This window comes from Nyctereutes procyonoides, unplaced genomic scaffold (assembly GCF_905146905.1).
Source record: "Nyctereutes procyonoides isolate TBG_1078 unplaced genomic scaffold, NYPRO_anot_genome, whole genome shotgun sequence".
Lineage (NCBI taxonomy): Eukaryota > Metazoa > Chordata > Mammalia > Carnivora > Canidae > Nyctereutes > Nyctereutes procyonoides.
The window spans coordinates 22,446,090-22,564,163 of NW_026575132.1; the positions used below are offsets into that span (position 1 = coordinate 22,446,090).

General features: G+C 37.7%; 1 protein-coding gene and 1 long non-coding RNA gene across 3 annotated transcripts; one reads left to right on the top strand and one right to left on the bottom strand.

Annotated features, from left to right (window-relative positions):
• Window positions 1-411: 411 nt before the first annotated feature.
• LOC129522718 (uncharacterized) lies at window positions 412-82,226 on the bottom strand. Of its 2 annotated transcripts, XR_008666961.1 has the most exons (7): window positions 80,366-82,226; window positions 78,958-79,024; window positions 68,371-68,462; window positions 68,113-68,238; window positions 12,609-12,735; window positions 11,888-11,928; window positions 412-1,344 (listed from the first exon to the last, which is right to left on the bottom strand). It is a non-coding gene; the product is annotated as an uncharacterized LOC129522718 (long non-coding RNA). The 2 variants fall into 2 exon arrangements; XR_008666962.1 differs by lacking the exon at window positions 11,888-11,928.
• A 1,011-nt stretch (window positions 82,227-83,237) lies between these two features.
• ATIC (5-aminoimidazole-4-carboxamide ribonucleotide formyltransferase/IMP cyclohydrolase) lies at window positions 83,238-108,187 on the top strand. Its single transcript, XM_055345468.1, has 16 exons — window positions 83,238-83,350; window positions 83,660-83,786; window positions 86,844-86,920; window positions 88,048-88,114; window positions 91,382-91,470; window positions 92,004-92,155; window positions 92,467-92,623; window positions 96,530-96,655; window positions 97,415-97,522; window positions 98,368-98,453; window positions 99,597-99,686; window positions 101,646-101,774; window positions 104,457-104,549; window positions 105,994-106,176; window positions 107,504-107,659; window positions 107,969-108,187. Exons 1-16 carry the CDS (start codon window positions 83,332-83,334, stop codon window positions 108,086-108,088), a joined length of 1,779 nt encoding a protein of 592 aa, XP_055201443.1. The 5' UTR covers window positions 83,238-83,331; the 3' UTR covers window positions 108,089-108,187.
• Window positions 108,188-118,074: the final 9,887 nt, after the last annotated feature.

The window sequence follows — 118,074 nt, forward strand, 5'->3', positions numbered from 1 at the left end:
ACTTGTCTTCTATGTCACTCACTCGTTCTTCCACCTCGTTAACCCTCGTCGTTAGGACTTCTAGTTTGGATTGCATCTCATTCAGTTGATTTTTAATTTCTGCCTGATTGGATCTAAATTCTGCAGTCATGAAGTCTCGTGAGTCCTTAATGCTTTTTTCTAGAGCCACCAGTAGCTGTATAATAGTGCTTCTGAATTGGCTTTCTGACATTGAATTGTAATCCAGATTTTGTAGCTCTGTGGGAGAGAGGGCTGTTTCTGATTCTTTCTTTTGAGGTGAGGTTTTCCTTCTAGTCATTTTGCTCAGTGCGGAGTGGCCAAAAACAAGTTGTATTGGGAGAATGAGAGAAAGAGAGAGAAGGAAAGAAAAGAGAAAAAGAAAAAGAAAAGAAAAGAAAAAGGAAAGAAGAGAAGAAAAAGGGAAAGAAAAAGAAAGAAAGGTGAAAAAAAAAAGGGGGTGGGGGAAGCAATCAGAAATCAAAAAGAAAAGAAAAAAGAAAAGAAAAAAAAAAAACACGGGGGAGTATTTCTGTAGACTTTAAGTCCCTTGACTTCCCCTGGAGCTGGTCCGTCCAGCTGGTCTTCTGGGGGAGGGGCCTGTTGCGCTGATTTTCAGGTGTTAGCACTTGGGGGAGCTGCTCTGCCCCTGCCTGCTCAGCGGCAGTTGCTATGGCAACTCTGGAAGCCTGGATTCAGTCTCCGCAGGAACTACGGGGCTCGGGGCTCTCGGCTCTCCGTCCGCAGGGCCTGGAGGCTCCGGGGCGGGGCCGCTGATCTGCTCAGCTCGGGGCAGGAGCGTCCTTGCTGTCCTGGGCCCTCCCGGCCTCTGCCTGTCCCAGGGGGAGGCCGGATCCTGGGCTGTGTCCCGGCGCCCTGTGCTCCCGGGCCTGTGTTGTTGGATTTGCGCTCCCGCCCCGCAGCTCCCTCCCTGGAGCCGCTCCCGAGCCCCTCCGAACTGCTCCGGTGCGTGCTGCAGCCCTTAGGGAGCTCGGAGCACTCTCCTGCGCTTGCAGGTGCCTGTTAGTGTCCCCGGAAGCCCGAGGGCATCCCCGCCCTCCTGGGTCCTGCTCCAACTCCCTGCGAGCCCCTTTCCGCCCGCCCGGGAAGGTTGGTGCAGCTCCTGCTCCTCCGGGACGGGGCTCTCCTGTCCTGGGGACACTCGCCCCGGCCTCAGCCCGGCTCCTCCGGGGCCCCTCCCCCTCGGAGGCCTTTTGTTTCTTTATTTCTTTTCCCCGTCTTCCTACCTTGATAGAAGCGTGAACTCCTCTCACTGTAGCATTCCAGCTGGTCTCTCTTTAAATCTCAGGCCGAATTCGTAGATTTTCAGGATGGTTTGAAGGTTATCTAGGGAATTTGGTGGGAACAGGTGATTTGGGGACCCTACTCCTCCGCCATCTTGCCCCTCCTCTAAATTCAATTTTCAACATATAGTATAACACCAGTGCTCATCTCATCAAGTGCCCTCTTCAAGGCCCACCACCCAGTCACCCCATTTCCCTACTCGCCCCTCTGCAACCCTTTGTTTCCCAGAGTCAGTAGTCTCTCATGGTTTGTCTCCCTCTCTAATTTTCCCCACTCAGTTCCCCTCCTTTCTTTCCCTTATTATCACTTTCACTATTTCTTATATTCCCTGTATGAATGTAAGGTGTCAGGATGGCTCAGGCAGGGTGTTCTTCGAGGAGAGAGGGAGGTGAGGGGGCAGGGAGAGGTGGGAATGAGAACAGACACAGTGCCTCAGCTACTGTGTTCATACAGGGGCACCTCGCTGAATGGGGAAAGGACAGGGCTTTGGCGAGGGAAAGAGGAGGGTATTTCAGGTCTACAGAGAACTAAACAGGTCTGCCGAGAACAAAAACAAAGATCAGGAAGAGAAATCTGACCACTGGCCCCAAACACTAGGGTTGAAATGTGGGATGGTAGTTACATTGTGACCACAGGAAACAGAAAATGACCACAAAGAAAAATGACCAGGCCTCAATGGAGAAGTTAAGCATTAAAGATGTTAAATCCTTGCTCAACAGAATAGGTCATGGAGTTCCAGGGCAGCAAGTTTCCTGGCCAGTTTTAAATAAAAGAGTGCCAATAAAAGCCCTCAGTGGCAACACATTTGGGACTCCTCTTGCTCCAGAGAGCTTTTGGTTTCTCTGTTCTCACCTTCACTTAATAAATTATCACTTCACCCTTCTGTGTCTGCAAGATTCATTCTTTGACTCCATGAGACAAGAACCCTGTAATGTCATCACTCATCATTTCATTCAAGAAGCTTTGCTATATGCACCATGCCCACCTTTCCATGCCCATCTCCCTCAGCCCACGGATACTATTTTCAAGTTCAGCCAGCTCAGAACAATCTCTCTCTCAGGAGGATGCTCTGCATTTATCTCATGCCTGTGCCTTTTTTCACACTTGTTCCCCCCCCACCACCACCCAGTCACACCCAATCTATCGCAGCCTCCTCCAATCCTATTCATTCTGCAAAAAGTCATTGCAAATCTACCCAAACCCTTTATTTCCGATCCCCTATCCAGATATAACAAGACGTCAACTGGATTATTTTTTACAGCTATGTGAGAAAATGCTTGGCTAAACTCCTTGAGACATAGGGCACAATCCCAAGAAACAAAATGATGGTTATCCTGTTCTTTCAAAGAAAGGAAAGAGAAAGATTTCTAGTAAGAGATGAGATAAAGGCCTTGCAGGGAAGCTGCCAGTGGAGATATCAGGTGGCTGCATAGCCACAGATATTTTAAGAATGGAGAAAACCAACTGAAGATTAAAGTTGCTTACATGGTGTGAGAGTTGGTTTTTATGGCAACTTGACTAAGTTCTGGTATCCCCGCTATTAACCAAACACTAGTCTAGGTGTTGCTGTGAAGGTATCTTGTAAATGTGGATAACATCTATAATCAGCTGACTTTAAATAAAGGAGATTACTTTTATTAGTGTGGTTGGGCTTTATCCAATCAGTTGAAGGCTTTAAGAACAAAAACAGGTTTCCTGGAAAAGAAATCCTGTCTCAAGATTGCAAAATTAAGTCCTGCCTGGGCTCCAGCCTGTGTGTGTGTGTGTGTGTGTGTGTGTATATACACACACACACAATGTATATACATATATATGCTATATTTATATATATATATAAATATATAAATATATTATATATAAATATATTACATACAAATACATATACTATATATATGTATATATATATAACATAGGGAACCTGAAAGAACTCTAGTTTAGAAAGTCTCCATCTCTTCTGGTTTTCTGTTAGGCCTCATTTATTCATGTTCTATATTTTGCTTCTGAATAAGCCAAAGAAGCTATGCTCCCACTTCAAGGAGAGAAAAAAGGAAGTTAATCATTCTCTGAGTCTTGTCATAGACCCTGATACCCAGTAACATCTAAGAAGAGATGGATCCCAAACACATTCCAGGACATTAGCTTTGAACAAACCCTAGCTGACACTAGCATCAATATCCCCTACCTACAGTGATTTATGGGTTGACACCTATTGTTCACCTGACACTCACCTTCAATCAGACTCTATACTGGATTCCTGAAGGAACACATACCCTGAGCCCCTTTCTAATATAAATCCCTAACTCAACACAATGATGATATGTATTCTCCTTTCCCATCCAAGTCTCCCAGACTCTCCATCTGCTATTCTTTACCTGTCACCCAAGTTATTCAGTAAACTCTGCTTTCACCTTCTCTGGCCCATGTTTGATTTCTAACCTGCATGAAGTCAAGGATCCTCTTGGTTAGTCCTATGGGATGCTCTTCCACATCCTGGGACCCAGCCTACCTCCATCATATACAATGTATGTATATTTACTATGTATAATTGCACACATACGTATGTAACATTTATACACATGCAAATATAATATGCACAAGTGTATATACTTTTATATTTACATATGACATATATACATATGCAATCAACCCTTATTATTGGTGATTTTGTGTTAACTAATTTGCCTACTCACTAAAATTATTAGTAACCCCCAAACCAATACTCAAGATGGTTTTGCAATCACTCACAGATGTCGTGCACAGAATAATGAAAAGTCTAAGTTGCCCAATGTGCACATTTTCATCTGAGGTCAAACAGGCAAATCTCTGCCTTCTTTTAGCTCTCACAACTGTAAATAAATATCCTTTTAATGTTCGAGTTAGTATCATATTTTTGTGCTTTTTGTTGATTTTTCTGTTTAAAATGCCCCCCACCCTCCCCAGCAGAGAGATAAAGTGCTGTCTTATGTTTCCAAGTTCAGGGAGGCTATGATATGCCTTGTGGAGAAAAAACATGTGTTAGGCATGAGTTGAGTTCAGGGTTAATGATTCTGATGTTATTGAATAAGGTGTCTTTAGAATAGAAACACACATGAAACAAGGTTATGTGTTGATCATTGAGGAAAATGTTGCCAGGAGTGGCTCCAGGAACCCAATCTTGTATTTCCTCTAGGACCAACGGTTCAGTACTTGCTAATTCAGTGTTTGCAGGAACTAACAGAACATAACCACTGTGATTTGTGAATAACAAGAGTCAACTCTAAGTACATATGCATAAATATATGTGTAGATCTATATAACTATCTTTTATTGGTTCTACTTCTCTGAAGAACCCTGGTTGATACACATGGCTACCATCACCAATTGTCCTCAGTGTTCCCAGGAAAAACTGGTAGAGGATGGAGGAAGCAAGAGAGAGAATGGGAAGCCAGGCACAGAAGCAATTTCAGAAGAAGTCCCCTCCCTCTGTCACTGGCTGTAGTCTCTCCATAGTACATAAATGCCCATGTACTTTTCACCCTGGTGGAATGCAGGGCCAAGCCTGCTGGAGTGAAGTAGCTTCAAGCTAGAGGATATAGAAGGAAGTGACCAATAGCTCTCAAGATGACACCAGAAAAAAGGGAATCACCCTCTGTCTTTGTAAACCTCACCCCTAGCACCTTGACAAGTGCCTGGTGTAAATGCTAAATAAATGCTGAACACATAAATGATCCATCCTGCTGCATCTCACTCAGATTCGCATGTATAAACAAGGCACAAAATTCACCATTCTCAGGACTACTTTTTCATGTTTCTCTAGATCACAGCTGTTGAAAATATTCGTGACAGGGTAAAGTTTTGAAAATATCTTCATGGCTACTTGACAGATAATTTCTTTTATAGAACTATATGATAAAATTAAAGTTTAGTCTTTTGCCAGAAAATTTTGACAGCTTATCCTAACAAGACAGGGAAGAAGCCATACATGATCAATACAACTTAGAGAAATACAAAATGTACACTGCCAAATCAGAAAACCCTTCCAATCTCTCTCTCACTCTCTCGGTCTTTCTTCTCCTTTCACATGTGTGCAGACGCACACACACACACGAAAAGTTACTATTTTTATAAAAAATTTTCTACACTCACCATGAAATTCAAATGTAAGTAGGTAAATAAATAAATATCAAGATATCAGGCCAATCTGATATTAAGTGCTATTAAGTGTAGTTTTCTATAAGGTGTCTACAAAGTAGAGAAAGAGATTTGTGTGTAAAATGCGATATATATAGGGATAGCATCTAGAGTGATACCTGCCTTTTGGAAGAGTCACAGAGCACAGAAGTCGTGCTGCTTCTTCAAATGCTGTGGATACATTTTGGGGCAGGCAATAAGAGCTAGGTTACTCCATCAGGCGGTGGAGCTGCTCAACTCTCAGGGATAAGTCCCTATCACCAATAGAATCTGATCCTAACTCCTTAGCATAGCAGGTAAGATCTTTCACCAGTGGTCCCCAACCTGTGTCTCCAGGTATGTTTCCTGTCCCTCTCCCACTCAATAGAGCTCACAATGGGGCCACCCAAATTATTCATGCTTCCTCCAGGGGAATGTGCCATGCTCCGGCATGCCTGTGTATCTTTCTCCTTCTTGTTTCTTCTGCCAGGCATATCCTTGCCCTTATGGCAAACTCTTACTCATTCTTCAGAAACCACCTCAAATAAGCTGTGAAGCAACCCCTGATCCTCTTACTTCCAAGTAAGTAAGTCAAGTTTACCTCTGTGCTCCCACAGTTCCTTGCATATCCCACCTGGTGGAACTTTTATCATATTGCATTTTAACTATATGGTGTCTGAGTTCTCTAAGGACTATATCTTATTTATCTTTGTTTCTTTTTGCACTGCACAGGACAAGTTTTCAACAAATTAATCATGGATAACTACTATTTTAGTAACAGTGATGATATGAAATCTTTGGACAACTGTAGATAGTAGGTGGATTATTTGTTATTTTAAGGATACTTAAGAGCACAATCGTGCAAATAAATAAAAATCAATGGCAATCAATCAATCAATCAAAAAAGTCTCGTCTAGGAGGAAATTAGCACTAACGGGTAAACTCCAAAAAGAGTGGAGAATGAGGGTGCCTGGGTGGCTCAGTCACTTAAGTGTCTGCCTTTGGCTCAGGTCATGATCCTGGAATCCTGGGATTAAGCCCCACATTAAGCCCCACATCGAGCCCCACGCTCAGTGAGGAGTATGCTTCTCATTCTGCCCCTCACCCTGCGCATGCACTCTCTCTCTCTCAAAAAAAAATAAAACCTTAAAAAAAAGAATGGAGAATGATATAATAAAAATATTGATGTAGGTACTTAAATATATTAAAAGTTTTGTCAAAATGGAAATTTGGAATGAAGGTATAACCTGAAACTTCGACAAGAAATTATTTCCCAATCAGAAAGGGAGACAGAACATAAAGACTTCTAACTCTGGGAAATGAACTAGGGGTGGTGGAAGGGGAGGAGGGCGGGGGGTGGGGGTGAATGGGTGACGGGCACGGAGGGGGACACTTGACGGGATGAGCACTGGGTGTTATTCTGTATGTTGGTAAATTGAACACCAATAAAAATTAATTTATTAAAAAAAAAAAGAAGAAATTATTTCCCAGGGGATCCCTGGGAGGTGCAGCGGTTTGGCGCCTGCCTTTGGCCCAGGGTGCGATCCTGGAGACCCGGGATCGAATCCCACATCGGGCTCCCGGTGCATGGAGCCTGCTTCTCCCCTGCCTGTGTCTCTGCCTCTCTCTCTCTCTCTCTCTCTCTCTCTGTGTGACTATCATAAATAAATAAAAATTCAAAAAAAATATATATATAAAAGAAATTATTTCCCAGAATTGAGCAGATGCTAGAGGGTGAGGCCAGTACCCGGAAATGGAAAGAAGCATAACCTGACCTAGATCCTATCTGGAGAAAACTGTGTGAGGATAGGAGAGGATTCTAGTCAAATGGTCAGTGCCTGGGAACTTCAACATGAGATTAAGGGTAGGTGTTCCAGTAGACAGAAGCCTGGAAATGGGTAGTGTAGAGCAGGCAATACTCAGAAGTTAGCCAGGCAAGTGGCTGATAGACATCAGGAATCTCTAGAAACAGGGCCCCAGGCCTGAGTCTACAAGGCAAGAGGAGGATTCTAGGTCCTTATAAAGGCTGACAATGCAGTCCTAGTGAGGCGGGAATACCAAGCATGCTATCAAAACAGAAACTGTGGCAAAAAGTAAGGAGACAAGAATATAAACTCTGGAATTAGGATACATGATGGAAGTTTTATCGAAGCACAAGCCTCAATATGTTTACCTACTCAGGGCACATTGCCAACTTAGAAATGGCAGCCATGTTAGCGAGATGCTTTATTATTGGAGCTCGTCACCAGGGGCTTCTACTAGGGCTCCCCCAACCAAAAATAAGATTGGTCCCACAGCTGGACTAAACATGCTTTGGAGAATCGGAAATTTAGGTGAAGGAAAAGAGAAGAGGCAGGGAGCCAAAAAGGTCAGCATAGATTTCAAAGGAAGGTGATAAGGGCACTTGCAGGGAAGGCTGGTTGATTTCTTCATCATGCTAATGAATATTTAAAATATGCAAATATCAGCAAATATGATGTGTGATGAAAGGAAGGAAGGAGGTCGAATCTGCCAGATGAAGTCAAGAGCTTGAAGAGCAAAGAGGCTTTGAGTTGTTGAAAAATGGGAAGGAGAAAGAAGTGCTTCAAAGAAAAGATGAGTTGATTCATAGTTAAGCAGCTCTGAAATGTTACATCAAGGACTCTAGAAAAGAGAAGAGGAGGTGAGAAAAAATCAAGGGCCGAATTTACAGAAAAGGACCCTAGGACAAACCAGAACAGCTTATTTTGACATTTTATGCCCCAGTAGACAATTTGATCCCATATAAGTTACGTTAAGCAGGATTATATAAATGTAATCAATTTTCATCACAAAAATATTTTCTGGAGCTTATGCCATTAAGCCAAGTTGATTCTTTCATAAATTTTCTATACAGGGTAGTTAATTTTTTTTTCATTTTTATCTTTAATGTAACTGAAATTACTTTCATTGAAATTGATTTTTTTCCAACTTAAATATTATTCTCAAGCTATGATTATTCTATTGGATTTCTTGAAAACATCATATTTTCCTAATTATAGCTTCTGCTATTATGATTTTTATTTAGAAGCTCTTCTAACAAACTCAATTTCCCCAGGTCAAATTTGACATGTCTAAATTTTGTTAAGATTCTGATATCAGATTTTATTCTGATATCAGATTTTAGTGATTCATAAACATTATTACATGAAGTTTTAGCTCTTTGAGTTTTATTTTATGATGACTACTTACACTAACTCTAATTTTGTGTAATCTTTCCCAATATGCTTCTTCCAAAGAATTTTAATCTTTTAACTATTTTTATAATGTATAGCTTTTATCATTTTTAGTCTTATTTTGGGATATTTTGGCCAAAAATATTTATTACAATATTTACAAAACGGAGTACTCTGTAGAAACTAACAAAAAAGAACAAGGTCTCTACAAACTGCTACTATTGTGAAAGAGAAAAAAATATATATATATGCATATATGCTTTTGCATAAGAAAAAAGAAATACTCATTATATACATAAACATACACATATTTATACTAATTTTGGAAAAAGAAACACAGGGTCAATAAACCAGAAACTAATGGCAAAGACTATTTATATGAATGGGTAAACAGGAGTGAGACTTCTCTGAGTGTATGCATTTTTATATACTTTTCAGTTTTGAAACATATCTATGTATTGCCTATTCAAAACCTAAAATAAAAAGAGACTGAAAAAAAATCAATGCCCATAATAAATCTAAACAGTAACAAATGAATCTAACAAATAATCACTCACAAAAATATTCATTAGTTTGTATTTAATTACAAGGTTATTTATTAGAAAATTAGGAGTCATTTTTTTTTCAGATGGTCTACTAATATTTGGTGAATTCAGTTCTCTTGCATGCATCTATTCACGTTGTGGGGCTAGATGCTAATTATTCATTGCTATTAGTAGAAAAGCAGAAGGGAGAGTGTAAAATGTAAAAGTCCTTTAGCAACAGATAGTTGACCTCAGCAAATGTCTCCAAAAAGCATCTATGTTCTCATAAGGAGGAGAACGACCAGCCCAAGATTTCCCCCAAACGGAATAAGTAAAATGGCAGGGTGGTGGGGTTGGTGATCACTTGGTACCCAACCGGGAAAAATCTCTGAGGTTTGAAGGATATATCAACTTTGATCTTAGGCATAGCCAATGAAATTAATTAGCAGCAAAAAGGAGCAATGTTATGAAACTATAATACAGACAAAAAAGTAAAGTCATTTTTAGTTTCAAGAATAAGATGGGGAAAAAGACAACACTCTGACCTCAATAGCAAAGACCTATGGCACCCTGTGTGGCTCAGTGGTTTAGTGCGTCTTCAGCCCAGAGCATGATCCTGGAGAACCAGGATTGAGTCCCACGTGGGGCTCCCTGCATGGAGCCTGCTTCTCCCTCTGCCTGTGTCTCTGCCTCTCTCTCTCTCTCTCTCTATCTCATGAATAAATAAAATCTTTAAAAATAAATAGCAAAGACCTTACGAAGGGGTCTCCTGAGGACTTGGGGGAAGGAGTCACAGTGGCTAGAAGGGACTTCTGGGGTTTTGTGTCTAGTCCAGGCTGTACAATCTTCTTATGAAAGAAGACAAGTACACTTGGTCTCATAAAACCTCAAATGACTTGGTATGGAGGGAAATCACAGTGAAGGAACAAGGTGGGACTGCTCATCTCTGGATGGTCTCTGAGAGAGAAATGCCCTGTTTCTCACCAAGCGCTATCTGTGAAAGATTAACCCTGCCAAGAGGGGCCTGGCCCGTTGGCTAAAGGGAGTTACCAGGTGAGAATTAGGTAAGAAGAAAGGTAGATTCTCTTACAAGAAGATCCCCAAATTTTGTGCAAGATCTAGGTTTCAAAGATCCTCTACACAGCCCCATTTCTTACATATTAGCCTTTATTTTAGCTTCATCTCTAAATGCAAAGTTGAGTGCAAATTTCCACATTTTAGGCATTTATTGCAGGACTTTTGACTACTATCAACATTTTCATGCAATGGCCCCCTCTTGAACTTCACAGGTATTGATTTTAAATTTATTCCATAATAAAGCTCCTACCTGTAGAGGAACAACTATATTATCATTTCAGTTTTAATCAGAGAATTGTGTAAATAGTGCCTGGCTTGCACTGGAACATGGATTTCTGCTTTCTTCTAAAGTTTCAAACTACAAAATAGCCACACTCTCTGGATCCTTTGTAATGGTTTCATCCATTGTGGCCACTTCTCCCTACAGCCTTTCACATTCACAAGCTGGTTTTTGTTTTTGTTTTTAACACAATACTGGTGATTGGCTGTCTAGCAGGCAAAGTTATGTTCATGCTGTAAACGTTAATTTAGAAGTTCAGACAGGGCCTGTACATGCCAAATTGCTGGAATAAAAAAAGTACTGAGCAGTCTAAAATGTCTCAGTATCTTTAATTAGCCTGCAGACATATTTCACTGAACAGTTTATTATATATAACTGGATGCTCCACTCTTGTTCAAATTCTTGCCTTTAATACCAGATACTTTAGGGATAGTTAACAAATCACATATTGAAAAAAATGACTTCATGTGCCAGTCATTTTACCTTCTACCTCTTTAAGTAAAGAATTAAAACAATTATATTTAACCCTTAGGCAAACAATAAAATGCATTAAAGACTATGGAGCAATATGTGCAATCAAGCTCAACTATTATATTTTACATATAATTAGTACAGGACTTCAACAAAAATACCATGAGCCAAAATGTAGTAAAAAATCAGAAAGAGAGAGATGTGGAGAGATAATTTGGTTCTGGAAGATTTCACAATCAGCTTGGTTGATCCAAAATGAAATATTCTTTATATTCTAACTTCTAAAATTCTACTCCTACCATCTTAAAAAGAAAGTGATTAACAACAGCATAATTAACAATACTTTGTGGGTTATCTAGACTTCTTTGGCCTTTCTTTTTAAAGCCTACTGCCAGCCTTTTATTGATATATGACTATTTGCTAACTTCCACTGAAAGTGATTTAAAATCCATATCATGGAGAAGAGCCAAAGAGAAGAGTAAGATTAATGTGAGCCGGCACCTTCCCCACGCAGATGCTCCCTGCCTCCTACAGAGTCAAGAGGAAGAGAGATGTGTGGGTGGCCTGGAGCCAGCAAAGAGGTACACAGAAGCACAGGTATAAAGAAAAAAGCAGGTAGCCACCCAGAACTGAGCAAGAAATGCTGCAGTGATGGGCAGTGTGAGGAAAGTCTCTTCAAGTGCAAACAGTAAGGGCATTCATACAGTATTTGATGGAAGAGGGCTCAGAAGTCATCACTGTGAAAAATTATGCAGTGATGTTAACCCACAGGTTTGGTTGTATATTAGAAATCACATCAGAAAGAAAAAGTATTGTGAGAGGTATTTCATATTCTCATCAACGTTCTAAACATCAGAATTTTTTTTTTTTGATGACAAGTATAAACTAACCTGAATAGGTGCTCTAGAGAAATTCTTTGATGCTTTAAGCTCTGCAGCAGTCCCCAAGGCAAAAAAAAAAAAAAAAAAAATTATTACTCTTGCCCCAAATTTTTTACAAATGCAAACATTTCACCACATGCTCTATGGCCATGTCTTCTTGCCCACTGGGTAGATAGATGTGAGTGTGAGAAAATTCTGAAATGAGACCAATAACTAGCATGAGCATAAGGGATCCATCATAGTGTTTTATGGGTGTAAGTTTCTTTTTACTTTGAGAATCCATTTTTAAGAAAGTAACCAGCAAATAACACTTTGAGTATAAATGGCCAATCTGGTCTATGCTTTTTAACTCTTCTCAACCTTTTTCTACCCTACAGTCTTGCCTCCAGATGCCACGTACAGAGTGTGTCTGTGCTCCAGGCAGAGAGAGAGTCCGTCTGTCAGCAAACCTGTCAACATCACCTCCAAGTAAGAGAGCACACCCAGCATGAAGACTGATAAACCCCTATGGGAACCCTAGATCTTGTTTTACCATGAGTTTATATTCATGCCTTATACAACCAAAACAACAAACTGCCTTGTTTCAAAGTCTGGATTCCTGGATGTGGGTGTCACTGTATAATCTTATCTACGACTCCTCTTTGACTAGTTTATTGAGAAGAAACTGTTCCTCCCTCCTATTGTAATAATGAATTTTTACTCAAGGTTTCAGCTGACTTGTTACCCTTACCTTATGTTTGTGCTTCTGTTCTCTTCTCCTCTTCATCAAACGTTGGCCTGAGGCAGAGTCTAGAAGGTGGAAGCTCTCAGACAAATCAATAGACTGGTTAAAGGCCATCTCCGGCTTTGAAGTTTACCTAGGAAAAGAATGGCATCCTTTATTGTTTCTGATTCCCTGAAGACCAAAATACTTGGAGCTGAAGAGGGAAAAAATGCAGTGAAAGAGAAGTAAAGGGCCAGAGTACACAAAGTAACTCTGGAACTTGGGGCTTGATTCAAGCCCTAGATCAGCAATTAATTAGTCCAGTACTCTTTGACAAAGTCTATGAACACAATAAAATGTTTCCTTAGATCATTAAGTTTTGGGATAGTTTGTTATACAGTAATAGTAAGCAGAACACCTTCCAAACCACTACAGGTATTATTCAAGATATATTCAAGTTAAAAAATAAAAAAAAAAAAAAGATATATTCAAGTTCATGGAAAAGTTGGAATAGTACAACTGAGAGCAAGCAACCCGTGAGAACTGTGAGGGTACACACCGGCTGAAAATAGCCCAGCCCACCACACTTTCATCCCAACTTTCATCATCCTGGAGTTGATAATCATTTCCTTGTTTTGTTTTGTTTTTTTTTTTTTAAGAGTGGCCTTACAAACCTTAAAGACATCCTTTAACAATTTGGCTTCTTTTTGTCGGTTTAAACTTTATATAAATGGAATCATACTATGCATTCTCTGTGCCTTACTTCTTTTGCTCAATATTAGCCTTATTGAAGTAGCTTGCTTTTTAAAAAGTCAGATAAGCTTCTCAAAGCAGAATGGTATAGAAAAACTGAGTCCAACTGAGGCCCGCAGAGTCTACATGATGGGTAAAATTTCGCAGTTTTTTTCCTTCTGAAGATTCTTTCATGCCTTCCTTTATTCTAGCCTGCCTTCATCCATTCAATACACATTTACTCAGTGCCTAACTTGAGCCATGCTCTCTGATCAAGACTTTGGAGAGACAACCAGATTAATATAAAGTTATGTGCCTTCAGGTGCTTATATTTTAGTAGAGGGAGATAGATAATAATCAGACAAACTGATTTATAGATGATGGAGTGTAAGTGGAAAAGAGGAAGAGGGGGAGAAAAAGGAGGATAAAAGAAAAGGAAGGAAAAGGAAAAATCAGAATAAGAGTTTATGCTTATAGAGAGTGACAGAAAGGGAGATTGTCCTTCTCATTCCCAGCCATGGTTCACCTTTTAGATCCCCCTGGCAATCATCTAACAATTGCCTTTTCAATCTCAATTCTCCACACATGGGATCCCAAACTCTTTCATCTCAAAGCTTCACTCCTCTCTCATTAGGAAAAGAAACTTCCTCTCCTTCTTGAACTTTGCCAGCATTGGAGCCTTGATATTCAACCAAGTACTAAAGCAGTCTTTCCTTTCTTAAGAATTTCCAGGCTCTAAGGAAGGGTAAGTGTGTTCTGCTTCCTTGTGGTAGGAAGATGTTGAACCATCAAAGGCCACAGTTGGGTTCCTCCCTAGTCACTCCAAGGCAAACACATCTCACTAAAGCAAACATTAATTTTCTTCTAAAAACAACACAGTTTAGTCTCCTATGAGGAAATCATGTTTCTCTTTGTAACATGGTTTTGACTGCCCTGCTTGTAAAATAACACCCCAGGACTCATGATAAGAAGCATGTGACTTACTTCCTGGAGCCGTTTGAATTCCAAACTTCCTTGAGAACCGATGGAAAAATCTCCAAGTATTTTCAGATAGCCCCTGGGAAAAGAGGTCTCAATTTATCTCCCCACAACCTTACGTGAAAAACATGGACATAATTCCAAATGCAAAAGAGATGAAAGGATTTTTTTTTAATTAGGGGGACAGGAATCACCACAGCTTAACTTTGGGATGAATCTTAGAACAATGACAAGATGTGATATTAATAATAGTACTAACAACAACAATAATAGTAAAGGAGTAGTCAGAAAATGACTTCAGGTTTCTAGATAAGAAGCAATGAGCTCTGAACTGAAGTAGTGAGAATTCAGTAGGAAAAGTCAGAGACTGATTCAAGGCATGGTACATGAAGAAGTTGCAGAGCTTGGCAACAAATAAAATAGTACGGCACTGAGAGATGCCAATTTTTCAGGTTTGGGGACCATATGAAAAAGAATGAGGGGCAAAGAAAGAAGAGGAGGATCAGGGAGGGCCAGGGTGGTGGAACAAGACAGGAGAAGAAAGTCAGCTATGAATATGTGAAGTCTCGGATGCTCATACACATCCTATACTGTGTCAAAGTTCCTCAACCCTTGAGTAAAGAAAGACTTCTCAGAAGCAATTTGGAAAGAAGTTAAAAATATGGGCCCTGGAATTAGGCAGATGTTGGTTTCAATCTTGCCTCCACTCCTCGGGTTGGTGCCTTTTGGCAAGCTACTTTCTCCACTCAGCACCTTCATCCATAAAATGGAGTTAACAGTGCCTCTCCCATAGGGTTAGGTGGGAGGATTGAATGAGAAAATTTAAGTAGACCACTTTTAATATTTCTTGGCATATAGTAAATGGTGTATGTACAAATTATAAACCTTACTCTTTGTTCACTGCTTTATTCAGCCTTACTTAAATAAGAACCCATATAAAAAGTCTAGATTATCCTTATGTAACACAGGATCACTTCCTCTTTGTTCTCAAAATTGTATTCAAGCTTCATGGTCAGTGACAGTTGGTGAGCTCTTTCCTGTAGTGATGAGACACAGTGTTTGACAAAACTCTTTACCCATAGAGGTCAGGAGAATTTCGTAACATTCTGCATGTAATCATGATGAGAATTATGTGTCAATTCATCACACTTTTATATCCTAAACCCTACTCGAGGTGATTTCAGTTGAACATGTGCTTATCAAAGTGATGATCTGGCATGTGTGAATAAGGAGTCCCCTCCTGGGTGGGTGCACCATAGCAAATCAATGTATTGTGTGGAGGTGTAAACAAACAAGGTCTATTAGAACCAGTGAGATAGTCCCAAACCTTATGAATTAATGTAATCTCCAGATGTTTGCTCTTGTGCTATTAGAAATAAAATGTCTACTTCAGAACACAGTATTTTTTTTAAAAGATTTTCTTTTTTTTTTTTAATTTTTATTTATTTATGATAGTCACACACAGAGAGAGAGAGAGAGAGGGGCAGAGACACAGGCTGAGGGAGAAGCAGGCTCCATGCACCGGGAGCCCGACGTGGGATTCAATCCCGGGTCTCCAGGATCACGCCCTGGGCCAAAGGCAGGCACCAAACCACTGCGCCACCCAGGGATCCCCAGAACACAGTATTAATTCCTTAAAGTTTAAATGCCCCATGAGATCCTTAAAATTACATGCATTACTGGGCAACTGTCACATAGTTTACAAAGATTTTAAAGAAGAGCATTCATTCATTCAACATCTGTTGAGTGCGGACTCCATGGAAGAGAGGAAACAGACTTAGGGGAATTTGACAAATCTCACTTTGAAATTTGGCTCTGCTACTTCCCAGGTAGATTCCTTTATTTCTCTGATTCCAGTTCTCCCCTTTACAATGGATATAATAAATCCACCTTGTAAAGCTAGTGTAGGCATCAAATACTGTAATGTGTTTCAAGTGCCTAGAGCCATGCCTACATTAAACAGAATTTATTAATTGATATTTTGATATTATTAATGTAATTGCTGGCCATTAAATAAATGTTCAATAAATGGAAATTGCAGCTACCATTTTTACATATGTTAAGTACTATAGTGCATAAGAAACAAGTACACTGTCCCTGCCCTGGCTCAAATCTTAGAGAGAAATGCATAAGCCTCTCCAAAGGTAATATAAGGTTGGTCCCAAATACTGAAAATTAAGAAATTCAAGTAGAGTACATTTCACAGACTTTACTCTAAAACATAAGAACTTCCTGAGACTGAGCTTGCTCTGGAATTCAAATTATGTTTAAGAAATGCAGGTCTATCAAAGAATGATTGATTTATAAATTCCAAATTGGAAATCATTTCAGCCTTCAACAAATAACTACCCACAAAGGATTTCCTAGCTAAGATCTTGCTGAATAAGATCTTATTCACCTTATTTGCCTGTGGCTTAGACAAGGAGAAGGTCTGCTTGTATTATAATGTCTACTGCTGGGCTCATGATAACTCAATCTCTCTTCCAAAAGAAACACTTCTGTGTTTTAGCCATTTCACTTTTATCTTCCTGCATGTTTAACCCTGCAGTAGTGTAAATGTAACTTTACAAGTCCTGTACACATGTAACAAAGTCATAAAAGTTTGAGGCATTGCTTTTTTATATATTACAAGCCCAACATTTAATTAGATGTGCAATATAATACTAAGTAAATACTACATATTAATTCTTATCTTTACCATTAAGCCCCTTTCTAATGGAAAAAAGTGAAAATATTCACAAAAAACTGTAATATAGCTCATGTTCCATTCTTACTATGTATAAAGAGGCAAAGTAATAACTCACAGTGTTATTATCTTGATGCCTTGTCATTCCTCTTTGAAAACATCTGATGGGGATCCCTGGGTGGCGCAGTGGTTTGGCGCCTGCCTTTGGCCCAGGGCGCGATCCTGGAGACCCAGGATCGAATCCCACGTCGGGCTCCTGGTGCATGGAGCCTGCTTCTCCCTCTGCCTGTGTCTCTGCATCTCTCTCTCTCTCTCTCTCTCTCTCTCTCTGTGACTATCATAAATAAATAAAAATTAAAAAAAAAAGAAAACATCTGATGGTAGCTCCAGTGTAAATTCACTGAATCTATTTTCTGAAAGTATATGTTATAAATAACTAATAAGTAATGGCTATTTGCTCCATCTCAAAAAGAACTGGGAAGTGTTTTGTCATTACCAACCACCTCTATTACAGCAAGAGGAAGACTTTAATTCTAGGAGTGCTCTATATTCATCTCATCTATTAATTGCCAGATATGTGTCAAGGACTACTCTAGGAGCTAGAGGTTAAAACAGATGAATGATATTTGATTATCCAATGGCTTCTGCAGTGTGTAAGGAGACAGACATGCTCATAGGTAATTCTAATACAAGGCTAACTGTGTCCTCCAAGTCCATGTGGATTAATGTTCACTTGAAATAAATCCATGTGTTTCAGATAACATCGATTGTAGCTGTTACTGGTCTATAAGATAATGAAACAGAGCGGTCTCCCCATTTTTACATAGGTTGGGACATTTTAGAAATGAAGATTCATTTACATTTTTTACATTTTTAGTAATTCAAACTGAAGTATCTATTCTCTCTTTAGACTTTTTTATACTATCAAGTATTCCACCATTCACCCCACTACTGCCAGAAAGAAGGAAAAATGAAATTATAGCTACCTAACTTAACATTAAGTTTCCTCAAAAAGGCTTTTAAGATGCTTTATAGCATCATTGGGTTGAATGCTAAATTTTTGTCATTATACTTTGAGTACCCGAGGAAAATGTGTAAACCAAGACAAGGAGAATGGAAAAGATCAGGAGGGATTAAAGATGCATTGGGGAGTTAGAAAATCTTGTGGTATTCCTGTTTCAGACACTGGTTTGCTATGTGATGCTGGATCCTTTGGCTTCTGTGCCTCTGTTGTAAAATGACGAAGGAGGGCGGCTCTTCATCTTCTGAAATTCCATGATTTCAAGGATCTTAAATGAGAGAAAAGTAAGGCCTTTCCTCCCACCCTAAGACTCTCTTCAGTTCCTGTGAGGAAAATTGTGCCCCAAGTGGATGATAGAAAGTGACAGACACTGTGCCAGGAATAACTGACTTATTTTTTTTTCTTTTTTAGAACAACTGACTTATTGATGATTTTCTTAAATCACTTCTCAAGTGGGAAAAATAAAGGAAAAATAGCTTCTGGATATTAGCAGCTGGATATTGTTAACAAATAACTACTTAATTGTATCTCTCAGAATTGAAAACAAAAGATTCCAGCAGAGTAGGAATAATAGTGCCCAGAAGAAAGTCTCCCTCATAATCCTTTATTAAAGTCAGGACATCCGGGAGTACAATCTGGAATCGAAAGCCTCTAATGATGGTAAGTTTTAGGCTACTGTAACCACTTATTCAAACACTAATCTAGTTGCCGCTGTAAAGGTATTCTGCAGATGTGGTTAACATCTACACTCAGTTGATTCTTCTCAATAATAAGGGTGGGCCTCATCTAATCAATTGAAGGGCCTTAAGAGCAAAACTGAGGTTTCTCTGAGAAACAAAAAATTTTGCCTGTCCTCTGCAGTGTTAGCTGCTGCCCAAGAGGTTCTAGCCTGTTAGGTCTGTCCTTAGATATCAGACTTATCTAGCCAGACCCCACAACTATGGAAGCCAATTCCTTGAAATCCATCTGTGTGTGTGTGTGTGTGTGTGTGTGTGTGTGTATATATATATATATATATATATATAATTTCTAACATATTAATAATGTATATTATATAATACATAATATATAAAATATATGCTACATGTTTTCTCTCTTTAATGTGTTTCATATATATATAATATATATATAGTGTGTGTATATATCTTACCTGTTCTATTTCTCTAGTAATATTCTGATTCATATATGTATGAATATATACCTCTGGTAAATATAATACATATATACACACATATACATACACGTAATATTTTATATAGACCATATATAATGCACAGGTATGCATATGTACATGTATACATATGTATGTGTATTTGAACACATATGAAAGTATATTACTCGTGGAAACATTTTTCAACATTGATCTTGTGAGATAAAACTGTCAACTTAAAACAAAAGCCAACATACATAGAGTAATTAATAAGTGTCAAGCTTATTTTACACAAATTGATTTATGTAATGCTCATTTCAACTCTAAGAAAATGGTATGCCTGCCATCCTGTTTTACAGTTAGGGAAAAGCCAGAAAGAAATTAGATGACTCACTACATGAGTAGTAAGAGGTAGCATCATGATTCAAACTCAAGGAGTAAAAAAACAAACAAACAAACAAACAAAAAAAACTCAAGGAGTATGGCTATAGAATCAGAACTCTTACCCATACTGCTATGCTGCCTCTCGGAACCAGTCCTGAATTTCTCCCAAAGATTAGAAAATGGCACTGTAGCATTAAGAAGTCTAAAACAGCCATTTTCGGATTTTGATCTGGTTGTTGGAACCAAATTCAGCTAGATCTCTGATCTCTCTAGTTAACTCCAAACTTATCAAACAGTGATCCACAGTCTCTGATAGGAACAGGGATGCACAAAGCAGATGAGAAGATTCCTCAGCCACTATGAGTGGGTATACGTCAGAAGCTACTGCTGATAAAAGCAAGTCTGTTTATCTACTCATGGTTTTTGTTAATATTAGCTACCAAGTCAGGAGCAGCTATGGTTTAGGGATGTTGAAGTGTTAGACTGGCCTTTGGAAAAGCAATGTAACCGTTACTATGTTTGAAGATACTACATTACTTAATAGGTTTAGGGATTTTTTATTTTTCCAAAGCTTCCTCACAGAAGTTGAAGGAAGTTAACTGTCATAATTGAGTATCATTTTATGAAACGTATAGCCAAGAGGTCAGGTGTGGTTGTGGTCTCCTTGTCAACTAAAATCCAGGTGACATTGGTTGGGCCCCAGTTTACATCTCATAGACAGTCCAGTGTTCTCCTCCAAGACCTCCCAGACAGTCTCTGTTCTGAGGATCACCCAAGTCTTAGAACTCCAGTTTCTACTTAATTGGATTAGTACACAGGCGGTCACACTATTCTGCCCATGCTCTCCTGTTTCCTTAACACATCACCTCAAACAAGTACTTCAATCCTCTACCACAATTTTCATATGACTTCGTGGGTGCTACTTGTCCTCTCTGTCACAAAAAATTGCCTATGACTTGGAAATGAGCAACAGATAATACTGAGATTACGGTGTGTCCTTTCAGTGAAGGCCTGGGCATGGTCTAGTGGACCCTCTAGAGATTATCTGATTTTATCCAGGTGTGCACCTCTGATTATCTTTCTATTAACTAGGCTGTTTTACAACTCCTTTAGGGTTGTAAAAAACTGAGAGTAATGCAAATAATTCCTGTCCAAAGCAGTGGGAATTAATTACGCCGAGTAAAGATACAATTCATTTCTGCTTTATAGAAAAGATCCATCCCAAACATAAAGTGTTACTGCTTTGTAAGAAATTAACCAGTTTTGTATCTATTAGCAAATATACTTTGGCATTCCTGATTTCATATTTGTCCCTGTTCTTCACATTCTCATTTAAACTAGTCTTAATATCATAGTTTCTTATATTAATTAATTAGTTGAATAAAATCCTTGACATATGTTCACTTTATATCTGCACGAGAGCCATATTATTAACTCTTGAAAATTACACTGGGCCATTCTGACCATTAGGGAAATAGACGATTTACACTGAAGAAACACAAAAGATTTTAAATTGAGTATTAAGCATCCTCCTTAAAAACTCTTCTGGCTATTTTCATCAATTCAGGTTCCAACTTCCAACCATGTTGTTAGGCTCCAGGTCTTTTTCTGCTTCTCCTCACCTCTACACAGAGCACTTTCTTATATGTACCCTGCTCCCCATTAGCAAAGAAATTTCAGGAATTATTCTCCAAAACAAAGATCTTTCCCTCATAAGAAGAATCCTGGTACTAACTGTATCTTGGAAGATATACTGGTAAGCAAGATTGGAGAAGGTCAAAAAGGAAAATAAATAAGAATATCTACTTATTTTTTATAGTTGAAAAATCTAAGGCCCAGAAATAATTTGTTCACATATATTAATTTATTATTAAAGAAAATATATCGCTTGCTGTAATACAAAGAATTATTTTACACTGAACTAAAAAATTCAAATTAAGTATTAAAAGTGGGTTATTTTAGGCTCATTAAAACTTTTCTAATAGGATGGGGGGAGTTTTAATCAAATAAAGTACAAATTAAATTCAGGGATAGATATATAGTGATATTTGATCCAATTGTAAATTGGTTTTTCAGAACTGAGAAGGTATCTTCCCAGGAAGGAAAATGTTGTTAAGTGTTCACATTAGATTAGATGAATAATTTAAGTATCCTGAATTTACCATAAACTATTGTATAAAAACCTATTGTTAACAATATTAATTGGGGTAAGGCAGGAGATATCCAAACTGGTAGAAACTTCCAAAATTTCTCTTAAATGTAGTTTCTTGGGCAGCCCCTGTGGCGCAGTTGTTTAGCGCCGCGTGCAGCCCAGGGCGTGATCCTGGAGACCCTGGATCGAGTCCCACGTCAGGCTCTCTGTATGATGCCTGCTTCTCCCTCTGCCTGTGTCTCTGCCTCTCTCTCTCTCTCTTTCTCTCTCTCTCTCTCTCTGTCTCTATGAATAAATAAAATCTTTTTTAAAAATGTAGTTTCTTTAGGAAAGAATTAATAAGCTCATTTTCAGGTTGGTGGAGAAAATATGAATAGTTGTAGTGATTTTAAAAGGAACTTCTAGGGGTGCCTGCCTGGCTTGGACACTAGAGTATGCAGCTCTTGATCTCAGGGTTGTAAATCTAAGCCCCATGTTGGGTGTAGAGATTACTTAAAAATAATTTTTTTTAAAAAAAGGAACTTCTAGAAATTCTCGAAGTCCTCACAAAATAACTAAAATAAATTTCTAGAATATATAGCTGATGAAAATAATTAGAATAAATTGCAAATATAACACCTAGTTTTTTTATTCAATTTAACAAAGAGTTGAATGACTTTCTTACTTTCTTAAGGCTTGTCTCAAAATGCCTTTCTTAGGGAAGTGATCTTTGACCAATATGAACAAACTTTACCTCTAGCACTCCTGACCCTTCTCCTGCTTTATTTTCTCTCTTACCATTTATCATTATTGCATATATTTGTTCCACTTTTTAATTTTAATGTTTAATTAATTTTTAAATTAATTCCTCCTTCTAGATATGCTCTCTCAAAAAGCAGGAATGTGTGTCCTTTTGTTCACTGCTGTATCTACACCAACTAAAACAATGCTTGGCACATAGGAGATCCTCAATAAGTTTTTGTTGACAGACTGAATATTGCATTCAACAATGGCAAAATATAATTTTTTTAAAGACATAAAAATTATGCAAAAATTAACTATGGGCTAAGCCATAAAGCTAGCCTCAAGAGATTTCAAGTATATCAAACACATCACACTTTCTGACTACAGAGGAACTAAGTTAGACTAGCAATGGTCTACATCATATGTCATCAGGGAAATGCAAATTACAATTAAATATCACTAACACCTTTCAAAATGGCCCTGATCCAGAACAGTGACCACACCAAATGCTGAGAGGATGTGAAGCAATAGGAACACTCATTCATTGTTGGTGGGAGTGCAAAATAGCACAATCATTTTGGAAGACAGTTTATTCTTAGCATATGATCCAGCAATCACATCTCTTGGTATTTACCCAAACGAGGTGAAAACTTATGCCCACACAAACACCTGCACATGATGTTTACAGCAGCTTTACCCATAACTGCCAAAACTTAGAAGCAACCAAAATGTCTCTCAGTAGGTGAATGGATAAATAAAACTGTCATATATCCAGGCAATGGAATGAATATTATTTAAAGCTAAAAAGAAATGAGCTATCAAGCTATGAAAATACATGGTTGGACAATAAGGGCATATTACTACATGAAAGAAGTCAGTCTGAAAAGGCTACAAACTATATGATTCCAATTTTATGACATTCTAAAAAAGGCAAAACTATGGAAAAAAGTAAAAAGATCAGTGGTTGCCAGGAGTAGGGAGAGACAGATAAATAGGTGGAGCACAGATGATTTTTAGGACACTGAAAATGATGGCTACATGTCATTATACATTTTCTAAACCTGAAGAACATACAAAACTAAGAGTAAACCCTAAAGTAAACTATGGACTTGGGCAATTATGACATGTCAGTGTAGGTTTATCAGTTGTAATAAATGTACCATTTTGGTGAGTGAAATTGGTAACGGAGGAAACCATATATATGGAGAGACAGGGGTATATGAAAAATCTCTACCTTCCCCTCAATTTTGCTATGGACCTAAAATTGTTCTTTTAAAAAAAGTCTTTTTTACATTATATCTATTTTTTTTATGTTAAAAAGAAAAAACAAGAACAATGCAGAGATAGGAATAAGCTGGGCCTTCCCCTTAGTGATACAGCTGGCCCACAAAAGAATCCACAGTGAAAGAACTAGGTGAACTCTGACACCTCTCTTTCTCCCTCTGTGCTTCTTGCTCTACTGTCAGCAGTCTCCAGGGACTGAACTCAGGAAGAAGCCCATGGAAGCCAAGAAAAGCCACTGAAGTGATCCATGTAGGTCACTCACCCAGGGCCCCAGCTGGGTGGGGAAAGTGGAAAGTACTCTAAAGGGATAATGGAAGATACACAGCACAAAGTAGTATCTACAAACAACAAAACTAAATACACATAGCACTTAGTGATAAATAGTTGTGAAGATTCTCTTAAGATTAGGAACAAAATAAAATGCCTGCTGTCATCACTTCCTTTCAGAATATTCTTGAGACCTTCTCCAGGACAGCAATAAGGAAATGAAAAAAAAAAAAAAAAAGAAAGTATAAAAATCAGAAAAGAAAAATAATATCATTTCTAAATCATATGATAGTTTCAGTATAAAATACAAATTATTTACAGATAGAACATTATTAGACTGCAAAGAGAAGTTGTATACATATTTTAAAATATATCACATTTTTTACATAACAAATGTATAATAGCAACAAACATTTAACATACTAATAAATTCAATAAGTAGAAAGATCTTTCTGGAGAAAATTATAAAACATAGTAACAGATGTTGAAGTAGAAATAAATAAAATAGAGAGTTAGACCATTTTTCTGGCTGGGAAAACTTTGTCCTAAAAAAGTTGCTTCTTCCCATACTGATCTAGAGACTCAAAGCAATTCTGATCAAGATCTCCAAAGGTTATTTTGGGGAAACTGTCAAAGTAATTCTAAAAATTTATATAGGAGACCTTAGGACCAAGGTCAAGTTAACTGAAGAAAAAGAGCAAGTTGAAGAAACTGACCCTACCTAAAATATCAAGTCTTATCACAAAGTTGTATGATTAAGACAGTGTGGTATTGATACGGAGGCAAATAGACCAATGGAATAGTCTAGAAACACCCACACAGAAAAATGCAGTTGGCATTGAAGAAGTGGAGAAAAGGCAGCACAGGGAAAAGTCCTGAAATAATTCAGTGTATACATTGGGAAAAAAATGAAATTTGTCTCCTACTTCACACCATACAAAATATCAATTTCATATTTGTTAAAGATTTATAAGGTGAAGAATAAAACTTTCAAAAGACTACATAAGAAAATATCTTCACAATCTCAAGATAAAAAGGGATTTTTGAAGCAAGACCTAAAAATCAACATTCTTAGGCAAGATTTGAGAATTAAGAACTTTTGTTCATCAAATGACACCATTAAAAGGGTGAAAAAATGATCTACAAATTGACTAAAATATTTGCAATATATTTAACTGATGATGAATTTGCATCCAGACCATGAAAAGTACACTTTATGAATCAATAAGGAAAAGACAAGCTGCCCAACTGAAAAATCGTCAAAGGATTGATTGAAAGGATGAATGAATGAAAAATGAAAAAAATGAAGAAAGAACCACAAAAGGTCATTGGAGAAGGGTTTGGCATCATCTAATACAACTGGACAATATGCAGGGACACAATACTTTCACTCCTATGTATATATTCAAAGGCCGTGGGTTTCAAACTGCGTGTTATGACACACTCATTTAAAAATGAAATAGAGGGGCAGCCCTGGTGGCGCAGCGGTTTAGTGCTGCCTGCAGCCCAGGGCCTGATCCTGGAGACCCGGGATTGAGTCCCACGTCGGGCTCCCTGCGTGGAGCCTGCTTCTCCCTCTGCCTGTGTCTCTGCCTCTCTCTCTCTCTCTCTCTCTCTCCCCCTCTCTCTCTCCCTGTGTCTGTCATGAATAAATAAATAAAATCTTTTTTAAAAATTAAAAAAAAATAAAAATGAAACAGAATTAAATAGAAAGATCAGAATGCACTACAATTAGTAAGGGTATTGTTCTGCAAAACTGTTTTCTTTACAGATCATGTATGTACGTTAACTGAATTGTGAAGAAAAATATATTTTTTTAAATTTTTATTTATTTATGATAGTCACAGAGAGAGGGAGAGAGAGGCAGAGACACAGGCAGAGGGAAAAGCAGGCTCCATGCACCGGGAGCCCGACGTGGGATTCGATCCCAGGTCTCCAGGATCGCACCCCGGGCCAAAGGCAGGTGCCAAACCGCTGCTCCACCCAGGGATCCCAAGAAAAATATTTTTACTGTGTATCTCAGGCAAATGTTTGAATGCCACTGTCTACAGAAGTTTCACATATGTGCGCTAGAGGACAAATAGGAAAATGTTTATGACAGCACTATTATGTTAGGTCAATGCTCATTACCAGTAAAATGGATACACAAAATGTGGTATAGTTAATGTAATGTTGGTAAAAATGAACAATCTACTATAAATATAACAAAGAGGAACCTCAAAAACAGCAAGTCCCAGAAGCATACATACTGTATCATACCATTCATAAGTAATTCAAAAATAAGGAGAAGTAAATATGTTGCTTGGGAGCACAACCTAGGTACTCTTGTAGCAAAATTAGGTGGCCAGGGACACCTGGGTGGCTCAGCGGTTGGGCATCTGCCTTTGGCTCAGGGCGTGATCCCAGGATCCAGGATTGAGTTCCATTCTCTCTCTGCCTATGTCTCTGCCTTTCTCTCTGCGTCATTCATGAATAAATAAATCTTAAAAAAAAAAAAAAACTGTGTGGCCAAACTATGAAGATGACAGGAATTATTTTTTTTAAGATTCTATTTATTTATTCATGAGAGACACAGAGAGGGAGAGAGAGGCAGAGACGTAGGCAGAGGGAGAAGCAGACTCTACAGGGAACCCGATGTGGGACTCGATCCCGGGACCCCAGGATCACGCCTTGGACCAAAGGCAGGCGCTAAACCGCTGAGCCACTCAGGGATCCCCAACTACAGGAATTATTAAGACAAAATTCAATATGGTGGTAACTGTGGGTGGGGTGGGGAAGGAGGAGATGCATCAAGGAAGAGCACTAGAGAGAACTTCTAAAGTGCTAGTCTAGTTTTATTCCCTAACTTGAGGGGTGAGGACATTATATATTAATTTTACTATGATTCTTTACCTACTACATACATAATATGTGCAACTATACATACCAGCAACTGAACCTGCCACATATGTACAGTGATGTATATGTCACAATTAAAACTTGAGATTCGATAATAAATGCCAGCCATTGTTAATTTAATTCTATACCTCATTCTAATAAAAGTTTAATAATTAGAAGTTTAATATTAGAAGAAACTAATTATATAAACTAATTATATAATTAGTTTAATATTAGAAGAAAACACAACACTACAGCTGATGCACAGAGGGCTTACATGAACATATAATTTATTTTAAAAATATTTTAAAACTAACACAAAGTTAGAGATCATCAAAGACAATCAAATCTTTGCTACCTGTCAGGTCAACTAGTGTCTCTAAGAACTCAGTAATGAGATCATGCCAGGATTACCTCAGTATTAACACTAAGCCACTGGTATCCAGAGTCACCATCCCTCTAAAATTTGATATTTGGAGACTAAAAACATCAGTTGAATGAATAATTGTATAAGCAGGAAAAAATGGAGGTGAGGAACAACTTCAATACAAGACTGCCTTTGTAAATAATTACATGCAGAATTCAGAATACTCTGCAACCAGGTAGTGTGGGTTAGCATGAAAAGATGCTCCTGATATTTTGTTAAAGTAAGATAAGTTGGGGGATCCCTGGGTGGCGCAGTGGTTTGGTGCCTGTCTTTGGCCCGGGGCGCGATCCTGGAGACCCGGGATCGAATCCCACGTCAGGCTCCCGGTGCATGGTGCCTGCTTCTCCCTCTGCCTGTGTCTCTGCCTCTCTCTCTCTCTCTCTCTCTCTCATTCTGTGACTGTCATTAAAAAAAAAAAAGGTAAGATAAGTTGCAGAGCACTTTTCATGTATATAGATATACCGTTTGTATATAGGTATGCCAACTGTTAAATAAGGAAAATGATAAGAATTAATTAATTTCCAAAATATGAAATAACATGAAAATCAAATGGTAGCAGAAGATCAGTTTAGTAATAATCCTGACCAACTCACCAAGTACTCTCTGATCATTAAAGAGCTGGTTTTGGTCTGTGAAGAAATAGTTGTTTGTTTTGCCAGGCTTGCAAATGCTGACCCACATATTTTTCTAAAATAGCAATAGAGACACTACCTACCTACCATCTTGGCATTCCTTATTGGTTGATAATGCATTGTCCCTCCCTCTCGTCTTCACACACAGTGTATGATCCTTTTACATTATTGTGTTGACATCTGAATGAACTCTGATTTGACTGGTTCGCCCCGAAGTACCTTTGGTGAATTTATAGTCCTGAAAGTGTCAGTGGAAAAAGTTTTAACTGCTCCCTCCCCATATGTGCTTTTAATTCAGCTCAGATTGGTTATAATAATTTATTTGAATATAAGATGTAAAACAGTAAAATTATTAAAGCTTTTTCTCTCTTTCCTTATGCATTGAGCTTTAGGGACCAAAAGCTAACTTATTAGATGGAATCAAGTCTATGGACATGCAATGAAGTTGCAGCACAAGAAAAAATGAAAAAAAAAATTCCTGTAAGTAAAATATTTGATGACTAGTCTCAAAAACTACATGAGCCAGGGCAGCCCGGGTGGCTCAGCGGTTCAGCACCACCTTCGGCCCAGGGCACGATCCTGGAGACCCGGGATCGAGTCCCGCATCGGGCTCCCTGTATGGAGCCTGCTTCTCCCTCTGCCTGTGTTGTGTCTCTGCCTCTCTCTCTCTCTCTCTCTCTCTCTCTGTCTCTCATGAATAAATAAATAAAAAATCTTAAAAAAAAAAAACAACTACATGAGCCAAGATTATGTTTGGAATTAGAAGACTGTCTTTCCCTAAATTCCAGATTACTCCCCTGTAAATATAAGAGGACAGAAAGTTTAAACATTAACTCTAAATCCCAGTGGTCTGCTTCTAAATCTAAAAAAGCCACTTTCCAAGGACTTTTTTCAAAAAAAGTCACCCTGAAAAGGCATTCTGTTCTAACTTCAGGGCAGAGGAAAATAGGAAACATGGCTATGAACTGCAGTTGCCATAAATAGCTCCACTGAGCCATTTCCTATTATTTTTCCTTGCTTTCTCCCCATTACCCAATAGTGTTTCTTCTCAGCTATTTCTTCTCTAAGGTGAGTAAATAAGCACGGCTCAGAAAATACCTGAGCGATGGATCTCATCCATTCAAATCTATTTCTTGTGCTATAGGGCTTTCCGTTGCAGCTTTGAACAATAAACGGCCTTAAGTGCATTCTCTCAGCGTCACAAGACTTCCAATCTCCCTGCGTCTGCATTTTATTCACGCTTTGCAATCCCCATGGGCTATTTTTCTAGATTAGGTATATCATTAAGGAGGTACTAATTTCATGTGCATAATGTCTATGGTGCTATTAGCTCACACCCTGTGGGGGGAAGGGAGGGCTGGAAAATGATTCCAATATGGGGACGAAGAAACTGAGGCAGAAAGGGACTATAAGGGAAGGGGGTGAAACTGAATGGGGGAAAATTAGAGAGGAAGACAAACCATGAGAGACTCCTAACTCTGAGAAACAAACAAAGGGTTGCAGAAGGGGAGGAGGGTGAGGGGATGGGGTGACTGGGTGATGGGCACTGAGGAGGGCACATGATGGGATGAGCACTGGGTGTTACACTATATGTTGGCAAATTGAATTTAAATAAAATTAAATTTAAAAAACAGGCAGAGTAGAGGGCTCAGTTGGTTGAGCATCTGACTTTTGGTTTAGACTAAGATCATGATCTTGGGGTTTAGGATCATCCCACGTCCGGCTCCAGGCTCCCGGCTCAGGGCTTGGCATGGAGTCAGCTTGAGATTCTTTCTCTCTCTTCCTCTTCCTCTGCCTGTCCCCCTGCTCACCTATTCTCTCCCTCCTTCCCTCTCAAATAAAATAAATAAAATTTAAAATAAAATGAAAACCCTGCAAGGCAGGATAACAACACGGAGGCATCACACTTTCACAGCCGGTTTTCCTCTGCCAGGAACTATAGTATATACAATATCCAGATCTTGGTGACAGTGACTGGAATCTGTAGTAATAAATGCATTAAAGACTGAGGGGATAAGATCAACAAACAGGTCTCTTACTCAAACTCAATCCCACAGGCTAGACAAGTGTACAAACTCAAAATGTTTTGAGAATATTAAGAAATACCTATCTCTGTCTACAAATCCAGTAAAAAGATATATTTCTGATTTTAATGATATCATGATCAAACTGCATTTCACTGATCTGTGATGAAGATATTGTAAGGAGATCTCAATTTTTTCCAGTTTTGTATTCCTGTTTGTCAGCTGCATTCATCTTTATCTGCACTTTTCTGATGATAAAAAGAACAGGAGAGCTGGTTTGATTGACAGCCATCCCTGGTGCAGGATTTCCTCTTAACTGTTAAGTATGCACCTCACTCTTTACAATGCGTCTCTAGGACACAGCACTCAGAAAGCCAGGAGATAATGTTCATCGTTAGTGAACGTGCTCAAGGCTTTAGCAGGACGTTACAAGGTAAAAGAGTCTTTAATATCAAACCCAACTTTTAAACTGGGAAAATTTGAAATGTAATGTAGTTTACTCCACAGCTTACATTAGTATGCTTGGAAGAAACTAATCTAAGGATACAATGCAAAATGGATACACATTTAATGTCTGCAAGTTTGTTTTTATTGTGCATAAATTAATTGCTTTCAAACATGTTATTTATGGAAACGAGGTACAAAGAAACCATTTTTTTTTTCTGGGGTCTTCCAAAACCTTGCTTTACTATCATGTAACTGCTTTCTTTTTGATTATAGGGTGAGTTCACTGAATTTCCAAAAGAACAAGTTTCACTGTCATATTAAGTTGAAAAGCCTTTTTAAATATACCCACTGGAAATATTTACCAGTAGTTCAAAGTATTATACAAAATCAGCATTATGACTTTTAATCTTTGCTTCTCATATTGAACAGGTATTACATGTACTTTTTAAAATTAAAACTAGGGAAATTTGGACAGATTGTCGACAGTAGTATCCATAATGTAATTCAGTATTTCTCTCAATTCAAAGCATTATTTTCAATCTTTTTAGAAGGAATATGTATATGCATATCTATGTATATTGATATATACACTCACTTATACTTTTCTTCTTAAAGAAGCAACTTTCCTCACATTTTCTTCAGTGCTTTTGAAGTTAGTTTCAAGCTTTCAAAACTTCATGATACTATTTAATTACTTAATTCAAGATCTACTACATCTACCCCAATTATGTATCTGTAGCTCACTCAATGCCCACGATGTGCTACAGAAAATAATACAGGCCTTTTTCCTGCATGTGGGTTTCCTACAAGTCCATTTCTCAAAGCCTATTTCTATAACCTGCAATAAGCATAGCTGCTTAAGGACTCAAGTAAGTCTTATTTCCTTTCAATATTAAAAAACTGTTTTGACTTTCTCAGAACTCCTTAATTTCTTTGGCTGGCACCACTCACTGAGCTTTAATTATTGTCCTTTTTTTTTTCCCCTCAATAACATGAAATTCATTTCATTTTTTAGAACTTTTCTATACTATGATATTGTCTTTCGTTGTTTTTGGTATTAATATGCCCTTTCTGTACAAAATGACAGTGAAAGTAGCTTTCTCATATCCTTGTAAGTAGATTTCCCCAACATTTTTGCTGGTGGTGACATTTTACCACTCTGGGCAATCCAGAGGCTGAGAAATATTGCTCTGCAGCCTTCTTCTTCCACTGAAGTTCATTTATTATGTTTCCACAAATTTCTGTGGTAGTGGGATCTTGTCTGAGCACCAACTTTGGACTACAGGCTTCTTGAGAGCCCCGATGGTCACATTCATGTCCACGTTCCCTATGATACCTAGAATCCAGATTAACACTTAGAAGGGTCTGCATGGATGCTAGTTAAATCTAGTTAAGTTCTCGTGTAATCATTGTGATGATTTTTGAGAGAAAAGATACAATGTCCTGTGAAGGAAAAGTCATGGGAGGAATCTTCCTGGTTCCTCAGTTAACCACTGAAATTAGGTTTCAAATTATACTGATGGCCACAGATGAATGCTGTTACTGATACAATATCCAAAATTGGTCTTTCCAGTCTGTGTACAACACATTTTTTGAATAACAAATATCAGCAGATGGTGCTGATATTGGAGCTCCGGTAGTTGCTAAATTTTAATTTTTTCCTGTGGAAAAAAAGTCAAATTTACAGAAAACCTGCATAAAAGGCATAATGAACTTTTTGATAAAATTCAAATTTACAGAAATCTTACAAGAATAGAGTCAGCAAGATTTCTGACATTGTGCCACATTTGCTTTGTCTGTGTTCTCTGTGTTGTGTACATTATATACATATACACATACTACTTTTGTTGAATCACTTGAAAGTAATATGCAGCTTTGAGAACTCCTAAACAGTTCGACCCATATCTCCTAAAAACAAGGATGTTTCCTCATGTAATCACAGCAGTAAAATTCAGGAAATTTAACAGTATTGCCAGATATTCGTGTCAAACATACAGCACATATTTAAATTCCATCAATTGTCCCAAAAATGTCTTCTATAGATTTTTTTTCCTTTTGGATTTAGGATCCAATTCAATGTCATATGATGCGTTCAGTTATGTGTTGGTTCAGTCACCTTTGATCTGAGGCAGTGCCTCTGCCTTCCTTTTTCTTCCATGACATGGATTTTTAAGAGTATAGGCCAATTCAATTTGAGCTTGTCTTTTTACTCATGACTGAGTTCAGATTATGCATTGTTGGCTGAACGTCTACATAAATTCTATTGGATCCTTCTGAGATAATCCCATTAGGAAGCACAGAATGTCAGTTTATCCTATTACTGAAGATGCTAACTTGCATTACTTGGTTAAGATGGTGTCTGCCAATTCCTGGTACTGTTTCATGCACATTTTGGAATCTGAAGCAGAACTTCAGACTAAGCCTTCTCCTCTCCTAATCAGAAATTAGTCTGTTTGATCCAATTTGCTATTTTCTAGAACATATTCTTCAATGCACTTCAGTCTATCATCTGCCCCTACACTCCCCCAAAAGTGCCCTGTCCAATGCCAGCAGTGACTGTCCTGTTGCTCCTTTTTTTCTTCAATCCTTCTCACCAGTTCTCAGGGGCATTCCACACTGTTGATCATTCCACTCTTCTAGAAACACCTCCTCCTTTGATGGCTCCTGCTTTTCTGATATTCTTATTGGTCTCCTCTGAAGGCTCTGTTCACTCTATGCAGTCATTAGACATTGAAATTCCTCAGGATTCACCATAAAGTCTGTATTCCTCTCACTCTATAATCTCTGTACAAATTCATTCATGCACATGGCTTCCATGACCAACTAAACAGAGTTAACTCCCAAATTGATATCTCCAACTTCAAACCATTCTTTGAGCTCAAAACCCAAATAGCAATTGCCTCCTTCATAGCTCTACTTAAAAAAAATCACAAAGCTACTTCAAACTCAAAACACTTAAAGCCAAATTCCAAAAACTTCCACCTCTCTACTCTTCATTGTATCAATGAAAGACATATAAAATGAAAACCCATGAATCATCCTTAATACTGCTTTTTTAATCACAGCTCCCCAAAATCCAATCCAGTAACAAATTTTATTGATTTAACAGGGAAACCTATCTACTTCTTCCTAAAGCCACAAGCTACCACTTTAATTTCCTAGTCTAAGGCATCATTGTTTCTTTCCTGAATAACTATATTAGCTATCTGACTATCTCCCTGTATTCACTCTTGCCCCTGCACCCATACCCTGTTTTCTGAACTGGGGCCAGAATTCTTTTCAATTAGTATCTCTCTCTCTGTCACTCGCCTCTCTTTGTCTTTGTCTCTCTCCTCTCATACTCATGCTTGCAGGCAGATATACACACACACAGACAAACTCATTCTGTACTTATAACTTCTGATGTCCTTCACTGATTTTGGTATGAGGATCTACAACCTTTTCTTAGCATGGTTTAAAAGATTTGCAGAAAATAACACTTACCTACCTTACAACTTAACTATAGGCACCTGTAGGCCTCATACTCTTTATGTCAATCAAATAAATCTGCTCCCATTTTTAGAAAGGTGACATTTTTATTCCTCAGAGAATTAACACATGCTCTTTCCTTGCCCCAGTTAATTTCTTTCCATGACTCAGAACTAAGTTCAAATATTACTTCCTCTATGAAACCTCCTTGACTCATCAGACTAAATCATATGTACTCATTGCTCCAGATACCATTTTATTACAATTAATATCTTTATTAATGTGATTATTTGAGGGTCTAACTTTTAGACTCTAAGTTCTGTGGAGATAGGGTCTTTTCCTTTTGGCCCATCATCTAACCCCAGCATTTTGCTCAGTGCCTGCCATATGGTAGGTGTTCAATAATAAATATATGTACATATTTTATTGAATTCATTTCCTTATCAAATACTTGCTGTGTGTTTACTACATGCCAGTAACATTCTAAGTATTTTAAAATGTTAAATTATACAATACATATGTTCAAAACATACGTTCAATGTTTTCAAGTGCTTTCAGCTGCTTGTTTTAAACTGCGTTGTAATTGATACTACTTCAAATTTATGATATGAAGCACACATTTTAATGGACAGAGTATTTTTCTGGGCCTTATAAAGGTGTATTTTTAGGAGGCTTTCTTGTGAACCCTATAGGCTAGCCTAAATGTATCACCCAATACCAAAATCATAATGTGGAGAGAGATGACATAGCTCTGTGAAATTAATGGCAATGGTTGACCTTGATGTGGACCTATTTGTGAAATGTTCTTGTTTAGATAATATCTGATAATACTGGGAGAAGTAATTCATTAAATCAATAATTGTTAGAGGAGTAAATAAAAAGACCTTCAGTAATTCTTAAAAACCTAAAGACCCATGTGGTAAATATTAGAGCAGAGTTGGGTTCAACAAAAGCATCTTCCAGCCACCAGAAGGAACTTGGAAAATGTTCTAGAATTATTAACTTGAGTTTCTTGAAGAATTATAAAGTTAATCCAATATCCTCATCTACCCCTTTTAAAAAAAATCTGAAGACTCACACAATTTCCTGAAGATTTCACTCCTCAAATATTATCACATACTCATTATTTCCTACTTTCAACTCTGTGCCATGTCATCTTGCTTCCTGGAGTACACACCACACTGGACACTGTAATTTGTCTCAACTCTCATTGTTGTTTTTTTTGTTTGAGGGGGAGGCTTGGTTTAGTTTTGTTTTAAAGAATCATATGTCTTTTCCACACTTCTCCTCTTCTCCAATTATTTTAATGGTGGAATGCGGAGAAATTTGGATACTCACATGATAATATGTTTTTACACTCATGAGGCATCTCAAGTATAGTGTGAAAAAGAATCATCTGGAGATCTTGTTAAAACAGATTTCTGAGCTCCACCAATAGAGGTTATCATTTAGGTAGCTGTGTAGTCAAGTCTATAAAATTGCATTTCTTTCATGGTTTGTCTGTTCTTTAAGAAATCTTTGCCTAATCCAAAGTCAAGTCTGAAAAAAAATGATTATTCTGTTTACAATTATCTTATCTTTTCTTCTAGAAGTCTGATAGTTTTAGCTCTCACTTTCAAGCTCCATTTCAAGTTGATTTGGGGTATAATATTAAGAATAGGGGTTCATTTTTTCCCCCATACGTATATCCAATTATTTCAGCACCATTAAGTTACTCTAGCATATCTGTGAAAATCAACTGGACCATGTATGTGTGGATATCTCTCTGGATTGTCTATCTGCTCCACACTGGATTGAATATGGTAGTTTTACAGTAAGCCTCCAAAATTCAGGTACTGTTAGTCCTCTAAAGTTGTTCTTCTTTTTTCAAAATTGATTTGGCTATTCTGGGTTTTGGAATTTCCATATAGATTTTAAAATAAACTTGCCAGGATTTGGATTTGTATTGCATTGATTCAACGTAAAGAGAACTGCTATCCTAGTATGGGACTTGCAATTTATGTATGGCAAATATCTCCCTTTGTTTAGGTCTTCTTTAATTCTCTTCAGTAAAGTTTTGTAGCTTTTAGTATACAGTTTTTACACATTTATTCTCTATAGTTATATAGCCATTTAGGTTTTCTATTTCTTCTTGGGTTCATTTGGAAACTCCTGTCTTATCAAGGAATTTTTCCATTTCAATGAGAATTTGCCTTTATAAAAAGCTCCCAGATATTGATATGGTATACAGGACAGTACTTTGATACCATTGTACTATATCACTATAAACTGTCAGGAGCATAACAGATTTCTGTTAGGTAGTTACTCTTTTATTTGCTATAATTTACAGAGAAAACCTCTCAGGATATAAATCTCAGGAAACAGAGTGACATCAAATTCTTAAATATTATCCCAAATAGACATTTAAGTCATAATATGTTCAAGTTTTAGAATACAAGTCATATTCAACTGTCAAGAATAATTGTGAGTGACTTTTAGCATCTATTCTTGTCCAGCTTAAAAAAATATATAAACAGGATCACATCCTTATACTCAGAGGATCTTGTCTCAAGGTAGAAATAAAATGACAGACTATAACTGGAACTATTTTGTGGATTTGAGTAAATGTTACCCTGTTTTTGCCTATCCCAGAATACTGAAGCAGCAGTGATTTCTAAGAAGTACCAAATTATCACGTGCTGACATATATATGACTGAAGAATACAACGTACGAAGTCAAAGGTTAATGGGTGATTAATGGCTAAATATTAGTCTACTGGGAATTATCTCTCCCTGCCTGGAGAGATCTGTTTTGAGTCCTTGGTAAGTTATACTATATATAACTCTGATTCTGCTACTATTTTAGCTATTTCCTCAGAGAAAAATGAATAGATTTATTTTATATCTATATATATTTTGATTTATTTGAGACAGAGAGAAAGAATAAGCAGGGGGAGAGGAAGAAAGAGGCAACTTCCTGAGTAGGGAGCCCAATGCGGGGCTCGATCCTGAGGACCCTGAGACCATGACCTGTGCCAAAGGCAGACGTGTAACCAACTGAGCCACCACACGCCCCTGGATTTCTATTACCAAACCATAAAGGTATCAGGTTTGTGGCTTGAACCAAGACGTTGAATTGGTAACACTTTAAGAACCAAGACTGGCTCAATGTAAACTTGAAATAATTTTCTTGATCAGTGATAACTTAATAAGTATAGGCAGGATCCCAGGTCAACTAATCACATGCTGGTAACAGATCTTCTCTCATATTTCTCTGTATTCCTCCTTCTCTTGGTGCTTCCTGAGTCTTTGTCAAAAAGGAAATAACTGGGAAAAGAAATGCAATACAGTGTTTGAGTATGTTTACATGGAAGGAAGTATAGAACAATTGTTGAGGGAGAAAATGTTGACCTCCACAATTAGTTTCAGAGATAAGAAATTATCTCTGGAATTTAGGGATTGATTTAGGAGATAAGGAGATAAGGAGAGAAGAAATTATCTCTGGAATTTAGGAAGAAAATGTTGACCTCCTCAATTAGTTTCAGAGATAAGAAATTCCTATGTAATTTAGGGATTGACAGTGAGGCAATATGTTATATCCTGGACATCATGACAGGCCATAAACAGGTGTGTGGTAACTAAAAGTAGCTTGAGAGTAGAATGACTAGAAAGCACTTTGTGCATACCTTTCTCAGGATACTTATCCCTTTGTTTCAGAGTCACTTGTTGACAGGTTACTTTCCTACGTAGGCTACAAACTTACTGAGCTCTAGAAACTTACTCTAATTATCTTTGTAGCACTGAGTGCAAGGTCTGGGGCTTTAATAGGCACCTGATAAATGGCTAAAAATAATTGAGTGACTGAAGAGGATACACACATGGCCAACAAGCATATGAAAAGATGCTCAACATCAGTAATATTCCAGAAATGCAAAGTCAAAAGACATTAAGATATCACTTTATACCCATTAGGATAGTCACTATCACAAAAACAGAAAATAAGAATGGGAAGGATATGGAGAAACTAGAATCCTTGTGTACTGTTGGTGGGAATGGAAAATGCTGCAGCTACAATGGAGAATTGTATGGTGATTCCTCAAAAAATTAAACATAAAGTTACCATTGACTCAGTAATTCCACTTCTCAGGTATCTACCCAAAAGAACTAAAACCAGAACCTCAAAGAAGTGTTTGCATAACTATGTTCATGGCACCATTAATCTACAATAGTCAAGTGATGCAGGCAACCCAAGTGTCTACTGGAAGGTGAATAAACAAAATGCGGTATATACATATAATGGTATTTTTTTCAGCCTTAAGAAGTAAGGAAATTCTGACAGATGTTACAATGGAAGAAGTTTGAGGACATTATGCTCAGTGAAATAAACCAGTCACAGAGAGGCAAACATTGTAGGTTTCCACTTACACAAAGTATCTAGAGTAGTCAAATTCATAGAAACATAAAGTGGCAATGGTGGTTGCCAGAAGCTGGAGGAGAGGAACATGGGGAATCATTGTTTAATGAGTATAGAGTTTCAGTTTTGCAAGATGAAAATGTCCTGGAGATAATTGCACAAGAACGTGAATATGCTTAATACTACTGAACTGTATATTTAAAAATCATTAAGATGGTAAATTTTATGTTATGTAGTTTTTACTACAATAACAAAATGTTTAATGAATAAATGAGTGAATGCAAGGCTAAATGAATGAATTAATGAATAAATAATAAACAGTAAAATAAATAAAAGAGAAAATCTAGCAATATATGATATAAATGATTTATGATATACTTAGGATATATCATGTTTTAATTTGTTGGTTAAAAAATAATAAGTCAGTAACACTATCTTGTACAACATTTGCAGATATGGGTACAGTGAAACAGCACAGATGCCACGGATTGCCATTGGTATTTATTAGACTCATCAGAATGTAGTATTGCATTTGGGGTTTTGTAGTTTTAAGAACTGTGAAAAAAGCAAAAAATTTCCAATAAAAGAACATTCAAAGATAAGAAGACAGAAAAAAAACAGAAAACATGTAAAGAATTAATTATTTTAATGAAGTGGAAGCCAAGAATCTTCTGAGTCTTCACATTCAGGTTGGATTATTATAGCAAATTTTAACTTCACAGGTGAAACTGACTTAAATTGCAGTAAGAGAGATTTAAGAGGATCCACAAAAGACACCAATGAACATTTTAGATTTTCTAATAAAATTGAAAAGTAGAACTCAAAAAGTCTGACCTGGAATTTTAAGAGAAATAAAACTTAAAAAAAAAAAGAGAAATAAAACTTCAAGGGAATAAGGAAAACTGTCTAAAATTTGGACATAAGGCAAAGGATAGTGCATGTTCTTGCAATGTAATAGGAAGTACTGTGTAACAGACTCACCCGAGGATTACTTCAATTTCTTTTTTTTTAAGATTTTATTTATTTATTTGAGAAAGAGAGAGAGCACGCACAAATGAGCATGAGAAGGAGAGCAAGAGGGAGAAGCAGACTCCCTGTAGAGCAGAGAGCCTGATTTGGGGCTTGATCCCAGAACCCTGGGATCATGACCTAAGTAGAAGGCAGCTACTTAACTGCCTGAACCCCCAGGTATCCCGGGATTACTTCAATTTCTAGGACGAATGTACCTTTGTTTGATGTACTATTTTATATCAGTTAGTGTCTAGTCTCTGTGAAATTAGATGTTCATTTTCAGGGCAGCCCTGGTGGCGCAGTGGTCTAGCACCGCCTGCAGCCTGGGGTGTGATCCTGGGGACCCTGGATCAAGTCCTGCGTCAGGCTCCCTGCATGGAGCCTGCTTCTCCCTCTCCCTGTGCCTCTGCCCCTCTCTCTCTCTGCATGTCTCTATGAATAAATAAATAAAATCTTTTAAAAAAATGATGTTAATTTTCAGAATTCTGTAATACAAATATTTAGTCTATTGCTATGTAGTACATTAACCAGTTTGGTATTTAACTGTGCAATCTTATTTCAGCATTCTGTGTTTCATTGGCTATAAGTACTCAGACTCTCAAATGCCTCCTTTTAATCAGATTTACCATCCTACTGGTCCCTTTGTTATTGTGTTAAATAATTCTTTAACACACACGCTGTCAGCTATAATGAGTCATATTTTTAGTTTTTTGAATATTATACTTTCACCTAATGCCACTATTTGATTTCATTAAGATGACACCTTCATGATTCAGATACTACATGAATATAAGCAAAGAAATTTCTTATAGATCTATTTGTCATTGAATGAAAGAAAATAAGAATATAAAGACAAAGTTCAAAAGGACCTCTCATCAGAGTGCTTGGGTGGCTCAGTCAGCTAAGCTTCTGACTCTAGATTTTAGCTGAATCAGGCTCCGTGCTGGGTGTAGAGCCTGCTTAAGATTCTCTCTCTCCGGGATCCCTGGGTGGCGCAGCGGTTTGGAGCCTGCCTTTGGCCCAGGGCGCGATCCTGGAGACCCGGGATCGAATCCCACGTCGGGCTCTGGGTGCATGGAGCCTCCTTCTCCCTCTGCCTGTGTCTCTGCCTCTCTCTCTCCCTCTCTCTCTCTCTCTCTCTGCGACTATCATAAATAAATAAAAATAAAAAAAAAAAGATTCTCTCTCTCTCCCTCCCTCTCCTCTCCCCCTTGCCCTCTCCTTAAGAAAAAAAAAAAGAGCTCTCACTGACCAAATCTTGGATGATTTGTGCGTCAATTTAAACAATGAAAATAACAGTATATAATACAAGTAATTAAAATAAGAACATAGATTATAGGCCAACATAAGTAAATGAGTGAATGAATGAATGAAGGACAAAGGAAGGTCTTCTTTACACTACAATGTAAAAGAAATAAATAATACAGAAAATTATCTTTTAAACTGATTATTAATTAATCAATAAATGATTCAGGCAAGAATCATCAATAGATGCTAAAACTAGTGGATGAAGTTTTCATGAAGAACAGGTTATTTCAATAATCTCAAACTATCTCCCCATAAACTTGTTATAAATCACAAAGTGATATAAATTACAAAGATATAAGAAGATATGTGCCCTGAGAAGGACACAATTTTCCTTCATTGATATTCCTCCCCCAAAATGCGTAACCTAAATATTGAGGAAATTGCGAACTAGGGATAAACCTAGGAACTGTCTGTAAAAAAAAAAAAAAAAAAACTAAACTAAACTAAACAAAACTAACCAGTGTTCTTGTTCTTCAAAAATATTTATGACATTTTATGGAAAGAAAGGCACCCTTGTGTACTATTAGTAGGAAGTTGGTACAGCCACTATGAAAAAAACTATGGAGGCTCCTCAAAAAATTAAAAATAAAGCTACCATATGATACAGCAATCTCATTTCTGGGTATACATCCAAAGGAAATAGAAATAAGTTATCAATGAGATATCTGCTTTCCTATGCTCATTGCAACATTACTGACAATAGCCAGCATATGGAAACATACCTCATTTGGACACTTGTATGTGTACCTTCCAAAGTATCCATCAATGGATGAATGGACAAAGATGATGTGGTAATGTGTATATAATGGAATATTATTTAGTCTTGCAAAGAAAGGAAATCTTGCCATTTGCAGTAACATGAACAGGCCTTGAGGGCATTATGCTAAAGACAAACAGATAAACACAAAGACTCCCAGATCCCTGGGTGGCTCAGCGGTTTAGCGCCTGCCTTCAGCTCAGGGTGTGATCCTGGAGTCCGGAGATCCAGTCCCACATCGGGCTCCTGGCACTGAGCCTGCTTCTCCCTCTGCCTGTGTCTCTGCCTCTCTCTATCTCTCTCTGTGTCTTTCATGAATAAATAAATCTTAAAAAAAAAAAAAATAGAAAGACTCCATGATCTCACATGTGGAATCTAAAAATAAAAACAAAACAAAAACCAAAAAAATAAAAAAATAACTCATAGAAACAGAGAAGAGACTGGTGGTTACCAGGGGGACAAGGTATAGCAGAAAGAGAAAGAGAAGTTCTTGAAAGAATATAAACTTTTACCTATGAGATGAATAATAAGGTGACGACAGTTGATAACTGTATTGTATACTTAAAATCTGCTAAGAGAGTGGAACTTAAATGTTCTCATGCACACAGGGGCACCTAGTTGGCTCAGTCGGTTAAGTGTCTGACTCTTGTTTTTTGGCTCAGGTCATGGTTTCAGGGTTATGGGATCAAGCTCCACACTCAGTGTGGAGTCTGCTTATCCCTCTCCCTCTCTCACCCACCACCATTCTCTCCTCTTTGGCTCTCTCAAATAAATAAACTTTAAGAAAAATGTTCTCTCACACATAAAAATATTTTTAAAAACCTCTTAACATCATTTTAGACAAAGAAAGGCTAAGGTATTGTTCCAGGTGAAGGAAACTAAAGAGTAATAAGAACTGAATGTAATGTAATTTGGTTTTTAGATTGGATCCTGGGCTAGGAGGAAATATATAAAGAATGTTATCAAAATAGTGAGTGAAACTGCAACACTGTAAACTGTCTTGTGTAGATTAGATAATGATATGAGATCCATCTTTAATTTCCTGATTTTGGTCATTGTACTGTGGTTATGTAAGGTAAAGTCCTTATTCTTATGACATGCACACTGAGGTATTTAAGAGTAAAGGACCATGATGCCTACAACTTGCTCTCAAATGGCTCACGAAAGGGGCGCCTGAGTGGCTTAGTCAATTGAATGACTCTTGATTTCGGTTCAGGTCATGATCTTAGGATTGTAGGATTGAGCCCTGTATCAGGCTCTACACTCAGCACAGTCTGCTTGTCCATCTCCCTCTGCTCTTCCCCCAGCACTCACTCGCACATGCTCTCTCACTCTCAAATAAATAATCTTTAAAAAAAAAAAGTCTCATGAAAAAAAAATATATATCTCTACCTATCCAAATACATATATACACATATACATGTACATATGTACACACACATATATGGGCCTAAAAAGAGCACCAGCACCACCTGCTCTCTCCCCTTGGGGTGTTACAGCCACTCTCTAAAAAATAGAGTGGGAGACCAAGTGCACTAGGAAATGATAAAGTAAGTGTTGCAAACTGAAAACAAATAACGAACCTAGGTAAATGCTAGAGGTCACTATATTATTCTTGTAAATTTTTAATGAGATTACAATAATTTCAAAATAAAATCTTAAAGAAGAAGGTTGGATATCAGTTACTAAGACATCTAAAGAAATAGTAAATAATAATTTCCCATGGTATATAATAAAAGGTAGAAATATATTTTTAGGGGTCCATAGGAGGCTCAAATGGTTAAGCTAAGACTCTTGATTTCAGATCATGTCATGATCTCAGGGTTGTGGGATCAAGCCCCATGTTGGGTTCTGCAGGAATCTCCTTCTCCCTCTCCCTCTTCTTTTGCCCCTGCCCCTGCTCATGTACTCTCTTTCTGCCTCTGATAAATAAATCTTTAAATATATACATATATATATATAATATATATATATTTTAAAACCTAGTGGTAAATATTAGATAATACTTGAGCACATATATTCATGAGTATAGATGAAAGTTTAAACATTGAAATGATTAATGTCTCCATTGTATTATGGAAATATAAGCACTTAATGGTTAATAAGTAATTATATAATAAATCTAATTTCTGGGAAAACTGAAAGGAAAGATGACCTCAGGAGGACTTTTGTGTATAAATTATTCTCACAAAGTAAGAATTATCACCATTGACAATTAAAGAACATCAGAAAATTGATGTCAGCTCAAAAATTTACAAAGAAATAAATAACTTTTCCAATACTACATTTCCCTTAAAACACTGCAAACCTATTGATACATGAAAAATCTGAAACAGTTATGGTCTATGATGGCTGAGGAAAAAAAGTATTTTCATTAAAAAGAGCATAACAATGGACAGTTTCAAGGTAGAATGAGAATTATTATGAGAATAGGAATTGTTATTTGTTTTTGTTTTATCAGGTTAGGGAAGATGCTCATTTCTAATATGCTCTGCACACACTGGCAGGCCTGACAAGAATCCTAAGTGACAAAGGGAATTTGTTAATGAATTCACCACAGCCTGAATTATTTTTGTGAGGTTTCGAAGAACTGAGGAGTTGCTAGGGAACTGAAAGAAAACAAATGTAATTGTATCTTTTAAAGAAGTGATTGAAGCAATTAACATCAAATAAGTCACAAAAAATAGCCTGCCATGTGGTGGGAAACAATGGAAGAAAACTGTATACAAATGGATAATAAGTAACATGTCTCAATCAAGGAAAATTCACCGGTCCTAAAACAGGTAGATTTTCAGAGGTTAGCTCATCAGCTGACCCACAACTGGGTGCTCCTTGGAAGCAAGGGGATGTCTACTCAACTTTGAATAAAATACCGCAGATATGTAGCAAATATATGGGCATAAAGAAGGAAAGGGGAAAAAAGGAAAGGAAGGATAGAGAATGAATTAGAGGGGGAAATGGAATATATCAGCTGAACATTGATGTGTTACAGTTTGACTTATATAATAAACTCAATTTAATGCTTCATGAATGTCTACAAATTTTATTTAACCTGAAAATATAAATAAGGCATAATGGTGACTAACGACAACTAACGGATCATATTGAATAAATGCACTCTGTACTGTAATGTTCAATAAACCAGGAAAGTTCAGAGGAAAAAGATACTATTTTGTTTCACTGTTCTGTTTCAAAAAAAAAAAAATTCAAACTACTAGAAAACATAATTCAATTAGTGGAAGTACAATGGCTTTGAAGATGATGACAGAATGGGTTATTTACCCTCTCTGATCAATAGAAAAGTATGTATTTTTACTCAGTACAAGTACTGGCTCCTTGTCAAGAATCATACAAAAGCTGTAGCTAACAATCTCACTGAAATCTTTAGGAAGGAGGAAGAAACAGGTGAATTGCTGCAAGAAGTGCAAGCCAGGAGACTTTAGTATTCTTGTTGACTTCCCCACACTAGTAAGCTCCCCCTAAAATGGAAGGATGCAAATAATTTACCTTTACATTTCCTGAGTTTTTAAAGAAATACATCAAGTCTAAAAGGAAAAATGACAACATTTGAATTTAAGAGCTCATTTCTGGCATAATCTTCAAATAATTTTTATAAAGTTTTCACATCTATGAGATGTATTATATCCTTCACCCCCCTCTGGTAAAATCTTATCTAAGACACTGATAACATATTTTACACTTGCTACTCAAGTATCTCAGGGAAAAAAAAAAATGTGCCGTTTAACTTGTCTGCAGGGCACCAGGTATAGTCTGGGAAAAAATACAGCATTATGATTCTTAAATCCCAAGGGTAAATAATCAAGATGTCAAGACTATGCCACATGCTGGTTGTAGGACATCCTACAAATCTATTAATGGCCTGACTGAAGATAATCAAAATAATGAGACCAACTTATTCCACAGCCTGTGGAGGATTATTTTGAATTTACAGACAAAATACATACCATGAAAACTGAGAAAACCATTTCCACTGTTGCCTCGCTATTCTCTTCTAGCAAAACATTTTTAAAAATGCATTTGTTTTTAGAAATTTTAGAGCAAAACACCTTTCAGTTGCTACTTAAAGTACAAAAGAATTTTTGATGGGAGGCCGATTTTCATCTAGAGAAGACCCTAAAAAAACCCTTCCAACTGGAAAATTGACAATTTACAGGAAGTCTTCCCTACTTTGCACTCCCTCATCTAGATTTCTTAAATTTATTGCCAAGTTCATCCTTCCTGATTGGTTCTGTAATTGAAAACTCTGACCGATGAATAGAGAAAGCAGAGAGGAAATGAGAATAGAAAACTAGAGGCCGGAAGTGAGTACTTATATAATTGTTCTTGTTTCATTATAATAGAGGCTCCCGCCAAAGATCTGAGACATCCTTCTCTCCTTGACAAGGATGAAGGACCTCGGCAGGCAGATGGCTGGTTGTTACACCTGCATTTGGGTGTAGTTTTAAATTACTGAATAATTCAGCAATGGCTCACTACAAGGCTTCAAACTCTTCGCTCTTCAACCTCAACTGACAAGGCAATGACTTTAAATCTATGGGCAGTCAGTCCTTATAAAAAAGGAAAGAGATTGATTGGAATCAAAAGGAAATTTTTGCTGAGATACCAAAAAACATTTCTCCTTGGCAGTTCACTAATCAAACCTGAAGGAACTCTCTCCCTCCTGCAACTTTGAATCTTTTAGCATGGCCTCTTTCCTCTAGTTTGAAAACACCGTTCGTTAGAGTTTAAAGCACAATCACTATTTACACTAATTCTAGGAAGGGAATTGGCTGCCTCACTATGATATTGATATTTTCTTTGTCTAATTGGGTGGGTCAAGGCACTAATTTGATTCACAGCCGTGGCCAGTTTTTACAGACTTTTGTGAACTTTAATTGCTGATAAATATTGTGTTATAAGACCACGAGCCTTCAGCAGAATCCTGTTCAGCCCCATATGCTTTCAAACTTGACAATATGTTGTTCCTTTCCTAAGAATCCTTCATTCCAAATGGCCCTGAGGGTAAGAAGGAAAGGAATAACACACATGGCTCACATAGCGAAGTCCATTAAGATTTCTGCTGTTGACAGCACCTAATGAATCATCGTCAGGAAAAAATATTGTCAGTAAGTCCTTTCTTTCATAATAGTAAAATTGAAATACAAAGACAGTACAGCTCAATGCCCCGTAGTCTTATTATACAAAAGTTAGATTATATTTAAATGATGTTCATGACTCCATAGCCAGCCCCACAGTAAGCGTAAATGGAAACTTTCAGCAGGGCAGCAGCTTGGAGGGGTAAGGTTCAAGCTGATGGAATGTCCTGAGCTGTGTGATTACAGACTTAACTGGCCTCAGGCAGAAGACGGTCACAGCTCTGTGACCAGCCTACCTCTCCCAGAGTCTGTCCTGCACTGCCAGGGTTTTGAATGGAGGACTGCCACTCTCCTCAGAGTTCCTCCAGTGCCATCCCCAGGATGCAGGGAGGGAAGGTGTCAGGCCTCTGTGGTCTAGCTGAAACTATGAAGAGCAGTCAGAGCTGTGGAGAAAAATCACACTCTTGCTGCCGGACTCGAGCACGGGCTCTGGAAGCCACTCACCCCCCCACCCCCCACCGCCCGCAACAGGCATTCAGATCCCCCCAGCAGCAACCACGATAGTCATGAAAGTGCAAAGGTCCCCCTCATCCCATTCCCTGTAGTTCATCCCACCAAAGCCATCCTGGAATCTATAATGGCCAGTACTAGGTGAGATCAATGAGATTCTGATTCCTTCTGGTTGCTCAGGCCACTATTCTTAACACAAGGTCAGTTCTGTTTGAGAGTCATGCATAGATTCTCTGGTCACAAAGGCGTGAACTCAAATGCTACCTCTGCCACTTGAGACTGGTGGTAGCATACTAAATGGAATTTTATTAAAACCAAGGGACACGCATCCATTTAAAATTGTCCGTTTGAGTTCTCTTGATACATGTTTTATAACTAAATGCTGACATTTGAACAGCTTAATAGCAAAAGGTTTCTGATTACTCTTATGTTCGAATAATTTTTCTTAGGTGCTTGGTACATGTAAACATTACATTTTAATTTTTTTTTAATGTCTCTGGTTCCTATGTGGGATGAACAGAAGGCCAATTACGAGGTTGCTGCAGTCATCTAGGTGAAGAGACGCCAGCATGTTGGAGGAGTCTGGTAGATGGAGGACAGAACAGTGTTATCCAGGGTTCAGAACCCATTTTCAAGCTGGAGCTAGCAAGACTTGCCAGCACAGAAGCGAAGATGACAAGTCCTCCTACCACAGCCTTCTGAAAGAAGGAATAGTGCTGAGGCCCACATGGCAGCAGACAGCAGCCTCAGCGATTGTCAGGGGCACAGTAACTCTGAAAAAGCAAGCAGCAGGAGAGCCCTGCCAAGAGCACGTAAGCAGTAAGCACTCGGGGCTCCCCGGAAAGATGCAGTAGACGGCTGAGAGGTAGAAGAGTAGGGCCCAGGGGATTTTATGGTAAGTGGGATAGGGGCTCAGTTCATTTCAACTGGACCCAGTGGTATACTGGGGCTGGTGAACACTGGCTCACACGGGTGATTGTTAAATATTCAGGAATTTTATGAGTCCCACTGATAGCTTGAAATTGCCCACAGCTGGGAATATTTACACCACAGAAATGGCAAATAGTACAAATCAGGGCTTTCCCCGCCCCCACATCATCCCCACCCACCCTCGCTTCCTTCCTCTTCCCCACCAATGCTGTCTGTGAAATACCTGCCAGCACACCACTGAATGGACTCCACAAGGCTGGGAGCCCTGAGAACGCTGCCAGGTCACTTGAGTTACACGAGCAACTGACCCTGTTCTCTCCTCCAGTGAAGCAAAGAATGCTTCTGATACTCAAAATTTAGGAGGCTTTGGAAAATTCCTGGAAATGTAATGTCTATTTACCCTACCAACAAAACTTCCTGATTCCTAGCTATGTTTTTCCAAAGCTCATATTAAAATCATCTTTTATTTTGGGGGCACACATCTTGCATAGGAAATCTCTTGTGTCACAGGGAAAGCTGGTCCAGAGTTTAAACCATTGCAAAGAACTAGACTATAAAAGATTATGCTCAGTATCTGAGTAATCAAGAGTTGCCTTTATTTTCACTTATTCTTCTGATATATATATATATATATATATATATATATATATTTATTTATTTATTTATTTTATGATAGGCACACACACAGAGAGAGAGAGAGGCAGAGGGAGAAGCAGGCTCCATGCACCGGGAGCCTGACGTGGGATTCGATCCAGGGTCTCCAGGATTGCGCCCTGGGCCAAAGGCAGGCGCTAAACCGCTGCGCCACCCAGGGATCCCTCTTCTGATATTTTGTAATAGTTATGTGACCCGATCCTGTTCAGATTGAATTACTATCAATAAGCAGTATATCATTGATAATATAAAAATGAAATATAATTTAAATGCTTTCTCCTCATTTCCTCAAATCTGTATGTCTGTTGGCAACAAAGAACTATGATCTTGTAGAGAAGCAAAGAGAAGAAAATTAAATCAAGAATTATAGCCCCTAGAGATAATCACTGTTTATCATTCTAGATCAGTGGTCAGCAAACTACCAAGCCCCATCGCCCGGCAAACTTTCCTAGGAGCTGAACTCACCAATGCCCATTTATTTGCTGGGGATGACTGTTTTTGCTACAACGGCCAAGCTGAGTAGTTACAACGGAAACCATGTGGCCCACAAACCTAAAATATTTACTATCTGGCCCTTTATATAAAAACTTGCTGACCTCCAGTGTTTCTCTCTATAGAGATACAATCTGCAATAAAAAGAGGACTGTGTCATATATATTGCTTAATAATCTGTTTTCTCCTCCCACTTATACTATTTAGTGGGTATATCACTCCATATCTTCAAGTATTATACTGCATTATTTTTTTTTAATAATAGTGTAGTGTTCCATCATCTTGATATAACAAAATTGATTCAGGTTGTTTCTAATTGTTTTCTTAGGTAATAAGTATTCTTCAGTCTAACCCTTTCTTTTTTTTTTAAGATTATTTATTCATTTATTCGAGAAAGAGAGAGAGAGAAAGATAGCACGTGCACAAGCAGAGGGAAGGCACAGAGTGAGAGGGAGAAGCAGACTCCCCCTGAGCAGCGAGCCCAATGCAGGGATCCATCCCAGGGCCCTGAGATCATGACCTGAAATGAAGGAAGACACTTAACCAACTGAACTGCCAGGCACCCCTACCCCTTTCTTCTTATCTCTACTTTTTTTAAAAAAAGATTTTATTTTAGAAAGAGAGAGAAAGAGAAAGAGAGAGAGAGAGAGCACGCACATGCATGTGACAGCAGGGGATGGAGCAGAGGGAGAGGGAGATAACCTCCAGCAGACTCCTCCTGTAGCCCAGAGCCCGATGCAGGGCTGGATCCCAGGACCCTGAGGTCATGAGCTGAGACAAAATCAAGAGCTGGACACTTAACCAACTGAGCCACCCAGGTGCTCCTTCTAATCTCTATTTTCTTAGGGCAAATTTCTAATTGTAGAATTGTTGGATCAAAATTGGATATCTAAAGTTTTTAAGATTTGGTAAATATTGCAAACCTGCCGGATGAAGAGGTTTTCCCAATTTATATCAGATCCACCTTGCTAGAGATTTTAAGTGTAAAACATTGCATATTCTCTGGGTGAAAATTTCCCAACAGTTCTGAAAGAACTGTTGGGAATAAATATACTTTAATACATGTCTTTATAAAGTACCCTTATGAGAGAGAAGCAGATAAAATTGATATTCTTCTCATAGATATATTATACCTCAAATTTTAGTCTTTTAGTCTTTATACTTTTTAAAAGTATATTCTTTGTGGAAATCTATAATACTGGTTATGTCAAGGAAGTGGTCATAAGAAGTAACTTTTACTTTTAAAGCCTCAGTTCTAGGGACGCCTGGGTGGCTCAGGTCATGATCCCGGGGTCCTGGGATCGAGGGCCCAAGTCGGGCTCCCTGTAGGGAGTCTACTTTTCTCTCTGCCTATGTATTTGTCTCTCTGTACCTCTCATGAATAAAACAAATAAAATCTTTAAAAAAAAAAAAAGCCTCAGTTCCTGCTCCTGTAAAATAGGATACTACAAGTCTTCCAATCTGATTACTGAAATAATCAAAATAGTCAAATAACACATACATAAAGAGTACAGAATATAGAATTCTATGAAATACAGAGTTATTATCTCAGAAGTAAGGTGTGGTAGTTTAAATTATTTCAGCAAGTTTCTATTTACTGCATTTTATTCTTGGATAGTAAACTTTAATTGATACTAATATTTTCTTTTAAAAAATGTGTAACTAATGGGGGTGGGGGAACACTGGGAATGACATAAATTCCCTCTCCTGTGTTTTCCGTCAGAGGAAAGCTTCCATGCTACAAGACCACCTGGTAATTCTTCTGGGTAGGAAAATGCAGGGGGCTCACAGGGTCTGATGAAGGTCAATGGACATCTGCAGCCTCTTCTCCCCATGACCCTTTCTTTCTTCACGAGGACAGGAGACTTGCTTGACTATCATGCTACCTGGCCACCCACTCCTTGTCTGTCTCCTTTGCTGGTTCCTCCTCTCATCCCCATAACATCGGAGTACCCAGGAATAGGTCCTTGGTGCTTCACTTTCCCCCAACAATATCCAGCCTCATGCCTATAACACTGATGATCTTATACCTCGTCCAGGTCCGACTTTTCTCCTGAACTCCAAATCCTGCCACCTGATCAACACTCCATGTCTAAATACATCTAAAAGCTAATACTTCCAACCTGAATTCCTGATCTTCCCCCTCAGCTCCCCAGCCTATGCCATTCACAGCCTTTACTCACCCTCTCTGTTGATGGCAACTCCTTCTGTCTAGTTCCTTGCATGCAAGACCTGGAGCCATTCCTACCTCCTCTCTCTCACATCATACTTTCAGTCATCAGGAAATTGGGTTGGCAGACCACCTCTCACTCCTCCACCACCATTGCCCTGCTCCATTTGATCTGGATTGGTATAGTTATCAACTATTTGTTTTGCTTTTACACTTCCTCTCCCCTCAATGACAGACATAGTCTACTCTCCAGCCAGAGTGATCCTCTTTAAAATACTGGCTCTGATTCTATCTTTCCACTTCATTTCACTCAAAATCAGAATTAAAGTCCTCGTACAGCCCATAAGGTCTTCCAGTGGGCTACCCTACAGCACACTTCTCTGACTGCTTCCCCGTGTGAGTTCCCCAACATTCACTCCACCCCAAACACACCAGTCCACTCCTTTGTAACCCTCAGCAAGCCAGGTATTCTCTGGCTTGAAGACCTGTTTCTTACCAGTTCTGTCTTCCTTCTTCCAGCAACTCAGAGGATGAACTCCCTCACCTCCTTCTCAGGAAAGCCCTACTGAAAACTCTCTGACTCTCCAGGGTCCTAATTCTGCTCCGTTATCAATTTTCTATAGCATGTGGCATCTTCTCACATATGATGTAATTTACTTATTATATTTACTATTTATGATGTCCTCCCCACCTCTAGAACGTAAGCTCAATTTGGATGGGATCTTTGTTTTTTTTTTTTTTTTAATAGAGTAAACTAATAGCTACCTACTTACTAGATAATCCTGAGACTATCAAAATAACAGTTAAGACACAAAGATTCAGGGGGGGAATGTAGAACAAAATAAGGAAAATGGCTTAAATAACACTGATTTTTAAAAAAGACTCCATGCTATTGGTTAATTAAGCATCAAAAATAAATTTATTCAAAACAAGTAAGGAAAGAAATGGATCAATAAGTAGGTAAGACTCCTAACTGACTAGAAATCAGAAAACCTCCAGAGAGGTCTTTACTCTGCACTTGTTAACAAGAAGGGGCCACCAAGGTCATGAATAGTCCACAGCATGGACTATTGCAGGAGCATCGGTTTCCTGATCCAAAAAACGGGAATAGCCATAAATTAATTTATCTCAGGAAATTATTGTCAGACAAATGCTTCTTGTGAAAAGTACTTTATACACATAAGTTATTTTAATGTTAAAATACTTGCTTGGGCTGCCTTTTCTCAGCTCGTAATTGACAATTGGCAGTTAGCACACAGAAAGCCCTAGAGTAGTTCTCGTTTAGGAGAAGGGGAATTGATTCCTGTCTACTTTAGCTCTCTCCATACGCACACAGAAAAGTAAATGGGTCATGGGCAGGATCTCTGGCAAAAGAACTCCCTGCTGCCAGAGTCCCAGAGCTCAGCCTTCGGGATTCAAAATGCCCACAGCCTTCTTCTTCATTGGAAAAAGGAAGATATGGAGTGATCCCAAAGAGTAGAGGCGTAACAAGGGATGCCCAAATGACAAAGCATTTTTAGGAAAGTCTTAATTGAAGAGGCTGCTTTTTCTATGTAAATTCCTAAGTTATGTTCTTTAATTTTTACTGATAAAGATATCAATTGACCAGTAAAGGGTATCTTAAAAATTCAGCAATGACTAAATAATTAGCCAGAATCAAGCTATGGTGTTCTTCACTTATTTAAGGCCTCTCTTTCAGGCCTGCTTTAAATTTGCTTTACGAAACTGATAACACTAAAATAGCTTGAACATGAATGTTTTAGAACATATTAGAAGCTCGATGTAGGAATCTGTAAACAGAGACAAATAAATATGTGAAGATCTTGCAAGCTACTCCTCTGGCATCTGTATTTCTGTACTCCAGGAAGACACCTTCTCCGTTTTTAATTGTGTTAGTGCCCTCTAGCGGTCGGAGTGGCACCTGCAGTTTTACCAAGTCCTTCCCAGCCTTCAAAACCGGGGTCACTTACCTCCCAAAAGAAGAAAGAAAGAAAGAAAAAGCCTATCAATCTTTAATTTTTAAAGAGGTATTTACTTATTTGAGAGAGAGTGAGAGACTGCACTCACACACGTGCCCAGGGGGCAGGGCAGATGGAGAGAGTGGAGAGAGGGAGAGAGAATCCTCAAGCTGACTCATTGCGCCTAGCCCAACAAGGCCGGACCCCAGGACCCGGAGATCAAGATCTGAGCCAAAGCCAAGAGTTGGCCTCTTAGCCAACTAAGCCATTCAGGTGCCTCGGAATAATCTTTCTTTTTTTTTTTTTTTAATGCTTCATCCAGAGTAGAAGAACACGTAGAAAAAAATAAAATGAATTATACATTGTGATTAGAAAAAAAAAAAAAGCTTTGACATTAATGGAATCTTAAGATTTTGAAGAAAGGTGACTTCTGAGGTCAAAGATAAAGTTGAGAATTTTGAGAAAGCTACGGACCTACTTCTCAGAAAATTACGCAAACACCTATACTTTCTGTAGTTCAGGTAGCACCGGTTCAAAGGCTTCGGGTTTATTTAGCTATATATATGTCCCAGTTCCCCAGGTCAGAAATTCTCTGAAATGTTGAAATTGGAAATCAAGTTGGAGAAAGATATGTACAGTTTGACAGTAGGCAAACTAAGACTGTATAGTTTCTATGTAGACAGAGTAAAAAATATACAAGCCATGGGAATGATGCACATTGATTTCATAATAATGGTCATCTCTCAGAGCAAGGGAGGGTAATGGGATGAGGAAAATTTAAAGGTGGCCACCTGTAGTATACCATTTCTTCAGAAACTATTCAGGTGTAAAGGGTATAATACTATTTTACTAAACCTCAATAGTAGATATATAAACATTTATTTCCCATTCTTGATCATATATTTGATGGACTTTTCAATTTTAAAGAGCTACATTTAAAATATATAATTATCATATTTTAATAACATATGATCTAATTTCAGAGTGATGGAGTTTAGGGCAGGCCACCTCAAAATATGGAACTTTAACATACTAATTATTTTGAATTAAAATTACTTAAGAAACAGCTCATACAGGAAAGGTACTCTGTCTTCTGTCCCTCTGAAAGCAGGAAATAAATTCCCCTGTGAAGAGCATCCACCCTGTACCTGGTAGGTAGAAGGCATGCTTATTGCCAGAGATAGGGAATTCAGGGCCAAGAAGGCTATATAAACAAACCTTGCTAATTCTTTATTAATTTGCTACCACAAGTCCAAAGCCATTTGCCAAAATTATTCACAACTAATTGTTTATTTATCTAAAAGGTAGAAAAGCTGCCTGCTTTGGTTACCCTTTTGATTCTCATATTTCTATGAGCTCCCATACAAACCAAATTAAATTGTTTTCCTCCTGTTAACTTGTCTATGTCAATCTAATTATTATGCAAGCCAAAGATCTTAGAAGGGAAGAAAAGTTTTTCTCCCCTATGGTTCTTACGTATAAAAGGTTAGTTTTCAAAAACATCTAAATGTAGGTTCGTGTTCTGAAAAACAAATTTAATTCTACATTATATAAATCACCCAGGCTTATTTTAAAATATAAGCTAAGACATTAATATTATAAAAAGAACCATTGTTCTCTTCACAGAGTCCTTGAGTAGAATAGCTTTTATTTTTATGGTTATAATTTGATTTCTTGATAGAGAAAGAGGAAAAGGGTGAAATTCTTCTGAAACTAATGTTAGATTAGAGCAAAATTTATTATCGATCCATATTCATTCTACTATAAAATATAATGAAAGTTTAGATAAGGTATTATTCTCCCTGGGAATTTCATATATAACAAAGTCAGCGTGAAGCTGACTATGCCATGGCCTGAGAGGCTGAACCTAATAGCCGCCTAATTGATTCATGCTTGTAGCTGCTCTGCCGCATAGCATCCCAGAGTGTTCAGAGGCTGCCATCAGATACAGCTCGTCCCAATGCAAAGCAGCAGGGTCTTGTGCCTCCCTTGATTTAAATGGAATGTGGGAGGAATGAGGCAGCACTGGAAATATGGGAGACTGTAGGTAAGAGGCATTAGCTTCTGGTTCACCTCTCCGTTGGTACAGCTGGCCGACCCTGGATATGCCCGGGGAGCTAACTCAGACCACAGCATTACCCTTCTGTTGGACAATGTATACATCGTTGGCTTCTGGGGGTCAGATCAACACTGCAGTCCTCCCTGCCCTGCACCCTTAAGGAGAAGCAATGTTAATTTCTGAGGACCTTTGCTGGGCCATGGTGTGGAGTCAGAGGGAAGAATTTCCAGTGTCATTAGGGAAGCAGCACAAAACCTTCCACTTCTGTCAATGTTCTCCAGCTGGATTTGGTTTCTTAGAGGTGCTGCCCTTTCTGACTTGTCTCATAAAGAGGAACTTGCCCACCCGCTGCTGCTCTAGCAAGAGACCAGGCCTTGTTTTCCATCAATTAACTCCTCCTGCCTCCTCTCACCGCCCACCCAAACCACACTTCCTGTCTTTCAAAAGGAAGGCTTTGTCCTGGGGTAGAGCTTTAGACAGCTTCATTCTAGGTCTTAGGGGGAGAAAAATCATCCCACTCCTTTTTGTTTTTGTTTTTTTTTTTCTTTTTTTCTCCCCACAACTAGAGTAAGAGGAATTCCTTTTAGTTTGGTCTTTGACAAGACACGTAGTTAATGGTTTCAGCCCTTTGTAGCCCCCAGCTACAATTTAGCAGGGCTAGAAATTCCAAGCAGGGCATTGGCACCAAGCACATATAGTAATAAACAGTATTCATGGGCTTGGACTCCTCCTTAGTGCATGTATTTCCTGTGGAGAATCCAGGAGAAGCAGCTGTGCATGAGTGGCTATTTTGAATTTCCTGCTCTTTGAGTGAGTCCTGGCCTAATATCAACTCAGAAATGTCCAACATACACTCTTTTTTTTTTTTTTTCCAACATACACTCTTGAAACAGTTTTGAATGGAGTGGGGGGAAAAGTAAGGATTAAAGCAAAATGAAGATATCCTGTATGCAACCACCATCTTAAGACATGGACCCATCAATGTGGCTTCCTCAAATACATATTTCCAAGGCACCTAAATTGATCTGAATATTTGGATATTTTGAGTTATTTTTTTAAATCTTGTTTACATTTAGGCTACCTTCTAAAGCAAGTTCCATCCATCCTAAATTATTTCCTTTAAAACCAATCTGTCTTGGGGTGCCTGGCTGGCTCAGCTGGAAGGGCATGCAACTCTTGATCTTGGGGTTGTGAGTTCAAGCCCCATGTTGGGTGTAGAGATTACTTAAATAAGTAAAACTCAAAAAAAAAAATTTTAAGAACCAATGTCTTTAAAATATTCCTACAGGTAAGCTGGTGGTGAGGTGAGTATCAACACAATAATTAAATATTCAGCATTAGACTACAATCAGCATCTTTCACAACCAACCAAAAAAGACAAATAATCTTACCCACAGTGAATGAGAATTCACTCTAGAATTTCCTTCTCATGAGGCAGAGCCTGACATTCAACAACTCACACGTTTCATTTTCAGAGGTAAATGAACATGCTGCAGTTAATTTGAGAGTTAATTCCTAGTTAGGAATAAATGGAGTAATGTGGGGGGAAATAACTCCTAATTGGAATACACTGAGTGGCTATAAAGTTACTCATAATGCTATGCATACCAAGCAGATTGTTAGTAGCCAAGTAAATGTAGAAGACCAATATGGCATTGGGACCTTAACCATGTTAATGATCTATGGCAAGGTGGACCATGCCCTGGACTTCTAGAATTCTCCTTAGAGAAATTCAAAAGTGCCCAGCACCGAACTACCAGAGTGTAATGTTTTATTTCAGATGGAAAGACTAGATTTGTGAAAAGAGCTTGGTCTCTGTATGGAGGCAAATCTGAATTTGAATCCTAGTGACAACACAGCCAGCAGAGCCTTGGGAAAACATACCTCAGTGTTTCCAAATACAAGGATAACATTAGGACGCTGAAAGTGACAGATTGTGGTGCCACGCAGGTATAAGTAGTCTCAGACCATCTCAACGGGAGGTGGAGGTGGAGGTGAGGATGACAAAATCAGCCTCATCAGATTCTCTGGAATCAAGAAGTCCCTAACCTGAAGTTCCTATCAGACTCCCAGCCTAAGCCAAACAACGGCATGGGGCTTGGAGATGTACAGAGGAACCCACTGCAGCAAGGACATGTGGTTTATAGACTGCTGCAGGTCCAAAAAGTGTTTGTTGTTGCTTCATGGTAGGATAAGCACAAAAAATTAAGGGTAAAGATTTTAGACTTTTAGAAAAATTTGAAAAAATGTGTATCTATAGAAACGAATAATAAAAAATGTGTTTCTGTTTTGTATGTCTTTATTTTCAAGTTTCCACTATTCCAGTATTTCAGTTTTATTATATTTTATCAAAGTACTGGTCTGTGACAAAACGGGAGGAGGGAACCTGGTCCACCATCAAAGACAATGTGTGAAGCCCTAATCTAGATGTTATAGCCCTTAAGCCTACTGACTGAAATCTATTAACTAATCTTTTTATATAAAAGTACTGATTCCATATAGATATGGTCTGTTTTAAAACTTTTCCTCCAGTTAGGGTAATCTCAGTAAGTCCAGCGCTGACGTCCAAATTTAATATCAAGATTTAGATTTGACAACATCAGAGCTAAATGGAAAACTAATTAACAATCATTATGCTCATCAAACATAAGTCTATTTAATATCATTTCTTTTGCCTGGTTCAATGCTTTCTAGACTTCCATGAAGCAATACTCTTAATCAAATACCAATGGCACACTTGTTTCATGTGATGCTACATTACAGAGGCAATAATAAAAATGTTATCAAAAGGCAAGAGAAATGACTCCAGTCTAGATGAATGAAACACAGTTTAATTGAGAATGTGGATCAGAAGACTTGATTTTTAAAAAAGCAATTTTCTCCTTTGGGTTTGTACTAGCTTTATAGTTCTATGCAAATGTTTAATATCCAATACAGATCTCATTGTGTTATTACTGAAGCTCGTAGTTGAAAATGTTCGTTTACAAATGTTTATCTTACCAAACAGATAAACATTAAGGTGCTCTATAATGGGTTTTTGTTTTGAGTTTATCCATTGATTTGTAAAATTCAGAGTGAGCAGATCCCTGTGTTAGGCTTTTAAATTTGCAAGCATTGGAGTTCAATCAATTCCAATTGTTGGAGTGGGACCAACATCCTTAGGTGAAAGAAAACATTACTTGATAACTCCTTTTATCTTCTTTAAGCTGAGAAAAGCAGCAGTCTCATTCAAATGCCAACTTCCCAATGAGAAACACACACTTTCTGCTTTATCTCCAACATAAGGCAGAAAGAAAAAGAGAATACAGCAAGTAGGAGAATATTACATTGTGTCTGAACATCTGATAGCCCCACACATCAGAAACAGATCTAATTGAATGGTTTGCACCTTTTAACGGATAGAACAGCTATTAAATAGACTTATTCCTTTAATCATAGAAACCAAGTCTTTATATTTCCTCTCTCATATATTAAGTATTAAAGATTTTTATTACTTTTTTCCTGATTATAAGAGTAATACATGTTCATTATAGAAATGCATAAAGAAGCAAAAGTCATCCATAGTCTCACCACATTTACAGATAAACATCATTAACATTTGTAGATTACTTTTCTTTTTCCTGTAGAGATTCATACATATTTAGTTTTCTGTACAGCAGACTATAATGTGACTATCCTATATCAATGTGTATCTTATTCATTTACTATTAAACTATAAATATTTTTCAAACCCAATAAATATCTTTTGAGTAATTTCCAGTGACTGTATAATATTATATTGTATTTAAGTTATCCACATGAGCATCCTCCTATGGTTGAACACTTAACTTTTTAAAGAGGTTAAGGAGATGTTTTCAGAATCAATAATTAGTTCAATTCCTGGCTGACTCTGCCACTTATTAGCTATGTGACCGTAGTCAAGTTCTTAATCTCTCTAAACTGTAATTTTCTCATCTATAAAAATTAGGATAATAATACCAGCTACTTAATAGGGTTGCAATAGTAAACAAGATGATGCATATAAAAGAGCTAAACATAGGGTCTGCCTTTTCTCATTAAATGTTAATTATTTTGATGCTATGATGAACATCTTAGGTCAGATACCGTTGGTCTAGTTTTTTATTTAGACATATGCCAAGAAGATAAGAAATAGGAGAGTATATTTTAAAAAGTACTTTTCAGCTTTGAGTACAGCCAGGAGAAACTGTTGAACAGTGACTATACTTTGTCATAATATGTTAGATTACTTAGGGTAAGCAAACTAGCAAGACAACATGGAAAAGCTACTGATTTAAATGTTGCAGGAACAAAACATTTTGTGAATACCTATTTCACTTGGAATTATTCATTGATTCATCAGATGATGTTAAAAATAGAAAGATAACTGGTCCACTCAGTAAAAGATATTAGATGACAAACAGGAGATGTACATTATTTTGCACATACCTTAGAAGAAATAACGCCTTGAACATGCAGTAACTCTGACCTGCCCAGACTTAAAATCTATCTGAACATTTCCTTCTTTCCTTTTATTCATCCCTTACCCCACAGCTAACCCAGAGAAGTAGCTGCTAACTGGTCTTCTGTACAGATGCTGACTTCACTGCAACATACTTTCAGACACACAAAATCTGTTTACTCCATAACTCATCAAATATGAGAAAGAGGACAAGAAAGAAGGCGTAAAAGGAACTTAAAAATATCCACTCATTTACTCTCACAAATCTCTGGAACACCTGTAAGAAATAAGTTACCCTAAAAATCAATTTATTGCATTTGTCATATGAATGCACATGTATTAAGTAGGTCATTTTTTTTTCTCTATCTGAATTAAAAAACAAGCACGTAAACTTGGGCAATGGAGTTTAAAGAACAACTGTGGCAGCCAGGATGGCCATTGTATTGTCACATGGAATACAGTTTATGTGCGTAGCCAATAGAATACCTTGGAAATGATGGACTGTAATTTAAGAGGCCAGGTCATCAAACACACTGTAGCTTCCACCTTGCTCTCTCCTAGATCACTCACTCTGGTGGAAGCCAACCACCATGTTTTGAGGCCACTTAAGCATGGAGACATGGAGAGGGCCATGTCATGAGGAGCTGAGGCCTCCTGCCTCTAGACAGCCTTGCTTGCTAGCCTTAGGAGTGAGCTACCTCTGAAGCAAGACCTCCAGACCCTGTTGAGATGCTCTAGCTGACATCTTGACTGTAACTCTGTAATCCTGGAGACCTTGAGCTGGAATCATTTCACTAACCTAGTTGGGTGCCCCAATTTCTTGACCTATAAGAAATTTGTGATAAAATAAATGTTTTAAGGCAGTAAGTTTTGAAGTAATTTGTATGTATGCAATGATATATAGATAATACAACTGAAGCTGGTGCTCTTACAGCATTGTTATTAGAGTACTCATTTAATTCACATTAACCAAGTAAAACTTTCCTTCATGATGTGTAAAAAGTATACAGATTAACTAAAAAAAAAAAAATTAGGGTCAGGTAAGTAGGATATTTAAGTAATCTGTAAGTATACGAAAAAAATACTCAACTTCATTAGTCATCAGAGTGATTCAAATTAAAACCACAATAAGATACAACTGTACACCCACCACAAGGGCTAGGATTACAAAGAATGATAATACCAAGTATTGATAAGGAAATGAAGCACCTGGAATTCTCATATACTACAGAAGAGGGTAAACTATTTAGCAGTACAGTATGTACTAAAACTGAACTTATCTAGGCGCTACAACCTAACCACTGCACTTCTAGTAATAAACCCAACAAAAATGTACATATACAGGCACCAAACAATGTATACAAAAATGTTTATAGTCAAACACTGGGAACAATCCACATGTCCCATAGCAGTAAAATGGATAAATTGAGATGTAGTCATACAAGGAAATACTATACAGCAACAAGAAATAAACAAATTACAGAGATACTCAACAAGAATGAACTTCACATATTGAGTGAAAAAAGCCAATCTTTTAAAGTAAAAAGAAAAAAAAAAGGAAAGAAAAATAATGCAGTTATATAATTCTGTTTAAATAAAGTTCAAACTGGTCAAAACTATCTATGTTAATAAAAGCCAGGATAATGGTTATCTCTGGGGAGAAGGAGGTCAAAGAGGAGGAAATGGCTGGGAAGGCACAGGGTGGGGAGATTCTGGGTGCTGACAAGGATCTATTTCCTGATCTTCCCGGTGGTTACTTCAGTGTGATCACTTGGTGGATAATTCATTAAGCTATATATCTATGATTTGTGTACTTTTTTGTATGTAGGCTTTTCGTTGATAAAAAAAAATTCATTTAAAAAGTATACAACATACTAAGTATCAACCTTAATTTATTTTCATGGTTGAACTTTCATTAGATGGGGGAGAACTCTTGTTTTTAGGAATCACATATTGAAGGATTAAGGGAGAAGAGGGCACATGTCTATAATTCTCAAGTGGCTTAGGAAAAAATAAAACATAAATTATATATATAATTATGTTTTTATACATTCTTCTTATCGCTAGGTTTCTATTTATATAAGTAAACAAAATACATAAATAATAAACATATATACTATGTATAAACAGTGAATACACACAATACAATTATATATTTTATTTATATAAGTAACTAAATATATATATTTTTATATACACACACACACACAAAGAGAGAAACCCAGTGATGAGAAAAATGTGTAAAAAAAAAAAAAAAGGTTAACAATCAGGGAGTCTGGGTCAAAGTATGTGAGAGTTCTTTGTGTTATTCTTTTTTTTTTTAATATTTTATTTATTTATTCATGAGAGACACAGACTGAAAGAGAGAGGCAGAGACAGGCAGAGGGAGAAGCAGGCTCTATGCAGGGAGCCCGATGCGGGGCTCGATCCCGGGACCCCAGGATCATGCCTGGGCCGAAGGCAGGCACGAAACCACTGAGCCACCCAGGGATCCCCCTCTTTGTGTTATTCTTAAAATTTTTCTATGAATTTGAGATTATTTCAAAATAAGTTAAAAAGCATATTTAAAATACATCCAACAGTTCCACTTACAGACTGCATTTCCATGAGTTTATAGTCAGATTTAGAGGTAAATTTCTCTATGCCTTAGAAAGCACAGAGATGGGGATATTAATATCTATCTTTCAAGGCTACTATAATGACTTGAGAAAATAAGAGAAATAATAGGTAACAGTTATACAACTTGCCCTATATCATACACCTAGTAAGTATGAGCCAGAATTGGGTCACATTTGGGTCTTTGACCCCAGAATCTACAGTGTCATTGAGCATGCAAATCAGCCAAGCAAATGACACAGTGAATGCCACAAAGCAGATGTCATTAACAGTATCTGTGATGATGATGATGATGATAATGATGCTTGCATTATTAGTTTGCTAGGTCTGCTATAACAAAGTATCACAAATTGAGAGGTATAAAACAATAAAAATTTATTCCCCCATAGTTTTGGAGGCTAAAAATCCAAAATCAAGGTGTCAGCAGGGCCATGATCCTTCAAAAGCCTCTAGGGGAAGATCTCTCCTTCTTCACATCTACTTTAGGACACTATTCATATGGGATCAGGGCCCCCCTCCCCATATTCAGTATGATCTCATCTTAACTTGATTACATCTGCAAAGACCCAATTTCAAAACACAGTCATATTCACAGGTACTGGGGGTTAGGACCTCAGCCTGTATCTTGAGGAGACACACAATTCAGCCCGTAAAAAATGCTTAAGAACTTTGTTATGTTCTTGCCAAACACTAAGTTTAACTGAAAGAACTCCCTTGCTGATTCCTGAGAAGAGAGGAAATGATACTTGGGCACGAGGGAAAGAAATTCTCTTATGTATGTCTCTTCTTTCTGCTTAAAAAAGTGAAATGGAGATGCTCCATTTTGCACTCAGAAATGTAGTCATTTCAAAGTTCATCCAGTTCCTTCTGTATTTAAAAGTTTCAGACAAGGGCAAATGGCTACAGAGTATTTTAAAAAGGCATAGTTTTGAGGAAACTTTATTAAAGGGTACTTCAAGGTAATAAATTTAAATAAACATTATACATATTTATATATATATATATATATATATATATATATATATATATATATATGTGAGCAGTGACCCTGGCAAAGTATTACATTTAGGTAAAGGTTTCTCTTCCTCTCTGAGAAGTACCTTTATCCCTGGGATATATGCGTGTCTGTGTGTATATTAAATTTGATAATTGGAGACTTCCATTGAGAGAGAATATATCTATTTAACATTGGAGAAGGGATGAGAAAGAGAGAATGGAGAAAGCGGTTTGACTTAAATCTAGCACCCACCATAGTCTATTATGTTGAAGCCCCCAGGGATGATCTAGCTTGAATAACTCAGATATTTAGAAATGCTATGCCCTGCATTATTATTTCTAGAGACTGCATGGTAGAGAAATATCAGACACAACCTTGCAAATAGAGAAGTCAGTTTCCCAAGAGGGGATTAGCGGGTCATTATAATGTAGGTACGAATAAGAAAGCAATTGCTGAGAAATGTGGCATAGAGAGCAGGAGGTCAAGGAAGGAACCTGAGTTGCATCCATGAAGGAAATCCTCCACAAAGGTTCCAGCCTTTGGGAGCTTTTCCCTTGGGCAAGGAGAATAAGGACATGTAGCATATAGCTTAAATTTTTTCTCTGCATCATAATTCTCTTTAGTCCAACACAGTAAGTGAGTCAGATATATCTGTACAGCCCAGCAAGTGAGGTATGGAGTTAAGGGGTAAAGTAATTAAGGCAAGTATAGCTAGTTGTTCATCTATCCCTCAGCATCCAATCAAAGGAGCCTATTTTCCAGAAAATGAAAGCATTGTTCATGTCAAAAAAGAGTACCGATCAGTCTCAAAGCAGAACAGCATGAGATGGGGAAGATCAGAAAGCCAAGAAAGGCAACAGTCAAGGGGACTATTCAGGACTTTGTGAAAGATAAACAAAATTTCTTTAAAAAAGGGATCTTGGGAGATCTATGAATAGAGAAAGAGAGTGTGTGCAATTACACAGTCACTGCAAAGCTCTCCCACAAAACCCCACCGCTTCATACTCTTGTATTACATGTTCACATTTTTATGATTTGCATTAAGAAAAGCTATCAGAAATTTGGAGAAAAGATGATGATGTTATCTTTTAATATCACATAAATAAGACTACCTAAGGGCCATCTAAACAGAGAATGGAACTTTCTTTGATTTACTATTCACTACTCTGATGTCTGTCAAGTTAGGTGTTAGAAACTGATCAATTCAAATGATGTCAGTCCTAAAGAGAAGCTAATCCTGAATGCTATGGTTACTGCCATGTAGGACATTAACTAGATTTACATGTGATTAAGCAACTGAAATTCAGAACTCCTTTTTATTGACATTTTTTACTTATCATCTATATAACAGTCTCATGTTCTTGTTTGCACTGGTTTTGTTAACCTACTCATCAAAAAGTTTGGTCTGTGCTACTTGTATGCCAATCATATTTATATTTTCAAATTACTTTAACACCTTCATACATTTGTAGCAAATCCTATCAAAAGACAAATATTTTAGAGGTGTCTGAGTGGCTCAATCAGTTGGGCCTCTGACTCTTGATTTCGGCTTGGGTCATGATCTCAGGGTCGTGGGATCATGCCCTGTATCAGGCAGGGCTTAGCATGGAGCCTGCTTGACATTCTCTCTCTCTCTCTCTCTCTCTCTCTCTCTCTCTCTCTCTCTCAAAAAAAAAAAAAAAAAAAAAGACATACTTTTTTGAGCCTGGTTTGTTAGAGACAGAACAAACTTCCCTTATAGGGAAGAGCAACAAAAAAAGGACATATCAGACATTTTAGGACATACATTTGTAGTTTGTAAAAGCAAACAATATGATATTTTATATTTGACTATAGTAAATAAACCTTCAACACTGATTTGGACTGGTGGGAACATGTAGATGACAATAATAATTTTCAGGTGGAGCATGATAATTTTAGGTTCATTAGAAAAGAGGGATTATGGTCAAAAGAATTGCAAAATGTTCCTTTAGGAAATTGTTCAGTATTGTAAACCCCATGCCTGGAAGTATGAGGCAGTATTCTGTTTATTGCTCTTATTTTAAAATCACATAAATAAACCAAAATGCTATGCTTGCCACAAATATACCTTAAGACTTTATCTTTGGTGTTTCATAAATAATCATTTTGTGACTGTGGTGTGTGACCAATTAGCTCAGCTTGTTAGTTACTGTGCTAATGAGGCCACAGCCTCAGATCTGATCCCCAAACGATCAAGCTAGTCTCACAAACTCATGCTGTATCATTAGTCACAAGAGAGATCTAACGTTTAGTAAGAATGTGGATGAAGCAGCACAAATCTATCAACCCCCAAATAACCTCAACTATACACCCCAAATTTCACAGGTTGATAGCATTCTTTATCATAGTGTGCAGCCTACACAGAAACATGTCAAACCTGGAGCTGACTATAGCCAATGATTTTTTTTTTTCCTAACTAAAGAAAAATAAGAAGGTTGGCCATAAAATTTCACAGAATGCTTTAGTTTTAATAATCCATTCACCAATATTAATAGGGTTTCTCTTATATTGAGATTGATTTGGCTCTAACCATCAGGTATTATAAATTGGAGCTTCATCTGATGATCTATCCTCAGCTTATACTGAACTCACTCTGACTTACTGGGTTTATCCAGAGATTGTGGATTCCATCATTAAACCAATTCTAAGAGTCAAACCCCCTGCAGCCCTTCTTCCTTTGCCACAGGCTTTCAGTGGCTTTAAGAAAATGTACTCCCTTTCAGTATCTAAGGACTCAGTCTTTTTTGTTCTTTTTACATAAGGAAGAAACTAGTTTTTCTGTTCTACATAACAAAAGAATGAGAGAGAAAGAGAGAGAGAGAGAGAATCCTTTTCTGAGAATCATGACATTGTTGCCACCTATCAGATTTTTGATGGATTTCCTATACCAAGTCCAACAGGATTCCATATCGAAGCAGCATTTCCCTAAAAATCTGTTTGGTATTTAGTTTTTGCAAGGCTATTCTCTATTAAACAGATCATATTTTTCAAGCAATATTTTACATACATTCAAATCAGAAAGGCTCCTTCCAGAGGTTTCTCAGAGACTAACTTTATTCCATTATTTGATCATGGAACATCAAATAAGTTACTAAAATCATTTTCTCATTTATATATGAAATTTACGGTATATTAGATGGTGATAAGGCTCTATATAGAGGAAGCTGTGCAAGAAATGGGGAGAAAGTATAGAAGGATGTGAAGGGGATTTGCAAGCACCTGAGTAGCTCTCTTTTTTCTCCCTCCAGTCTTTCCTCTTAGTGAGGCCTGCCCTGGTCATTGCAATATATCACTTTGATCTTCTATCATGTGTTCTGCTTTTGTTGATAAGAGTTAGAGCCAAATTTATGTCTTTGTTATGTGCATTGCTTATCAGCTGCCTCCCCTTACTCCATGAGGCATGAATTTTCATGGGACGCCTATGGTGGCTCAGCAGTTTGGCGCCTACCTTCGGCTCAGGGCATGATCCTGGAGACGTGGGATCCAGTCCCACATCGGGCTCCCTGCGAGGAGCCTGCTTCTTCTCTGCCTGTGTGTCTGCCTCTCTCTCTGTGTCTCTCATGAATAAGTAAATAAAATCTTTAAAAAAAAAAAAGAATTTTTGTCCATTTAATTTTAATTCACTATTGTTTCCTAAGGTTTTGGAGCATTACAGAGTAAGGGTGAGTGTGTGCACACGCTCTCTCGCGCGCACGCGCCCTCTCTCTCTCTCTCTCTCTCTCTCTCTCTCTCTATGAAAGGAAAGTGTAGTCAGCAGGGATGGCTTCTCTGGAAACCTAACAATGAGAAGAGATGTAAAAGTTCTCCAGCCTTGAAGGTGGTTTCATGCCTGGAGAGTTGAAGAAGCAACAGAGACTCTACTGCTGTTGCAGTGGAACAAGAAAGAGAATGGTGGAAGATGACAGGGAAGTGAGGGGCCAGATGCACAGTGTCTGTGGGTCATTATAAGTGCTCTGTCTTTTACTAGGAGTGAGAAGGGAGGCCATTGGCAGAGCAGAGTTAAATCAGGATTATACATGCTTTTATTTTTTTCAAAGATTTATTTACTTTTATTTTTTTGAGACAGAGCAAGGGGCAGAGAGAGAGAATCCTCAAGCTGACTCCCCACTAAGTGCAGAGACGATGTGGGACTTGATCCCAGGACCCTGATTATGACCTGAGCTGAAATCAAGAATCAGCCACTTAGCTGACTGAGTACCCCCCCAAAGTACCCCAGGATTATATATGCTTTTAGAAGAATTTCTCTGTCTGGCTACTCTGTTGAGAATAGACCGCAGGGGGCAGACATGAGAAAAACATTTAGAAGATGGTTGCAATAATCCAGGAAGGAGATGACAATTACTTGGTAGTAGAAGAGTAGACAGATTCTGCACATATTTTGAAGATGTAATTGGTGGGATTTATTGACAGATTGGCTGTGAGGTATAAGAGTAAGAAAGAAACTCAAGGTGACTTCAAAATGTTTGACCTAAGCAAGTGGTTGGAAATAAATGCCACTGAGTAAGACATAAAGACTATGGGAGACATTCTTGGGGAGAATGAAAAAAGGTGTTGAGAATCAATATTTTCCTGTTAAGTTTTCATTTTGGTGTTCAAAATGGTCTGAATTTCTTGTCTTATTTCTTATTTTCCCAAGCCACCAGGCGGTTTAGGCCATGGACTCAGCTCCAGGCTTCGTGAGTTCCCTAATGGCTGCTACCCATTGCAGATTCTCAATGTAACCACCGAGGAATCTTTCTAGGAGTCCAGGACCTTTCTGGGAATATATATACACACATATACATAAAGTTTGTTTGCATCAGAGAGCTGCACGCAGGGGAGTGGAGCTCAAATCTAAGTGTGACTTACCTGTGGCTCTTCTGTGAGGAAGAGAGGAACAGTGAAATCTAAGGGTTCGGTGAGAACCTTGCCTGTACACCTCATCCCATAGGCCAGTAGCTGAAGGCTTTGGATCCCATTCTTCATCATGAAAAGCTGTTTAAAAAATGATTAAAGAAGACAATTTAGGTAATACAAACAAACTTTATTTAATACTTCATGAAGCAGACAGTCTCCTTCTGGAGAACTGCAAAAGGTAGAAGGCACGAAGTTTTTATAGAATCTAACCTTTGGTTTGCTGATGCAGCACCGCAGGCAGGAGGAGCTCCACTAGAAAGTTACTTCATCACTGTGTAACAAATTACCCCAACCTTTGGCAGCTTAAAATAACAAACAAAAAAACAAACATTTTTAACCTCATAGTTCCTTCCGGTGATTCTGAAATCTAGCTTAGCTGGGTGGTTCTGGCTTAGAGTCTCTCACGAGGGTGTGGTCAAATTGACCACTGAGGCTGCAGACCTTGGAAAACCTGACTCCAACTGGAAAAGGAGAACCCATGTCAGCTCCTCACCACTTGGGCCTCTAAACACGGCTGCTCACAACATGGCTGATAACCTCACCTAAAGGAGTGAGCCAAGACAGAGAAAGAAAGAGTCCCAGATGACAGCTGCCCCATTGCTTCTGCAGTATGTTATTGGTCATAAAGACCAACCCTGCCTGCCTCAGGGCAGAAGGGGAGCCACAAAGATGAGTGGACCAGAAGATGGGCATCATCAGGGATATTTGGGAAGCTGACTACACAAACCCAGTTTTATCAATTTCTATGTTTTTCTGCATAACTGTGTATAATCAAAAAATTGATAATGAAATATTTGTTAAACAGCATTGCACTATTATTCCTTTACTTAAAGCTAAGAAGAAGGATCTTCTACTGACCTACAAGCACCCATTTTGCATTTAATGTTGGCAATTTCTTAATCTTACCATGTGATATAGAAAAGTTTGTTGGTTTTTCTTTTTTTGCTTGAAAATTATTTCTTAATCTTAATGTTCCCAGTGCCAACCTAGTGTAAGACACATACTAGGTGTTTTTTTTTTTTTAATTTTTATTTATTTATGATAGTCACACAGAGAGAGAGAGAGAGAGAGAGGCAGAGACATAGGCAGAGGGAGAAGCAGGCTCCATGCACCGGGAGCCCGACATGGGATTCGATCCAGGGTCTCCAGGATCGCGCCCTGGGCCAAAGGCAGGCGCTAAACCGCTGCGCCACCCAGGGATCCCAAGGTGTTTTTTTTTTTTAAGATTTTATTTATTTATTCACGAGAGAGACAGAGAAAGACAGAGAGAGAGGTAGAGACACAGGCAGAGGGAGAAGCAGGCTCCATGCAGAGTACCTGACGTGGGACTCGATCCTGGGTCTCCAGGATCATGCTCTGGGCTGAAGGCGGCGCTAAACCGCTGAGCCACCCAGGCTGCCCCATACTAGGTGTTTTATGAATGTTTATTGAATGCATAGATCCTTCAAATGATCTAATTCCTTAATTTCCTTAGCCCATGGTTTCTCAACCCTTTAAAAAACCCTGTGTGTCAGAGCAATCATATTTCCTGAATGCTAAAAATTGTCTGGTCATTGTTGGCAGATGGAAATATATGTAAAGCAAAAAAGGGGTGGTCTTTCATAAAGGTACAGAAGAAGGGTGAAGAATGTATCCCCCCTCACAGTGTAACTGAGCAGTACTGCAAAGTCCACCTCCAGCAAAATATCTCCTATTTTACCACTAACCACCACTATTACCTGACCTGAAATTGAACACTGCCATTTTAAAGGAATAAATGTTTTTCGAGAAGGGCTACCATAGCATCCTTCTCTAACTTTGTTAGTAAATCAGGAATCATCTGGTAAATATCACTTTGAGATTTCAACTGAGAATTGGCCCTAAAGTGTTATACAAGATAAAATTTAGTATGAAACAAAAAAAGAGGGAGATTTAGAAAGACAAGCCCAGGAGTGAAAAAGTACAGTTCCAATGTATCAATTTCTTTAAAAGGTTATCAACACATACACACACACACACACACAAATATGAATATCCACACAAATATGAATACCCACACAAATATAAACATGAATTATCCATATATACTATTTCCTTAAGTTTACAACATTCTTTCTTTCAATCTTCTGAAATTAAAATGCAACTTAAAATTAATGTGAGGTATTACACCTCTGTTTCCACCTACCAACAGAAAACCTGATATAAAATAGATGGTGTACCTTAGAATTGAAACATTCAGTGGTGGCCCCTTTCTAGACTGAAATGTATGCTCTCTGGAGGGTGCCTTTTATCACATGCTCACCATTAGTACTAGCACAGATTTTGGGGTGGGAAAAGGCAGCTCCAATTCTACTTCTTCCTGGCACTGTGACTTCCATAGGCCTTTCCCTTCTGCATCTGAAAAATGGGTAAGAATGGGATATCCCAGATTGTGGTATAATGAAAATGAGTGATAAGAACTCCTCATTGACTCAAAAGCATTGTGCAAATGCAGTTGATTATTTTTGATGTGAGATTCTGAGTGGAAGCTGATGACCCAAGGAACAGCCTCTGCTGCTCCCTAGTGGTGGTACATTCTCCTGGGAGTGCTGGTCTAGAACTAAATCTTTGCTTTTATTACTCTTTGAGGAAATGCCTTTCTTTTGATATGCTGAATACTGTGTGTAGAACTGCATGAATTCATTGCATGAATACGTAGAGAATAATCTAAGCAGGAAATGGTCTACATATTCTTCTGTGATTGCACTTTCTTGAACATCCTCATTTCTCTGCCCTTGTTAAGCTTAAATGACCTAAATGGCCTCCTTTTATTCCTTCCCATCTCCTTGCCTTTAACTTCTTAGTAAGCATGAATTTTTGGTGATTACACATTTATGTTGTGTTCCCATGGGTCCTCTGGTCCCTTTCTAGTTTGTATTACTCTTAAAAATGAAAACTAAGAATTTTATCCAAAATAAGCTTTTCTAGCTTCCTTTCACTCTTAACCAGAACACATCAAGTTTTCCCTAAGAACAAAAATCACGTTTATTCTTTATTATTTTATTTAAAGGACCTAATTGTTGCCTTGTAATCTTCTGCTATTATCCACATATTGAATCAATGGTCCTCTCAAAAAAATAAATAAATAAAGGAGACATATTCTTAAATGCTTATTAAAAACTTGGTATCGAAGAACCCAAACACATTACACTTGGCCTTCACAAAACTTAAATGTAAAAATCATACGAATTTATAGTTGACATCCCTTTGCATTTAATGACTAAAAAAAGTAATAATAAATTATACTGACACTATTTTGAAATAATTCTTCTACTTGGAAGTTCTTTTGACATCCAGGCTCAACAATAAATTGATGCAGCATGTGGTCTCTGGGTCTGATATTTAATCTTAATCCTAAACTAGGTTCTCTGTGGAGAAAGGAGACATATGACAGATGACAATTGTATTTCATCTATAATTGCACATATGGAGTCTTTTTTCTACTCTTGAAGGATACATGTTTTTTTGCTGCAAGAAAAGCATCCAAGTATCTTACTATGCTCTTATTATTTCTAGCAATCCAAAATATTTTTCTTTTGCTATTGATTTTTATATGGAACCTTTCAGATGTTAGATTGAAGATTTTACTTTAACCTTGCAAACTGACCTTTTCTCTTCAAACACTAAGGATATTGGTTCTAAGTGCTAAATTATGATGTAACAGTGAAGATTTGATTTTTATGAATAAATTCTGAGAAAATACAGCTGATTAAATGAATTAATCTATGTGAAGTATAGAGAGCAGTGTGTAGCATGTAGCAATATACATAATTTATATTTATATAAATACATATTATATATATGTTTATGATGATACATAAACATTGCTATACTTTTGTAATGGGGATATATATATATTGCTAGAAATCAGTATAACATACTTTGCTGAAAGAAGTTATATAAAGACATACAAATTATTCCTTTAAAAATTAACGCAAACAAGAGTTTTATAAAAACCTTAAAATACAGAATTCTACTTTCCTATGCATTCAGCCAAAATGTACACTTTAAAATCTACTTACATATTCAACTATTTTATTTCTAAATTTAAAAACTGACATATTGGCAAGCAACTCTGAAATAAAACAACATTTTTACATGGTGATTACTTTTCAGCATGAGGGAAAGGGTAAGGTTCACCCACTTCCTTGGAGTCTTATATAGGAACATAAGGAGCGCCTATATCAGGCTGTGTTCTATTTTTTTTTAATGATATTTTTAAATCAAGTTTTAATTTAGCTTTTCCTGCTGATAGAAACATACCAATGATAGAACCCCAAATTCAGGGTTTTAGGGTTAGAGCAACTTACATTTCTGATCTAGAGAACTGAAATAATACGATACGTATTTATTTGCGCCTGTACATTTTTTGGTATCTCAGAGACAGGAGGAAAACACAAAGAATACATATGTAGGATCTGGTACCCAAATACTGAATGTACATAAACTAAGTTCTATATAATCATTGCGAAATGTCTGGAACTTTTAAGAATGCAGGCAAAACCAAATGTGCCACTTTCCTCATTTTAGATAATTTCTAAATTTGCAGTTTATATTTGAATCTTGCTATATAAATAGTATTTGCAAAGTGTCAAATATAAAGCATTTCAAAGAACTCTGTGCCTTACCTCAGTTGGCAAATGACAGGACAATTCTTGGATTCTGTCTAGATTAGTGCTGTCCAGTAAAAATACAATGGGAACTACATATCTTTAAATTTTCTAGTAGTCACATTAAAAACAGTAAAAAAAAAAAAACTAGAATTAATTTTAATAATATATTTTATTTAACCCAGTATGTCCTAAATAATGTCATTTCAACATGTAATCAATTAAAATTATCAGAAATTCTTTATATTTTTTACCATTTTAGTTCTAAGTCTTCAAAACATGATTTTTATTTTACACTTACTGAACTTTCAGTTCAGACTGGGCACATTTCAAGTGCTTAACAGTCAAATGTGACTAATGACTGCCATACTGGACAGCACAGGATTATATACTACAACAGTCAACAATACACTCTATTAAGTGTGAATGAGTCCTACTCTTTGCTAGCCTTTTTGAAACCTTTTTTTTTTTTTTTTTTTTTTAGGATGTTTTAAGCTACTTGTATAGAAGACAAAAATCAACTGGCTTGGACAACAACAAATGAAAGAAATTAATTACTCAAATACTAAGAAGTTTGAAAATGGGGTGGCTCAATGTTTGGCTAATTCAGAGGCTTCATAATGGTATCAAAACCCCAGAGTCTTCTCATCTTTCTTTAGACTCAAAGTAGATCTTATAATAGTTAGAAGAGAGTTAAAAGGTGGTTGCTACAGTTCTAAGAATCATAGCCAACAGAAAAGGGGTTGCTTTTATGATTCTCTTTTTAAGAGATAAGAAGAATTTTCCAGAGGCCCTACAATAGACTTTCTACCATGTTTTATTACCTAAAAAGTGGTCATATGTGCACCTATATACCTATCACTGCCAAGGGAAATAGGATTACAACAAATACCTTCTTTTTGTAAGTATATCTGGGCTTCTGAAAGGAGTGAATTGTAATAAAATTTGGGTCTTCCGGGATGCCTGGGTGGCTCAGTGGTTGAGCATCTGCCTTTGGCTCAGGGCGTGATCTCGAGACCTGGGATCAAGTCCCATATCAGGCTCCCTGCATGGAGCCTGCTTCTCCCTCAGCCTATGTCTCTGCCTCTTTCTGTCTCTCATGAATAAATAAATAAAATCTTAAAAAAAATTTTTGGGTCTTTCAGCAATAAGTGGGGGGGGTGGATTAAATTTTACATAGGCAATTAAGTGTCTGCCACACATCATCTTTAAACAAACTTTCTAATGCGACTTTTAAGATTTTCTTCAATAGAAAGTATTAGGACATTTCCTTATTTATATCAAGTTCCCAAACCCATGTATTCCTTTCTGTTTTTTTTTTTTTATTCCTTTCTGAACAAAGAATTTCTGTGTCTCAGAAATGCATCATTTCTGTATATAGAAATTCAAAAAAGAAATATGGAATCTCATTTTTCAGTTGTCACATTGTGTAACTATACATCCCAGTTTTACCAGAACCGTGAAATTCCATGCATTTTATCTAACTGTAAATTAAATATTCTTAAACAACAATGATGTTCATTCTCAAAAGTGTCTTACTTCTTTAAAAAAATAGATAATAAAAATTGCCTTTAAGGAAGTTTTGAATTTAGCAAACACAACTTCAAAGTAGTTACTATAAATATGTTCAAAGAACTAGAGGAAATCATATTTAAAGAATTAAAGGAAAGTACAATGACAACAATTCACTGAATTAAGAACATCAATAAAAAGATACAGATCATAAAAAAGAATCAAGTGAGATGCTAGAATTGAAAAATATAATAATAGAAATAAAATGTTCACTAGAGGGGCTTGAGAATAGATTTGAGCTGACAGAAAAAGAATGTGTGAACTCAAAGATAGAGTCATACAGATAAAACAATTTCAAGAATAGAAAGAAAAGAAAATGAGAAAAATAAAGAGTCTCAGAAAAACATGGGCTATGAGAAAGTACATGAACATATGAATAATGGGACTACTAGAAGGAGAAGAATAAGAACAGAAACAAATATTTGAAGAAACAATGTTTGAAAGCTTCCCAAATTTGATTTAAAAATTAATTTACACAACTAAGAAGTTCAATAAACTCTAAATAGGATAAAACCAAAGACATCACATCCACAACTAGGCATATTATAGTCAAAATGTTAAAATGCAAAGCAAAGAGAAAATCTTGAAAGCAGCAAAAGAAAATAATTCATCATGTACAAGCGAATTCCAGTAATATTCATAACTGACTTCTAATCAAAAAACGGAAACCAGAGGGAAGTATGATAACATATTCAAACTACTTACAAGAAAAAGATAAAGAAAAAAAAGCTGTCAAGCAAGAATCCTACCTGTAGCAAACCCCCTTCCAAAACTGAGAAAGCAAGATAATTCCAGATAAACAAAGACTAAAAGAATTTGTTGCTAGCAGAACTACCTTGCAAGAAATACTAACTGAAGTTCTTCAAACAGAAAAGAAGTGACACTGGGCGGCCCTGGTGGCTCAGCGGTTTAGCGCCGCCTTCAGCCTAGGGTGTGATCCTGGAGACCTGGGATCAAGTCCCACATCGGGCTTCCTGCATGGAGCCTACTTCTCCTTCTGCCTGTGTCTCTGCCTCTCTCTGGTCTCTTATGAATAAATAAATAAAATCTAAAAAAAAAAAAAATTGGAGAAAGAAATGAAGTGACATTATACTGTAATCTGAATCCACATGAAAAGAATAGAGTGCCACTAAAGACAATTATATAGCAAATACAAAAGATAGCAAAATTACATTCTTCTCTTTTCTTCTCTTATTTTTTAAAAAACAACAGCAGAAAATAATACCTATAAAATTGAATATGGGGATTTATAGCTTATATAAGTTTATATAAATTTTAATTTTAGAGCTTATAACACAGAGATATATATTTAACAACAGCAACGCAAGTGAGGAAAGAAGGAAACCATAGTGGAGCAAGTGTTCTATATCTCACTGGAATTAAGTTAGTATACATCTCAAATATATTCTGATCAATTAAGATATGTATTGCAATTCTTGGAGCAACTACTTAGAAAAATAACTCAAAAATATACTTAAAAATCAATAAAGGAATCATTTTTTAAGATTTTGTTCATTTATTCATGACAGACACAGAGAGAGAAAGTCAGAGACACAGGCAGAGGGAGAAGCAGGCTCCATGCAGGGAGCCTGATGTGGGACTCGATCCTGGGTCTCCAGGGTCACGCCCCTGGCTTACGGGGGCGCTAAACCGCTGAACCACCGGGGCTGCCCTCAATAAAGGAATTAAAATCGTACGTTAGAAAATACCTGCTTAATCCAGAAGACGACATTTAAATAACAAAACAAAAAGAGACACAAGACTAGAGAATAAATAGTAAAACTACAGACATAAATTCAAATACATTAGTAATAATGTTAAATGTGAATGGGATAAACAACCAACTCAAAAGGCAGAGATTGTCAGCTTTGACTTTGGATAATAAATTTTGATCCAACTAAATATGTCATTAACAAGTAAAAATTCACATTGGGATACAATTCTAATAATATATTAGGAGTTTCTCCAGGACAATTCTAAGGAATTTTGCCACAAATTGGTATCAGTTAAAAGCTTCTGAGTTACCTTTTTGCACACAGAGTTGAGGAACTGAAAGACCAGAGTACTGAATGTGTCTCTGATAAGGAGAGTGAATTACCAAGATAATCACAGAAGTTGAGGTAGAAAAAAAGACTGTGAGCCTGGTGCCAAAATCTCTATAAATAAGAATAGTGTTTATGAAATTGAGGTGACAAAGGCTAAGAAGAGAGCGCAGTAGAGCCTGGTCTTTTGAGCCCCTGAAGTTAATGTCTATTATCTACTAGCTATTACATTAGGCATTCAGGTAAATACAGAAAAATAAAACATATTCCCTGGCCATAAAATACAATGGGATAGACAGTTTTATAAAGAGATAAATGCAATACAATGTTACATTAAACTCTGGGATTAAAGCAAGAGAAAGAATCATTGATCTGGGGACACAGTGATAAAGAATGACTTTAGTAGGAAAGATAACGGAAAAGCTCTTTTTCTAACTTGGGATTAATTCATTATGACATTTTATCATTTGAAGCAGTGGGTAGCAGGGGTCCAGGTGCTAAGAAAGCTGTAAAAACTATATATATTAAAAAAAAAAACTGTAGTTATTTAGTCAAGGGTGAAATATAATGGAGGCTGGGGCTAAGTAGTAATCTCCAGCCCTAGTTTTGACAAATGGGGACACAAGTGATCTCATATAAGTGGCAGAAGAATTCAACAGTTGGGCAGGGCTGGCCAGAAAGACCAAGATATTAGCAAATATTTGAAAATCCAGGCAGTTATGTCTAGGAAAAATAGGATTAGGGGCACTGACAAAGAAGAGCCCCAATCCCAGCTGGGGACTGGTCTAATTGGTAGATAGCTGGAAAAGGAACTTCATATTAAAAACCAAAACTAAAGGACTTTTTTGTAAATCTTTCCCCAGAATGCTCATTATCTGCACAGTAGCTGGACCCCATTTGCAGTTTTAACATCCACTGATGATTCTAGTCTGAATCAATTCTTAATACTGGAATTGCAAAATCATGATAATTTGGCTTTAATTTCAAGTTCCTTAAATACCCAGGGGAGCTAAAGCTATTGTCAAAATGAAAAAGATACCTGAAAATGTTAAATGTAAGAGGAATTTGTGAATATAATCCATTATAATTGCCTTTAAGAAATTCCTGTTTAATATATTATGAAGATTTGTATTCTTTTTTTAAAGATTTATTTATTTTGAGAGACAAAAAAGCATGAGCACACATGAGAGTGCACTGGGGGGAGGGGCAGAGGGAGGAGGAGGAAGAAAGAGAGAGACAGAGAGAGAGAGAGAGAGAGAGACTCTCAAGTAGACTCTGTCCCTGGAGCCCAACACGCGGCTTGATTTTACAACCTGAGCTAAAACCAAGAATCAGATGCTAAACCGACTATACCACCCAGGCGCCCCTAAAATGCATTTTCTAGGCTGAGTTATATATTATTAAATTAATATCAAAATGATAAAAATTCCACTTGGACCATATAATTTATCTTCTAAATCAAGATACTTTTGAAGGTAGAATTTGATGCTATCAACAAGTACCCAAGGACAAGAGCTATAAACTGGCAAAGTCCTGGGGACCTGAATTAGCTTCTCTACACTCTACCTCAACTTCTCACTCACATGACCACACGCTGAACATGTTCAACAACCAAAACTGCTCCACCCTTAGAAACCCATTCCCGGGGGATCCCTGGGTGGCTCAGCGGTTTAGCGCCTGCCTTTGGCCCAGGGCTCAATCCTGGAGCCCCGGGATCGAGTCCCGCGTCGGGCTCCCTGCATGGAGCCTGCTTCTCCTTCCTCCTGTGTCTCTCTGTCTATCATAAATAAACAAATCTTTAAAAAAAAAAAAAAGAAAGAAACCCATTCTCTAATAAAACAGTGTTTCCTTCTGTCCTTCCAGCTTGCCATAACTACTAACTATTCTTGATCCTCACCGTTGACTTGCTAAAGCCTCCCTCTTGTCTTTATTTCTCCTCCTGACCAGCTTAGATTTTACAGCCTATCAAGTCAATCACACTTGCCAAAATACCAAAGTCCCTTGACTCTTGTTCTTTTCTCACCCTCCTGGCAAAACCCCAATCCTGGATGAATTGAACCATTTACCTTCTTTGTTTCTGCATGAAGACTACTGAGCTGCTACAGGAAAATGATACATTTTAACAGTCCAAGTTCACAATCACCAAGTTCAAATGGGTTTCAACATTGCCTGGCAGTCTTCCTTCAGCCTGGCTTCCGCTAACTGAAGCTGGTCTTACCAACATCACCATTAATCTTGATAATGATAACACTGCTAGTCATAATGATCACCTTCTGGTCTTTTTAGTGCCTTCCAAAAATATTTAAAATAGTTTTTTTTTTTTATTCTCTGTCCTTGGCTTTCATGACATCTTGAGCTACTTCTCCCTTAAGATTTAGTCCAAAACACTCTTCTCATTCTTTTTTTTTTTCCATGAAGTCTTTTTATCTAGCATATTATAAATTTTATGTATCTCTTGTTATTGACTCTCATCTCTTCTAAGAACATAAACTCCATGATGTCAGAGACTCTTTTTTTATTTTTTTATTTTTATTTTTTTGGTCTGTCTGGCTTACCTTTGCAATCTCATTGCCCTCTAGTCTGTGCATACTAGGGCCTCAGTCAATATTTTTTTGAGTGAATCTGTAAGTGAATAGCATTCTCAATAAATATTCATCAGATGAACATCTGCCATAGTAGCAATTTTTTTTATTATTAAACTACCAGCTTACCGTATTAATTATATGAAAGCTAGACAGTTAAAATCCACATGTACTCCTAGGGCATTAAATGCTTGCTTGAGCAAATTTCCTTTTTTTGGCCTTCTGACTTAGTCTATTTGCTGAGCCTAATTAAGCAAGGGTATCTCCTTTCAGGCTTAAACTACTACTTCAGTGTCATTAACTTTCCAAATTTATTTATCTTTAGCCTCATGCCTATTCCTTATTTGCATTTGTATTTCCAAAAACTTACTATATATTTTCATTTTGATATCATCATTATTTATACTTCAAAATCAACATTTAGAAACTCAAATTTACTCAAACTCTCACATTGACCTCAAATAAAAATAGACACATGCTGAAACTGTTTTTCTTTTAGTATTATTGTTTATAATGCTGATTATTTGCTTCACTGGCTACTCAGATGACCAACCTAGAAACAATGGAGTCTCCCTTATTTCTTTCCATTTCATATTTCCTTTATGCAATTGATCCCCATGTGCTGCTGATTTTACCTGATTTTGTCTCACACAAATCTTTCCTTTTCCATGCTTTCAAGTCTTTGATTAGAGTTGTTATGTTAGAGTTTGTTAATGCAAAACCTTCCTAATTGGTCTCCCAATTGGCTTCCAAATATTCAATTCATTCTTTGTATCATTGCCAACTTTACAATTCCAAACGGCTCCATACCCTTCAAGGAAAATGTTCAAATGCTTCATAAAATACTTTAACCTTTAGATTAGAAACGGAGTTTGTAGAATTAATCTTATTCTCTCCTGGGAATCACTCCATTTATGGTAAACTATATCCACATTGAGTGGATAAACCCTTGGAATAAGTTAGCCTAAAATGGAGCAGTTTTACTACTAATCCTTAGAGGTTGGTAAGAAATCCCAGTTTTAGGAATGAGATGGGGGCTTTTTGGAAAAAGGGGTAAGGAAGAAATAAGACATAGTCAAAACATATTATAACACACGTGAGGAACTGAAATCACTTATAAATATATTAAATATTTTTAGGTACAGCAGTCCCCTCTTATCCACAGGGGAAACGTTCCAAGACCCCTGTTGGTTGCCTGACACCAAAGACAGTATTGAACCCTGTATATAATATACCGCACCTTTTCCTCCTCTATTATAAGAATAATAAAGTTAAATTCATAAATCAGTCACAGAGATTAACAATAAAATAGAACAATTATACCCTAACGATAGTTACATAAATCTTGCTCTTTCAAAGTATCTTACTCTATTGTACTCACCTTCGTGATGACGCAAGATGATAAAACGCCTACGTGACATGATGACAATGACGTAGCAGCTGTGACGTAGAGTTAGGCTACTATTGGCCTGCTGATTGTCATGAGGGGGAATCCTCAGCTTCCCCGCAGCAGGTGACCCCGCAGATAACTGAAACTGCGGGAAGCGAAGCTACAGATAAGGGCGGACTAGGACTACTGTATATAAAGATGACCTCGGGGCCTTCAAGTTTCCTTTGGGAGGGGCGTGAAGTAAGAAGAGAAGAAACGGGGATCCCTGGGTGGCGCAGCGGTTTGGCGCCTGCCTTTGGCTCAGGGCGTGATCCTGGAGACCCAGGATCGAATCCCACGTCGGGCTCCCGGTGCATGGAGCCTGCTTCTCCCTCTGCCTGTGTCTCTGCCTCTCTCTCTCTCTCTCTCTCTCTCTCTGACTATCATAAATAAAAAATAATAAAAAAAAAAAAAGAAGAGAAGAAACGAAGATGTCGCTAGAGTGTCCTTTTCTGTCTGAGACTGTAATCGTAGTGACAAACCCCTGGGAGACGAACTCACGTCTTCACGGGAGCATCCCCCCATTTCTAATACACCAGCTTGCCTGGGACTAGCATCTTTAAGGAGGGAGTACTCTGAAGCCCATTCAGGGGGATGAACCAAAAAGGAAATTACAAGTTTCTGTTACCCTTATCAGTCACTTTACGGTTTTCACTTCCAATAGATTAATTTTTAGCTTCTTACAAGCTGAAGGAGCCTGCAGAACAAATATTATGTCCATATTATACACAAGGCAATTACAGCCCCTAAAATTGGAGTGATGTGGCCAGGGTCACAAAGCTAGACAAAAATTCATTTACTCTTCTTGCTATTAGCATATGAGGTAGTTACCAGGTCTGAACTTTCTTTTTTTTTTTTTTTTCCAGGTCTGAACTTTAAAAACACGGTGGGATTCATCAGAATCTATTTTAGTGACATCTTTAAATGAAAAAGTTGTGACTTGGTCTGGAACCCAGGGTTCATTCTTTCTTAGTACGTATGACATCATTCTGAAAGACCACGAAAAAATTCAATTTAATCTGATAATTTCTCTTTATATTATTTTCTCATTGTACCTTTATTTCTATACTTTCGTTTCATCATGAGCCCCAAAGGATAATGATTAGATAATATTCATCTTTTTCTTCCTGATACTGTATTTCTGTCATTCAGGCAGAAAGGGCTCAATAAATATTTATTAAATAGTTGAAATTCACATGCAGGAAAAAATATCTGATGCCTAAATACTGTTGATTTTCCTCCTGTCCCTAACCTCAGCATTATTTTCTTTTTTTGTCTGCTATTTCCTATAAAAACCTAATGATGACCAGGCAGGGAGATTTCCTTTATCGTTAGCTATGAATCTTATCTTTCTTAAACGCCAGGTCGGCAAACAATCTGATGACAGTGTATTAATCTTAATATTTCTTTTACAAATGTGAGAAATATTCAGAGCAAGAAATACACATAATCAGAGGTTATAAATTCTAGCCAATAAGCATTCATTTGGGGGAGTAAAAAAGATGTGGAAGAATTAGACAGACTAATAGGAAAAACACAAATAAATAGCATATGGGTAATAAGAAAATAAGACTCCTTTCTGCAGCTGTGAACCGCAGACTAAGAATAAAAGATAGCAGTATTTTGCAATATAATTCTAACAAGGAACGTTTTAAAAAAATCTGTAAATGGGGGATCCCTGGGTGGCACAGCGGTTTGGTGCCTGCCTTTGGCCCAGGGCGCGATCCTGGAGACCCGGGATCGAATCCCACGTCGGGCTCCCGGTGCATGGAGCCTGCTTCTCCCTCTGCCTGTGTCTCTGCCTCTCCCTCTCTCTCTCTGTGACTATCATAAATAAAAATAAAATTAAAAAAAAATCTGTAAATGGGATGTCTCGGTGGCCCAGTGGTTGAGCATCTGCCTTCATCCCAGGCAGAATCGAGTCCCACGTCGGGTTCCCTGCACGGAGCCTGCTTCTCCCTCTGCCTGTGTCTCTGCCTCTCTCTGTGTCTCTCATGAATAAATAAATAAAATCTTAAAAAAAAAAAATCTGTGAACAGCAAAATGTACTTATTTTGTGGCAAAGGTGTCAGTTTCAAAAACAAAGGTGTACTTGGGCTTTCCTTGTTTTTAGTGAATTAAGACGTTCTCTCCTCCCCTTTAGCCATGATCATTCTTCTCTTCCAGGCTCGAGGCAAAGATCATCTGCTGACGCGAGACACCATTTTCGAGGCAGATTTCGGCCTGGTCCACGACGTGGAATCGGACACTTGATGGGGGATCCGTGGGTGGCTCAGCGGCTTGGCGCCTGCCTTTGGCCCGGGGCGTGATCCTGGGGTCCCGGGATCGAGTCCCGCGTCGGGCTCCCTGCATGGAGCCTGCTTCTCCCTCTGCCTGCGTCTCTGCCTCTCTCTCTCTATCATGAATAAATGAAAAAAAAATCTTAAAACTTAAGTGTGCATCTCCCTTCGTTTTAGCCTCTTATCGCGTGAATTGTGGCGTCAATCGCTTAATTTTTAAGCATCAGGTCTTCGTTATTTATCTATTTATCTATTTATTTTTTTATTTACTTTTAAGCTACTAAAAAGGGAGGAGATGAGGGCCCAGCCGCTCCCTCCGTCCTCCGGGGCGGGGACCCGTCCGGGTGCTGCTCGGTGACGTCCGGACCCTGGCGGCTGCGGCTCCGCCTCTGGGGACCGGCTGCCCCGGGCGCAGGGCCCTGCCCCTCCCCCCGCGGTCCCCCCCCCTCCCTCGGCTCCAGGCCTGGGCCCCCGGGGGGCGGGGCTCCGGGTCACGTGGCGGGTCAGGTGACCGCCCGGCGCGCCCTCCCCCTGCTCCGCGCGCGCCCGGCCGCCCCGCCGCCCGCAGCCCCCGCACGTGGCGCCGCCGCCGCCGCCTCCGCCTCCGCCCCGCTCGGCCCGACCTCGCCGCCCGCAGCCATGGCGCCCGGCCAGCTCGGTGAGCGCCCCGCAGCCCTGCGCGCCCGCGCCGAGCCCCGCCCGCGGCGCCCCGAGCCCGCCATGGCGGCCCGGCAGGTGCCTGACCCGGGGGAGGCCCGGGACCCGGGAGGGAGGAGGGAGGCGGGGCGGGGGGTGGGGAGGCCGGGTCCCTGGCGGCTGCCCTCCGGGCCGACCCCCTCCGGGCCGACCCCCTCCGGGCCGACCCCCCTCCGGGCCGACCCCCGTCCGCAGCCCGCCAGCCCGGGCCCCTGAGGACTTCCCGCCCTGCGCCGCGCCGCGGCTGACGGGGAAGCGTCTTCCTTTGCAGCCCTGTTCAGCGTCTCTGACAAAACGGGCCTGGTGGAATTTGCCAGAAACCTCACTTCTGTGGGTCTGAGCCTCCTCGCCTCTGGAGGGACCGCGAAAGCTCTCCGGGACGCCGGGCTGGCGGTCAGGTAAGGCGCCCCTCGGGCTCCGCGCCAGGTGCGTGGGGACGCCGCCCGCCCCGCCCCGCCCCGCCGCCCCGCGGCCGCAGGACCCCGCGCCCCGCCCGCCCCGCCCCGCCCCGCCGTCGGCCCGCCCCCGCCGTCGGCCCGCGCTGCAGCTCCCGGGGCGAGGTCTGGGGTTGCGGCGCCCGCTTCCTAGGGCGGATTAATGTGGGCGGAGGGAAGGCCCCCAGCGCCACCCCTCCCGAGGTGCTCGCGGCCTGTCCTCCTGGCCCTGCCGCCAAGCCGCCGACGTGCTTACGGTCCCGGGAACACCCTTCCCGGCTCTCCAGGACCCGAAGAGCACCGGTCCGCCTGGGGTTCCCTCATCCACAAGCTGTTCGTTACCAGGCCAGGCGACGGGAAGAAGGAAGGAAGGAGCGAAAGGGCGATGGGGCCGCCATCCCGCACCCCCAGAGCTGAGCTGGCCTCCCGGCCGGGAGAGGGAGTGCCTACCTACTCGGGGTGCAAAACCGAAAAGGCCCAGGGGCCGACCGCTGTGAGGAACGGCAGGGACACCAGCAGGAGGACATACGTGCCCACTCCTGAAACACGTTGTAGAGCGGGAGTGAGAGATCTGTGTGCTGCTGTTGCCACTGACGCGTTTTTGCCGCTTGCCCTCTAGGTCAGATGATTACCTCTTTAACCTAGAATCCTGCCTTCTGTGGGCAGTCCGCAGCTCTTCCTGGATCTGTCGAGTTCGCGTGGCGAGGATGCCTAACTGTATTTATTAAACGAATGCTGTAGAGCCTCCAGAGTTTTTTGGTGTCAGCTCTCTGATGTTCGCCCAAGAGCCATGTGAGAATCCTGAAAGACAGGTCAGCCTTTTCTGAAGAGCAGCAGGGCGAGGATCCGAAAACTCTAGACTGTTCTTTCTTTTGGAGCATGCTGGATGCTCTTGTAGTTGGACCCTCCAAATTAAGCCGCTCTTCTACAGCCCTTTTTTTTCCTCCACCGAACTGAACTATATAAGAGAAACATTTCAGACCTAATCAAAAGTAGAAGAATGTAATGAGCCCTCCTGTTGCATTTCCATCCCCCAGTTTAAAGACTTAACAGCTCTTGAGTCTAGTCTGATCTGTGCTTCTACCCATTCCTCGCTTACGCATTATAGTTACCTGTTTCTTTTTTTTTTTTTTAATTTTTATTTATTTATGATAGGCACACAGAGAGAGAGAGGCAGAGACACAGGCAGAGGGAGAAGCAGGCTCCATGCACCAGGGAGCCTGACGTGGGATTCGATCCCGGGTCTCCAGGATCGCGCCCTGGGCCAAAGGCAGGCGCCAAACCGCTGCGCCACGCGGGGATCCCCTAGTTACGTGTTTCTTAAAAACTGGGAATGTAAACGTATTCCTCTCCCATTAAAGTGTGAGACTGTTCCCAGGTCATCATTACACACACACATGCACACTCATGTTACCCTTGTTACAACTTTTCAGTGTAGGTAGTGTTATAAATAAGGAAATTAATGGATAAGGAAACTGAGGCACAAAGAGGGTAGATAACTTTCCCAAGTTCATACAGCCAGCGCAGCTAGTAAAACCACAGAACCAAGATTTTATCCAAGGAAGTTAACCTGGAGGTGTGAGGTGAACTGATGGGATTTTAATTGCTGACTGTTCAGCCGTGAGCTTGCAGAGGATTGTTGGAAGACCGCACCTGTTGCCTGTTGCGTGCAAATTCTGAAATCTAAAGGAGCAACAAACTTTTTGATTACCCCACATGGTTTTGCATTCTAAAAATAGATCTGTCTTCTCTATTTTTAGCAGTAATCCCCAGTTGGAGAAACTGGATTTTATTTCCTGGATGCCAGGAAAGGGAATTTTGAATTGGATGCCATAATATTGCCAGCTTTTAGTTGATGTTGAAAATACTGTGAGCCCTTGGTCAGATACTAGTCATCTGCAAATGCTTCTTAATAGGAGACTCTACCCAGGAAATTCTATATCCTGTTGGAATTTGCTGCTTTAAATTTTTTTTTTTTTACTACAATGGTAGTTGTAGAAAATTTGAAAAATGTAGAAAATTATAAAGAAGGTAGTAAATAGCTTATAATCCTGTTTAACATGTTGATATGCTTCCTTCCAGTCTTTTAATATTTAATTTATAGCTCATACAGAAGATAGTTTTGCTTCTTGATTTCGTTCGCCTAACATACTGTTGACATTTTTCGTGTCATTAAAATTTGCTTGTAAATCAGGCTACGGTTGCACAGTTCATGCCAGTTTGGTGATCTGAATCAATAAGTTTTGTTTTGCATTCGACCCGTTGTCATATTTTACAATTTTTTCCCCAACTTATTTTTTTCTGTATAAAACTTTTAACATTTTGTATAGACATCTAGTATTTTGTTTTTTGAGGTTTTTTTTGTTTGTTTTTAGATTTTATTTCTTTATTCATGAGAGACACACACAGAGAGAGAGAGGCAGAGACACAGGCAGAGGGAGAAGCAGGCTCCATGGAGGGAGCCTGATGTGGGATTCGATCCTGGAACTCCAGGATCAAGCCCTGGGCCAAAAGCAGGCACTAAGCCGCTGCTGTGCCACCCAGGGATCCCGACATCTAGTATTTTGTTTAATGATTTGAGCATATTTTATATTGAATTTTGGTAGTTCTTTGATTTTTTTTTTTTAATACTCAAACCTTTGATTCATTGGGAATTTATTTTTATGTGGGCTAAACCAGTATTATTCCAATACTAACACCACCTTACTAAAACATAAAACAGTCTTTTATTTCTCCACTCATTTGATTTGCTGTGTTTATGTTCGTATCATCATAAAGCTAAATTTTTGTTTTTACTTCAGTCTCTTCCTGAGATCTATTTTTAGTGTCTTTTGTATATATTGTAAAATTACTTCTCAGCTGAATGGATGGCTTATGATTCAGTTTCTGAATTCTGAACATTGAGGCTCTGAAAAATCCCCCAAATGAGAACAAAAGATGTAATGTTGGAAGATGCTTTAGAATAGTGTAATAAAATGTTAGTTCAGCAGGAACAGTAATATTCTGTTCATCTGTTTTCAGAGATGTCTCTGAGCTCACAGGATTTCCTGAAATGTTAGGGGGACGTGTGAAAACCTTGCATCCTGCAGTCCATGCTGGTAAGTGATTGGTGCCTTCATTTAAAACAGTCACTGGTCTTCAGGAATATTTTGGTTGATTACTTTGTAGAATAAATGAGGAAGAAGGCAGGTCATAAACTCAGAAGATTATCTGTGAGTCTATATTGGTTTTGTCACATTTGCTGCCAACGTTCATAATATGTTAGAACCTGTTTAAAATCTAGTTTGCTTAAAAAAAAAAATCTAGTTTGCTTTATTATGTGATGGATTCACATGGTTTTCCTCTGCTTGCTATTAGTCCTGACCTGATAACTAATTTAGAGTGATACTTTCTGCTGGAGCTAATGAAAGTGTTTCAGTTTCGTGTGTGAGAAGACTTTTATTACAATTCAACTTAAAATGAAATCTCACAGTGTAACTGACTTTTAAAAAAAGATTTATTTGAGAGAGAACATGCACATGTGCATGAGTGGAGGAAGGGGTAGAGGGAGGGAGAGAATCCCAAGCGGACTGTGTGAGGAATGCAAGACAGACAAGGGACTCCATCCCAGAATCCTGACATCATGACCTGAACTGAAATCACAAGTCAGACACTCAACTGACTGAGCTACCCAGGCACCTTGTAACTGACTTTCAAAAGAATTCTTTTTCAGAGTGTTTTAATTTGCTCACTTGAGACACCAAATTACGTAGCAACCAGAAATGGTGAGAAACCAGTATCTTGCTACTTTACAAGTTAGAGTAAAATTCGGCAGAACTAAAGGCTGTTAGGCTGAGGATCATCAGACAAGCCGTTTACCAATGGGAGCACGTAGGTTAATGGAACTGGCAACAGTTATGTGAAAATTCTTTTACATTTTGTTGCTTAAAAAGGGTGAGTAAGCCTGGGGGGAGCCTGGCTGACTTGGTAGAGTGTATGGCTCTTGATCTCAGGGTTGTGAGTATAAGGTATAGGGATTACTTGAAGATAAAAATCTTTAAAAGAAAGAAAGAGGGAATGAGGAACTGATACAAAAGCTTTTTAAATATACTTGCTAATCTAAATTTTTAACTCTACTGTCTTCTTAATTAGGCAGTCATTAGATGCTTTAACTTGATTGATGGGTCCATTTTGGACCTTATTCTGATGTGTTTTTTGAACCTAATACTTAACTTTGTTAAATTAGGAATCTTGGCTCGTAATAGCCCAGAAGATAATGCTGACATGGCCAGACTTGATTTTAGTCTTATAAGGTAAAAATTGGAAGGTAAATTTTTAATGCATTAAGGATCAAAGACAATGTGTATGCCAAACCTGGTGCCCCCTCCCCTTTTAAGACCAAAATTAACATTAGGTTTAGTTTCCTATTTATTCACTTATAAACATTCATTGAGTATGAATGTGTGTGACATTGTACATACATAAACATTTTTAATTTTGCCGAGTTTATGTTACCAAAGTTCATACTTAAGCTAAAACAAAACAAAACAAGCCTTTATTTTTGTAGGAAGTTATGACCTAAATTTTGGTACAATTATAGTTATAACAACATAGTTATTTGCATAAAAATACACACTCTTTCTTTTCAATACATATAACAACTTTTTGAGATATGACCCATATACCATATAATTTCCCAAATCAAAATGTATAATTCAGTGGTATTCCGTATATTCAGAGTTGGGCATCCATCACCACAGTTAATATTAGAACATATTCATCAACCCTCCCCAAAAAAGTCCCATACCCATTAGCATTCATTCGTCATTTCCCCCAAAACCTCTAGCCCTGTGAAACCATAGTCTTTATAAATCATAGATTTATTGATACATAGCATTTTATACCAATGGAATCATATAACATGTGGGCCTTTGTGACTTCTTAAACATACTCTCAAGGTTCATCCATGTTTCGTATGTCTTAGCACTTTATTATTTTTTTTTTTTTTACTGAAAAATAGCCCATTATATACTTCATTTTATTTATCGGTTTATCAGCTGATGGGCATTTGGATTATTTCCACATTTTGAATATTAGAAACATTGCAGACATGAGCAGTCATGTACAAGTTTTTGTGTGGATATATATTTTCATTTTTCTTGGTTACATACCTAGGAGTGAAATTCCTGGTCATCTGATAAGTCTGTTTAACCTTTCCAGAAGCTGCCAGACTATTTTCAAAAGTACTGCATCATTTTATATTGCAGTAGTGTAGGAAGTTTCTCCACATCCTCGCCAACATATGTTACCCATGATGTGGCATGTCATTGTATTTATTATTGGCATTTTGTAGTAATGTTGAGCATCTTGTCCATTTGTATACCTTTGGAGAAATGTGCTTTCTAATCCTTTGCCCAACTTCTTCATGTTATTTATCATTTTCTTATTGAATTACAAGAGTTCATTTTATCCCATTCTGTGGATTGTCTTTTCTTTATGGTGTCTTTTGACCATCATAAAACCTTTACATTTTGGTAATGTCCATTTTATCTATTCTTTTGTTGTCTATGCTTTTGGTATTATACCTAAGAAGCAATGGCATAATCAAGATAGTGAAGTTGTACAAGTTTTTAGTTATAGCTCTAATGCTTAGGTCTTTGATTTCTTTTACTTTTTATATATGAGTGTGAATTAGGGTGTCCAACTTCATTCTTCTGAATGTGGCTGGCCAGTTGTCCCAGCATCGTCTGTTGAAGAAACTTCTCCCCAGTGAATGGTCTTGGCACACTTGAACTATATCTCTGTCATCATGCTGGCACCACATCATTATTGTATCTTTGTGACAAATTTTGAAATTGAGATGTGTGAGTCCTCCAATTTTGTTCTTTTTCAGGATTGTTTTGGGTATCTGGGGTCCTTTGCATTTCAGCATGAATTTTAGGGTCATGCCTATTAGCATTAGCCTATTTCTGCAAAAAGTTGGAATTTCCTAAAGATTGGATTGAATCTGTATCAGATTAGGGGAGGTTGCCATTCTAATATTAAATCTTCAGACTATAAACTGGGATATCTTTTCATTTGTTTAGGTTTTTAAAAAATTTCTTTCAACAATGGTTTATGCTTTTTAGCATATGTTTTATGTTTTTGTTGTTTTGATGCTACTGTTAGTAAAATTGTTTTCTTATTTCACCTTGGGTTTTTCATTGCTCATATATGTAAATTCAGTTAATCATATGTCTACAACCTTGCTGAACTAAGTACTAATAGTTTTTTTGGTTGAATTCCTTAAGATTTTCTATATATATGATCTAGTCGTCTCCTTAATAGAAATAGCTTTACTTTTTTCTTTCCAATCTTCTTGCTTTTTACTTAATTTTCTTTGTTAATTGACTTTCCTAGAACCTCCAGTATGGTGTTGAATAGAAGTGGTGAGGGTAGACATCCTTGTCTTGCAGCTGATCTAAGGGGAAAACATTTAATAGTTCACCTTTAAATATAGCGTTAGCTGTAGGTTTGGGGGGTTTTCTTAAATACTTTTTATCATTTTGAACAAGTTCTCTTCTATTTATTGAGTGTTTTTATTATGAGTGAATGTTCAGTCTTCTCAAATCCTTTTTGTGCTTCTGTTGAGATGCTCAGGTAGTTTCAGTCCTTTGTTTTATGGACATAAGCTCTTATATTAATTGGTTTTTAGATGTTAAATCAACCTTACATTCCTGGGGTAAACCAGATTTGGATGCAGTGTATGCTTCTTTATATTTTGTTGTTTTCAGTTTGGTAGTATTTTGTTGAGGATTTTTGTGTCATTATTCATAAGATACTGGTGTCTATTTTTCTTGTGACATTTTGTTTGGTTTTGTTATCAGGATTATAGGCATTGGGAAGTGTTTTCTCCTTATCTTTTGTTCTTTTTTTATTGGTTTTTACCAGTTGTGCTTATTTCAGTGGGAGTGAACTTGCCTACAGAGCTTCTCACGTTGCAGGCCTTGGCATGGAACTCTACTTTATTACTGGTTGTTGATTTTAGATTAGTTCTGTATTTTAAATTATTCTTTTGGCCTGCCTGTTAAGACATCATTGTATATGATCTCTCTGAAGACAAAACAAGCAAAGAAACGTATTTCACTCTTAGAATGGTCTGTCATTTTTCATCATTGTATGTGACCCATTAGAAATAGATTCTAAAATTGAATGTTGTAGATAAAAGTGATTATATTCCAAACTGAGGATGTTGTTTGTAGCCTTGTAGTTTACATTTGTTAAAATTAAAAAAAAAAATTGATAGCTGAATTATATAATGGGTAGCTAAGTTTATCCAGGCAGTAACATTGCAATATGATTTGGAGGAGATAATGTTGTGAGAGCACGTGCTGATCAAAGCCACTTTTAGTTACCTGTGTTGTACAACAGTGGGAGCTCCTGACATTTCAATATATTTTTTTTTAGAATTCTAAAATGTTAGGATTATAGTTTATATTTTAGATCTTTAGACTCTGATCACATTAAAGCTAGCGAGTGATTTATATGTAAACCCCATAAGTTTGCATTTCTAACAACAGCTAAATTCCTTTTTGGTTTAGGGTTGTTGTCTGTAATCTGTATCCCTTTGTGAAGACCGTGGCTTCTCCAGATGTAACTGTTGAACAGGCTGTTGAGCAGATTGATATTGGTAAGTCAGCAAAACCATATTTGAAGACTGACAGGGGAAGATTACTTATATTCTATTTACTTATTTTTGTTACTATATATATTTTTTAAAGATATTATTTATTAGAGAGAGAGAGAGCGTGCGCGTGCAGGGGGAGGAGCAGAGGGAGGACAAGCAAGACTCCACTCTGAGCCCAGATCCCGATGTGGAGCTCGATCTTACAACCCTGAGATCATGACCTGTGCTGGAATCACGAGTCAGATGTTTAACCAACTGAACCACCCACATACCCCAAGCACTATTTATGTTTTAAAAGAGGTTCACTGAGAATCAGAAAATTGGGGGAGCGGAAAATCATTATTGCTCCCAGTTTCTTCTGGGATGACTAATTCATCTGTATTTTCTAAGCTGTTTAATTGTATAGAGATTCACCTGGGGTATGTTTTCCTTGTTTTTTAAGTCAAGAATTAAAGTAGGAGTATGTGTACAGTGACTTTATTTGAAAGAGATTAAACTGATATGGAAATATAAAAATTGTCTTTTGTTCTCCCAAGGTGGAGTAACCCTATTGAGAGCAGCGGCCAAAAACCATGCTCGAGTGACAGTAGTATGTGAACCCGAGGACTATGTGGCCGTGTCCACAGAGATGCAGAGCTCCGACAGTAAAGACACCTCCTTGGAGACCAGACGCCAGTTAGCCTTGAAGGTAGGGATGCACTTTTATCCAGTGCAGTGTTTGCCAAACCACATGGTATTCAGTTTTCACTGGATCTGCCTGGAGCGGCTATCCTTTTCCTATAAATGAAGAGACCCTATTATTGTAGAGGTATAATGTTGAAAAGATTGGAAGAGACTTGGAAAGAGAATGACTTGTTGTGATTTTCAGTGTTATTGGGTGTCTTTCCTGCACAGTCAAGTATGTGACAAGGAGTATAGTTTGCTACATGCTACCTACAACTCTCTTGTTCGGCCTTTTTAAGTGCTGCTGGTGTTTCACAAATCTTACATTTTCTGTAGGCTTTCACTCATACGGCACAATATGATGAAGCAATTTCAGATTACTTCAGGAGACAGTATAGCAAAGGAATATCTCAAATGCCCTTGAGGTATGGAATGAACCCTCATCAAACTCCTGCCCAGTTATACACACTGAAGCCCAAGCTTCCCATCACAGGTAAAGGCTGTGTGTTATGTGGCCTAGTTTGCTGTGTCTGGGGGTGTGCGGGTCTTTCTCTGTATTGTATCCGATGTGGTTCACATTGAGAAGATAAATTACATAATGTCTTTTATAGCCACCTGAAGTTTGAGCTGCTGGGTGAACGTGTGAGCAAAAACTGTTGAGATAACTACAGGTTCCTCAGAGAGGTCAGATGGGAGATAACAGTTTGGAATGTCTTTGGCATATAGATGATTTTGAAGATTTAGGACAGGCAGGATGGATTTCATAGAAGAGGTCAAGCAGTGGAGGAACTAGCAGAGGAAAAACAAGGCTGGAAGACTGCTGGGTTTCAACTGGTTTGGAATGCTGCTGAGAACAGAAAAGCAACTGTTTGATCTAGGAAAAATTTCAAGAACAATTTCCTTGGAATAATGGATGTGGCAGCCCAAGTGAAGTGGGCTGAATATGACAGTAGGAAATAACAATAATAAAGATAATTCTTTGAACAGAAAGGTTAATTAGGACTTCCATGGGTCTGTAAAGTTAAAAGAGGCTTTTCACTTTTTTATTCTGTTTTACTCTTGAGGTGGGAATTGGAGCATGTGTATGTTGGGTAGAGGGGGAAGTAGATGCAGGGGGCCGGGGAGAGAGTTGTGGGTATGCAGGCCTTGAAGGCCCAAGCATCAGTAGGAGGGCTGGCCTTGAGTGACAGCAAGGACAGGTTTCTTCATGTACTGGTTGGTACATTTGACGGTGGGAAGATGCAGGTACTCCTGTCTCTTCTTTTCTCCTTGTTAGCTGCTGAGAGAGGAGGAAGGGGGAGCAGTGTCAGAGATTTGAGGAGATGGTGAAAAACTCTTTTCTTTCCCCATTGAATCAAGTTCTATTATTAGGCTACTTCAGTTATATTTTGAATCTTTCTAACACTGCGGAAGCCTCCACAGTGACTCCAGAAGTCTCCCAGACTGCAGTAATCTAATTGCTCTCTGCTTTGTCTTTTCTATTCACAGTGGAGTAATCATAAACATAAAATCAGATGATGTTATGCCCTATTTGAGACCATTCATTGGCTCTCCTTCCGACTTAGATGCCTCTGTGTGCCCTGCAGACCCTATTATCTGACTGGTCTACATCCTTGACAACACTTCCCTGTCCTCTGCTTCCCAGGGCCTGTTTTCTGTTTGGTCCACAGGCCTGGTGTCTGTGGCCTTTGCTTTGGTCTTTAAGGTCTTACTTGCTTGTCATTTACATCGCACCTTAAAGTCACCTCCTCAGGGAAGCTTTCTCTGATCACCCAGAATGAAGTAGCTGCTTGTCACTTTTATCACAGCACCATTTGCTGCATTTACTTATGTTTTAAACATCTTCTCCCAATTAATCATCTTTGAGAGCAGAGACCTTGTCTTTGTTCATTGCTGCATCCTCAGTACTTAGAATATTGCTTGACATGTTCTGTAAGTCTCTATTGAATGAATAGTTAGAAACTTGACATTTTGTATGATTTTTACTTTTAGAATTTCTTAAGATAAGAAATTACTATTTTATATTTTCTTATAATATTTCCCATTTAGATTCTGAGGCAAGAAATACTTATATGTAATTTCATGTTTTTCTTTTTCAAAATTCTTTCATTCATATTGGTCAAGATACCTGTTTTTTAGGTGCTTTTTAAGATTTATTTTGGAGAAAGAGAGTATGAGCAGAGGGAGGGGCAGAAGAGAGAGAGAGAAAGAGGCAGACTCCCCACTGAGTGTGGAACCTGATGCAGGGTTTGATCCCATGACCCTGAGATCATGACCTATGCCAAAATCATGAGTTAAACACTGTATATGTACAGTGGAATATTACTTAGCTATTTTTTATAGCTATAGAATGAAATGCTGTTTGCAACAACGTGGATGTAACTAAAGGGTATTATGCTAAGTGAAATCAGAAAAAGACAAATACCATATGATTTTACTCATGGAATTTAAAAAACAAAGTGGATGAACATAGATGAAGGGATAGAAAAATGAAAAAAGAAAACAGGGAAGCAAACCATAAGAGACTTAACTCTGGGAAACAGGATTGCTGGAGGGGAGGTGGGTAGGGCATGGGGTAACCACGTGATGGGCGTTAAGGTGGGCATGTGATACAGTGAGCACTGGGTATTCTATGCACTGATGAATCGCTAAATTCTATCTCTGAAACTAGTAATACAGTATATGTTAAATTGAATTTAAATAAAAATTTTTTAAATTTGACGCTTAACTGAGGCACCGAGGTGCATCCTTGTTTTGTTTTGTTTTAATAGACTTTCTTTTATAAAGTAGTTTTACATTTACAGAGAAATCTCTCAGAAAGTAGAGTTTCTAGAGATCCCCTCCCTCTGAGTCTCCTCTCCCTAGTTTCCCCTTTTAATATCTTCCCTTACTTACAAATGTACATGTGTTGAAGTTGATGAACCAGTAGTGATTCATTATTATTAACTAAAATCCATCGTTTACATTAGGACTCACTCTTTGTGTTGTATATTCTTTGGGTTTTGACACGTGTAGTGTCATGTATCCACCTTGACAGTATCATGCAGAATAGCTTTATCACCTAAAAATTCCCTGCATTCTAGCTTCCTGACTCCTGCAGCCACATACTTTTACTGTTTCCATAGCATCATAAGGTTGTAATCCTATAGTATATAGCCTTTCATGCTGGCTTGTTTCACTTAGCAATATGCATTTGAGGTTCCTCCATGGTTTTGGTGGCTTGAAAGCACATTTCTTTTTGCTATTTAATAATAATGCATTGTATATAGATATATTCTAGTTGGTTTATCCATTTACCTCTTGAAAGACAACAGAAATAGACCGTTTTTAACTATGAATAAAGCTGCTAAAAACATTCAAGTACAAGTTTTTCTGTGGACATGTTTTCAACTCATTTGTATAAATACCTAATATTTTCTTTTATTGTTTACAATTAATTGCCTATTTTGTTTTTCTGTCTTTCCTGTAAGCTCTTTGTGGTAGGGGCTAGTTTATTCATTGATAATATCCCCAGTACCTAGCACAGTCCTAACACTGTGGTAGGCACTCAGGAAATACTTGTTGAAGTTTATTTTTAAAAGTATGTGCCATCCAAGATAACACAAGAAAATGCAATTGTAGAAAAAAAAGGAAGGAAGGAAGGAAGGAAGGAAGGAAGGAAGGAAGGAAGGAAGGAAGGAAGAAAGAAAATGCAATTGTAGATTTGTTTTTAATTAATGGTCACCATTTTTTTTGTAAGTGCAGACTCTATAATTTATTCACAAGAGATAATAGCCCCTAAAAAAAAAATCCTGCCATTGTTAAGAAAATAGGCAATGAGAAACTTTGGGAGTTGTAATCCTTCTAACTACATTTCAACTTTAGGCAGAGCCTAATGAGTCTGGTATAAAAGAGGAAAAATCCAATGCATTTTTTCCCTTGTTTTCTCCCACCCACAGCTCTTTATTAGTTTGTAATAATGTTCTTATGTTGACAAGGTTTATAAGTTAGATTTTATACTATCTCTGTAATTGCCGTGACTGTGTTATCTTACTTCTGTACTGAAGTAGATCCCTGGTGATCACTGGTCTTGTCATTCTTCTTCCCATTCCTGAATTCTCTATTGGTTTATTTCTAGATTGGCTGGATTTGGTTTCTCCAGTAGCATTATGTATGTGAGTGTGTGTACGCGGTTTGAGTTTTTGTTTGCTTGTTTGTGAGGCAGGCTTAGGCTCTAGTATTTTGTTCTTTTCTCATCAGGTTCTTTTTTATGTTTGTGTATATGTGTTTGCCTTTTAATTATACTTCTCTGAAAACATTTGTGCAGCCTTTACATATTTTTTTTTTCAGAAATGTTAACATATATCTGATTTTATTGTTCCTGCTTGGTAATGTGTTACATATATGTTTCTATATGTAGTTCTAAATGGAGCCCCTGGATTTATAAACTTGTGTGATGCTTTGAATGCCTGGCAGCTGGTGAAGGAACTCAAAGAAGCTTTAGACATTCCAGCCGCTGCCTCTTTCAAACATGTCAGCCCAGCAGGTAAAAAAGCATTACTCTCTAGAATGCTCTGAATCTGTTCAAGATGCAGTTTTTCTATTTTGGAAAAAAATGGCATGTTCTAATGTGAATATAGACATTTTCTAAAGTTTCAAACTGCTTTTGTGAAGTCTGTTAACAGTTTTAGTGTAATAGGACAAAATCTGGTAATAACGTACATGTTTTTTATATATGTAATTGAATGACATTATTGTGAGATAGGATTAGAAAATCATGTTTTTTTTGCATTAGAAACGTGTAAAAAATAAAGTTAAAATGGCTTAATGCAGTATGCCTAAATATTTTTCTACATGGTTGAAAATGGAATTGACACCTTATCTGTAGCTTTTTATAGCCGTTGTATGAGATACCTTTTTGCTTCTATGTCAACTCTAACACATAATTCTTTAATGTTTACTTTTGATATTAATGTAAACAGGGAGGAAACAAATGGTATGTGGTATCAAGCAGGGTGGAGATCGAGAGTCCTTAATGAAGTAAACTAGCTTCATACGCATGCATGGTGCTGGCTGACTCATACAGTGGGTCTTTTCAGAAGCCAGAGAGAAAAGATTCCATTTGCCCTCTCCCCTGCAACTATATTTTTGGTGTCTAATTATTTAGCCAGATGTTTTGTTTAATTTGGCACAGGCACCAGAAATTATGCTGCATAGACTAGATGTTAAGAAAAATGTTGTCTTGATTTAGGAGAGGACAAGTAGTAACTTGAGACTTGGTTTATTTTATGGTTTTCTATATCAGGTGCTGCTGTTGGAATTCCACTCAGTGAAGATGAGGCCAAAGTCTGCATGGTCTATGATCTGTATAAAACCCTTACACCCATATCAACTGCATATGCAAGAGCAAGAGGTCAGAACAGTAATGAAGTTCTTGTTTCTTTGTTTTTGAAGGAGAAAATAAATATTTTATCCTAAATAGATAAAGTAGTAATAATCTTTGTTTCAGATTTCAAATTATCTTGGTTTTTTATTAATACTTAGGAATGACTCTGAGTGCCTTGGAATAAGTTTGTTTATAAAAGTATGTGTTCGTATTTTCATGTAATAAATGGAAAACACAGGTGGAATTTGGTGCATCTAATTTCACATTAGGCTATTGAATGCATTTGTATTGTTTATTAATATATGAGTAAAATTATATGGTTATTTTAACTACACTGAATTTGGTTAGAGCTGTATTCTATATGTTTTAGAAATATCTAATTCATGAGGTTAATAACCTGTGAATATTATTGTAACATTTTTGGAAGATCATAGAGAAACTTGATAGCACAATTGACCTTCTAGCATCTAGCATACTATGGTGCATGCACTAAATAAATCCAGCCTGCCACCTGTTTTTGTAAATACAGTGTGTTTGAAACAGGGCCATGTCCCTTTGTTGATGTGACTGATTTCTACAACTGCAGAGCTGAATAGGTATAACAGACTAGGTACCTATAAAACTTAAAAAATATTTGCTATCAGGCCCTTCCAGAAAAAGTTTGCCAAACACTTTGTTAGAGGGTAAAACTAAAGAATACGTTGTTACGATTATTTCAGTAAAATGACTTATTTAATCTATTATTTAGATCTTACATAATAAAGTTAGATTTAGAGAAATGGATTTTTTATGATCGCCTTAGGGTTTTTTTTAAACATCTTTCTGATTAAGGGTATTTGTGATACATACCTCATTTTAATTTTTATTTGCAGGGGCTGATAGGATGTCCTCATTTGGTGACTTTATTGCATTATCTGATATCTGTGATGTCCCTACTGCCAAAATTATCTCCAGAGAGGTTAGTGGACATTCACATATATTGATCCATTCATAACTGAGTAAAGCTCTATTTATTCATAGTGTTTGTTGAAACCGTAATTTATATTTATTTACCCCATCTGTAAGTTGGTTAAGTTTATCGTTTAGAATGTTCATATTTTATGTAGAACATGAATCCTTGACTGAATTGTAATTTTGAGATTAATGAATATTTCAAATGGATATTTTGCTATTAGGTTTTAACTTACATACTTAGTCCTTTTATGTTATCTAGTAGTCATTATCTTAATGCCAGTTAATTGTTTCTAAAGATCATAGGATACACTCTTGATTGATGTAATAATGAACCTTCCTATAAACCTCTGTAGGTCTGTAACAAAAGAGATGTGTAAGGGAAGATTATAAACTACTCTGAAAAGCTAACCCCCATCAGTTGAATACCAAGCAGGCATTCCAGAAAGGTGAGATTTTAAGTGAGGAGACAGAAAGAAAAAGGAAGGTAGCTCAGATTAGCTTGGAAGGAAAACAAATAGGTAGAAATGAAGGCTACGTGGCCTTGAGAATATTTAGTTGCTTTAGGGATTCTTTGCATGACCACTACCATCCCCACTCGTAGTAGAGCTGACCTGCTGCATTTTATGTTATAGCACAAGGCTTTGTAGGATGAACTATGACTCTTCTGTCAGAGATGTTAAACCTGATCCCTTTGACTTGCTGTTGAGGTACTCGCCTTGCCTAAGGTTATTAGCAGAGATGTAATCTGAGCCCCGTGTCTTGCTCTAGTGGAACTTGCTTTGCCTAAGGTCATTTTACCTGGTAGGGTAAAAAATTTTACCTGGTAGGGACTAGAACATGTTCTTTCTAGTGCAAAACACCACTCTCTTAACAGAATAGTGAGAAATCATTTTTCTTCCTAAGGTACATGTATTAGAGTGAACCATTTGTATATTCTTAGTTAAAACTGAAAGGATAACAAATGAGATAAGGTTAGCTGTACAAAGCTGTATTCGAATGTAGGCTTTTCCGAGTTTAGGTGTTAGCATTGTCTGTTGGAAGTAGAAACCAGAAAATGCTGCTGCATTAAGATAGATACTTGTGTTTAGATTGCTTAAGAAGCGTTCCTTAATTTTTGAAAGTACAAATTGTTTTTATGTAATTACAGGTATCTGATGGTATTGTTGCCCCAGGCTATGAAGATGAAGCTTTGAAAATACTTTCTAAAAAGAAAAATGGGAACTACTGTGTTCTTCAGGTTAGTTTAATTCATGTTTAAATAGTAATTTGCTCTTTTAGTTTGTGTTTCTTTTTCCCCATAATTAGTGTTTTTGGTTAGAAACTTTTAATTTATCTTTCTTTGCTGAGGTTTCTTTAATTCTTAATCCCACAAAATTTTTTTTCCTTTCTGTTGATTTTTGGGTTTTGGATGAGGAGAGAGAGCTTCTTGACTCTCTTAGTTTTAAATTTAAATTTTTTAAGGAAGTAGTTCATACATATGTATGGTTTCTCCTGTTCAAAAGGTATTAACTGTTATTTGAAGTCTCCCAACCTTCCCTTCTTTTACTTTAAAAAGTAACTAATATTTTAAATTTCTTGGTCATCCTTCCTGAAATAGTTGATACTTTCCAGCAAAATTTTATTTCTTTTTTGTTGTTGTTTTTTCCCACTGACACAAATGCACATAGTTTAACCGTCCTGGTAGTTTACTCCACGTCTGTGTGGCTTATGTAGCCAGTCACACCAATCCTTAGCTAGTACACAAAACCTCAGTGAGCTTAGGAGCAGGTCATGGTTGGTGTGTATTAGTAGTTTTGATAGGTCCTGTTCCTCTTTGAGGTTGTTCCAACAGATTTTATGTTTTAATGGGAATGTGAAGGGTGCCAGTTTCTAATACCTTTGCCAGCATTGTGTTCTTTAATTTTTTCATCTGATCAATATGATAGATAAAAATGACCTCTCATTGCAGCTTTAGTTTCCTATTATATGTGGGGTAAAGAACATCTTTTCATATTTAAGATTATTTTTAATCTTTTATGAAGTATTTGACCATATTCTTTGCCTGTTTTTCTAATTGTTGAAATTTTTCCTTAGTGATTTATACTAGCTTTTATCTATTAGGAACTAGCTCATGGTCTAAAATTGTACATGGATAAAAGCAAAGAGTTCTTTGAGTTAAAATAGAAATTCATAATACCATTTTACAGAAAGTGTTGATGTCAAAAAATTTGTGGAATCCTAACTCCATATAATGGAAATTCTAATTCAGTGCTTTCTAAGGCAAAGATCATTCAAAGGATAAATGAAGAGATACTGTCAAGTTTAGGAAAATATCTACAGAGAGAGTGGTCTTTACAGATGATTTTTACATCTTAGTATCTTTCCAGTTCAAATTTTGTGAGAGGAAGATAGCAACAAATCACATATATTCCTGGAGTGCCTGACTGGTTCAGTTAGTAAGAGTTGGTGACTCTTGATATCAGGATCAGGGTTATGAATTCAATCCCCATGTTGGGTGTAAAGATGTAAAAAACAAACTCAAAAAAGACATATATTCCTTTCAAATAACAAAGACCTTGACTCCAAATGCTGCTTTCCCCCTTTTAACCTTTTAGATCAAGTGTTACCTCTGTATTTTTTATAATACATTATTAGAAAGAAGGCAGAATTAGAATTTATTTTTTATGCCACTACCTGTGTTTTTTGTTTTTTTTTTAAGCAAATCTATCTTTTTTCCATAATGCTTTCAGTTAGTATAGCCAGAAATGCTATCACTAGAATCATTGATTTTAATATGTTTGCTGTTACAAAACAACACAGAGTTGCAAAACCTCTAAAATTTTTTAGAACAAAATACTGGTGCGGGCAGCCTGGGTGGCTCAGCGGTTTAGCGCCACCTTCAGCCCAGGGTGTGATCCTGGAGACCAGGGATGAAGTCCAGAGTCAGGCTCCTGGCATGGAGCCTGCTTCTCCCTCTGCCTATGTTGTTGCCTCTCTCTCTCTCTCATAAATAAATACAGTCTTTAAAAAGGAAAAAAATACTGGTGCGTGGCCATTCTATTAAACCTATGCTAAAGTGATCTTACACATGCCTAAATTAGAAAAAATGCATATGACTTGCTATAATGATTTTTTTTTTTTTTTTTTGGACATGAGTTAGGTGAAAAATGTTGAAGATTGTAGATGTTTTACTTTTGACTCTAAATTTGCATTTTAGATGGATCAGTCTTACAATCCAGATGAAAACGAAGTTCGGACTCTCTTTGGTCTTCGTTTAAGTCAGAAGAGAAATAATGGTGTCATTGACAGGTCATTATTTAGCAACATTGTGACCAAGAATAAAGATGTAAGTTTGAAAATCTCTGAACTGAATGCTAGTAATTCAGTAAATTTGTTTTTAATATGTATAAGGTTATGCATTTACTAAGACTCATATTCAAAAACTGGTTGATCTGCAAATGTCTAGCTCATCTTTGAGTTATCAGGTAAGTTTGAGAGCTTTTTTTTAGTTTTGAAGGATTTTTTTTGCTGGTTCTAACATTGGCTCTTTTTGGCCAAAAAATACCAGATGTATCAGCAGATAAGACCAGAAAACACTGTAGTCACACATCTGCCTCTCTCTCTCTCTCTCTCTCTCTCTCTCTCTCTCTCTGTGACTATCATAAAAAATTTTTAAAAAATAATAAAATAAATTCTATGCAGTCTGCTCCTTTGGTCAAGGCTATAAGGTACTGGGATTTTCAGGTGGAAGCATTGTTTCCAACATTACTTACCGTAAGCAGCTCACAGTAACATGAGGCGGGGTTTTTTTGTTGTTGTTGTATTTCTTTATTAATCTGGCTAGTTAGTATTGACCTAGATTCCATGGTACCTGTGTTGACAGGTCTGCCTAACTCTTGAGGCTTTTACTTTTGTAAGTTTTCCTTGTAGGTTAATAGGTATTGGACTGATCAATAATTTAGCCCCTGAAAGGTTTTGTGCCCTGGCTGTGCTAACTTGGATGTTTCTTTCCAAGAAATGAGTATGGATTCAATTCATGTTTTATCTAAATTCCTCTCTACTTGTTTCATGTGTATTTTTATTTAGAAATTTAGAAACTCAAGCATAAGAGTGATAGTTTTATATTTATGTTCCTCCTCTTCTTTTAAAACAGTGTTTTGTTAACATGTCAGCCTCAAAATCCTTTGAGGTTTAGAACAGTGGGAGAAGCAGGAGTGTATATTAATAAGCATTGGTGATCATGCTTGAATTACTTCCTCTTCCATTTTTCTTAAATCATGCTTTAATTTGTTTTAACTATTTGTGATATGTTTATATGACTGGATTCCCTCACTCCCATCCCCACCCCATGAAATGTCTTGTACTCCTCAATCCTAACTCAGAATACCAGGGTTACATTTCAAGGCAGACCTATAGGGAAGCTGGGTTATGTTAATCTTAGAACCAAAAGAATAAAATGTATATTTTGTGACTCAACAGATACAATTAGGAAAGTATATACTACATTAATACTGTCTTGGAATAATAAACTCTTAAATTCTAACCTTGTTTTTTAATTGTTTTTAATTATGAGATAAAAATTGCAGATTCACCTGCCCTGTTGAGAATTCCCATGTACTCTTTGCCCCATTTCCCCTGGTAGTAGTTTCCTGCTTTTTATAGTACATGCTAATGATACCGGTACAGTCGAGGGACAGAAAGAAATTTCCATGACCATGAGAGTTCCTCATGAATCACACTGACTTTTGCCCTGCTTCCACCCCCTCCTTAACCTTGGGTGACCTCTAATCTTTTCCCCCTTTCATAATTTTTATTCAGGGTACCTTCATGAATGGGTTTTTATGTGAACTTAAGTTTTCATTTCTCTGTTACAAAGACCCAGGAGTGTAATTGGTGGCTGCTGGGTAGTATCACAATTGCATATTTAGTTTTTTAAACTGCCAGATTATTTTCCAGAGAGCCTGTGCCATTTTACATTCTGCACCAGCAACATATGAGTGATCCAGGTCTCCTTTTACTACCTTTTAGTGTTGTCTCCTTTCATTAGTTAGGTATGATTTTAGTTAGAATTTTCTAATGGCTAATGATGCGTGTTTCTTCATAATTTGTTTGCCATTTGTATATCCTTTTAGTGAAATGTTTCTTCGTGTCTTTTGCCCATTTTCTAATTAGATTGCTTTTGTCACTTAAGTTTTGAGAGGTCTTTGCATATTTTAGATACTAGTTATTTTTTGGATACGTGGTTTACAGATATTTTCTCCCAGTTTGTAGCTTGTCTTTTTATCCTCTTAATACAGGGTCTTTTGAAAGAATGGAAGTTTTCATTTTGATGAAGTCTGATTTATCAGGTTTTCACTTACTTAGCTAATTGATCAGTTAGCTGCTGCTTATAGCCTTTGTCCACTTAGCATACCTATATTAGATCATCCTTTTTTCAGTTTATATTTGTTCTTTTTATTAAACATAGTGATATTTTTGCTACAATTGTTTTATTCTGTTTGGACTGGTAGTTTATAAGTATTTTTCAATAGTTTCTACCTAAAACTTTCTAGACATTGCAGAAAATGATCTTAATTTTTTTTTCCTGAATGGCCTTGGCTGTGTATGGACATCACAGTTATTTGTGATGTCTGAAAACTATTCTCAGTGTTTTTTCTGATCATAAATTTTATCATGTTTCCATATATGTTTTTTTGTTCTGTGGTTAAGAAGGTATTTGTCAGTTTGGGGTAGTAGATATGGTATGTCATCACTAGTATGCCGTGTAAACAGGCTTAAGCAAGAGTCACTGCAGATGGCATTGGTCTGAGTCTGTGATGCATTAGGCACTGCTGAGTTCCATGACAAGTATGTTGATTATTGATTGGGCTTTTTCAGTAAAACACAGTAGAATTTTCTATGAATTCATTTCATCCTGTCATTTGAAGGATACAACTACATTATGGGTCTATGTTTAAATAAACAACACGTAAGATACTTAGAATTACAAAAGTCTGTTGCCATTGACCATCCTCTGTTTTTTTTTCAGTTGCCAGAGTCTGCACTCAGAGACCTCATTGTAGCCACCATTGCTGTGAAGTACACGCAGTCTAACTCTGTGTGCTATGCCAAGAATGGCCAGGTAACCAAGCACTCGGACACACTTTGGACAGACTGTCATTTTACAAAATGTTGTTCATCAGGTCCTAGGCTGGTCCTAGGCTGCTTGAAAAGGAAAATCTGCTTGGTCTTTCTCTTCTGGGTTTATCAGTATTTAACTCAGTATCATGGGGCACTGTTAAAGCCAGCAGTGACAACAAACTATCTTTGGAATGACATATTAAAATTGGTCGTATTGCTTCTTGCTCAGACTGAGTTGACATATTTGGATTGGTGGGACTCTAAATAGCTGCTATAAAACTAGTTTATTCGCTCCCCTCCTCCTGAGTAGTGTGGTATTTCCAGTGAAAAGAGAGTAAGAGATAGTACTGCCACCCAGTATTCCATGATTTGCAGCTTGTTGGGTATTTTTATGTGTATTTTTAAGGTTACTAAGAATCGGCAGATTGCAAGTTAATGTGATCTTTTAAAATCCGGTTTACAGGGATCCTGGGTGGCGCAGTGGTTTGCCGCCTGCCTTTGGCCCAGGGCGCGATCCTGGAGATCCGGGATCGAATCCCACATCGGGCTCCCGGTGCATGGAGCCTGCTTCTCCCTCTGCCTGTGTCTCTGCCTCTCTCTCTCTCTCTCTCTCTCTCTCTCTCTCCTCTCTCTCTCTCTGTGTGACTATCATAAATAATAAATAAAAATTTAAAAAAAAAATCCGGTTTACTAAGATGTAATTTATATATATTTATAAAATTCACTCTTTAAAGTATCAAGTTGTGAGCAGTTTTCCCAAATTATGTAGCTACATGAACACGGCCCCAATGAAGATGTTGAACATTTCTTGCTTACATTAAGCAAGATATTTAACTTGTTTCCTAGTGCATTAAGCCATAGAATGCAGGTCTGAGCTAGCTTAGCACTGGGGCCTCTCCTAACTCTGAACTAACCTGGTTCTGGTTTTGCCATAGCTTCAGCAGCAGTGGGAACCCTTCTCACAGTGTCTCGAGCACTTCTCTCTTGGCATCTGTTAAATTATTTGGCCCATAAGTGGGGGAGGAAAAGTGTGGATATTAATTAGCATATGCCTTGGAAGATACTTTGAAATTCAGTATTTTAGTTGATTGTCGATTGTTAAAAGACAGCTTGTCTCTAATAATGGAAACTTGGGAGATTGTGGTTACTGGTCTCCTTTGACTCTGGTTCTAAGAAAGTCCACTAAACCTGCCTCATTACTGATATTCCAGAGTTCTATAAACTTCCACAGTATTAGTAGCCATAGTTCAGATGTCGCTGAAGAGGTAAAATGTAAAAATAGCAGTTATAAATTTCTATAAAATATAATGACTTAAAATTAATTTGTATTTTGGCCTCATATTTTTTCCCACAAAATTGCTAAATTTGGGGGAATATACACCAAAGATCTGTTAAGAAAAATACGTTGTTGGAAGAGATATTCATCTAATGTTCATCTACTTCAGGTTATTGGCATTGGAGCAGGACAGCAATCTCGAATCCACTGCACTCGCCTTGCAGGGGATAAGGCAAACTACTGGTGGCTTAGACATCATCCACAAGTGCTTTCAATGAAGTTTAAAACTGGAGTGAAGAGAGCAGAAATCTCCAATGCCATTGATCAGTATGTTACTGGAACGATTGGCGAGGTAAAAGTCTTGTCATTGGGTTTGTGGGTGGAGTATATTGGTGTGCTTACCTGTTTCTGTAATAGACTTTACCTTCATCACTGAGAGAAAATGGTATTTTTCTTAAAATTTTACATTGTCTATAATTTTACATTCTTAACAATTCTTTATTGTCTTCTATCTTTAACCTTCTTTACATTTCTTCATCCCTTTCTGACACCACAGACCTTCCTTGTCTTTTTAAATTATAACCATTGGTTTAGTTTTATATGTTGTATTTCCCCTGTTGATTTTTAAGCGTTTGATGGCAGGGACTATGTTTTCACCTATCCTGAGGTTAGCGCCAAGCACCAAGCATGATGATGCTTGCTACATGATAGGTGTGTATGCAACATGAAATACAGTTGTCTGATAGCAGGTAACCAGTGTCTTCTCCCCACATTTTGTACCAGTGCCTTTGATAATTTTTGTTACATTTCATGTTCTCTAATATTTTCTATTTTGAAAAAGGCATTATAAGAGCCATAAAATTACAGCTATCAAGTAGCCTCCCAAAAATAGAGAAATTAGCCCCATTTTTGGACATAGCAAATGCTTAATCCTGTATGGAAAACGAAAGAGAGAAGTCTGGTAATCAGACTCTAGATGGTCTTCTGAGGCGGTGAGTGGACCACACTACCTTGTCTTACAAGTTCAAGGACAGGAATCCATGACCTAATAAGTGTCCCTGAAGAGTGTGCCTTATAACCATAAGGTACTTAACACATAAGCCGTTCTCTTTTCTACTTTAATATTTGTATTTGCCTATTTAATATTACCTAGCAAAATCCTGTTCATAGTTCTGGAAGAAGCTTTATATGTATGTGAACAGGAGTTAAAAGTACATTGTTTTGCCAAAATACCATCCAAAATAGAAGCACGTTTTAAAAAATATGAATACCATGAATCATACCTTGATTCATCTGTTAAGACTGACTATAGACTTGAGGCTGTGTAAATATAGTTCTAGAACATCCATCATCATCTGTTTGCTTGCTTTGACACAGGAATATAAGGTAATAGATCTAACTTAGGCAGAGATTAAAAACCAAAATATATTTAAAAAAAACTGATTCACGAAGTAAGTAGTATAATCTTTGTTTAGTACACTTAGAATTACTCTTCTTTAATGAAATGTTAAAACATAAAAAAAAAAAAAGGATTCTAGAGATGTAAACTGGAATGAGCCATTGTAATTAAATCCTGGGAGAAATGCCCAACTGCTTTCTGGCATTCTGATTTGCATCAAAAAGTACTAAAGGTCATGTCCAAAATATTTCTCTCCTCTTTCCATCCTCCCTACTCATAGGATGAAGATTTGATAAAGTGGAAGGCATTGTTTGAGGAAGTCCCTGAATTATTAACTGAAACAGAGAAGAAGGAATGGGTGGACAAACTTAGTGAAGTTTCTATCAGCTCTGACGCCTTCTTTCCTTTCAGGGATAATGTAGACAGAGCTAAAAGGGTAAGTGTGGTATTGATGTGTATTTGCATAGAATTGATTATCATGTAAAAACTATTTTAGAATCCTGCTTTTGTTTAAGTTTTGAGTTTTATATTCAAGTTAGGGCAGTGTGATATATCAGTAAAATTTATTTTACTTCTCCATTTGATGTACGATTAACTCAGATCCTATTATTTTGCTGTTTTAACTGCGTGAATCGGTCTGCATTGTGAATCATTGTTAGCTTATGCTTTCTAGAGGGGGATTTTAATTTTTGTATGTCTTGACATAAAATTGTGTTTTGAAAGTCAGTGTCTCTTCTTCCCTCAGAGTGGTGTGGCCTACATTGCTGCTCCTTCTGGTTCTGCTGCTGACAAAGTTGTGATTGAGGCTTGCGATGAACTGGGAATAATCCTTGCTCATACAAACCTTCGGCTCTTTCATCACTGATTTCATTGCATAGTATTTTATGGTTTGCTTATGTGTAGGTGAAAAATCACATGTGATATTTGACAATATCTTTTTTAAAAAATAAAACATTAAGCCTTAGTTATCTCGGATTCTTTGCTTTTGGTTGTATTGAATTTCTTAAAGTTATAAGCTCTCTAGCATGACAAACATTATCCACAAATATTTGAGTCTACGAAATACAGGGAACATTTCTGCCTCCTAGAGCTCAGCTCATCCCCAAAACATTGTGTGAAACATCTAAAAACTATCAAGTAAGCCAGAGAAACTGAGCACATCCTAGAGTTAACTAGCATAAGCATCCTGCAGTCTCACTGGTTTTCTCATGGAGATTCCATTCCTGCAGCCTTTCTTTTAGAGTTCTAAAAAGCTTGTCTACTTTCTAAGCAAGCAGCAAATTGCAGCGTGGGATCTAGAATCATAGAGGGGATGAGTAAGTTTTCTGTTGATCCCATATATGAGTAATAAATACTAGTACATACTCTTCCTTTCATGTTAGCTAAAATGTTTCACATAACATCCACAATCTCTTCTCGTCTCCTCTGGAGGTGCATAAAAATGTAATCAATGTTTGCTGTTCAAAAGTGGACCCAGCATTCCATCAAAGTAAGACTCAGAGGGAGGCTAATGTCTACCTGCATGAGGACAGAATGGTACCCTCATGTACCCTGCACATGTGGCCTTGACTGTTGATAGAGATGATACCGGTGGACAACTAAAACCTTTTGTCATTTTTCATCTTAATACAGAGATCCTCTCTTTCTATTGTCTTTAATCTACCTCCTCCCAAAATCAAAGTTTCTGAAGTTCTTTTTTTTTTTAAGGTCATCATTCCATCATAATATTGTGTAACCAATAAAATATAAAAATACTGTTGATTTCTGAGGCAAGATCATAAAAGGCATTGCAACTTCAGCCTGAATTTTTTGGGTAATTTGCCCTGGGGTTGGCGAACACCATGTTGTAAAGACATTTAAGCAACATTCCACAAAGACAGGAACCATCTTGCCAATACTGCCTGCCACCTCTGTGAGCCAGCTCTGTTGGAAGTGCTCCTCCAGCTCCAGTCCTGGACAACATCTGGCTGCAACCTCTAGAGAGTCCTGAGCCAGAACTACCCAAAGGCATCATGATCCCCGTGATGATCTTTGCATCTTTATCCCTAAACATTAGAATTTGTCTACCTACCCAAAGATTATAAAGATTTACTCTTGGTTTTGCTGTAGACAATTTATGGTTTTTACTATTACAGTTTGTTTGAAATGTTTCAATCTTAGTATGATATATGGGTTAAATTTCATTTCAGTTTCTTTCCATACACTTATGTAGGTGTTTCATTATCATTTGAAAAAACTCTATTGGATTGCTTATTTCGTCAGTTAACCGTTATTTGCAATGGGTCTATTTCTGGACTCTGTTCCGTTCCATAGTTCTATTTGTCCTGACACCAGTGCCACACTGTCTTGAAAATTGCATCTTTGTAGTAAATTTTGAAATAAGGTAATGGGAGTCCTTCATATTTATCCTTTTTAAAACTTGTTTTGGCTATTCCAGGGCTTTGGTACTTCCATATAATCTTTAGAGCAAACTAGTCTATTTCTACGAAAGAATTTGTTGGGATGTTGATTTGGAATTGCATTAAATCCATAGATCAATTTGTGGAGACTTGACATAACCCTTCTTTACCATTCAAGGTTGATCCTGTCTGGTTTCCACCACTTTTTGGTTGCTCTCCAATGGTTTCAAAGAGATTTTGTAATATTTTTGTCCTGTGTTCATAATTATCTGTAGGAGGGTTAGTCAAATATATGTAATCTACTCTATCCATAAGGGAATCAGGAACACGTATAAATATCATGGGAAAATTTCTAGTCACTGTTTCCACTTCTTTTTTTTTTTTTTTCAATCAATTCTAGCAAAGTGTAGTTTTTTGCTCCTAGGAATTTGACCATTTTGTCTTAAGTTTTCAAGATTGTTGGTACATAGTATTCTGAATTTTTAAAAGCCCGTTTTATGGAAGTTTTGAGGTGGACACAATCAAATTAGTTAAACTCTATTTGTCATCCAAATACATCTCATGATCACTAGTTTTATCTACTATTTCCCCACTTAACTGCTCAACACTGATTATTGTGAAGCACAATATAGGTATTTCTTCTGCAGATATTTAAGTTACCTCTAAAAAAAATTTTAAGTAGCATTTTTACTCTTTAAAATATATAATAATGCTTATCTGCTGAGAGGGCCAAGAAATAATGATACCTCAGTAGCAATGAGCACACCTAGTGCCAAATTCGTGGTTTCTAATGTCACACCAATAAAAGGATTCAGGACTCCTTAGAGAAATAGCTAACTCTAGGACTGACTAGGACAGGAAATAATACGAGATAAGACTGCTGGAGCGCCTTACCGTGCCAGAAATTAAGGAAGTACTTTAAAAACAGACACACGATGATGCGAGTATGTCAAAGGACATAGGAGCAAACCAAAAGAATTCCCAATAGCCAAAACTGGAATCACTTAAGCAGTGAAGTAACGTAGTGTTGGATTATAACCCAGTCAATGATTTTATGGCTGTCCTAATGAATCATTGAATATATGAATGGAGAATAAATCTGTGCAGAATTTTAAGTAATTTATATAGATACTCCACTTTGAAGAAGATGAGCATAACTCCCTACCCCTTAAGTGCAGACTGCATAGTGACTTTTTTTCCAAGGCATGAAGCATGGAAAGGGTTAGGATAAAGGAGTAACTAGAGCAGAGACATCTGACCAACAGGACCTCAGCCAGGTGATGAGGGTTAAATAAGCATGTCATGTATGTAATGTGTACCTCCAAATGGAATTGTCTCTTTACTTAGGTGGTCTTTCCAAAAATCTACAACTCCAGTTCAGGTTCAGTCATAAGAGAAACATCCGGCAACCCCCAGTTGAAGGACAGTTTACAAAATACCAGTACTGAAAACTCAAGATCTTCAAAAGCAAGGGAAGTCTGAGGAACTCAGTCTAGAAGACACTGAGACATGTCAACTAAATATAATGGCTCCAGGATGGACTGCTTGAACAGAGGAAGGTCACCAGGAAACAAGAAAAGTACGAATGAAATATGTTTTAGCTATTGTGAGTCACAGTTGATTTCTTAACTCTAACAAGGAGAAACCGTATAGGGCATATGGGAACTCTACCATCTTCACAATTTTTTCTATAAATACAAGTATTAGAAAATAAAAAAGTATTTAAAAATATATATAACCATACTTCAAGTGTCACATTAAAAGTCATCCCTGTTCTGCAGCACCTGTGTGACTCGGTTAAGTAACTCTCTGGCTTTTGATTTCAACTCAGATCATGATCTCAGGGTCCTAGGATCAAGCCCTGCATCAGGCTCAGTGGGGAGTCTGCTTGAGATTCTTTATCTCCCCCTCTCCCTGCACTCTCTCAAATAAATAAATCTTTTTTTTAAAAGGCATAACAATTCTTAATATCAAATACCCAGTCACTTTCCACATTAGCTTCCCCCCGCCCCACCCCGAGTTTGTTAGTAGTAAGATCCAAGCCTGAGACACATATTGCATTTGACTGGTGCATCTCAAGTCTCTTAGTTGACTGATTCCTCTTTTTAATTTTTTATTTATTTTTTGCAGTGAATTATTGAAGATACCAGGGTTTTGGTTCCATAGAGTTCCCAATATCTGAATTTCGTTGTTGCATTCCTGTGATGTCATTTTATTACATTTGTGCCCCTGTTCCTTTATTTCTTTTAAACTGATAGTTGTAGTTTAATGATTTTTAAGTTTAATCTATCAACAGTAGAGAAAGATGGATTGAAACCTCCCCCTGTGAAGATGAGTTTACTGGTTTCTCCCTGCAGATTTATAAATGTGCTTCATGTATATTTGAAGCTAAAAAAGTGCTTGCATGCATTAAGTCACCATTTTTCATAGTGATTTTATTATGTACTAACTCCAATCCTACTAAAAATTTTTTCTTAGACAAAATATATAAAAAGTTATTTTATATAATATAAACATAGCGAGACTAGCTCTTTTTTGGTTTATATATGTCTATTACTTCTTTCATTCTTTGGTGCCTCTTATGCCATAAGTGCAGATATATCTGAAATCTGTTTTTGTTTTAAATGCAGTTTGCCAGCCTTTACCTTTTCATTCAGCTCATTTATATTCATTTCAATGATTGATATTTTTGGACCCTGCTTATATCATCCTATAAAGCTTGAACTACTTTTTATTTCCGCTGTACTATTGCTTTAAATTTATAACTGTATTTCTCCCATAATAAGAACTTCCACCTGCTTAATGAACATTTCCCCATTCCCACCCCACAAAACTCCCATAAGATTGTTCCTAGACTTTCAGTTCTGGGTTAGAGAGAGACATTTTCTCTTAGGTTTTTTTTTTTTTTTTTTTTTTCCTGTTGTTGTTGTTGTTTCTTAAGACAAGCTTTCCAAAGTTTCTGTTAACCTTTACCTCACATATCTCTTGCCGTCTCTCCTGAGTTTATCTCTCCTCATGTAGAAACTGTATATAATGTGGTCTACTAGGCACAAATCCATTTTAAAAAAGAAATTCTAATGAATGATAGCTATGAAAAGTGCATAAAACACCTACCATTTGGGGCACTTGCATGGCTCAGTTGGTTAGACAGCTGCTTTTGGCTCAGGACATGATCCCAGAGTCCTGGGATTGAGACCCACATCAGGCTCCCTGCTCAGTGAGGAGTCTACTTCCCTCTGACCCTATCCCTCTTGTGCTTTCTCCCTCATTCCCTCTCTCTCAAATAAATAAATAAAATCTTAAGAAAAAGAAAAATCACCTACAGTTTAAAGAATAATTTATAAACAAACACCTAGGTCACCACTAACCAGGTCAAGAAAATAATTTTCCCATACCCACTGGTATGCGTGTTCTGGATTTTTTTCCCATTTTTTTTCCCTCCAGAATACTACCTTGTGCTTTTTATGATAATCACATGTTTTGCCTCTCACCAGTTGTGTGATCTTGGGCATGTTGTTTGACCTCTTGCAGTTTGTTTCCTCACCTATAAAATAGGAATGGATTTGCTCTTGGAGAGGGTGAGTAGCTCTCAGTTAAAAGCACTTCTGGTTAAAACCACACAAAACTAGTTTGTCAGATTCCAAGACCCAACTCTGCTACTTAGGAGCTGTGTGATGTTAGGCAGTTCTACTCAGCCTTTCCCTCACTTTTCTGTTTGTAAAATGATGATAACAGTACCCACCCTGTAGGGTTATTATGAGAAGTAGATGAGACAAAGTATGTAAGAACACTTAGAACACCACCTGGAACATAAAAAATACCATTTGTGAAAAATGCTAGGGTCCCCTGGGTGGGACAGACGATTAGGTAGGTGTCTAACTCTTGATTTCAGCTCGGGCTGTGATCTCATGGTTGATTGTAAGATGGACTCCTGTATCAGTCTCTACACTCAGCACAGAGTCTGCTTGAGATTCTCTCCCTTTCCCTGCCCCTTCTGCTTGTGCTCTATCAAATTAAATAAATAATAAATAAATAAATAAATAAATAAATAAATAAATAAATAATCTTTTTAAAATGATAGTTATTATTCATAATGCTTTTGTGTATATGGAAGCATATGGAAGGTAGTGGAGGATGATATTAGTGCATGGAAATTGCTTTAAAAATAGTGTATATTTGTAGAAGATGTTTTTCAGTTTCTGAATAGGTAGCCAAAAGATTTCTGAGTTCTTTAAACCTTCCATCTACTCTGTTTCCCCACACCTCACATCTTATCAATAAATAAAAGGATATTACAGAAACTTTCTATAAATAAAGTGGCATTTTCTTCTTTTTTTATTGAAATAATATTCACATAACATAAAATTGACCATTTTAACTATTTCCTAATGTACAAGTCAGTGATTTTAAGTGCTGTATATTCACAAAGCTGTATCACCATCACCACTGCTTAGTTCTATAACATTTTCATCACCCGAAAATGAAGCCCATCCCCATTAGGAGTTATTTTCTATTCCTTCCCCCTGTCCCATTAATCTACTTTCTCTATTGGTTTGCCTATTCTGGACACTTCATATAAATGGACTCTTATGTGGCCTTGTGTGCCCGACTTCTCTCATTTAACATAGTGATTTCAAGGTTCATGTTGTAGCATGTTTCAGAACCTCATTCCTTTTAACAAATAGTATTCCATTGTATGGATATATCCCATTTTGTTTATCTCGTCATAAGTTAGTACACATTTGGATTGTTTCCACCTTTTAGCTATTATGAATAGTGGTGTGATGAACACGTGTACAAGTTTTTTTTAATATATATTTTATTTATTCATGAGAGACACACAGAGAGGCAGGCAGAGACAGGGGCAGAGGGAGAAGCAGGCTCCATGCAGGGAGCCCAATGTGGGACTAGATCCAGAAACTCCGGGATCACGCCCTAAGGTAAAAACAGACGCTCAACCGCTGAGCCCCACAGGCATCCCAAGTTTTTATGTGAACATATGTTTTCAGTTCTCCAGTGTATATACCTTGGAGTGGAGTTGCTCGATCCTACGGCAATTCCGGGGTTAACTTTTTGGAGAACCACCAAACTGTTTTCCACAGCAGCTGAGCCATTTTACTGCTCCACTAGCAATGTATGAGGGTTTCCATTTCTCCACCAAGGCAGCATGTCTTTGAGTCAAATATAGCTTTTCAGCACTTGGCTCAGCATCTTACAACTAATGCTAAATTACACAGATCAGTAGATTTCATTGTAAAGTCCTGTCCAGTGGTTTGCTGGCAGAGGAAATGTTTCCTTCTGGAACAAAATGGTAGTTTCCAAAGTATCTTAATGCAAAGATAGAAAAGAAAAGACCAAGGGAGAATCTTTAGCCTTCGTTGTATTTTATCTAAGAGGAGTCTGTCGTGGTGGGCAGTGTGCAGGACATGGGATTCCTGCCCCCTTGAGTACAGGTTGCCAACAATCACCTGCTGGCTGCCTCCCACAGCCTCCAAGCTGTGCTAATTGTGGGTCGTTGGGGGCTCCACACAGGAGCTATTTCAGAAATAAATTTGGCTAATATTGTTGAAACCCACATGTCTCTAAAGAGTAAGTGAAAAGGAATTCAAGGAAATGTAGAACATGCTTTAATATCACACCTATTCTACTAAGAAATGTTAAAAAAGGAATTTCTGTTTTTGGCTTTCAGTGGAAGCACCATTTCTCTGCTCTTTTATTGTACTATTTTCTTTCCTTCCTTTTTAATATATAGATTTTTGTTTGGAATTCAAATTAATCTCTTTTATTTTAATGAAGATATGGAGTGAGACAATGTAGCAATGACAACAGCTCTTATTTCAAATATGAGCACCATATACTCTTTAAAAAGAGTTTTCTTAGAAAAATCCACAGCAGTGCAAGGTCATCTTTGCACGGCTTCTGCTTTATCAGCCTTTATGGTTATCTTTAAATGTTCCCAAATATGAGAAATCCCAGGAGTGGTCTTCTTATTTCTTTTTTTTTTTTAATGGTTGAAATGTATCTCCTGAAAATGGGATTTTTTAATTGTAGCCTACCAGTTTCCCTACCACAGTAATGGGAATTTACTGAATAGGAAGCAATTTCACAATTTAAATGTGCTGATGTGATGTTCCTTAATCACTTTAATGAGTTTCATGCAACTAGAAATGGAATAGAATTTTCAATGGAAATATAATTAAGTAGAAAAGTCATTTCCTATACTTGTAATTTCCACGTGATCATTTCTTTATTCTTGGAAAGTGTGCCCCACAGACTTACAGTGATATTATTATACATATTAATTTGCATCATTCACTTAGGTCATTGGAGCTGAAAACAATATAAATACACAATAAATTTTGTTACAAATCAAATGCAGCAAGGCAAAGTAAAGCTTCAAATCTACAAATTTTCTTTTTAAAATCTGATTTTACCTGATTTTTTTCTTGACTTGGCAATTTCTTGCCTGAAAACAGATTGGTCATTTAATTATGCCTTTTCAATCTGGCCTGTTTAAGAATTCTCAGGGGAAGAAGTATCACGAGTCAGTAAAAACTGTGAAAGAACTTTGGAAATCCTCTTAGTTCCCATGTTTGAACAATTTTGCTGAGAAATAGTTAAAAAGAAAATTTACCATTCTTGCATTATGATGCCAAAACATAAAATGTGCTTAATTTGTTCTTATTATTGAAATACAGTTACTGATTCACTATTGAAAGTTTACTTATTTTAAGATTAATATATTTCTTTTGAGACTCTAGCAGACATTCTGGAAAAAGTGGTATTTTTAAATCTTAAATGTAGGGCTTGTGTCTTTTCCATTTCAGAGTATAAATCGTCAAAAGGGATTGCTATTCATTTGATTAATATAGTCCAAGCGGATTTACTTAAACTCACATTTGGGAAAGACAGTTCTAGGTTTGCAGATAGGCAAGTGGTGCAAAACACATTCTCAACTGATAGCTGCTTTTTATGTTTTAAGATACAAAACTTTTAAGCTTTTAAGCAAGATGGAGTCGAGGTATAGACCTTCACCCGCATGGTACCCGGGGCCCCCTCTTCATATATGAAGACAGAGGGACCAGCCTGCTTTCCCTCAGGCCTGCATCTTAAGTGGTGTGTAGATTTATATTGAAGCACATTTTCTCTTGAGTGACCAATGATGACACTTTATGTGAGACAGTCATGTAACAGCGCCACAATCTCTTCCTATATCTTTTTTTTTTTTAACATAGAGCTGCTGCTACCTTGGTCATTACTGCCCTAATAAAACTGAATGATTAAGAAAATTAAACAGAAATCTAGGGTTTAGGTCTGTGTCTTGCCAAGGGAAACTAATCTGAGTTGCATTCTTTATAAAATTAGACTGCAAAACCTCCTCCCAGTGAGATATTAAATGTCAGGGCATTTTATAAATTGTAAATCAATTCAAATGTGAGATTTTTTTTATATATATAACAAATGAACCCTGAGGAAATCTCTTTCTATATTTAGTCTTAATATTCACTGACATTTTTTTTAAAAGATTTTGTTTATTTATTCATGAGAGACACAGGGACATAGGCAGAGGGAGAAGCAGGGTCTCCATGGGGAGCTCAATGAGGGACTTGATCCCAGGACCCTGGGATCACGCCCTGAGCTGAAGGCAGATGGTCAACCACTGAGCCAGCCAGGCATCCCTCATTGACAGATACTTATGGAAATATTTTGATTACACAACAGTGAATAAGAAATATTTTCCACCTTGTATAGTATGAATTACTAATATTTGCTAACTAAAAATTAACTATTTCCAGTGACAATATTTACTATTCTAGATGCCAGATTTAATCTCAAAGTTTTGTTGTTTCCCCAAAGTTAAATCGAAAAGGAGATATCCTTTGTCGATCAGGAGTTTGCAAACTCTATTCTGCTGGGGCACCCAGAAAGTGTCAGCTGGCAGGAATCAAGATGAGTGGGGTTGGGGTTCTTGTACCACACCATTTCCCTACAAGGAAAATCCTCTAGGATGTACTATTCAAGTAGCTTAACATCTCTGTCCTCTTTTTATCTTCCTTGTAGGTACCCTCTTTGAATAGGTGTTTATTCAATGAAGGGAAAAAAGGAGAGGGAGGGAGGGAAGAATGATGTTTGGAAAAGAACAGGGAAAGAAAGGTTCTTTCAATCCCACTTCTGAAGAGCTGGCTAGCAAGTTCAACAAATATTTGAGTCCACTAAAATCTAGGAAAGCAGGAATAGGAAACCAGTTCCATTACTGAAAAGATGAAGTGACAAGAATGAATCCGTTTTTGTATGAGAGACTTGGAGAATTTTGTACTTAAATCTCCAAGGAGAGAGCTGTACAAGATCATAGGTTTTCAAATGCTTGCTGAACTGAAAAGAAACCTTCATGGGGATTCTTCTTTTCCCCCAAATTTCTTTCTTTCTTTTTTTTTTTTTTTTAATTTTTTTT

Coding starts and splice junctions, on each gene's coding strand:
- ATIC (XM_055345468.1), top strand. Junction 96,656..97,414: donor CAAACATGTCAGCCCAGCAG/GTAAAAAAGCAT, acceptor TTTCTATATCAG/GTGCTGCTGTTGGAATTCCA. Junction 104,550..105,993: donor GCTATGCCAAGAATGGCCAG/GTAACCAAGCAC, acceptor CATCTACTTCAG/GTTATTGGCATTGGAGCAGG.